General features: G+C 37.4%; 6 protein-coding genes across 10 annotated transcripts; 3 read left to right on the top strand and 3 right to left on the bottom strand.

The window, feature by feature from the left end:
- Positions 1-850: 850 nt before the first annotated feature.
- im:7136398 (schwannomin-interacting protein 1) lies at positions 851-7057 on the bottom strand. The gene is made up of 8 exons (XM_058790135.1): positions 6953-7057; positions 3374-3606; positions 3171-3301; positions 3006-3093; positions 2796-2909; positions 2567-2593; positions 1646-1763; positions 851-1468 (listed from the first exon to the last, which is right to left on the bottom strand). Exons 2-8 carry the CDS (start codon positions 3569-3571, stop codon positions 1368-1370), a joined length of 777 nt encoding a protein of 258 aa, XP_058646118.1. The 5' UTR covers positions 3572-3606; positions 6953-7057; the 3' UTR covers positions 851-1367.
- Positions 6379-14761, bottom strand: LOC131548643 (uncharacterized). Of its 2 annotated transcripts, XM_058790126.1 has the most exons (8): positions 14216-14758; positions 13777-14000; positions 13331-13469; positions 9777-9916; positions 9420-9472; positions 9160-9284; positions 7144-7461; positions 6379-7063 (listed from the first exon to the last, which is right to left on the bottom strand). In XM_058790126.1, the coding sequence occupies exons 2-8, from the start codon at positions 13989-13991 to the stop codon at positions 6731-6733; spliced, it is 1323 nt and encodes a 440-aa protein (XP_058646109.1). In that variant the 5' UTR covers positions 13992-14000; positions 14216-14758; the 3' UTR covers positions 6379-6730. The 2 variants fall into 2 exon arrangements, with proteins under 2 accessions (XP_058646109.1, XP_058646110.1); XM_058790127.1 differs by lacking the exon at positions 13777-14000 and having other exon boundaries at positions 14216-14761.
- On the top strand, positions 14151-49062 carry si:dkey-175g6.2 (golgin subfamily A member 6-like protein 2). Of its 2 annotated transcripts, none has more exons than XM_058790124.1 (2): positions 14151-14243; positions 45952-49062. In XM_058790124.1, exon 2 carries the CDS (start codon positions 45985-45987, stop codon positions 47752-47754), a length of 1770 nt encoding a protein of 589 aa, XP_058646107.1. In that variant the 5' UTR covers positions 14151-14243; positions 45952-45984; the 3' UTR covers positions 47755-49062. The 2 variants fall into 2 exon arrangements, with proteins under 2 accessions (XP_058646107.1, XP_058646108.1); XM_058790125.1 differs by lacking the exon at positions 14151-14243 and adding an exon at positions 44768-44942.
- Positions 49063-64255: 15193 nt separating this feature from the next.
- slc25a1a (solute carrier family 25 member 1a) lies at positions 64256-71009 on the top strand. The gene is made up of 9 exons (XM_058788764.1): positions 64256-66751; positions 67234-67341; positions 68279-68378; positions 68459-68597; positions 68816-68900; positions 69229-69333; positions 69437-69552; positions 69687-69760; positions 70140-71009. The coding sequence occupies exons 1-9, from the start codon at positions 66514-66516 to the stop codon at positions 70252-70254; spliced, it is 1080 nt and encodes a 359-aa protein (XP_058644747.1). The 5' UTR covers positions 64256-66513; the 3' UTR covers positions 70255-71009.
- A 162-nt stretch (positions 71010-71171) lies between these two features.
- nle1 (notchless homolog 1 (Drosophila)) lies at positions 71172-79153 on the bottom strand. 2 transcript variants are annotated; one of them, XM_058788763.1, is made up of 13 exons: positions 79021-79153; positions 78701-78841; positions 77456-77673; positions 77267-77346; positions 77104-77180; positions 76910-77007; positions 76219-76411; positions 75977-76112; positions 73637-73683; positions 73348-73550; positions 72793-72952; positions 71746-71816; positions 71172-71633 (listed from the first exon to the last, which is right to left on the bottom strand). In XM_058788763.1, exons 2-13 carry the CDS (start codon positions 78833-78835, stop codon positions 71621-71623), a joined length of 1431 nt encoding a protein of 476 aa, XP_058644746.1. In that variant the 5' UTR covers positions 78836-78841; positions 79021-79153; the 3' UTR covers positions 71172-71620. The 2 variants fall into 2 exon arrangements, with proteins under 2 accessions (XP_058644746.1, XP_058644745.1); XM_058788762.1 differs by having other exon boundaries at positions 78701-78875; positions 79021-79139.
- ltn1 (listerin E3 ubiquitin protein ligase 1) lies at positions 79069-109126 on the top strand. Of its 2 annotated transcripts, none has more exons than XM_058788760.1 (30): positions 79069-79204; positions 79626-79832; positions 87124-87222; positions 87582-87812; positions 87927-87979; positions 88152-88332; positions 90010-90183; positions 90651-90841; positions 91427-91574; positions 91648-92382; positions 93051-93092; positions 93209-93398; positions 94250-94489; positions 94633-94786; positions 94928-95075; positions 95675-95873; positions 96351-96510; positions 96645-96749; positions 97161-97303; positions 97411-97546; positions 98598-98742; positions 99028-99241; positions 100259-100496; positions 101963-102043; positions 104507-104693; positions 104954-105125; positions 105813-106033; positions 106128-106322; positions 107449-107616; positions 108123-109126. In XM_058788760.1, the coding sequence occupies exons 1-30, from the start codon at positions 79163-79165 to the stop codon at positions 108183-108185; spliced, it is 5262 nt and encodes a 1753-aa protein (XP_058644743.1). In that variant the 5' UTR covers positions 79069-79162; the 3' UTR covers positions 108186-109126. The 2 variants fall into 2 exon arrangements, with proteins under 2 accessions (XP_058644743.1, XP_058644744.1); XM_058788761.1 differs by lacking the exon at positions 79069-79204 and adding an exon at positions 79222-79359.
- Positions 109127-119039: the final 9913 nt, after the last annotated feature.

Below are 119039 nucleotides of genomic sequence, written 5' to 3'. Positions count from 1 at the left end.
CACTTCTGGATTATTGTGATGTTTTTATCAATTGTTTGATCTCTCATTCTGAAGGCACCCATTCACTGCAGAGGATCCATCGGTGAGCAAGTGATAAAGTTCATTATTAACATTTCGTGAAGTGTAACAAATCCATCATAAAGGAGATTTAACTTTAAACTCTCTCACATCTGACCAAAATACAAATCTATAATCCATAATAACACTTTTTCCAATGAAAAAGTTCACCATCCGTAGTCATTTCACATCAAAATGAATCAACATTTTAGACTGTTTTGGCTTGTAAACAGTGCTTGATCTGTGTATATTTCTCTCCTGATTCAGATGAGACAACTTTTTCATTGAAGAAATCAATATTATGGGTAGAGTAGAGGACTTGTATTTTAGCCGGAAATAACATTGTGGAGTTTGTGTAGATTATTGTGATGCTTTTATCATCTATTTGGACTCTCATTCTGACGGCACCCATTCACTGCAGAGGATCAATTGGTGAGCAAGTGATATAATGCTACATTTCTCCAAATCTGTTCAGATGAAGAAAAACCTATCTACATCTTAGATTGCCTGAGGGTGAGTACATTTTCATAAATTTTTCATTTTTCAACCTGTATTCATACAAATGTATAAATATGTGCATTATTTTATTTATTTATTTTTTTCATTAAAAATAAATTGAAAAAAATACAACATTAATTTTGACTTTAATCTATAACTCTTTTCTGGGATATTCGAGGCACCTTCAAGAGGGTGTTCCGAGAAACCACAAAAGGACCTTAAGTATCTTTTAATGCAGAGTATTTATGGCATAACTGCTTTTCCAGTTCCACAAAAAAAGGCTCATTAGACCGTGTATAAAATAAATGATTTATTAAATTATTGTGAATATTTAGCACTGAGATATACTTCATTCTTATGTATAAGTTTGATACACAGGAAAGTTGTAAGGCACATTCATATGACAGCAAAATGCACATTTACTGTATATTTTCATGACGATTACATATAATGTATTTCAATGGAATGCTTAAAGTAACTGATGATTGATACATCACAGTTATTGATCACATATGGCTTTGACAACAGCGTAATATATTCTCTATTTATGGAAGCAAAATTAAACCGTAAGTGACATATGAATCAGAGCCATTAGAGTTTGTTATAAGGCACTTTTTCCACAATAAAACTTGTGACTATAATAAATGTGACTCACATTTTAACAAAAGTTTCTGTGAGGGCTACATTTCTTCAAGAACAAACAGGATATTCTGGCCTTTGTTAGTCCACAGGATGAGTAACAGTAAATTACTGCTTTCAGAAAGTGCCAACGTTAAACTGCAGTTACGCAGTGTTCCAAACAAAAAGATCGTTCATAATGATGTCATATCCTGTACATCCAGGAGCAAAGCATCTTGCTTAGTCCGAAGGTGATCCCGTACTACGAGATGTTTCACCAGTTCTGAGCTCAAATCTAAAAGCACGAATCAAATTAGTGCATGAGGAAAAAAATCAATGCCATTTTAAAAGTGCAAAAAACATTTTGGAAAAAGAGTTTAAAGAAGCATGAAAACTGCATGCCATTTGTGAGTTGTATTATTGATTGAAAATGTTCAGTGACTGCAAATTGTATCACTGAGGAAAAAGATACCTTGAATGTCCTCATTCAGCGAGGCCCTGAGCGCATTCAGCTGCAGTAAAGAGCATGTCTGGAGATCACCAAGGCTAAGAATCTTTCTCCTTATGTTCATGCTACTGTGGGTGGCTTGCTGAAAATAAAACAAAAATATGCAAAAAATAAATATCAGTGAAATGACTCCCAAGACAGTCACACAAAAAACCACACTGGATTTCGTTACACTCCTTTGCCTTAAAGGCACAGAGTACAACAGTAACATTCCAGAAGTAAAATCCCCTTGATGCACACACGCACACACACACACACACACACACACACACACACACACACACAGTGTTTTTTAAATTAATGTTAATTTCAGTAAGAATGCATTCATTTGACATTTTCAGTGTTACAAAAGATTCTATATCAAATAAATGCTGTTCTGTTCAACTTTTTATTCATCAAAAAATGTATCACTACTTCCACAAAAATATTAAGCAGCACCGTTTTCAACACGATCTCTGAAGGATCATGTGACACTGAAGACTGTAGTAATGATGCTGATAATGTAGCTTTGTCATCATTATAAAACAATAAAATTGCATAAAATATATTAAAATGGGAACCAGCTTTTTGAAACTGTAATAATATTTCACATTACTGTTTTTACTGTAATTTTGATCAAATAAATACAGCCTTGATGTACATACTTTACAAGTACTTTAAAAGTACAAGATGTATTATTATTATTATTATTATTATTTTAAATATTACAGATATATAATTTTATGCTTCAGATGAAAGTTTGTAATGTTGTGAATCATCCCAGAGATGGCTGGTTTGGTTCATTACAGGAACTTTTTAATAGAAGAAATTTTTGAAATGCATGTGGAGGAAATGAAAGGGAAAAATACCGGAAACAAGTCTGCTTTTCTGCCATCATTTACTCACCTTTATGTGATCCTGTGTAACTTTATTCTGTGGAACACAAAAGTAGATATCTTGAATGACACTTTTATGTTGTTTTTGAATCCATTTTGAAACTTGAAAGCTTCAGTAGCTACGTTTTTGTTTTGTAATTGCATGCATAAACCACCCAACGCATTCTTCTTTTGTGTTTCACGGAAGAAAGACAGTCATGCAAGACTGTTGAGTGAACTATGTCTTTGAAACCTCTCACCTCTTTCTCCTTCTGTTCAGCCCATAGCTTGTCTCTGAGAGTCCTGAGTGCTGCTTTTACTTCCTGTTTTAGCCCCTGAGAGCAACTCCCACGTACCTCTGCCTCACATGAGCTCTGAGGATAACAAAAACCTAATGCTTTTCGCAACCTCATAAATCATGACCTGAGATACAACTCAGAGAAACTACTATCACGACTCTCTGCACCCACCTCTTTGCTAGATGCTCCTTCATCATCCTCCTCCTCACTCTCACTGTTGTTGATGAAACACAGCTGAAGGTTTTTAGGACTATTAAACCTGAAGGATGGAAACACACAGAACACATTAAACAGAACAAGGTAGCTAAAGATTATGAACATGCACATGTGAATTACCGTGATGTTATGACAGGGACACGGCAGGGACTGTAGTCGTTCTCATCCGCCCATGGCTCCCGATGGAGTGAATGGTGTTTTGATTCTGTCCAGCATCCAAGTATTCTGTCTCGCTCTGATAAACCTAGACTCTGAAGCATAATGAGGTCTTCAATAATATTTTGAGAAATATAAATATACATAAAATCCTGGTAAAATGTTACCTCTGCTTTCTTCCTTCTGTCCTCTTCCTGCCTTTCTAGCTCTGCAATTCGCAAACTTAAATCTTCCCATTGCATGATGGGTAGGTTGTGATCACCCAGGGGGGACTCCTCACTTTGCTCTTTGGTCCCCTGGCCCGAGGGTGAGGGGTCATCGGTGGTCCTCTCATAATGCCTGTCGCTGTCTGGATTCTCCTCCATCCGTTGGAGAGTGATGCTAGTCCTGCATAGACAGGCTAAAAGCACATGCAAAATTGTAAATATTTTGTAATATTTCAAAACCTTTACAAAAAAAATATTTTGAGGAGGGAAAAAAACATCCAGGGTGACTCAACAAAATGAATGTGTTTTCTAGTCTGAAAAGGTGATTTTAAAAGCACATTTTTAAAGATGTTCTTTAAGAAATGTTTTTAAGTGAAGTTTGTTGTGGCAATTCAAAATAAATTTTGAAAAGCTTGGGGTGGGAAATATATATATTTTTATGTTTTCTAAAGTGTCTTATGCTCACCGAGGTTACATATATTTGATACATTAAACAGTAATATTGTGAATTATTATTTCAATTTAAATCATTCTAATAGTAGTAGTAATAGTAAAAGTAGTAGTATATTTTTATTTAATGCCATATTTTAAAAATAGCATCTTAGGCAAAAACAATTTTCATGGCAAAAACAATTTAAAAAATACAAGTATAACAAATACAATAAAAACCAGAAAACAAACAAAAGTTATATTATACAAGATTTTTTTACATTAACATAAAAATGATAAAACTTTGTTCTGGCAAAATTATACTAAACTCTTTAAGTGAGTTCACTTCATAAAAAAGTTTTCTACATTGAAAGCTGGACAGTCCAATAAATATGTTTGACAGAAAGGGGAATCTTGCAAAACATGCATTGAGTAGAAATCATTCTAATATGCTGATTTGCTGTTCAAGAAACATTTCTTCTTATCATAAATGTTGAAAACAGTTTAGCTGCTTAATATCATGTGGGGGGAAAATAAAAAATTAATTCTTTGATGAATAGAAAGTTTCAAATAACAGCATTTATTTGAAATGAAAACATTTTGTAACGTTATAAATGTCTTATAGTCACTTTTGGTTAATACATTTTTGCTGAATAAAAGTATTAATTTCTTTAAATGACCCAATGGACCCCAAACTTTTGAACAGTAGTGTATGTTGGGATTTAGTTGCCTTGAAAAAGCAACAGGTGACAGTTTTATAGCAAATTTAGCAATCATAATGGGCATATTTCATAACATACTTCAGGAGAATTAGGAAACATGGCTGGGAACAGGCCAAAAGCCATTCTCATGGAAAGAAAAAAAAAACATCCACCACATTTTTTGTTTACATATAGGCTAAGAAATTGCCTGCAGAGAGAGTAAAAGTTGGTATCTGTTTTTCGCGGTTAATACCATTGTTTACATGTTCATGAGGGACAAAATGAAATTAAATGACCCTTAAAGTAAGACACTAGGACATTTAATTTCATTCCAGACATTAAAGAAAGCCATGCTACATTAAAATTCCTGTTTTCAGAGAAAACAAGCCCAGCACACTCAAGTCACATTAAAATGAAGTAGCGTTTCTGTTTGTTTCATGACGCATGACTAATACTTTAATCTTTAAAAAGAAACCACTCAAATCTTTTTTCTATTCATCATACATTTTATACTCAATTTTAGACGTGACAAAGTTGGACCGTATCTTGGCTGAGCCTCCGGTTCCTGTTTTCTTTTCTAGGAGTAACGTTACATGACATGAATTCACTCACCTTTTATCGTAAAACTGATGTCGACATCGCGACTCTCAGCTAAAATTCAATGTATTTCAACATTTCACGCCGTTTAATGAATTATTTCTCACTACTTCAATCCTTCCTCTGCTGGAGAGGAAACACCCCTCTGGCTTTCCCTTTCCTCCCGCCCTCCGTCCGTGTTTCTTCAAGTATGTTTTCTTCAAGTTTATGGCGACTTTTTTATCGATGTCGATCGTCTGAACTTGTGGAGTCAGTTGCTGCAGTTTAAGTCAGAATTGCGCGTTAATGTTTTGTATAGTGTTATAGTGACAGCTGGAAGTGCAGATAAGACTGTTTGGGAAGGGTTGAGAAAGTAGGTGTCCGATTTCACATGTTTGGGAGATGAAGACTGGGAGCAGATGGGAAAGTCTGCGGGACTGTGGCGTGTTGTTCACACTGCTGATGAAAGATGTGATGCAATGCTTCAATAACGTAGAAAATCACATCCCCTTAAACCCTAACATAAACTTCACATCGCATCTCTGTAAATATTTGAATATTTATGGAAGATCTCGAGGTTGCTGATGCAGTTTGAGTGGAGTATTGAACATATTTAGCAACAAACTAAAATGGAAAACGTTTAAAAAATGTGTTTATTATGCAGGATCATGTAGTAAAAATAAAATGATGGAATATTGAATGGAATGTTAAAAAAAAGAGAAATTAAACAATTTTTAAAAAACATTATTTTCTAAAGAAGTGTTATTACATGACAACAAAACTGTTTTAAGTGCATACAATTAAAAAAAAAAAAAAAAGATAATGCAAAAAAATATTTGAATATAAACATTTAAAAATATTGGAATGGTTTGCATTTTAATGAGAAAATAAGAAGTATTATGTCACTGACCCATCTATGTACATATATAGGCTATGTAGGCTGTATGGGTCAATGATGCAAAGCATTTTTTTTTTTTTTTGAAATGTAGTACTCCTGGAGCTCATATGTTGCTGTCAGTCAAGCAAAATAAGAACATAACTAATAGTAAGACATTATGACAATCATGTAAATGTTTAAATTAAAACATTTCAGTTATTATGTTTACATAAACTGAACTAATTTCTAATATTTTATTATTTGTTATGCTAATAAATGAAAAAATTAAAATTTCAAACCTTTACATATCTGCCTCCACTTGACACACACACACACACATATATATATATATATATATATATATATATATATGTGTGTGTGTGTGTGTGTGTGTGACCCTGGACCACAAAACCAGTCTTAAGTGTTAGTTTTTCGAATTGAGATTTATACATCATCTGAAAGCTGAATAAATATGCTTTCCATTGATGTATGGTTTGTTTGGATCGGACAATATTTAAATACAAATATGCCCCAGCGACTTAAGACTGGTTTTGTGGTCCAGGGTCACACATACATATATATACACATATACGCATATTATACACATACATATTTATATTAATTGTTAAGAGTTTTTATGTTCTTCCTTCACCATTTCTATAGAATTTCTTTTCCTATAAAAAGAAAGCAATACAGTGTAAATATAATTAATTTGTCCTCAGACTGTAGCTAAACTCAATCTGTATGTTCTGGTGGAGCTTCCAAAAGCTCCCACTGTGTGGCATCAATGAGACTATAGTTGATTTGTCTGTATTTCTGAGGGTCTTTCTGCCTCTGTCTGCGCACATCTTCATAGAGACTCTCAAACACTGGCTGAGGGGGTGTGAATCGGCCCACCCTGGCCAGATCCAGGTAATAATCCCACTGATACTTGTCCAAATTGAGAAGGTGCTTCACCTGTACACCTGTGTCTTGTTTTCGCTGCATCTCTCTCTGCACTTCCTTCTCCATCTCTTCCTGGGTGGGCAGCTTTACAGAGCCCTCCAGGACAGCAAGGGCAAACTTAACCTATGGATAAAACAAGAACATTAGAATGAGAATCAGTCCCATTCAGTATTCAAATCATATTGCGTTTCCTCTCTGCTCACCTGACAGTCAAAATGTATGAAAGGGCAAATAATTTTGCAAATGCCAATAAAAAAAATTGAAGGGAAGCCAGGGGGCAACAAGTACTTGTAGAGTGGAGTCACAAAAAGATCCTGTACGTTCAGTCCTAGGTCTGATGGACAAAGGAAAGGGAAGTTAAAGTTGTATCCTGTACAGAACAGAAGAATATCAGCCTGGGTCACTGATCCATCCTGGAACTGTAAAGATCCATTCTCTAAAACCCCAACAACAGCGCTAGACTGCCGGATACCCAGAGGCGGAGGTAAGGACATGGTTGGTGTGTTATGACTTAGAATCACCTAGAATGAGAAAAACATTTGCGGATAAGAAATTGAAAAACAGTCGCTCAATCGGTGAGGCCAAAAAAGGCCAAAATCAGTAAAGACCAATTCAAAGTGTTTAAGATTTTAAATGTTATCCAATGAGATGGATAAAATGAACAACACAAAAGGATACGGCAATCAAAAATAGCATTTCTGTTATTATTTATTCAAACTCAGTTTGTTCCAAACCCATATGACTTTTTGTGAAACTCGAAAGGAGAGTGTTTATACTGATCTTTTCAGAACAATAAAAATGCATGGGTGTGAAGGTTTAAAGTCACAATGAAAAGGAAGTAGCGAGTAGCGACAGATCTTTTCTTCCATATTGTGACGTTCATTCGAGTGTAACGCAATATTGAAAAAAAAAGTAGGGCGAAGACTTGGTTCTGTCTATCAGTTGATGATTGTTTTTAGAGATCTGTGTTGCACTCAAAAGTGGATGAACGTGAGCTTGCAGGCGTGGGATTTAAGCAGATTAAATTATTGGAGAAACCTAGTATATATCCAGTTATGAGACTTTTATTAAACAAACAAACAAAAAATTAAAGAAAGAAAAGAAAAAGGAAACATGCACATATAAATTGTTCACAATAAGATCTATAATATGCATTATAAAATAGATGCGAACTTTAAATATAGGTCTGTTATACTTCAAAATATTTTGTTATTATCATTAAAGTGCTATTATGGGTAATGAAAGGTTCATATTTTGGTTTTGGGAGTCCCCAACAACAGGTTGACATGCATGCAAGGTCAAAAAACACTTTCATTGTCTTATAATATGCATTTATTACCCTCCTTTGCGTGACGCTAATCTGCGGTGATTGGTCCGATTGGTCGATTTCATTTCCATTTCATCATGCCCGTAATGTCAGCAGCAAATCTAAAGGCCTTTTTCCCCAGTTCAGTGCGCACTACTGGAACAGACAGTAAGCAAAAGTTCTGGGACCGAAGACTATAACTACTTGCATGTTTTTTACAGATATAGGTCTGAAGATATGAAGGAAGCAGTCCCAAGATAGATTTATATATTAAAAATGCCAATGTTTTAGTCTACAAATGGACAAAGAAGACCATCCAACACGAGCATACAACACACAATGATGAGTAAAAGGTTTAAGATTTGTTATAAACCTAAGTGCACCATGATAAACAGTGTCCAAAGCATGTAAATTCTGAGAAGATGCATGCATATGACACCACCGTAGTCAAATATAGACATGAAAGTGGCAGCAACAAGCCTCTTTTTAGCCTCAAAAGAAAGGCAGGATTTAATTCTAAAATAAAAACCCAGTTTCACTTTCAATCTTTTCACCAATTGCTGGACACGAGGAACAAAGCGAAGAGAGTCATCAATTAAGAACTCAAGAAACCTATATTGCGAAACAAATTCAATCTCAGAACCTTTGAAAGTAGTGATTGAAAGAAGGTTATGAGGGATTTTGGTCATTTTTTGGAGTTTGTCAGCGTCTGTTAGGATTCCGAGCTGCATGAACTAACATCTTTTGTGTTTCACAGTGAAAAAGTCATTCGGCTCTGGAACAACATGAAGGGTGAGTAAATAATGATAGATTTTTGTTTTCAGGTGTCCAACCCTTTCATTTACAACCAAGCAAAGCTGTGGCACTTAAAATGGTATGTGACATTTTCAAAAAAGGAAGCTAAGCCACAAACCTGAGCATTAACTTGTGCTAACTCAATGGAAATATCCACACCAGATGCTCTGGCCCCCAAGACCACAACGGACTTGTTGGCAAAGGGCTCTGGATAGCGGTATGAGTGGCTGTGCAAGACTTTTCCTGCAAAACAGCAAAGATAAAGGCAAGAAGATGAGAGACAGACAGATAAAAGGGAAGATGCAGGGGTGTAATGAGACTAATGGTTAGGGCTTTCAGGGTTATGCATTTGTAGTGATCAGTGATCATTTGTTGTACCTTTAAAATGCTCTATTCCAGGAATGTAGGGCAGGTGGGGGTCGGAGTAATGCCTGCAGAAAGAGGAAGGAAATATGAGTCAGCGCTGAGATGCTAAAGGGCTCCTGTGGTCTTCTGAATTCCCTCACAGAAATGCCACATGAATGCATAACATAATACCCATTCACATCACCTCTGCGAGAATTCAGCCAGATAAAAGCCTCTGGGTATATTATGGGGTAAATGAACAAGCCACTATTTGAATAATGCTATGCATTTAGAACATCACTGCGAAGCTGCAATCGGAGATTAGATGCAGTTGTGTCCATTTGAGCATGTCTGGGAGATAAAAGGACTCTTTAAGATGGCATCCCTCACCCGTTGCAGATGAACACAGAGTCGAACGTCTGCGTGTTCTGGTCTCCACGTGTGCTGCGCGAAATTACCTCCCACGTCACAGCTCCCCCCGTCTCCGTCTCCATGGAGACGGGCTTCACCTTTTCCACCACGGTGTTGAACTGTGAGGGACAAAGCGGTCTGTCATAAGCAATTTTCTTGCTTCCGTTGGTAAGAAAAATACTTAGTAACACTGAGAACATTTCTAATGTGGTCTCGAAACACACTGGATGTGTCCTTCGATTTTGTGGTGACGCTGATGCCTTTGACAACCAGCTGTCAGTGACCCCTACATGTCTGATCTCAACTTTCTGGATACTACAATAGTACCCTAACAGCTCTTTTTACTCAACTAATACAGTTTATTTAGAGTCTTATGTAGTTGGACTAAGAGACGACTAAGAGAGTCATGCATTGTTTTCTCAGATTTAAAATAAATGGACACATGCCAAATAGCATTTGTCACATAATTATTGATCCATAATGTCAGTCACGTCAATATTAATTTTGTTTCTACCTCTCAATTTCCAATATCATCAGTTTCCCTCATTATTATGGATTTTTTTTGCTTCTTTCTCAGGTATGTAGAGACATTATGTTTAGGTTTTACAAAATATACAGTCACATGGATAGTGATGGACTGGTTTTTAACAATAGTTTACTCTGGATGGTTTATTTGTGTCCTGTTTTAGGGTGTATTAAACTTAGCCATAAAAACCTGCAATGCCAATCTACGTTTCTTTCACTAAAAGGCAAGGCGTGTTTTAATATAGCACATTTCATACACAATGGTAATTCAAAGTGCTTTACAGAAAAAAGGAAGTAAAATAGTCTTTAAAAAAATAATCACAACAATAAAACCAAGGAATTAAAAAACAAACATACTCAAGTTTTGTTCAAACTCTTCCGCACTAAGTGAAAAAACCTTCCAAAACACCTAACTATTCCACTACTTCACCCCCTACTTACTTTGACCATCATAAACCAAACAAATAGAACTCAGATACTGATTTAAAATGAATTTAAAACAGTTAAGAATAGAAAATGATTATACATAAAATACAGCGTAATCAGTTCAGATGTAGCACAGTGCTCATTCAACAAATGCACAGCTAAACAGATGAGTTTTGAGTCTGGATTTAAATGTGGCTAATGTTTTAGCACATCTGATCTCTTCTGGAAGCTGGTTCCAACAGCGGGCAGCATAATAGCTAAAAGCGGACTCCCCTTGTTTTGTGTGAACCCTTGGTATTTCTAACCGACTCGATCCTAATGATCTGAGTGGTCTGTTAGGTTTATATTCAGTGAGCATATCTGCAATGTATTTAGGTCCTAGGCCATTGAGTGATTTATAAATGAGTAAAAGAACTTTAAAATCAATCCTAATTGTAACTGGAAGCCAGTGTAAGGACCTGAGGACTGGTGTGATATGCTCAGATTTTCAGGTTCTAGTCAGAATCCTGGCAGCAGCGTTCTGGATATGCAGTTCTACAGCTGTCTAATGGTCTTCTTTGGAAGGCCGGTGAGGAGACCATTACAATAATCCACCCTGCTTGTGATAAAGACATGAACAAGTTTCTCCAAGTCTTGTTTGGAAAATGTTGTTTCATTAACAAAGTTCGGGAGGAGCACGTCAGATACTTAGCCTAATTAGACACAAGTGGTACGCAATCAAGCTAATCAATACACGGGTATAAATACAGCTGACATACCTCCATTCATTTGACGGTTAATCAGCATCCCTCCACCACCATTATCACTAAGTTCTCAACACACTAGGGAGGGGTACTCTGGGTTCGGGCAATTCCCGAGCTCGGAGCCCTTCCCCAGGACAGCACGCCAACAACGTATTACCATACTCGCCAAATACGCATTACGTTACTCGTGCTAAATATATGTAAGTGTGAACTCATGAACAAAACATCTAATTCTTGCAGTGTTTCTGAGATGATAGTATGCTGATTTAGTTACTGCTTTGACATGACTGCTAAAACTAAGGTCTGACTCCAGAATCACCCCAAGATTTTTGACTTGGTTTTTAGTTGATTGACCCCTAGAGTCAAGGTATGCATTCACCTTGAGAACTTCATCTTTGTTTCCAAATGCAATGACTTCAGTTTTCTCCTTGTTTAACTGAAGAAAGTTCTGGCACATCCAACAGTTTATTTCATCAATGCATTGGCAGAGGGAGTCAATGGGGCTGTAGTCATTTGGAGATAAGGCTAGGTAAATCTGGGTATCATCAGCATAGCTGTGATAGGCAATTTGGTTCTTTCTCATTATTTGACTTAGTGGGAGCATATACAGGCTAAACAAGAGCGGTGCAAGAATTGAGCCTTGTGGGACTCCGCATGTCATGGACGTCCACTTAGACTTATGCTCACATAATAACATCTCCCTTCTAAGTATGACCTGAACCATTTGAGTACCATCCCAGAAAGCCCGACCCAGTTTTCCAGTCTCTCTAGAAGTATGTTATGATTGACAGTGTCATACACAGCACTAAGATCTAGTAGTACCAGCACTGATATTTTGCCAAAATCTGAATTAAAGCAAATATAATTTATTATCTTAATGAGTGCTGTCTCTGTGCTGTGATGCGCTCGGAAACCAGACTGAAAATTGTCCAGGTATCCATTTGAGTTTAAGTAGTTGTTCAGCTCATTAAAAACTACCGTTTCAATAATCTTACCTATGAAAGGAAGATTTGATATTGGTCTATAGTTGCTCAATATGGTGTTATCAAGATTGTGCTTTTTCAGCACCATACATCGAGCAATTTACCAACTAGGGGATTGATTAAAGTAGTAGTTTAGCCAAAAATTAAAATTTGCTTTAAATGTACTCACCCTCAGGCCATCCAAAATTAGTTTGTTTCTTCATTGGAACAGATTTGTAAAAAAAAAATAGCATTATCACTTGCTCACAAATGGGTCCTCAGCAGTGAATGGGGTGCCATCAGAAAGAGTTCAAACAGCTGCTAAAAACATCACAATAATCCATATGCGATCCACATGACTCCAGCCCATCGATTAATGTCTTGTCAAACGTCAAAGCAAAAAAACTCAGTGTTTGTAAGAAACAAGGCGTTTTAACTTTAAAATGTTGCTTCTGGCCAAAATACATCCATATTCTATAATAACGCGTCCTCCAAAATTTAATTCGCTGCTGTCTTCTCACATCATAATGCAACATTTGTTTAGAACCGTTTTGGACTGTTTTTGCTTTAAACTGAGTAAACTTGATCTGTGCATATTTCTTTCCTGACTCAGACATCTAACTCAGAAGAAATGGTTTGAAGGTAAAAACTTCTTAATGATGGACTTCTTTATTACAAAAATGCACGTTTGCACTTCATAAAATATTAATTGATGGACAGGAGTCATGTGGATTGTTTTTATCAGCTGTTTGGACTCTCAATCTGATGGCACCCATTCACTGCGGAGGATCCATTGATGAAGTGAAGTGAAGTGATGCTTAATTTTCTATTCCTTTTCATTATAGACTCAGAATTTAGAATAAAGACAAACACATACCTTGATATGACGAGCAATATCATGTTTCTCAGAGTATTTTTCCAAATACTGCTGAACCGACGTATGGTGCAAAAAAGAAGGCAGGTGGTCATCAAAGGGAAAATCAGGGAACATCATAATCTCCTTAGGCAAATTGGTCCTTAAAACAGATATGAGATTTTATAGTACATAAAATGTACAAAAATGAAAATAAATAAATAAATTCCCTGCTCAGAATAATAATAATATGAAGAAGAAGAAAAACATCTTAAACCTAGACTTGTTTGCTGTTCTGTTCTCCTGACTTGGTCAAATCTGCTGGTTTTAATGGGGTTTGGGGTTACTTCTGCTTGTCAATTTGGGAGATCAGACCAAATAGACCAGTCTAAACCGAGTCACGAAACCATCTTAGGCAAGTTTAAGATGCTTTTATTCTCAGCAGGGATAGGAACAACATTGCTCTCTACCTGAGGTCCCTATACATACTGCTGTGAATGGGATACCCATTGTCATATGTGCCCACTCGTTCTTCATAGAACCACGTCCCACCCAAATGATCGGTCATTTCATACACCACGGGTGGCTCAAAGGCCTCGGGCCTAGACAGGATGTGTCGCGCAGCGCAAAGCCCCGCCGGCCCGCCTCCTATCACCGCAACACGAGCTCTACTCCTACGCTCCATTCTCCAGAGCTACAAGAAAAATGAACCCGACACAAAAATAACCATACAACAATAAATAAAGTTTCAGAGTGAAAAGGCAAAAGTATTTTCCATTCCGATATTATATAATTCCTCGTAATTTATGTAAATAAAGAATTATTTTACTTTTCTGACAAATGTGCGCATGCGCACTGTCGCTCTTTATCAGCATACCTGCAGGTCTCATATGAGTCAGAAGCAATTACCTGTTCTGGATCGGAAAACTCGCCGCCGGTAATCACTCACACACACTACACACAAAGCTGTTTACTGTGGAGATTTAGCGAGCATAATCTCCCATTTTGAAGGCCTTTCGAAAAGAAATGCTTGGTCACCACAACACTTGAATAATGTGTCACTAATGTGAACTTCGGTCATGTCTTCGAGTCAGCTGCCTCCAATCAATATGGATTTCTCCTCTGTTGTTTGCTGTGGGGCGGCTGCATTGGCTGAAAGGAAAGTCTCCCGGCAAGCTCACTTTATAACTGTCAGTTCTTATCAGCAACGAGACACACACTCTCACTGTATACGCCACAGCCAATTCTTTAAAAGTTTCACGATACCGTTCGCAACACATTTCCCTCGTTTCTTTTCCCAAGAAATGATCTGACTGGCTGTAAAGGGGGCGGATGATATAAAGCGCGTGCAATGAATTCAAAATAACTGCACACACCGTCTCTCAGTCAGACATTTTTAAAACTACTTCATGTAAAATCTCGATAAAACGGATGTTCTTACTTGAAGTATAGTTACAGTTATATGCACCCAGTTTAGTCTTTGCTTGTTTGACATCACATTTGTGCAATGAAACACTTTTTTGCCAATTTACCAGAGAAATGTTCACAGCAGTGCATCACTAGGCCGTATTTACTGGGCATCAGCCCTGGTAAAATATTACTAATAAATCCTTGTCTGACAATGGACAGAATACCATATATACTGACTTGAGAATCATTTTCCCTGATAGCCTAATATTTTGTGAATAAAACACTCTTTTGGTTTAAAAGCTGCTTTCCCTAAATGTAAAACTCATATTGCATCAGAAACTGTAAACGTTTTATAAATGTACTTAGCATTCATAATACAAATTTCTTTACTTTATATTAGAAGTTCCCATAGTTGTAGGCAACCATTATTATTGAATTGGATAATGTCAGACAAGCACTGAGTGGAGCAGAAATGCTCGAGGCTGAAGAATAAAGAATTGATGTTACATTACATAGCAAATCACCATAAAGATTATACTAAAGTTAATTATTTTTAATTAAGTTTAAATTGCATGATTATAATTATGCATAATTCACTACAAGCAGTTAGTCTCTTTTTTTTTTTGAGTATATTAAGCCTATGTTATACAAGCCCTTTATTAAAACGATTGTAGGAAACGTTGGAAAAAACCCATAAACGTATTTCTACATTTAATAATTGTTAATATTGAGATTAACTATCTGAAAATTTACTGGCTATAAATTATAGTAAGAAAGTTGAAGATACAACATCAGTCCCTAGTTTTGTACGTATATACTTTGTGGGTTATCTTTTCAATCGAGTAAAGAGTGCTTCTATTTTCTGTCTCTAAATACCATCCTGTTTTTTCCCCCTAAAGTTATGTCTTTGACTCGAGAGAACTTTGAGTTTACTGACATTTATCAGGCTCACTGATCCGATGGTGGCATTTTATCAGAGCTTCTCTGGTCTGAATGTCTACAGAGCAGGATGGACACAGATAAAGATGATGAGCTTCATTCTGCAGATCACGGATATGGTTATACTAGAGGACATTTACTAACTTAAAACGGTGTGCTTCACAATTATGGTGCATGAATGATTTATGTCAAATAGCTGGGTCAAAATACACCAGTCTACACTTATGCTGTAGAGCAGGGGTGTCAAACTCAATTCCTGGAGGGCTGCAGCCCTGCAGAGTTTAGTTCCAACCCTGCACCAACACAGATACATTGTAGTTTTCAAATAAGCCTAAATGACTTGATTAGTTGGATCAGGTGTGTTTAATTAGGGTTGAATCTAAACTGTGCAGGGCTGTGGCCCTTCAGGAACTGAGTTTGACACCCCTGCTGTAGAGGCTCCAAGGCCGTTCAGTTTTAGATATACCCTGTGTTCCATTCGGAAGGGCTCATCCCTATGCCCTAATCCCTTCAAAGGGTTTACCCTCCGGAGTGAGAGCTTCGAAGGGTTGAAGGGTGTAGGGGACCAAACAGCTGTTTCTTGAATTGCCCTTCTGCATCATCATCCCGTGCCCATACAGAAGCGCCGTCATCATGCAAAAAATCTGCGCAAAGGATCATGGGAGCCCGAAGTGTCCATCAGTCGTACCCTTCGAAATCCTTCATTCCGAAGGTTCCTTTGAAGTGGCTAGTTCTGAGCACTGTATCCCGTTTAGAATGCACCGATTACCTTTCAAAATTGTGTAGTGAAATGTTCAGTTACTGATACTATAGTCACTTTGCTTTTAGCACAGAAGACCTTTGAGTTGGCATGGAATAAACGCATGTTGTAGATCTTATGACTTCTCTCTGGTGATGTCCAATTAAAGTCTATTTTAGTCTACTATTTTCTTACAAACGACTGCAAGCTTGCATTCAGATCCGCCTCCATCCAATCAGCAATTTCGTTTGCAATAATCTTTTCTTTTAGATGTATGTCACTATATGAAAAGATCTGTTACTACTTCCATTTCATCACAACTTTAATACCATAGCCTCAGAGAGATAAATCATTGAATATCCGCTCATCTGATGCATATTGAACAAAAAGCTGGTTAGCACTTTTTTGGTCTGGCAAACTCTAATCAGTTTGGCTGATTTCATGCAACTTTCAAGAGTATTTATTTCTACAGGTGCATCTCAATAAATTAGAATGTCGTGGAAAACATTTATTTCAGTAATTCAACTCAAATTGTGAAACTCGTGTATTAAATAAATTTAATGCACACAGACTGAAGTAGTTTAAGTCTGTGGTTCTTTTAATTGTGATGATTTTGACTCGCATTTAACAAAAACCCACCAATTCACTATCTCAACAAATTAGAATATGGTGACTTGCCAATCAGCTAATCAACTCAAAACACCTGCAAAGGTTTCCTGAGCCTTCAAAATGGTCTCTCAGTTTGGTTCACTAGGCTACACAATCATGGGGAAGACTGCTGATCTGACAGTTGTCCAGAAGACAATCATTGACACCCTTCACAAGGAGGGTAAGCCACAAACATTCATTGCCAAAGAAGCTGACTGTTCACAGAGTGCTGTATCCAAGCATGTTAACAGAAAGTTGAGTGGAAGGAAAAAGTGTGGAAGGAAAAGATGCACAACCAACCGAGAGGACCGCAGCCTTATGAGGATTGTCAAGCAAAATCGATTCAAGAATTTGGGTGAACTTCACAAGGAATGGACTGAGGCTGGGGTCAAGGCATCAAGAGCCACCACACACAGACATGTCAAGGAATTTGGCTACAGTTGTCGTATTCCTCTTGTTAAGCCACTCCTGAACCACAGACAACCTCAGAGGCGTCTTACCTGGGCTAAGGAGAAGAAAAACTGGACTGTTGCCCAGTGGTCCAAAGTCCTCTTTTCAAATGAGAGTAAGTTTTTTGTATTTCATTTGGAAACCAAGGTCCTAGAGTCTGGAGGAAGGGTGGATAAGCTCATAGCCCAAGTTGCTTGAAGTCCAGAGTTAAGTTTCCACAGTCTGTGATGATTTGGGGTGCAATGTCATCTGCTGGTGTTGGTCCATTGTGTTTTTTGAAAACCAAAGTCACTGCACCTGTTTACCAAGAAATTTTGGAGCACTTCATGCTTCCTTCTGCTGACCAGCTTTTTAAAGATGCTGATTTCATTTTCCAGCAGCATTTGACACCTGCCCACACTGCCAAAAGCACCAAAAGTTGATTAAATGACCATGGTGTTGGTGTGCTTGAATGGCCAGCAAACTCACCAGACCTGAACCCCATAGAGAATTGAGTACATATACAGTAAATTAACATACTTTCCAGAAGGCCAACAATTCACTAAAAAAATTTTTTTATTGGTCTTATGAAGTATTCTAATTTGTTGAGATAGTGAATTGGTGGGTTTTTGTTAAATGTGAGCCAAAATCACCACAATTATAAGAACCAAAGACTTAAACTACTTCAGTCTGTGTGCATTGAATTTATTTAATACACAATTTTCACAATTTGAGTTGAATTACTGAAATAAATGAACTTTTCCACAACATTCTAATTTATTGAGATGCACCTGTACATGTTGAAATGTCCTGTTATCTGTACAGCCGTTTGTAGAGATTGAATGACACACTTAAATGACGTCGTTGTCTGTCACTTTACTTCACTTCCTACTGGAGGTGCGAATGGAAACCAGGAAAATGGCCCTAGTGGAAATTTAAGTTCTCAGAGGATTGACCTGGTGGCTAGTTTCTATAACAACCTGTGTGAAAGCTGCTTATTTGAGAGAAACTCGTCCTTTACCGTCACATAAATACAATTACATTTTGTTTGACCACTTTTGGCATCTCTTCCCATCTAATTGGGCATTTTTTTGTTGTCAAGAATACGTTTTTTTGTGGTCCTTAAACCATTTAGTCAAGGATCTTCTATGTGTGATTAGCATTGTATCACTATAACTTCTTAATATTGTGCAAGGGTTAATGATGAAGGCTTGTTGTCTCAAGTTCATGGTTCACTCCTACTGTACTACTGTACAGAATGATCATCCCACGCTTGTGTTAGCAGCCCACACCCTTAACCATTCAGCCACCATAATAACAAAACATAAAAAACCAAACCAGGTCATTCTTGAGTGAATGAGAGCAATGCATAACGAAAGACAGAGAGAGAAACATATGTAGTAGCATTACAGTACACACATTTATTTATAACATGTTTATTTTAGAAGACACTATGAAATTTGCATTCGCTTCAGAGCTTTTGTTCAAGGGGTTGTTGATCAGTCACATCCGATGGGGTATTAAAAACCCTCAGGAGGATGAGGAGCCCTGTCCCACAGGCACGTGGGCCGGGAACATAAAGTCAGTTTTAATCCTGATAACATATTCTTGTCACATCTCTGGTTTGCATTTTGTTTCTGAAGCATTAATCTTTCCACCTTTCAGATATGTATCAAGATAATGTCCTTAGATTAGGCAGGATTAGCGTCAAGCACACATGACAACATTGTACTTAACCTGATTAACCCCACCGGGAAAGATAAAGCTCCTGCGTCCACCTCCTCAGTCAATTATGTACTTGACATCCATAATCATTCATGTTATTTACAGACAGCCTAGCACACTGTTGGAAAGTGTTTACTTCAAACCCCCGAGGTTGTTGACAACTTGTTTTTATTTTACTCCTGAGAAAGCGAGCAACAATGCTTAGATGACTGAAACCGGTAAGTGCAGTCTTTATTGCTGTAAAAAAAAAAAAAAAACTTTTTATACACACTAAAGGTAATTTTGTGATGCATTGTATAAAAATTAGTTTTAGTATAACCATCTTATCTAAATGAACTAAGTGAATCAGATAATAGATTATAGTTTATGCAGATGCTGTTTGAATATATAGACTATTTTCTTGCACACAGAAAAGTAAATTAATAAATATAAAAATAAATGAATTTGTACAAAAGAATAAAAAATTAACATTTAATTACAACTATTTTAATAAGTTCCTTTTATTTTTTTGTTATTATTACGTTTATTTATTTTCAGTGTCTACAAGTTTGGGCCTGCTTACACTACAGGTTTGAATCCTTTGAATCCTTAAGAGCAACAGGTTGCAGTTTCCCCGAAGGCCACTTGATGGCAGCAGTAAGTCACCCTCTCTGGTTTACCGCCCTAAAGCATGATGACGGGCATTGTGTGCCGTGTTTGCAGCGGCAGGCTGTGGGTTGTCGGAGTGGGAGACGTCCAAAAAAACCAAATATGACGATTTCTTTCGCCCTCCGATACGTGCCAATCGGAGATAAGAGAAAAGATGCTAGTCTCTGAAGAACGCGAATAAACTCTTGCGGGGGTTCGAATGTCGTCCAGTGGGGGAGGAATGGAGAAAGACAGTGTTTGAGAGACAAGACAGCTGGTGGTTCTTTGTCTCTGACAGGCATGAGCATTCAGCCCACCACAGTACAGTGGCGTGGCCTTACCGCGGTATACATGGCGAGGGGGCGCGAGCGTGTGAGCGGCAATGAAAATTGATGTATGAGAGGACATGTAGGTGCTTTCATTATGTCACAGATAGTGTCCCGAATGGAGTAGGAGACATACTGCAAATCCTTAAAAAGCAGAGAAATGGATCTGTGCTAGTTCAAGAAAAACATAAAATTGAGAAGAAGGGCAAAAGCGACAAGAGAAGGGAGGGAGGGAGGGAGGGGGGCGAAATAGGAGAGGCAGAGAAATCGAAAGAATGGAGTGAATCAACCCTATTTTCCCTCAGTCTTTGTATTTTACATTCAGTGCAGGTCGCTTCCTGGCACTTCATGGTTTCGACCCAGCCGTATGACGCACCGCTGCCAGATGAAGGGGACCTGCTGCTGCTCAGGCTGATAATGATAATAGTTATGATGATAACAGTAATAACCAACTTCCCATGTCGCTCTCGTCCTGCCAGCTGCTTACGTGTTAGGATTATCAGCCGCTCTGACACACTGCAGTGGAGATGCTGCGGTACCCTGGGGCGCGAACGTGTGTGCGTTTCTGTGTGTATTTGTGCATATGTGCATGTGTGTGTTTATGTGGTGATGCCCTCAAATCTGTCCCTCTTGCCTGTATTTTCTGCCGATTACACTCTTGCCTGAGGTTGGTGGCCCATTCAGCTGTAAGTCCTGTTCTGATGGTGCTCAGGAGTGGGCAGTTACCCACTCGCCCTTTCCACCCCCCTCTACTGGACATGTGTATCTTAAGGACATATAGGACAGATGATACATAGTTTATTGTACTATATTGCTACACTGCATTTATGATACTGGCATAAATGCAAATGTTTTACCAAAGCAACATGTAAGAAGGTCTCTACTTGACCACCTTGCTAAGTAACTGAACATTCAGGATGCTTTTAAAAATAAAGGTTCCAAAATGGGTTTTTTGCAGCGGTGGTCCTTATTGGCAGTGTTGGTTCCATGAAGAACCTTCAACATTGCAATCTTGGAACATTGGAATCTTTCTGTTGCATGGTTCTTTACAGTGAAAAAAAAGGTTGCTTGGATTATTAAAAGGTTCTTCAACCTAAGAAAACATGGTTCTTTTAAGAACTGTACAATTTCACACCTGGTAGTTTTAGGAACTCAGTTCTAGGAACTAGCCAGCATGGTGGTTCCTAGGACCAATTTCTCCCTCTGGCCGTTTCTCGGTTGCATTATTCTTTTTTTGCGGCATTTACAAACGTCAACATCTGGAGAATGGAGGATGCTGAGATCAGAGCTGTATTTGTTGTGTGTCGTGGGTTTCGTGATAACGGAGATGGAATGTAAACACACAATTTACATGACTGAGAGCATGAAAATCTGACTAAATGGCAAACTGCAGTGTAAAAGAACACAACGCTGCAGACAGCAGGTAGCTAAATGCCATTATCGCTGTTTTCCATGTTTGTGGACATGTTTTGTTTAAATTTGGCCAATCAGCATACACTTACGTCACTGTTAGTTCCTATAGAACTGTTTTAGACCCTACTCTGAAGTAGGAGCTAATTTAGTTCCTCCAAACAGAGTTCCTAGAACCAAAACGGTAGTCCTGCAGTGCAAACACACCAAAAAGTGGCTACCCAACTTCCACTAATAGTTCTGAGAACTATGAAAAGGTTCCTACAGTGCGAAAGCCCCTAATAAGAGCTTGGTTATAGGAACTAGCCACCAGGGCATTCCCTAGAACCACATTTTCCCCCAGGGCCATGTTCCTGGTTGCATTAGCGCCACCATAGGAACTCTGAAACCAGCCGACAGTGACATTATTCAAGCGCGGCGGTCAGCAACTTCAAAAACTAGAGGTTGGAGGATGAAGAAGTCCCTGGAATTCGCCATTGATCCATATATCACTTTTTTCCATGTTCGTGGAGTAAGTTTATGTAAACTGTGTCTCTACGCAGCTTTTTAAAAATGGCAGGTGCTGGTGTTTTGTATGTGTTCCTGTTTTTTTGCCGTGTTTGCACTGCAGGAGTTTCTGATTTCTGATTTCCAGCACAATAGGAACTATACGTTGATTGGCCACATGCCATATAGTCTCGCTTAGACTGACAGCAGAAGGTCTGGGAACCTTGGGCGCGTCATGTTTAGGGACGTGAAAATGTCGCCACAATAACAGACCAGTGTGTAAAACCCTTGGATGTATTTTAAAGAGTCTGTGCCATGAACTTTACTGAAGGTTCTAACTTTTGAAAATCTAGCGTTTAGTTGATCCCAATAAGCGTGCATTGTCACAGATGTAAACACGACGGCTGTGTTCTTCATCTTTGTTTCCAGGTGAAACGTTAAAGAACACAACACACACACCTTCCAGGAAATTCTGTAGAATTCAACCAATCAGATGATGACTTCAAAACTCCTGAAGTGTTTCTAATTTGGTGTGCCATGTGCATCAGATGTTCAGCCAACGTTCCGTTGGCGTGACATCTGAGGCTGAGACTACATGCCATATGAAAGAGTAGCACATGCCATTTTTAAAAAGCTGTGTTCGAGCACTCACAGTTTACATACAATTACCCCACAAACTAATTCCACGAACATGGAAAATAGTGATAGATGGACCAATACTGAAAGTCCAGGTATTTCTATATCCTCCAGCTGCTGGTGTTGCTGAATGCCGTCACTGTCGGCTGGCTTACGTCACTCACGAATTCCTACTGGTGATGCAAATGCAACCAGGAAAATAAGGGGGCCTATAGGGCAAAATTTAGTTCTTGGGGGGGACCGTCCTGGTATCTAGTTCCTATTCCAAGTTCCTAGTGAACAGTTCTTAAAAGAACCATTTTTGTTCAAAGTGTGAAGAACATTAAAAAAAATCGGTCACACTTTATATTAGGTGGCCTTAACTACTATGTACTTACATCAGAAAATAAGTACAATGTACTTACTGTGTTCATATTGTATTGCAAAACACTTTTACTGCTATTAAGGTGGGATACAGGTAAGGTTAGGGACAGGTTTGGTGGTATGGGTAGGTTTTAAGGTGGGTTAAGCTTTAATGGATGGGTCAACAGTGTAATTATAAAATGTAATTACAGAAATTAATTACAGATGTAATTACATATAGGTATTTTTAAAAATGTAAGTACAATGTAAAAACATGTATGTACACAATAAGTGCATTGTACCAAATGATTAATTGAAATGTAAGTACATAGTAGTTAAGGCCACCTAATATAAAGTGGGACCGAAAAATCTAAGGAAGCTTTTTTCACTATAAAAGAACCTTTTGTGGAATGGAAATGTTCCATGGATATAAAAGGCTCCTCTTAGAACGATAGATGCAAATAAAGAACTATTTTAAAGAGTATACATCTTGGTAAAACAATTGCAGCTTTATCTTAAGCGTAATTTAATAATACAACACAAGTTGTTAAATAATTGTTGGTGTTGTAACGGCTGTATGCTTTATGTTTAGAGTCTGACTCATGGATACACTTTTGCCTCGCTACACATTTTCAGGTATTCCTGTCATGTCTCATATGCTGATGACTATGACGCTCTGACTCAGTAACTAAAAATGACATACTCGATTGGTACACGCACAAATGCACAGAAAGGACTTCTGGTCTGAGATCATACTAATTTTGAGGTACGAGGATAAGCAATTAAGTCAATTAGCTGGAAGTTAAGCTTCTATTGAATTCTAAGAATAGTGTCTAAAAATGCTGCCGGTGAAACGACATGCGGACGCACGTTGCTTGTTGGCATTTCGTGTTGACGATGGCTCTTGCTTTCGTAATTAGCTTTCTTTGAATATGTAAATAAGCAGATGTTACTTTTAGTTAGTAGATAGCTGCCAAGATTCCCAAACAGGTGTAATCCAGAAATCGGAGAGTTAATTTGATCTCAATCCAGCTTCATTATAACAGTCTCTGAGCATTTCGGCATTTAGGTTCACATAAAGTGTTTAGTTTTAAGGTTATTTGTTATTATTATGTGTTCATATAAAATATTAAAAACAATATGAAAGTTATTATTATATTATACTGTCATGTTATATCATATTGTGTACGTTATATATTATTTGATTAACAGAAGTGTAGAAACAATTTTCACTCAGAAGTTTCTAGTAAATTTCATAAAAGAAACAGCTTGTCAAACAAAATTAAAATGAGAAACGTCTTGGCAAAAAGTGTTTATTTTATCTTAGTTTATTTCAAGAAATGGAAATGTTTCTTTTATGATTTTTATTATATTATATTGGATGTAAAACTATGTCAAGAACAGTCTCAGAGATATTACAAAAAACGTGCACTATAGTAGACATTAAAATGAATAGCTGGGTCTCAAGAGGATAATTGTGTCATAAAAGCATTTAACCCCGGGTTCCTCCAGGGGGACTGCTGCCGCAACACTAAATCACTTCAAACAAAACCATCTACTCTATGACAAGTAATAATTCCCAAGGTTAATGTTAGAATATAAGACGTTTGTTTGCATTTTTCATTAAACATCTGGAATGCCTATTTAAAAATGTAACATGGAAAATCAACCTGAGTCCAGATAAAAGACGCAAGCATATTGCAAAATATTTGTGAATTTCTGAATCTGCCTCCACATCATCATGAATCGCTCAGGAAGCTGCAGTCCCAGGTGCTTGCTTTTTTCATACAGTAATTAAAAGCCACGTCATATGAGCACGACAGAATTAATTGTTAAAAATTGGGGCTCTTAGTGTGCAAATTTGCCTTGAAACAACAGAGACTTAATTACTGGTCATAAATGAAGGAAAAGACCCAGTGCCATTAGTTGTAGGACGGTGGGCACCGGGGCCATTAGTGATGGGCTAAATTGGGCTAATTTTCAGTAAGGGCTGTGTGTGATGGAGAGGGAAAAAGGAAGACGGAGAAAGGGGGAGTAGGAGAGATAGATGGGCTTTAGATGGGGGCGGGGGCTCCATCAGTTTGGAAATGGTGAGTAATGAATCCGCAGCCAAATTAAGTGTATGAGTCAAACATTTAGGAATTAGATGTTCTGTAAATTAAAGATGTTTATCATGACTGCTCTGCTTTCAGCTGCCTTTAAGCATCTTTTAAACATGTGCCAGTGTTTCATTACAGGCCTGTCTAATGATAAACATCTGCTCAGTGGGACAATTCTAATTTATGCACCTTTGTTCTTAAGGATTACTGTTTTCCTGTGCTATTTTTGAAAATGCTGGAGGATTATGTACACCCTGCTCCAACAGTAATAAAACCACAGACGATTTTACAGGAACATTACAGTAAAATTTGGTCGCAACAGACACTCAAAACCAAGTCATAGGGCTCATTTTTCAAATATTTTATGGCCATTTTTTAAATACCTCAAAATAATTATATTATATTACTTACAATACTTAATACTATGCTATATAATATATGTATATGCGTACAAATATAATAATGAATAAAAAACAATAATAAAATTAAGTGTAATTTACATTGTTTATTATTAATATTGTTTATTCATTAGTATTATTATTAACCAAGTTTCGAATTCTATTTCTAATTCTATTTCTGATATCATATAATAATACTTAAAATAAATGTAAAATAATAATTAAATAAAATAACAATAATAAGAGCCACAAGACAATTTTTATTGTATTCATTATATAATAATAATAATTATTATTATGATTATTATTATTAAGTGTTTATAATATATTAATACTCCAATTTTAAGTTTAAATTATACTCACATTTTTGTTAAAGAATGATAATAATAAAATATACTTTATATAAAAATATTACAAATAAGTCTCATGACCCCATTAAATAACTCTGCATAATTCTATGATATAATTACTATAATAATATTACTATATTATTTTTATTTTTATCATATTTATCCTTGAAAATAAAAACATAATAAAATGTGATTTTAAAAAAAACAAAACATTTTAAACATAATTTAAACAATACTCTCAATTAAAATTGAATAATCTAAATGAATAGAAAAGAAAACAAGCCTCATACTCAAATCCTAAACTTCACACATATGAACACACATGCTTCTTACATGGGCTTGTCACAGACGGGCACCTGAGCAGCCAAACACGCATGTGACAGCACTCGCTCGTCATCTCGGCTTCCCAGATAAAGACTGTGCGCGCTGTGATAACGGCCATCGTCTCGGCTCTAGCGCCCTTAGGGTTTTAGGGAGAATGGGAGAGGCTAATCTCAGACACAATAACCAGCAGAGATGACAGACCAGCACACTGCAGCTGTGTCACGCCACCATGCACACCACACATTAGCCATTCACCGAGGGGGAGAGGAGAGAATAAAACCTCTGTGAATACCAGGATTTGCCAAATGGCTGACTGCTTACGGGTGTACATCTTAGTTTATACTTTGATCTAAACTCTAATATAAATTTCTCTGTTATTTTTCCTGTTTTTTGTGTCCATTTACGTCATCTTTGGGCCCATGACGGTACAATTATTCCTTTATTGTGGTCTTTTCTGATAGATAATTATCTGCCATCATGCTCCTTTGACATCTGTCCCTTTTATATGCTCTGCCTGATAGGAGACCGTGTGTGTGAGTGTGTGTGTTTGTGTTATCCTCACAGAGGCCTGTGTGTGTGTGTGTGTGTGTGTTTGTGCTATAGTAATGGTTTTGTGTGCTTTAATCCTCTTTCTGATGCTATACCTCAAAGCTCAGGATGATAGACCAACTATATAAACTATTTATTTGTGTGTGTGTATATATATATATATATATATATATATATATGTATGTATATGTGTGTGTGGGGGGCGCTACGACGTTGCTCTTTTCATCTCTTTTCATTCTTTGAACCTGTTTAACCTCCACATTATTGATCAAAGAGGCTCAGATGAAAGAGAAAATGTCTGTCTATGTGTATATTTATTTATTAATATGTGTGTGTGTGTATACAAACTGTGTTTATGAACTCAGCAAGAAAGATTAATTCGTTAGATCTGTTAACCTCCACTTCAAAGTGTCTGAGTACTGTTGTACAACAACTAAAAGGATGACAATGAATGTTTGTCATCAAAAAACTAATTCCCACTTTGTTGCTTTTGACCGTTGTTTGATGGTGACTCACCTGCTTCATGCATATTTCTTTGTCTCTTTGTGTCCCCGTCTCTCTTTTTCTGTATCTGTTTTGTCTGTCTGTTTCTCTCTCGCTCTCTCTAAATGTAAAATGAGAGCCCGCCCCCGACAGGTCACTTTACTAATGTGAAAAGACACAAATTCACATGCGTGTTTAGCATCGGAATAACCCGCCATCCAATCACCGGACTATACACATCACCCCTCGCTCTGTCATCGTGATGTCACAGGGTGTGTAGAGCGTGTAAGTGTGTTGCGTAGCGAATGTGGGCTCGCGGCAGTGCTGAGCATCGGCTCAAATCTGAGATTTATTGTGAGTGTCGCCCAGTTCTCTTTCCCACTCCGCCCTTTTTTCCCCATTTAACGTCACATTGGCATCAATCATCACTTTCCTCTTGCCCCCCTCATCCATCTCTCTGTCTTCTCCATTGTGATTTCTTCTCGCCGTATCAGTCTGTTCATCCTCCATTTTCCATTTATCACGTCTACATGATTGTTATTGCTCATTTGCACTCTGACAGTATTAAAACACCTCAGGCTTACAACAGCTTGCTGTGCCATTTCGTTTCATGAAAACACTGGTGCCTGAAACAGTGTGGAAGTGGGAGTGCACAAAAACGAACACACATCATAAACGCCACGTGCTACACGGGAATTAAACTGTCAGACGAGTAAGGACCGTGTGCCAGAGCTGCTGCGACCGTGCGGGTCTGTAATCAGCTTCATTATACTTGTGTGCTACTCGTCCTTTCGGTGGTCTATCAAAAATTATTTTAAAAGGACAGAAAATGCCTTTATTTCACAGCCAGGGGTGATTGCTGAAGCGTTTCAAAGCCATTTGACTGAAAATGAGTGCAGCTCAAGCGTGGAAATGGCAAGCTGTTTATGATGTCACCTAAACCCTGACTCATTCTGTAGGTTCCTATTCTGTATTTTCTGAAATTGCATGTCGGCCCGCTAGCGCAGATCTCTTTTGAGATAGCGGCTTGTTTTCGCAATTAAAAAGTCGTTTTCTTGCTCTCCCCCCTCCCCCACAATTCATAGCGAAATCTGCCTGACATTTGTTCGCTATGTTTTGAGTGATGGGGCCAATGGCTTCGCACTTGGCTCACCCCGTTTCAGATTGAACAGTGACCGGAGTCTCGCTTTCTGAGGTCGCTCCATTGGGGTATTTATACTAAAGCACGACAATCCCTTCAATCCAATCAGCAGCTGCCATATTAGAGCAGAAATGAAATGGTGGTGTGTTATGTTTTGCTCTCGTGTTCTTTAAGAGCGCGCTGCCGCATTGGCCAATCATCGGCGCAGCGTGCAGTCTCTTCCGTCTTTGTGATTTCTTTGGAATGCTGTTGTTTGCTTAAATTGCTCTCTTCTTGCACAAGAAAGCCGGAACAGAGCGTGCGGCTCGAGAAAGGGCGGCTGATTGCCGCTATTGTCTAGCGAGTGTGGCTCATGGGCACTCACGGGGTAATTGCCGCTCAAGGAGGCTGAGGCGTGCTCCAAAGGGAGAGACCGTATGCGTGCGAGAGCCAGTGTGTTGTGTGTTTGCAAGGAGGATGAGGACGGAGCCGACGGAAGGTTTTCGATTTATAATTTATGTTAATTTTCCCAACGACGCTCTCTAGTTAGTAAACGCCCCCCCCAGAGGGACTCTCAAACTAAGCTGTACTAACACACTAAGACACAGGGTACTCTGTGAAGGGCAAGTGGAAAATGGGGAAAAACAATCATAATGGCTTTTATACCAGCCTATTGTCTGCCAAGACAACTCTGCAGCTTGTAACCTGAAGTCCCATCTTTCACAGTGATACGTGTCTTCGCCTAGCTTGAAGGCAATGTCAGCGAGACGGAAATGTTCGGAGAATAGTCTGCTCCCTCAGAGCCCCGGAGCCATCATGATTTTTAAAAGACGTTATCTGTTAATGCGATGGTGATGATCTTTTGAGGTTTCATTCCACTTGAAGTATGACTTTTGTCAGATGTTGTTTTGTACTATCTGCCAAGATACATTTGCCTTTAAAGCCAGAGCTGGGATGTGTTTGCCTAGTTTTTTCCCCCATTCATTTCGTTTAATTTATAGTGTGACACCTGGAATTGTGAAGGTTTACATCCTTGTAAAAGCTCTCTCTCTGCATCTGCATCACTTTTGACAAAATGCCAAGCTGCCGGAAATCTAAATTTGCATTGATGAGTGGTTTTGTGTGCACGTCGGTCTGAATGTAGATTCTGTGGCCTGAAATGCTGTCGTGTGCATAGATGTGGGGGTCTTTGAACGTTCATGTTATCATATGTTGGCATTATAGGGGGGACAGCGAGGGTAGAGAGAGAGTGCACGCGTGTGCGAGAGAGAATATGTGTGTGTACACTGTATATAAATTGGCAGGTTGTAATTAAATGTGCAGACCTCTCTACTATCTCCTCCTCCAGCCCTGCGCCAGTGACGCACAAACGGCTGCAGCAAAGTGAGTCATCCAGCCCTGAGGATCACCAGCCCTCCCTCTATCTCTATATCCCCCTCTTCCCCAGTCCCCCCTTGTACCTCTTTCTCTCTTACCCTCCTCCATTCAGTCCCTGCCACTCCATCCCTCGTCTCCTTTCCCCACTGTCCCCCTGATTTTTCTAGTCACATGTTGTTTTTCACTTATTGACCGAATCCCCCAGTACGAGTCTCTCTGCATTTGTCTTTTTGTCTCTCTCCCACAAAATTGTACTACTTTTTCTCATCTTCCGTCCTTTTCAGTCGCTTTATCATTCTCGCAGTCTCTATTATATTTTGCCATCTTTTTTCCATTTTTATCAGATCAATAAATATGGACGTTTTAGATGAAAAAGTCCAGATGGCAGTAAGAATGTAACATAAAAATGAAAAAGAGGAAGGAAGAAAAGAAAGAAAAGCAGTCAAAAGTGGATGTTCGTCTTTGTATGTTACACGTCAAAGATGCGTCACAACTAAAGACTATATACAGGTGTTTAAGTATGCTGGCAAGTTACCTTATTTGAAATGATTTATCAGTGTATATGTATGTAAGAGAGATTAACATGATTTACTATAAAAGCTACACAATTTCTGACTCAGTATCTGACTCATTTTTAATCACTACGTAGTCCAAAGTTGACAGTTGCAACCAAAACAAGCAAGGAGCAGTATAGGAAAGTGTACGAGTAATTGCAAATGCATAAACAGAAACTGTTCACATGGTGACTATAAATCGATCAGAAGTGTTGCTTAAATGCTTAAACGTCCATTTTAAACGCTGCTCAAATTACAGTATTGTGTGGATTTTGAGGTCATATGTTACTATTCTGTCCTTCACAAATTTTTGGAAGAAGTGGGAAGAAGGCCGATCACATCCGCGAGTCATGTAATTGTGAGCACTGCCCTGGTTGGCTTTGACTAAAAAAAAGAAGTTCATCGCCTGAAAAAAGCAATTTAGCACCTAACTTGCCGTGGTTATCCAATTAGCTTCATCTAAAACGCGGATATGCATGGGGAGCAACATACTGATGTCGCCATTTAAACCCTCTCAAAGATTTCTGCTGAAACACAATCAAATGGAATCTATTCTTTTATTCAAATGAAAGTGGCTGTAGAATAATGGCTGAGTGGGGAGCTGGCTACCCTTGTAAATGAAAAGAAACCGCAAATTTAACTTTTCGAATTCTAAGAATGGTTACAGCTCTGACTCATTCAGTTTGCTCAGCCATTGCAGCTGTGCCATGACTAGCTAAAGCAGTGGTCTCAAACTCCATTTCTGGAGGGCCACAGCTCCGCAGAGTTTCGCTTCAACAAGCTCCAACTTACACCTGCTTAGAGGTTTCTAGTGATCCTGAAGACCTTGATTAGCTGGATCAGGTGTGTTTGATTAGGGCTGGAGATAAACTGTGCAGAGCTGTGGCCCTCCAGGAATTGAGTTTGAGATCAGTGAGCTAAAGAGTCACAATAAAACTTTTGACTTCTCAAATTGTCTCTACTCTCAGTAATGCATATCAATTTGTTTCATACATGAGTTTGTGTACATTAACTCTATGTTGTTATATTGTGGTTACATTCGTACCATAGTAAAAAAAATATTCAGTATGTTTTGTTTTTGCTTTGAATGTTTTAAGTTGATTTTTAATTCAAAGTAAATTCCAAATGTTAATTGCAAGTAGTAAAACACCATAGCAACTTAAAGTTTTTAAGATGTTTTCCACTCCTTTTCTCCCTATGTGAATAAAAGAATAATAATAAATAAAAAGAATCATTTAAAACAATGTAAAAATAGTCCAAAATTAATTTGAAAAATTACTTAAACATTTTAATACTGTCACACAGAAACTTTTGTGAATGTTTGAGAGTTTCGATGCAAACTAATCATCGATTCAGTATTCTGAATCACTTCATTAATACAGTTTGAACCAATTCATGGAAGGGAATCAAAAGTTTAATTGACAGATGCTACTCAAAATCTCTTACTTGCAAGGAAGGATTGCAAAATTTGTCTAATCACGTTTTTAAGGAAATTGAATGGCCATCATGTGTTATATGTAGGGTACGAATTACTTGATATCACTTGGTATTTTTCTCACTCAGAGTATTTTTTTATGTTTTAAATAGGGCTGTCAAGTGATATTTTTAAAAAATGTAATTAATTAAATAATGTGCCAATTAATTAATTAAATTAGATTCATTAATTAACATGCACATCATGTGCCGATTAATTAAAGATAAAGTTATTATTAAAGATAGTTATATCATTGTGTTAATTTAGAAAAAACACTGAATAAACATTACAAAAAATTTGGTTTTAGAAACAAATATTTTAATTCAACATACAGAAATACAAATAAATAGTGAAATATGAAATTATATAAAAAAAGAAACAATACTCTAAATAAAAAACTAAAAGTGCCAGTAGGTGGTGGCAAATCCTTAATGAGCGAGTCATTCATCGATTCGTTCAAACGGCTGATTCATTCAGAAACGAAGCAAGTGACTTTGCAAGTGGAATTGCTGATGATGTTAGAGTTATTTTGGAAAAGAGTTTGCTCTGTAAATTCTGTTCAACAGCATTAAGTTGAAGAGGGTAGCCTAAACTTTCACTCGACTGAATACACATGTATTTTAGGTGTTCATGCTCCATACACGTCTTTGAATGAGCACTGTAGGGTATTCCTCAACGCTCAGGTATGTCAGTACGACCCTTTTCAGGGGCTGCCAAAATTACATTTTAAAACCAGTCAGGGCTCTAGAAATGCATCTTAATATTTACAAGTAAATCTCCAAATTATGCATAGGCTAGCCTACTTTATATCTGACCCCCCCCCCACATCTAGTTTTGACGTCCATCAGGGGGGATCAAACCTTCTTTAGGGTTTTCATAATACTCCTCTAGCAGTTTTATTGTTAAGTGAAGGTATATAAGTATACACTGTTTTAACTTTGTAAAGTTATTTGTATAAATTATTTAATTTGCACATGACTTATGTAACCTAGTTGGCAAGGTGTAGCCTAAAATCTGTTCATTTAAATATTGTGTGGTTTTGAAATCTGGTCTCCTTATCCTCAAGAGAGGTTCAGAATGGAGAGGCAGTGTGGGGGCGAGTTAGTGGAGGCGATGGTGGGATGTAGTGAAGCAGGTATGTCCTTATCAAAACATTATCTGGGACAACAAGGTCGTTGCTCGCCAGAGGACACCTTTCTGTACTTAGAAAATACTATTAAAACCACCCACCAAGATATAGCTTAAAGAAATAATCTGACAGCCTAGTTAATTCGGGCTGTAAGAGAACACAAATTAATTACATGTGTGTGTGTACATACAATACCGTTCAAACATATGAAAAAAGTTCACCGAGGCTGCATTAATATGATCAAAAATACAGTAAAAACTACTATTGCAATTTAAAACAACTGTTTTCTATTTGAATATATTTTAAAATGTAATTTATTCCTGCGATGGCAAAGCTGAATTGTTAGCAACCATTAGTTCAGTCTTCAGTGTCTAAAAACCTTTTGAATTGTTTGAAATAAAGCTTTGCTAATGGACCTTATTCATGGCAAATGCCATACAGTGCCCTCCAAAAGTATTGGAACAGTGAAGACAAAATTGCTCTGTTGGCTGTGGAGTCAAGCCATTTGTAAATATGATTAAAAGATGAATATGAGACAAAACTAGAGAATGTCACAATTTATTATTAGCCGTTTCAACACATGCATGTTTTACCAAATAAAAAGAACAGCACTTTTAGAGTTCATCCCACTCATTGATGTGAGCATAAGTATTGGGACAGCTGAACATAAGGCAGATATAAAAGATTAAAAGCTATTGTTTAGTTGCAGATCCCTTGCGCTCAATCACAGCAGAGAGTCTGTGACCCATAGACATCACCAGACTCTTGGTCTCATCCTTTGAAATGCTTTTCCCGGCCTTTAATGCAGCCAATTCCAATTTTTGCTTGTTTGGGGAGTTTCTGCCTTTACTCTCCTCTTCAGCTGGTGAAATTCATGTTCAATCGGATTTAAATCTGGAGACTGACTTGGGCAATCTAAGACTTTCCATTTCTTTGCCCTTATAAATTCCTTGACTGAACTGGCAGGGTGTTTTGGGTCATTGTCCTGATGCAATATGAAGCACTTCCCAATGAATCTGGTGGCATGTTCTTGAATATTGGTAGACAAGATGGTTTTGTACTCTTCCAAATTCATTCTGCTACTGTCATCATACATTAAGTCATCAGTAAAGTTGAGAGGGCCTGTTCCAGAGGCAGCCATGCATGCCCATGCCATGACACCACCTCCACCATGCTTTACAGATGAGGCTGTATGCTTGGGATCATTTGCAGTTCCCTTTTTTTCTCCACATTTTTTCTTTCCCATCACTTAGATAAAGGTTTTAAAGGTTTATAAAAAAAAATCTTTGTCTCATCTGTCCATAAACACAGTTTCAAAACTCTTCTGGCTCACCTTTGTGCTTTTTTGCAAACTCTAATCTTGACTTTCTATTTTTGGAGCTGGTCAGAGGTTTGCATCTTGCTGTGTAACATCTTTAATTCTGTGTCAAAGTCTCCTGAGGACAGTAGATTGTCAGAGCATCACCCCAGCTTTCTGGAAGTTGTTGGTGATTTTACAGACACATCTTTTAGGGTTCATTTTCACAGCTTTTATGATTTGTCTGTCATCAACTACTGTTGTTTTCTCAGCCAATCAGGTAGTTGTTGGTTGCTGGTGGTTTCCGAACTCTTGATTTCTCCATGCCCTTTGTTTCTCCTACAGCTCTAATTGACTTCCTCTTTTCTTTCAGCATCCAAATTGCTTGCTTTTCTCTCAAAGTCAGCTCCCTCATCTTCATCCTGGTTTGTGTGTGGCATCATCAAATGCAAGATTCAGAATGCAGAAGTAATGGATATAACTGATACGACACATTCCCTGCTTTTAATATCTGAAGAATTAATGCAGCAGGACACAGCTGATCACTTAGAAAGACCTGTGAGGCAACTGTTCCAATACTTATGCTCACATCAGATAGAGGGATGAAACTCTAAAAGTGCTGAACTTCTTAGCTGGTAAAACATCTGTGTTGAATCACCCATTAATAAAATGTGACATTCTGTAGTTTTGTCTCATATTCATCTTTTAATCATATTTGTAAATGTCTTGACTCCACAGCCAACAGAGCAATTTTGTCTTTACTGTTCCAATACTTTTGGAGGGCACTGTATATTATTTGCTGTGAATGAAAATGAGAGCCATAGATACAGTTTGCTATATAGTCCTAAATATAATTTTCACAACCCATGCTTTCAAAGTTTTTGACGAGAGTAATAGAAGTATTTTTGCTGGCTGAAAGATAAAAACCAAAATTAAGTCCAGCCCACTGAATTCTATCCCTCACAGCTTGCTTTGCGTCTGAGTCAAATATGACATCCATGATACGGTTCATTGATAAGCACCTGTTAAATCGATTATGTGAGCCTATAGCCACCGATATTCTGTCTGCTATTTCTTATTTGCTTACCTAAAAGTCCTACGTTCTATGACGACATTTGCATAAATAAATGAATCACATTCAGGGGAACCTGCAAGGAAAGTTAAGAAGTCAGTGATCTGCAGACTAACATCACTCGAGGAGAAGCAAGTGAGTGAAGCATAGAGGCATTACTCTGGACATATGTTTACAAATCCTAAGAGCGAATGCTCTCCTATTCACATAAAATAAAAGCGATTATAATACCTTTGGAGTATGGAGAAGAAAGCCATTATGAACTGAGAGGCGATATTGCTACAATGAATGCAGATGGAATATCGTGTTTTCTAATGCAGCTCTTGCACAGTGATGGGTGATATTCAGTCAACAGATGAGAGACAAAGGCGACAACAACTAAATTCTTTCATCCTCACAGACGGCTGGCCTCGGTCTGTTTCATCCAAATATCCTCAATGAATCTTCCGTCCTTGTGCCGAGGCTTATGCGCTAATCTCCAGTCATAATAGGCCTCATTATTAAACGTATTGCTGTAAACCAACACAGCCATCTGGCTCACTGAGTGTAGCACTGAATAGGACAAGAGCTACTGTTCCTTTCATGTCACCTAGTCACTGCGCACTGTAAAAACACAAGCTGGTATGACGGCTGGTTGGGGGTTGGGGGTGGTACGATTTGATTGACGAGGGCATGAATGACCTCATAATGGATGAATTTGTATGAGGCGATGCGGAGAGGGCTTTGATGGACTGAATCAGCCAGTGGTAATTAAACGATTAATAGTACTTAGCTCAACTCAGATCATCTCCTGCGCTGGCTCCCGTGGGGCCCGTCATCATGTTGAAATTACACAGATGTTATCGCTCTCTTTGCCTGTAGACAGACACGCAATCAGCGTTTGGTGCGGAGGCTCACTCACGTACGTTCGTACGTACGCCATACCAATGTCAAATGACACAAAAACAGATAATGGTGACGTAAATGCGGTGCTGTCCTCATTATCTGATCAAGTCATCTCAGTATGTGCTGTTTCACAAAGTCTAAAGGCAACAAACATTTTGCTCACAGTCTTCTCCACTGGGGCATAGTAACCATCATAACTGGGGGGCATTAGGAAATTGTATTGTTCACCCCACAAATCAGCGTCCATCCTTAAATGCATCTTCCTACTTTTCAAATCACTCATTTACAAATCAATATGGAAATATGAAATAATAATGGACTTTATTTAGGCTACACCACTTTTATCTGTTTGTCAATGATTAATATAATTAATATTCATTATTATTATTGAAAAAAGTAAAGAAATCAACTGGTCACTGGGGTTCCTCAGGGATCAGTTCTTGGACCCCTCCTCTTCTCCATATATGCAAAGTCACTGGGACCCATCATACAGGCACATGGTTTCTCCTACCATTGCTATGCTGATGACACACAGCTCTATCATTCATTTCAACCAGATCTTCCAGCTGACTTTCAAAGACCACATTGCAAAAATTTTGCAGGTTTGCATTGCACAACAACAGAAAGATATGGCCCTTCCTAACGTAGCATACTTTTTGTTCAGGCCCTTGTCATTTCTAGGCTGGACTTTTGCAATGCTCCTCTGGCTGGACTTCCATCATGCACAAAAGGGCACACGTCACACCTCTCTTTATCTCCCTGCACTAGGTACCGGTTTCGGCTCGCATCAAGTTCAAGACATTGATGCTTGCATTTAGAACAGCCACAGGCTCAGCACCTACCTACATCCACTCACTATTACAAATCTACATTCCCTCCAGACATCTGAGATCTTGTGAGTAACGCCTTGTGGTAACATCACAGAGAGGCACAAAATCACTTTCCAGAACATTTACGTTCACTGTTCCTGGCTGGTGGAATGATCTTCCCACCCCTATCCGGAATGCTGATTCCCTAACAATTTTCAAACAACAGCTGAAGACTCATCTCTTTCATCACAATCTGACTTCAGCCTAAAAAAACCCCCTTTGCTTCTCTTTACTTAATCCCCAGTCTAGCTTGTACTTATTTGTACTTGTTTGAACAATGCCTGGAACTTGGTATTATGAGCACTTCCTGTGTCTATTTGCCTCTTAAGATTAACTGCTTGATGTATTCCACAAATTGTTCAAAAGTCACTTTGGATAAAAGCATCTGCTAAATGAATAAATGTAAACTTAAATCCAAGATGTAGAGGTGTTTTGTTCTTCATTGGAACAGATTTGGAGCTGCTAAAAAAATAATCACAGTAATCCACATGATTCCAGTGCATCAATTAACATCTTGAGAAGAGCCGCATGTTTGTAAAAAATAAAAAATAAATAAATACAGTAATAACTTCAAACTGTTTCTTCCAGCTGAAATTTGGTGCTGTAGTCTATTATCCATAATATTCACTCTAAAAAAGCAGTAAAAATAGGGTACAATGTACTGTATTAATGAATTAATTTTCTGTATTGACTTTTTTTTTTTTACAGGCGTTTTATCTGTATTTTGAATTTTGCACTTCAAATGTCCTTAAAACTAATGGATAATGTCCTGCCTATATATATATATATATATATATATATATATATATATATATATATATATATATATATATATATATATATATATATATATATATATATATACACACACACACAACAGTTTTTGCTGGTCTTCGAATCTGATTGGCTGGAGGAGTGCGAACAACTGCTCTCTGATATCATTAATCTATTATTTGTTATTTGACAAATGCACTGAGCAGCGCTGTCATTGGAAATCACCCTTACCAGATGTCAATTTGAGATTTTAATCCGTGGCGGAAGGAAGTAGTTCTGCACAAAAGGTTTTTAAAGACACCCCGTTTGTTCTTTAAGTATTTACACACTTGTGCCATCAAACTGTTGTATTAACGCAATATCACACTCGTAGAAGTGCGATGTGGCTGTACATCAACACGCTGTGGTAACCCAAGGCACTTGGCCTGTGGCCTCGTGCCTACAGCCAAATCACAGCTGTGCTGTACAGTGTTACTTTCTCCAGTGAAAATGTAATCTCGTCTGAAACAGGACAGAAATATGCACAGATCAAGACTGTTTATAAGCGAAAACAGTTCTAAACAAACATTACAGTGGATCTGATGTGAGAGAACAATTGGGGATGGACTTATTCTCTAGAGCAAGAGTTAGAGTCCATAATCTAATCTACTTCTTATTTCACCAAGAAGAGGCTTTAATAATGGATTTGTTTCTTAAAAATGTGCAGTTTTTCATTAATCGATAAACTGGAGTCTTGTGGATTACTTGTGGATTATTTTAAAGTTTTTATCAGCTGTCTGAACTTATTCTGATGGCACCCATTCACTGCAGAGAATACATTCACTACACAGGAACATTTTTCCACTATTAAAATAAACTTGTAAGGAATCATGGAGACCAATAATAAATAAATAAATAAATATTTAGAGGGAGTGATTCATTATAAAGACTAACTTCTTGATCAATCAGATTGCTGTCTAAGTAGGCTACTGTATATAAATGTTTACACAAAATAAACGATTTAAACGAATCCTGCACTCTATATGCATGGATAGCATAATGGAGGGCACTTACACTTTTGGAGCTATTTTTTCATTTTTATTTGTCCTTTATTTAACCAGGTAAAACTTTCTGAGATTAAAAATCTGTTTTATAGAAGTGACCTGGCCAAGATGCAGTACTACATTTCATAAGAAGAACACAAAACAATGTGTTGACGACAATTAAAAACATTTACAAATCAATTCTTCCTTTAAGAGCTCATAATCAAGAATTTAAAAGTGTTCATTGACACTAAGGTCTGCAACTTCAAGTTGTGTTGTAAAAAGTTCCAATCATTGGGTGCTGCAAACTGAAAAGCTTGTCTTCCAAATGAAAATGGAACGAAAGAATGTACAAGTCCTGTGAGCGCAGAGAATAAGCTCCAGGAGCTTTAAGCTGGGTGAGGGAACAAAGATATGGAGGCAGTAAACCCAAGATGGATTTATAAATAAGCAGGTACCGGTGATTACGTCTGCACGTTGATAATGAAGTCCAACCAGCTCTATTATACAAATCACAATGATGGGTACTAACAAATTATTTAATATAAACCTGAGCACACCGTGATTGAGAGTGTCCAGAGAACCTAAAAGTTTGGTAGACGCCGATTTATACAGAATGTCTCCATAAATGTGGCAGAAACCAATCTTCTTGCCTCGAATGAAAAGCAGGGCTTATTTCTGTAATAGAATCCAAGCTTTACCTTTAGTTTTGTCCTTAGTTGATTAATATGGGATTTAAAAGATAGGAGTCATCAAGCATTTGATCAATAAGAACATATTCAGTGAAAAATTGTAAAATACAAAGTTCTGCATTACTAATTTTCATGGTTGACTGTAAGCAGCGAGATGTTTGACAGATGTTTCAGTGAAACCAGTGGTCATGTTCACATGTTCATGTTACAACAGGGTCTTCTGACATCTGGATTATCAGACATTCGGGGTGTTGAGGGTGTCAGAGTGACGCAAACTGAGGGGAAACGTCTGTCTAGAGCTCCTCTTTCCTCTCGGAATTTTAAGAAAACGTGACTCTACATTTCACGCAGTTATAAACATTTGTTTCTCTTTTTTGGCTTGGGGAATGTATTGCATACTGATGGTGTGCTTCCATTCATCTTTTTGCGTTTTCTGTCTGCCTCTCCCTCCCTGTCTTCCTCTCACACACACAAATTCGTTCCCCTCCCTCCCATTCGATTGATCAGAGGCTTGTGGGTGTCTTGGATGAGTCATATCAGCAATTTACCCAGTTTAAAGCATCTTTCAAATTACTTCCCTTCCAGTCGGGTACCGTGCTGATAACCGATAACAGTTTTCGTTCCTACAAGGAGATTTGGAGGACACTTGTGTGCTGGTGTTGTCGGGCGCGCGTGTTTATGGCGCGTAACTGTGTATGTGCATTGTGCTGAGGTGCGCATGCGCGTCGCGTGCTCCGTAACACCGAAAGTCATGGAACATGTGGATGAAAACAAGAATGATGAAGACGATACCCTGACCTGCAGGTTCATAAATGGATTGTTCCTCTTAGTTTGACACCGTCGATTCTATAATAATTGAAGGGGACGAAAAAAATATATATTATTTTGAATAATTTGTTTTTACTTTTTGAGGCTGTAACTCTTGAATGGCCACACTCTTTTTTTTCTCTTGTTTACGTTTTATTCTGCAGTTTATCTTTTGTTTCATCTTTATTTTTATGATACTTAATTCGTTCGTTTGTGCATTCCATCGACTTTAATCTTCAAAAGGTTTTTCAGAAGACGCATAGCCTACCATATCTCTTTAAAATCTCTGTCAATGATGAAAACAGTTTGATAGGCTGTTTTTCTCTCTCTCTCTCTCTCTCCTAATATTTGCCTTGATGCCAACTTTAAATGTGAAATGGGCAACATCACAGAGGAACCATAAGTCACAACGCTTGGAATCACGTAATGATAGCGCCCTCTCCTGGATTTATTTCCAGGAGATAGCCTATACACTCAGACAAAGCAGTTTACTATCCTCTTTACTATGCATTATTGACAATATACTGAAGTATGTAATATAGTAGCCTATTTAAAGCTACCCACATGAAAATATAGGTACAATTTTGAATTCTATCTGTATAGGCCTACTTGTGTAAATTTTCTTGTAACCTTTCATTAAAATATCAGCATTCCTTTGTCTTGAAAAAACAAAGAAAAGAAATAATGAATTTAGGTTGCAGACCCATGTATGACGAAACTACAAATATGTCTAAACACGTGTTTTACATTAAATATGGCAAAACACAAGATTTATATAGGCTAGTCACTATTGTCTTTCCGACTTCATATGATTGCTTCTCGGCCACTTATTTATAAATATGATTTATAAAAATATATTTTGAGATTTTAGCCAATGTATGTTTAGAAATGATTTCCCATTTTTTTCGCATTCATTTAAAAGTTGATCTTCATATACATTCCATATTATCCATCAGCCTGTATATTACGGGATTTGTTTACTGAATTAAAAATCATTGCGAAATATATTAAAACTTTACGTAGTCTATCATAATAATGTACATGATTTTTTCTGTCATTTCTTTTTCAATTCAAGTTTGCACTAATATTTACAACATAGCCTATTATTAATAGCCTAATAGCCTGACGACAGGTTAATAGATTTACAATGTTTTGTAAGGGGTGAATGCACAAAATACCTAAAATATTTTAAATGCGTTGTCTCGGCCTTTTTGTCTCTTAAAATGTCGAGACATCACTATTTTTATTTTTTTCAAAATCGTATTAACTGAACAAATATAAATGCGTGTTTTATTTGAACATCGCTTGCACCAAGTCCAAATGTTATGGGCGAGCTGATCCATCCTCTCTCCCCGTGAAAGAAAGAGAGATTGATGGCAGGGAACCGATGACTCTCGCTGATATCAATCGGCTCATTAACTCCAAATACGAAGCCAACCTCCGACGTAATATGTCACTGACCAAAGGGTTTCATCGCATAATTCGGCGAAAAGGCGCTTTGGTCTGTTCTCTAAACAAAAACGCATGAGATCCTGAACGCAAATATATTTGGAAACGAAATTTAGTTTACAATGATCATTATTGTCGTTTGAACAACTGCTAGCGGGCTTATTTATTATAGCGCAAAATGTCGTTTTCTGCGATAGAACACAAGGAACATGTTGGTGTTGTCATCTGTCCATTTTCCCATAAAATATTTTTGCTGACAAGGTCATCAATTAAAAACGCGACAATACAGGTAAACACTTTTGGTGAACGAGAAGCGCGCAGAACAGCTGTATGAATGACGACGCGCGAGGACGGACTACGCTTCATTCGCAGTGTAACGAACTGTTCAAACTGTAAATATTGAGATAGTCCGAGGTCAAACACTCCCCTGGGTCGACATTATTGAAATTGGGACACCGCACAGGATAAATAAAACAAACAAAATCACTGCTAGCTGCAAGTTAGTCCAGTGGCAACGGTCAAAGAGCGCATGCTGTCACACAATGAACCGTCTCTTGTCTGGTTCTTCTTTTGTCAATATTTACGTGGAAATTAGCTCACATAATTCGGTTTGAATCGTCAGCCTCAAGTGCCTAAATGTGTTACAGGGCTCATCCGGACGGAGGCACCTTTCAGTCAGACATTTTCGACAAATCGGAGCCTATCGCCTCAAGAGAGCAGTCGCTTACGAGAATTTGCCATCAAAACAGATGCGGTGCTCGTGTGTGGGCGCAAGGCTTGGGCTACACACCATTAAGCTCGAGCCGCAGCTGAGTAAAATGTGAAATGGGAGAATTAATCGATCCCAGGACGATGCTTTTTTTTTCAGTCTCGTGGGAGTATGAATTCTTTTATTCATGAGCGTGTTATGTCACTTCCATTAGGCGGTGGACATTTTTTGAGTGTATCTGAACATACATTTTCATAATTGCAGCCAATATGTCTGCAGAGCCCTCAAAAACTTGACGAATCTTTTCCTTGTGTAGGTGTGAACAATAACTCTCATCATCCCATATACCCAGGAAAAACTTCAAAAGCGCTTTTATCTGCTATTTTGCCCAGTTCTCTTTGTTTTGCCTCAGTTTTTTAACATATAATGTATTCATTCTCTTCTTGAGTGGGCATTTTGGGTCCTGCATGAAGTGCATGGGCAGTTAGGAGGAGGTGAGTCAGCGCGGGGGATGGAGAGCGCTGGTTAAGGGTCGCAACTGCGCTAATGCTGAGTGGCAGTCGATAATGCCAAGCCGTATCAAAATCTGACCCTTGGCCCTTGGAGCTCTTAAATTATTCGCCACCAAGGTAGAAAAGGACACGCATTCACACTCATAGCTATACGCGCTTTCCTGTGAACCCCTTTGTTGCATGCCGCATTTTTCCTTACAGAATAAAAGGTCATATTCCCCCGCCAACTTAAATAACAAGTTATTTCTTGGCACTGTATAGTTGTTGGAAAATATTGATACAATCAGACTTCGCACGCATACCTCTCTGGAGCGTAAAATTGAGCATTTTTAAGAGACAGCCTTAAAATGAATGGTTTGCAGTGAATCTTTTGCATCATTTTTAGTTTAAGCAAAGCTGGTTGTATATGGTTCTTAAACTGTTTATATGGTTCTTTTGAAAATTGTTTTTTATTTTTTAAATTTATTAATGAAATGTTTTACTTTTCTTTTTCAATGTTTCGTTATGGATTCTTTAGATCAGCGTATTGGTTTATAGGTTCTCCAAAGCACCATTACGTATGCGTGGTAGGCTATAAAGGTTCTTTAAAATGTTTTGCAGGGACAACAGGCTGCAAAACCCTTTATGCTCGAATTCGAACCCATTTTCATCATTCTGATTTAGGCTACCTGGAAATAACAATAACAATAAAAGACAAATAAAAAGCACACAGTAATAGGGTTAGGACGGATCTCAAAGTTTCAAGCCAATTCAAGAACACGAGTCTATTGGATGCAACCTTTGAAAATATTGAAATAAGGTTCCCACTCTATAATGAGACAGCTTTGATGCTGCCATTTCGAGTGTGGCTCGTGGGACTTCAATATCCGCACTGCAACTAATCCAATTACACGAATCATAAACTGTGATTGGCGGGATTGCTGTTGGCTCCAATGCCACGCGAGCGTTTTCCAATTAGGCCTATTTCTAAAACCTACAGTATTCATGTAAAGGTTCTAAACCACGTCAGACGGAATTCTTATCTCGAAAAGCATAATTGCGAGAGAGAGAACGCCAAAGTACGGTTGCACTCTCATGAAGCATTTTGACTATTTCTGGATTATTTGTAGGTCAATTGAGTCAACTGAAGCTACCTGTACATGCATATAATTAAACAAAAATACATGTTAATGTGAAAACATTACATGAGAATGACGTTAGAGACAGATGGATGAAAGTCAGGGGCGGCAGGAGACAAAGAGCGGAAAATTGAACGAGCTCGGGAAATTGAGCGGAAGTAGAGCAGTGAAGCTGAACCGCCTGCGTCACGGTGGGTGCAGCAGTTCGGTCTCTCTCCAGCTCTGATTAAGGCCACCTCGCAAACAATCAACAGGCCAAAAGGGTCTGCTAAGTAAGTGACAGTATCAAATTATGCCAGGCACATGGTATACCCTATTAATGCATCCTATGTATTGCGAATAAACGGATATTTAAACTTAAATGTATAATGTTCAAAACAGCAAATCACCAGTGTTCAATCAACTCAGCTACAATTAGATTTAGTTTCTATATGAGTTAATTTAGCAGTGGTGCTTTCACTGTGTACCAGTGCTCCGTTCTTAATGGAGAGACTGTTTCATTCATGCAATCTCTGTTCATTCATCAGAGCACCGTAGCGTACCCTCTGAGTTCAAACGAGACACGAAATTCTTATCAATGGAGAGTTCTGACGTCAACAGCGGCGCGATGACTCGTGGATCACGTGTCCAGACGCGTCTATACAAATGGGAGTTGCGCTGTCCGTGGTCCTGAAAAAAATCACGCTCCGCATTCATCTCTCAACAAGACAGATCGAAGAGTGCTTCAAATAATTCTTGTGGGAAGCAAACTTACTTTAACTCAAGTTTTAAATGAACTTAAGGATAGCGGTTGTTTCCAGACCTCATCCAAGAACCACAAGGTTTTGAGTTCCAGCTAATTTGTTCGGGAAATCAGGTAAGTGCACTGCCATTCTTACACGCACTCGATAAATAGTTTACAGTTCCCTATAAAAACAAAGAGAAGCTATGAAGGACTAGAGATAAGTTTTCTGCTGATACCTACCTTGAGATGATGTTGAATCTCAGTGCATGTCATTCAAGGAGATACAGGTCGATCGATCAACAAGCGTTTCATTCATAAATTTCTAAACGTCCCCCCTTTTTTGTAAGAGTGCACGATTCGCATCAGTATCTTTCCGACAAGGTAATCTTGATATGTGATATCTATGTTTTTTTCTTTGTGAAAGCGATCAATAATAATAATATTTTGGGATCGTGTGCGTAGGGATGAGGATTTTAAGTAAGTCTTAAGACTACTGAGCTGGGAGTTCATTCTTTGAAAATCGAAAGAAGGGAGAGAACGTACAAACTAATAAATAAATGAACGATCAAATTGCTTTTATATGAATGAATAGAAAGAAAAATATGTTGACTGACATAGTAGGGTTTTTCTCGCAGTTTGCATTTTAGGAGACAGTGAGAGAAAGCACATGTGAATTTTATAAGGTTTTATCCAGGCATGCTTTCGATTCCCTTGCAAGTCAAGAAATTCAATTTACACTGAGTGTAGTTTTAATATTGTCATTAACCATATGTCGCCCTGCTGTGGCGTTTCGCTCATCAGACTCGATAAATGATAGGTGAAGAGGCAACCAGGGAATTCGCTCGATATTGCCTTTATACGTAGTCTCCGTGTGGACTCACTTTAATTAAAGCAGCACAATTAATTGGATTTAAAAAGTGATAATGTTTTGTGTTGACGACGTACTGCTGTAAAACAAGCGCATGTTGTAATATTCTATCATACTAATTTACTTAAACAGATTTTAGCTCATGCACGTTATAATGCCGTAGAGACAAAATGTTAAAATTTTAGTGTCAATAAAATGGATTATCTTGTTAATGCTCAGAAAAAAAAAAACATACACAAATGAATCACCATTTTTTTCTTTTGTCTTTGTCAGGTGCTCCCCTCTCCCCCATCCTGTCCTCTCTGCATGGTCATGTTCTGCTGTTGCTACCCCTCCAGCACCTCAGCTCTCCTGTTAGTCCTCCTCAGCCTCACCCCCCTGCTGGCCTTGGCTGCCCCTGCACTTCAGCAGAGATCTTCAGTCAGCAGCAGCATCAATGAGGCTCTCAACTTGGCAAAAGAGGACCCGGGGGCAGCAGAAGGAGCTGCTCGGACACATAGGAAAGTGGACAGCCTGCTCCAGAAACCCTTGGGACAGGAACATGTCTCAGATATGGACTCTGCTAGTTCTCTAGCCTCGGTTCTGCTTGAGGCTCTTGACCACCCAGTTAGAGAGAAGATGATCCAGGGGGATTCTGAAGAAGGATTTGCGATAGAGGCAATGAGGAATCAGGGAGACTTTGAGCAGGGCACAGAGAAATTGGCAGAGGTAGTACAGCAAGGGGAGGAAAATTGGGGACAAGAAAAGCCAAAGGATGAAAGTGAGAATGTGATGGAGGACAAAGTGAACACGGCTGAAGGAACGGGCGGGCAGAGACAGTCTAACGTGGCCAACCCCCTCCAGCGCAAAACCAGGGGCTATTTCCAAAACATTGACCTCGGGCTGCAAGACAATGAGATCCTCCCGCCTCTAAAAGGCTATAAAGCCTATAACCAGCAACTGGCCCAGGCGACCAAGAAGCTTAAGTGGCAGGAGGAGCAAACGAAAAACCCATCCCAGCTTGACAGAAACTTCATGGATGATTTCGATTTTGTGGAAGAAGAGGAGGAGGAGATTCTGACCCGCAAAGAGGAGGAGGAGGCACGGGCACGGGCAGAGCAGGAGGAGGTGAGGCGGCAGGAGGCCGAGGCACAGGAGGCGCGTGAGGAGGAACAGAGATTGGCAGACATTGCCTCTGACATGCTTCTGGAGTACATGGGCAGGAAGCAGAAAGCATCATCCTACATGAGAGACATGAAGGCGGCGGCTCTTCTAAACAATGTGGCCGAGGACAAACGCTCAAACGAGGTGGAGGATAATGACGACGATGATGAGATGGATCCCCAGACCATCGACAAGTTGATAGAGATTTCCAGCAAGCTGCACTTGCCTGCTGACGATGTGGTCGAAATAATCAGCGACGTTCAGGAGAAGAAGAAAAAGAGGAAGGATTTACCCCCGAGCAACACCCCTCGTTTCCGCCCTCTAGTTCCTCTCAAAGCCAAGCCGAGGCCTCAGGCATATCAATATCCTAAGTCACCTAAGAAATCCTCTTATACAGTCGATCCATATAAGAAATGGTACAAGGAGAAAAACAAAGGCAAGCTCAGCAAACAGGACTACTGGTTTAAGCCGCAGAAGCAGTTTCTGGCCTATCCCTCGTTCCCCTATTATCAGAAGCCATATCGAGCCTATTACCCAGTCTTCTTCCCACCCCCCAAGCCGCGGTTCTATACAAATCCGGCTCTGTCGTTTGACTACAACTTTGGGGGCTCCATGGGGTACGGTCTGAAGCCTCCAAGCCGTAGGTACAGAGACAGGCCTAAGGCCAGGGACTGGAAATGGGCGCAACCCCCGCAACGCCCCCAGAGCCCCTACCCACAACCGGACACTGTCATATCTAATTACATTCTCCCCCATCCCCGAACTTACCAGGCTCTCCCTATGCCCAAACCACGTTCTCCTCAGAGCGGGAGAGCACCTTCTTACATCTACCCACCAGACTATGTGTACGATGAGCCGGAGTCTCCACAGGAGAGCGATGAAGAACTGGAGAACTTCATTGAGAAGATTTATTACAACCGTAGGTTATTTTAGTCAGCTGGGAGTTCAGGATATTCTAAAGCGATGAAACAAGCGATGAAAGAGTGAGGAGAAAAAGCTGACAGGGAGTTTGAACGACAGGGCTGTGAAAAGACAGTTAGGTGTTTCTTCTCCACTCTTGTGTTTTGATACATTCCAAATCAGGAACGGAAGAGATGGTGCTGCTTTATCAGAACCTCTCTGCGTGCACTCTTTTGGTTTCTCTCGCAGTTTACATTTTAATTTGGTGAGAGAATACACAGGTGAATTTGTAAGGTTTCATTCAGGTATGTTTTTGATTCTCTTGCATGTGGAAAAAAAGAAGAAAAAATACAAAGGATAAAACAAAAAGAAACCAAAAACAAGCAGACAAAATGGTCAAAGAAAACATTTTGGTGCCAATTGCAAGAGACCCATGTTTATACAAAGATTTATTTTCTTTAGGAAACACTTGATTCATTGAAAAGCAAAGCTTGGGGTTCGAATTCTTGATACTGCAGGGCACAGTAATAATTGCTATGGCACTGGTTACATAAACAAGTAACTGTCAAATTATTACAGGCTTTTCCTGAGGGTCTGTTTGATTGTTTTGATCAATGTTCCTATTGCCTTAATACTGATCACTGTTTTAGCTCATCCATGTGCATGCAGGTCTTGCACCACTAAAAAAAAAAATTCTGTCACGCACGCTGTAAACAATGCTTGAAACTAAATCTTCCATTTTATTCACAGAAATGCAAAATGATGAATATCTTTGCTAGGTCGCTGCCCTGTCAATCTACTTGGTGGAATACCTGTACACATGTGATTTACTGTAAACTTAACATCTTGCCAAAATTTTGAACAAATTTTAAAAATGCCCCTGTTGCTATGGGTTACCTCCAATGCTCAACCACTGAGTACAGGATCTTTGTCTTGAGAGCCAACAGAACGCTGTATAGTAATGTTTGTTCCTAAAAAGTTTTAAAATGTCTGAAGTTTGTGAGGAATACTCTAAGGGTGAACAGTTTGCACGTCTATCTGTATTTGCATCTTTAAAAAACAAAAAAACAAAAAAACAAAACAAACAAAAAAAGACAAATTTGGGGAAAATTTCCTTGATCAAACTGTGATTATTTTAAAAATTAATAAAAAGAGAAAAAAAAAACAAAGAAAGACAACTCTAATTACTATAGCAAGTGTTTTCATCAGTGAACTGTCTTGTGAAAGGAATTTGTTGTTGTCAACTTCCCGATTGTAAGTTGTACAGTGTCAAATAAACAAGTGTGTGTGCAATGTGTAAATAACAGCATGTTGATTACTAGTTTTGCTATATGACGAAAATAAAAGCAATTATTTTATTAAAGTCAGTTTTTTTTAACAAATGTCTTATTGGAACGTCTTTGATCAGATCCTGAGCAGAAATTAATTAATTTCTGTACCACAGAGGGTTCTTGCCAGGACGATATATGCTGTTTCTTATCTCACCTGTAGCAGAAATTACATTTGACGTCACAGAGAGTTTGAACCAGCATGCCCTGTTCATCTTTGAATTTTATCTCTATTTTCCACAAGCTTTTTCTCATGCTGTATTACAGCAGAACACTGAAAACACAAACTGACTGACTACAGAGACAATTTATTCTCCAGCTACTCACGTACCTACAAAGATCTCGAATGAAACTGATAGATATGCAGCTCTCTGATTCTTAAAAAACCTTTACGAGTCACGACCGCGTTACTCACGGCATCCTGTTCCGCAACAAACATTCATCGGAACATGTTGTGTGATTATTAAGATTGAACGTGTTTACCAAACATCAGAGCAAAACACGTAGAGAATTACGTGAAAGAAGATGTAAGTGCATCTGAATGCAAGCATCTTTAACTAGCAAAAAGCCGAATCCATGTTTTCAACCTTCTGAGAATGATGCTGTTCAATAAGACGCCACTAGATGAAAGTCATTCGCTAATAAAAAGAACTTAGAATAATAAAAGGCGAGTAATGTGAAGGGAATAGACATGGAGACACACTGAGACCAAATGAAAGAGAGGGGTGGGGAGAGAGAAAGCTGCAGTGATTAATGAGTCACATGATTGACGGGTGAGTCATCTACTGCCATGCACCACTGCAGAACCTCAAGCACTTATACCCTCTCCCTCTCTCTCCCTCTCTCTCACACACACAGAGGCACAAACACCAGCCCACTCCCCCACACCCTGACTTTGGACACAATGCAGAACTCAATTATGCTCAAAAACACCTGCATTAGGCAAGACGCAATCACACCTATTGCCAGAAGGCCTTGGCGTCTAATTCAGACTACGCTGCGTTTGGTTAAAACACCAGCAAGACCTCACGGCGACCGATAATAGTGGGGTTTAACCCCAAACAGACATTCATTATCGTGCTGAAGCACTCTAAACGTCCACGGCTTCCCATCCAATCGCCCTTAGTGGTGGATCCCGCTGCAAATTAACCATTGCGGCGACAGACTACCGCTTGAAAATTTTCCATTAGTGACCAGAGTGCAGCAGCTACGGAGGACAGTTGTTTATGAGCCTCTGATGTGTTTCTCTCATTCCTTTTCTTTCAGCTTTTGTGTCGAAAACGCAGAGGGCCGTGAATGAGCATAAGTGCGGTGAAGTCTCACGGCGCTGCTGTCGGAGGCTGGTGAGTCATGGCCACTTACATTCTGCCTCAACCTCCATTCTCAAACAGTTTCATTGAAATATGCAAAGAGTCTGTTAACTTACGGCGGTAATTACTGTAAATGGATGCCTGACTCTTCAAAACCTTCACACACGAAATGTTCCGAGTCATTAATGTACGCCGCGACTCCATCTGTTGCTCAGGCACGTGATCGCACGTATGCGCGCGTGCACATGCAAAAATCAGGCATAAACACAGCCTGATGACAGTGGTGCCAGTACTTCAGAGGTAAAAAGTGGCTGATAATGACTGTGACTCAGACAGCAGCTCTAATGATGCATTCTGCCGAGCCGACCGACCAACACAGCACGGGAAAAAACACTCTTGGATGAAACTTTCTCTAAGGTGCTTCAAAGTGCCTTGAAGCTCTCTGCTGCCTTTGTAGATAGACAGCCCCCATTTATGCCCTTCCTGGATTTCAGTGATTAGCCATAATTGAACAGAATCATTTAAATCTCGGAGAGGTTGTTAAAAAAAATGATAAAATGAAAAATTCCTCTTCCCCCCGATCCTTTTCTGTATGCCAAACCTTTATGCATGATGATAATTACCATGTAATTACCATTCAATTATACCCTCTGCTCTCGCCGTAAGAGCTGTCAGTGTGTCCGTTAAGAGCTGATTGCCAGAGTCTGCCGTTGTGTCTCACAGGATGTGCGTTTACGCCAGATTTTGGCGTCCTTCGATTTCAAATGTACCTGCACTGTCATGTTGTAATGTATGGCGGCGGATACGGCTTTAATATGTCACGTTCTAGAGGTTTCATTTTAAAGACTGTGTGAAATGATTTTCTTTCGGAATCAATTCAAAATGTTCCATTTCACCCGCCGGGGGGAGAATGATCTTTGACAGCACTGGCAGGGGAGGCAGGCGTCAGGCTCTCGGCTCCCAGCATGCACCAGCAGTCATGTTTCCATTAAAGAGCTTTGTGTGCTCTGACAGTAAAACAAAGAGGAACGCCATCTATCACGTTATAACGTCTGATTAATGTGGCTTGCTATCTTTATTGAAGTGTATTGATGTAAATGGAAGTATGGAAACGGTGTGTTATGACACGCAAGCTAAAAAGTGTTGATCACGATCAGCACTGCAGAAACACCTGCAGAAGGTTAACAGCGAGTGGAAAAACAACATCAACATTTCATTCATCTGCCAGTTGGGTCGGTGCCGCATTTAAAAAAGAAAAGGAGGAGGTGAAGAGGGTTGAGGAGCTGATAGAGTCAGAGAGAATGGAGGGAGCGAGTGAGACCGAGAGAATAAAGGTGAAGGTCTGAGTGACTCACACTCTATAAGTACTTATCCAGCAGCTCTGTAAAGTGGCCGACCACCTTCAGAGTAACAAGCTCATTGCCTGGCTTCTATAGCACTGAACACTCGTGTTTTATTTATATATATATATATATATATATATATATATATAGGTGTTTCTGCAACTGTGGGCACTTTTGTTCTAGGGGTTGGTTTTTTTATTAAAGGTTATAGATTTTAAATAGACTTCAATGCTTTTTTTTTTTTTTTTTTTTGCCATGCCTTCAGCATATATTTGGTCCATTTATATTTATAATTTATATTAATATTTATATATATATATACACATACACACACATGTGGTCAGAATTGTTGGTACCCTTGGTAAATATGATCAAAGAAGGCTTTGAAAATGAATCTGCATTGTTAATCCTTTTGATCTTTTATTTTTCAAAAATCACAAAAATCTAAGCTTTCATTGGAGAATAAGAATTTAAAATGGGGGGAAATATAATTATGAAATAAATGTTTTTTTCTCAAATACATGTTGGACACAATTACTGGTACCCCTAGAAATTCTTATGAGTAAAATATATCTGAAATATATTCCCATTCATATTCACAATTTTGAGCACACCAGCGTGATTATGAACATGGAATTATCCAGCCATGGCTATCTGTTTCACAGAAATATAAATAGTAGGGAAAACAAAGCCCAAATTCCAAATTAATCACCCATCACAATGAGAAAAGCCAAAGAATATATTTCTGATGTACAGCAAAAGATAATTGAGCTTCACGAATTAGAAAGTGGCTTTAAGAAAAGAGCTAGAGCAGTGAAAATTCCCATTTCCACCATCAGGGCAATAATTAAGAATTTCCAATCTACATAAAATGTTATGAATCTGCCTGGAAGAGGACGTGTGTCTATATCGTCCTAATGCACGGTGAGAAGGAGAGTTTGAGTGGCTAAAGACTCTCCATGGACCACAGCTGGAGAATTGCAGAAAAAGGTTGAGTTTCGGAGTCAGAAAACCTTAAAAAAATTGTCAAACAGCCCCTACATCACCACATGTTGTTTGGGAGCGTTTCAAGAAAAATTCTCCTAGCTCATCCAAAAACAAACTCCAGCATATTCAGTTATCAGACACGACTGGAACTTCAAATGGGACTGGCTTCTATGGTCAGATGCAGTGGTGGAAAGAGTACTGAAAATTTGTACTTAATTACAAGTACTGTTACATTGCTGAAATAATACACAATTACAAGTAAACGTACTGGTGTCAAAACAGTACTTAAGTAAAAGTACAAAATACTCTTCTCAAAAACTACTCAGAGTACTACTTTTTAGCCAGCTATATTTAATGAATTACCAAAAAATATTAATTCATATCAAACATCTATGTGGATAATAGCTACTTTGAACAAAACCTACTTATATCTTATTGACAATGTATGTGAATTAGTGGTCATGATGATACAGGAATTTCTAACTTCAGTACCTTGAAAAATATCAATATTAAAGTACCCGTTATCCAGAAGTTGCAACTGATGTCAGTGTTGTGATGTATTTTCAAGTGAAACAGAATATTGAATAAAGGGCGGGGTTTTATTGTGGTGCACCTCCTCTCCACCTCTTGTTCAGAGCAGATTCACGGTTGGATAGGAGTGGTTAAGAATATCTGCTTGTTACGTCTGGCATCACGCTTCACTGCTTCTGGGTCCTAACGCTCTGCCAGACGCCCCAAGAAAACACCAAACTGTGCTAATATACACCCACGATGTCATATAATACTGAAAAATTATAACCCTAATCTCCATACTGAAACCCCAGATGGCCAGACAGTGATTCAGCTAAAATATTAGTGTCTGAGACACTGTGAGGACGGAGACTGTAGTGTGCACAGTAATATTTTAAATGCTTGGCTTAAATGTGTAATATTAATTAAATAGTGCTCATAAATGGCTGTTGAGATCCAGAAACAGCAGTCCTCACGTCACACTTAACAAGAGGATTCTCCCCAAGCCGTCAAACTGACGTCATCAGAGTGAAAACGCCATTCCGGAGCGGGAACAAATTTTCAGTTTTTGATTAAAGATTACGACGGCAGACTTTTTTTCTTTTTTTTCTTGGGGTATTGACTTGCACGATTTAATTGTTCACCACAAGACTAGTAATGTGCACTAAAAATGTAAGTAGGGTAATTTTTGATTTCATGACGACTAATCATTTTCAATACATTTGGCAAAACTACCACATACTGTATACCGCCATATAGATATTTTAATATCTCAATTTTTTTTGATGATTTTTCAATCATTATTTCAAGCTTTGAGTGGTTTAATCCAAGTCTTCTAAAAAGACACGTTTGTTTTATGTGATGAACAGATTTTAATAGGCTTTTATTTACATACATATAAACATTGATCAGTTACAAAAATCTCAATCTTAAACATTTGCTCATTCTGTGTATTTGTGTCTTTAAAATAGAGTAACTTTGTTGCAAAAGCTTACAGCAAAGAAGCTTGATTTAAAATTTGATTTCAAACTGAACTGAATTTACAAAAAAAAAGACAAGTACACAGTCAGTAATAAAATTATAAACCAAATTACCTCAATTCAGTTGAGGTATTCAAAATATGACAACACTGAATTTTTTATAAGCAGTGATTTAAGTGCCATATATGTTATTTATTTAGATAAATGGAACATCAGATGACCTGTAATGTCTGTACAATGTATTGATACAGTTAGACAGACTAGGATATTTATATGTACAAATCATACAGATATCCCATTCCGAAACATTTATAGCATAACCTTACATTGTAAAGAAATTAAAGTTCCATCTTTGATTGTTGAACGACTTTCTGGTGCATTTCACTTACAGCCAATGCAATTTCCAGCATTTTCATCGGTCAGGCGTGGATCTATTCTGAATGGTTGATAACTTTTTAATTTAAAGTTTAATCCAGGAGCAAAGATAAATAATTTTTACTTTAAAAGCACGGAGAGATTGCGATCGCACACAGTCTGCGCGCAAGCAATATCGGAGAGAGGACAGGCAGTTCATTTGTATAAATTAGGCTTATTTGAGAGCTCGCATCCAGTTTTCTGCAGTTACATGACTGTGTTCTCATGTTACAATAAAGCGCTCGCCACATTTGTGCAGGAATGATTAAAATTATGCGGAATACCTTCAATCCCGCGCGGACATTGAGACTCTGTAACTGACAGGAGACGGTTGCGTGTCAAACTCGCTGTCGGAGAGGAGAGAGACGCAGCGTGTATCGGTGTATATACGGTAGATACTGCAGAAAATAAGTAATGGAACCGTGTCAGGTATTTCAGTATCGGTATCAAAATATAGATATTTATGATAACACTACCATGTTTGTTTCTCCAAACTTTGACTCCATAGTTACGCTGAGCTCCCTCACTGTCCGATCAGCTCTTCAACACTGCTGCTGCAGCGGGCGGCGGATTTTCCCGCGGTTCAGATATCAGGGCTTTTATTGGTCCGTTTACGATCGGATACCTTTATTGGCTGCTGAAGTGCCGTCAAAGGTTTGAATGTCAATTCAAATTGTGGGCGTACTCAGTTATGAACTATGATTTAAAAGTAACGAAGTAGATTATTTTGTTTAATTTGTAGCCTACTTAAGTACAAGTAAAAGTACAGCTTTAAAAATATACTCAAAAAAGTACAAGTACCCCCAAAAACTACTTAATTACAGTAACGTGAGTAGTTGTAATTCGTTACCGCCACCAGATGTAAGTAAAAAATGAGCTTTTTAGCAGCAAACACTCCAGATGGATTTGGTGAAAACGGGGATAAAAAGTACCCCATGTGTACAATGAAATATACTGCTGTATTTTTGATGTTGTGGGCCTATATTTCTGCTGGAGGTCCTGGACATCTTGTTTAGACACATGGCATCATGGATTCTATCAAATACCAACAGATAAAAAATCAATAAGTGACTGACTCTGTTAGAAATCTTATAATGGGATCTTCCAACCGGACGTGTTTGGATCTTCCAACCGGACAATAATCCAAACACAAACCTGAAAAACAATACATAATAGGTCACTGAGCACAAAACCAAGCTTCTGCTGGCCATTCCAGTCCTCTGACCTGAACCCTGCAGAAAATGAGTGGGTGAACTGAAGAGAAGAAGCACCAACATGGAGCTGGGAATCTAAAGGGTCTGGAGTGATTCTGGATGAAGGAATGGTCTCTGACCTCTTGTCAGGTGTTCTCTAACCTCATCAAGCGTTATAGGAGAAAACTCCTATACTATTTTGGCAAATTGAGGTTTAATTGTTAATTGTGTCCAATGTGTATTAGAGAAAAACATTTATTTCATAATGATATTTCCCCCATTTTAAATTCTTATTCTCCAATGGAAGGTTACATTTTTGTGATTTTTTTTTGTTAAGGATTAACAATGCAGATTTATTTCCACAGCCTTCTTTGATCATATTTACCAAGGGTACCAAAAATTCTGACCGTGTATATATATATATATATGTATGAAGAGTTCAGATGCAAAAGCCTCTAAGTGCCGTCTGAAATTTTCATCTAAAATGAGCCTTTTTCTCATGCTTCTATGTTTAGGTTCAGTAATTTCACTTTAATGGCAATGAGTAGGTCCTTCTCTATGCAATTAAAGTGAAATAACTGAACATAAATATAGGAGCCTGATAAAAATGCTAATTTTAGAAGATTTCATACAGCACTTAGAGGCTTTTGCATCTGAACTCTTCATATATACATACAGTGCCGTGGAAAGGTTTTTGTCCTGTTTTTTTAACAATTAAAAGATTCAGATCATCAAACAACTTTTAATATTACACAAAGATAACCCGAGTAAATACAAAATGCAGTTTTGAAATATTGATTTAATTTATTAAGGGAAAAAAGCTGTCCAAACCTGCCTGGCCCTACGTGAAAAAGTAATTGCCCCTAAATCTAATAACTGGTTGTGCCACACATTGCAGCAACAACTGCAATCAAGCGTTTGCGATATCTGGTAATGACTTTTCACATCACTGTGGAGGAATTTTGGTCCACTTTTCTTTGCATAATTGTTTTAATTCTGCCACATTGGAGGGTTTTCGAGCATGAATGGACCGTTTACTTTAAGGTCATGCCACAGCATCTCAGGTCGGATTTAAGTCCAGACTTTGATTTGGCCACTCCAAAACCTTAATTTTGTTTTTCTTGAGCCATTCAGAGGTGGACTTGCTGGTGTGTTTGGAATCATTGTCCTGCTGCATAACCCAAGTGCGCTTGAGCTTGAGGTCACAAACTGATGGCCGGACATTCTCCTTCAGGATTTTCTGATAGAGTGCAGAATTCATGGTTCCATCAATTATAGCAAGTCGTCCAGGTCCTGAAACTGCAAAGCAGCCTCAGACCATCACACTACCACCACCCTGTTTGACTGTTGGTATGATGTTCTTTTTATGAAATGCTGTGTTGGTTTTACGCCAGATTTAACAGGACACACACCTTCCAAAAAGTTCAGCTTTTGTCTCATCAGTCCACAGAATTTTTGCCCAAAATCTTGGGATAATCAAGATATTTTTTGCCAAATGTAAGACGAGCCTTTGTGTTCTTTTTGGTCAGCAGTGGCTTTTGCCTTGGAACTCTCCCATGGATGCTGTTTTTGCCCAGTCTCTTTCTTATTGTTGAATCATGAACACTGACCTTAATTGAGGCAAGTGAGGCCTGCAGTTCTTTAGATGTTGTTCTGGGTTCTTTTATGACCTCCTGGATGAGTCGTTGTTGCACTCTTGGAGTAATTTTGATAGGCCAGCCAGTCCTTGGAAGGTTCACCACTGTTTTCTTGGTGTTTGTGAAGAAGTTTTCTTCATTTGTGGATAATGGAAAATACATTTTTCACGTAGGGCCAGGTAGGTTTGGACAGGATTTTTCCCCTTAATAAATGAAATCATCATTTAAAAACAGCATGTTGTTTTTACTTGCATTATCTTTGTGTAATATTAAAATTAGTTTGATGATCTGAATCTTTTACGTTATAGACAAATATGCAAAAAATGTAAAAAACAGGAAGGGGGCAAAAACCTTTTCACAGGAATGTGACCCTGGGACCACAAAACCAGTCATAAGTCGCTGGGGTATATTTGTAGCAATAGCCAAAAATACATTGTATGGGTCAACATAATGACTGGTTTCGTGGTCCAGGATCACATATATATGTATATATACAGTATATACTCACACACATACGTAATTTATCATAAATTGTACTGTTTTACATTTTCAAAGAGTAACAGATATAACCTTTTAGTATAATTTTTTTTTTTTTTTATTGATGAGTGAAGAAAAATGGAGCTCAATGTTTTTGGTTAAGCTGTTTTGTTTAAGCAATTTTAATAAATCATGTGAGGATATATTACATTTTAGTTATTAATTAAACATTTAAAATGTAATTTCCATCACACAATGTTAATAAAATTCTGTGGTGGAAACAAGATTTTAAATACGTTTTAAATGTGTTTAGAGGCTACACTTTATTTTAGGGTGTACATTGTAATTATATATTTAAGTTCTGAATAATATAAATTAACAATGTTTACTTACTATAGGGTTAGGGTTAGTTGCATATGATGTAGTTTTGCAAAATGTACTGTTATTAGTAAGTGCATGTACAAGGACACTGTTTATTAAATATTTTTTATTAAAATATGTTTAAACATGTAAGATGTGATGAAAATGACATTGCAGACAAAAAAGATATTTGATTAAGTGCGTATATACTGTTGGAAATTGTCAACAGACAAATTACATGAGAGTGTTATAAGTGTGTTTTAAGAGAGTCTATTTTCTAAAAGCCCACAGGGACAACACTTGAACACACACTCATAGATATTGCTCCACATGCACTCACACTCACTCTTTGGTACTATATTAGGTTCCACACTGTGTGTGCAAACAGCCCTCTTGTCTCAAGGGCGTAATCCATTTGATGTTTACATCAAGTGCTATTGTGGCAGATGGGGTAAAATGTCCCTCAGGGGTGTTTATCCTCAGCTGGGAGTCCAGACTGCTGACTGACTGAGGCAGACGAGGCCTGACACCTGAGCTCCACTGCTGTCACTCTTTACAGCAAATCTGCTTGTGAGCCATTGAGATTCATCAAATATTGAATGGCCACAGTTTCCGTGCCGTGAGAAGAAGGGGTTAGGGAGAGAGAACGAGAGAGCAGATAAACAAAAGAGGTTGCTCCCACGGAAACGGGAGGTCAGTGAGATGGCGGGGACGGTTAACGACGGCCAAGCGGTCCAAGTGGGGTAAGTGAGCTCTCCACGAGTACAACACTTAACTGCTGATGTTTTTGCTAGCGTTAGGGTGAGTTAAAAGGTCTCGGCTGGGGAAACTCAAGCCTACGAGTGTAACTCGTAGGCGGATGGATTAATTGATAACCTCCCGTTGAGGGGTAAACAGCAGTAATTGAGACTGACTGTTAAGGCACTGTCTAAGGAAAAGCCCAGCCATGTGTTAGGGATTTTATTCAAATGTAAAAACAAATAAACAAAAACAATATAAACATGTATTTTTACTCTTCACTCACTCTTTCTTTTAAAACTACAGAATGAGTACGACTGACCAAAGCAACAAAGAAGAAAACTCTCCACTGGACCAACAGGAACAGGTCAGAGGTGTTCTTTATTTTCAATGGACCAATCAGTACACAAATTAATAATTAGCTATATGTCACTAAGCGATTTTTTTTGTAGCACAGTTCTCTATATTATATTACTGCTGTCATCCAGTGTTGATGTTTGGCGTGTTTCAATGATTGTCATTCTACGGTTTGAGTTAACCGTGCCTATATAGAGATTTGACATTAGACAGAGCTCTAGAATACTTGATTCTTATTGGTCAGAAGGAACAGATCACACAGAACACGTTTTTGCATTAAAAAACGTGAAACACAGTGAAATTAAATGGAGCAGAACGCAATGTCTCCAGTCTCACTTTAAAAGTTGTACTTTTACTTATCTATTTATTCATTCTTTCTACCGCACATTAAAACACAAAACGTGATAAAAAGTAGTGCAAACAGGACACACAACATAATAAAATGAAAGCAACGCAATGTTTCTGCGTTTTAAAAGATGAATGTAGGTATTCATTTATTTTAATTTTAACTTTGCTTATTGAATGTCTGAAATAGAAGCAAGACACAGCATGTATGTTTGCATTATAAAAATAGAGCAAAACGTGAAACGCAGCACAGAAAAAAGTGTAAACATTGCAGGTTCTTAAGGCATGTTTTAAAAGTTTTACTTTATTTATTTAAACTTTCTGTAATTAAAAACGTCAGAAAAACCAACGAGACGCAGCTCTCATGTTTACATATAAAAACGCTTAAAAAGCAGTGCAAGTGAGCGCAAAAATGTGCTCTGTCTGAACTGTACCCAAACCCTGTTACTCACTCTCTTCTATTTCATTATGGGCTGCTTAACAGGCCGTTTCATGCGAGGAAGGGAGTTGTTGTGTTACACAGGAGAAATCTGAATCCGACCAGACCCCAAACATTGCTCAGGCCTTGGCAGCGACTCCAGTACACACAGAGAGTACGTCTAAACCTGTCACTGTAAGCCAGCTGATAAATGCTTACACTGATAATATGGATAAGGTACTTTAAAAATGCTGAACAGTTTGTCCTTGTGCAAATGTTCAGCACTGAAATGCTAATGCTGTTTACTCAGGTGGATGATGGGAAACAATGGCCAGCACACAGGCCTAAATTTACTCTTGGCTATTCTGAGCTGTTTGTTCTGTGGTAAAAAAAATAACACATTGTAGAAATAACATGAATGTAGGCTATAGCGTGAAATACGTCTGATAGTGCTCACAAATCTGGTTGGCATAGGTGGAGTAGGCTATGTGAAGTAATTAATTTATAATGAGTGTGTGCTTCAATAGCTATAGGAGTCGCCCTTGAACTCTGTTGGTACTGCTTGAAGTCTCTTCCGATCGATGACCAAAACATACCTCAGGTACAGTGAGAAACTCATGTTTGTCCTTAATTTGCTACTACATCAAATATAGGTCATGCTGTAATAGATTAATGATCTGGTTTGTCTGCCTTTTTAGCACTAGATAGACTCTGGGGTTGGATTTCATTGATCTGGCATGCATTCAGTATCTTGTTGCAACCATTTCAGCTGGTTGTAAATTATGTAGCTGAGTTAGCTTAGCAAAATATAACGTGTCATTACCGTATGTGTGCACTAGATGGAGGAGTTCAGTAAATGTTTTGTTTCAGTTGCAGGCGGACAGTGAGGATCTAACACTGCCCCCTAGTGGTGAGCGTTTGCACTACCAGCGAGACCCCAGGCCTCATTTTGGAGTAGCCCACTCCTCTCGTTCTGTGTCTTTCCCCCTGTGGGACAGTGATAGGCCGAGGGAGATGAAGAGGGGAGAGGAGGAGGGAGAGGAGGATGAGACCATGGAATCTGTCAGCTGTTGTCCTCACTGCCACATTGGGCTGCCACGTGATACGCTACGCTGGCATGAGGTAAGTAGACACGCCACAAAAGTTACGTTCAGAATGCAATAGTAGTATATTACATTATAAAGTTATTTATATTTTGCTGCTCACCGAATACTATACGTTATAAATTGTATACTGTTTATATATTTATATTATGCACAAACACACACACACACACACACACATTGTATATTGCCCCCCCCCAGTTAATGAATATTTAATATAATAATTAATCTTTAATTATATAAATGCAATAATTAATTTTTCATGTATTGTAAAAGAAAATCATAACGCAATCATAATCATAAATGTATAGGCTTATAATAGCATACAAATATTGTAACAAAATAAATAAATGTTTAGTTTATTGTATTGTTATAATAATATAAGAAATTAAAAAAAATAAAACAATTTGTGTGACCGGAAATGGACAATGAAATTAATTTTCTACCTATTAGATTGTGTATTATTAAAGTCTACACCTACCCCTTACAATAATGAAAAAAATAGTAATTATTATTGTACAGTGTGAGAAAAATTACGCTGTATTGATGTGCGCATGCCCAGTAGCGCCATACGTATATCCGGGCAGCTCTTAAAGTGACAGCAGTCTAATATTCCTGTTGTCTGTCATTCATGTTAATCAAACAACAAAAGAAAGAAAATCTATCACTGCTGTTGACTAAATCACTTTTGTAACTTTAATAAGAAGAAATATATATTTCATTTACAGTGAAAACTATGCAGTATTTTTATACGTTTGATTACTTGGTACAATGTAGCATTTCTAATTTATGATATATATCGTTACTGTGAAATAAAATTACTCATATTGTGATGTAAGATTTTAGTCATATTGCCGACCCAGTTGTTTATTAGAGACAACATAAAAATAGCATGACGTGTAAAATAAATTGATTTCCTTAAGAATGGTACATTTTTCTGAATTTGCTTTCACTGTTGTTTGATTTCTTTTTTTGTGCAGGCAAAGTGTCTGTTGTTTGATGGACAGAGAAACAGTTCGTCTTAATAAAACTGAGCAACTGTCGCTCCGTCTATTGATGGCTACCTAAAATAAGCTATGAAATTGTTGATATTTTTGTGAAATCTTATTTTACCTGTTTAAGTTTTAATATATTTGTTCAGTAATATATTGTAAACAATTTAAGGACTGGACAGTGTGAAATAATAGAATTGCCTTTCAATAATACAGTATTACTGTTCTTTGAGGTCAAGAACAGCATTCAACTGCTTCACTGTTTCCAAGCGAAATCCAATTATTTATTGCAACATTACATTATATGCTTTTTCATTTGTCAACAGTGAGGAAATTGAACCTTTCAAGAATCATGGATTTCTTGTCTTTACTATTCACTGCGGTGCTTATTTTATTCATACTATTATATGCTTGAAATGATGCTAATGCATTATGTGCAATGTTGTCAAATAGCATTTACTAAGGATGAATCAGGAATGTCAAAAATGTATTAAATTGCCCAAAGTTTGCTAGCAATATGACAAACATCATTGTTAAAACTGTGTACACGTGTACATTAAAATTGTTTCAAATAAAAATGTATACCACCTGGTGTTTAGCTATAATGATGTGCTATAGACACATTTTTAAACCTTTGTGTTTGATTACAGGGAAGCATGGAGGAATGAGCAGAGGCTGAGAGGTTCATTTCTCAAGCACAAACATCACGTTTCAGGTGTTATCTGAGGCAGCCAAAACCTGGGTGACTCAAAGTTGCCTCAAGCTGAGAGTTCACACATGGAGTGAATTGTCAACAAGGTTGAGTCTAGCAAACATCCTAAAGCCAGAAGTGTCCATACACCATTGGCTTATGAGGCAAGACAGGATGCCAAAATGATTTTCACTGGTTTTCTAATTCAGAACAGGACACACCTCCATTTACCATAAAAACAGACCTGCAGTGTATTGTTATTAAAATGAGCATTTTGATTGGCCATATGTACATTTATGTATATATACACTACTGTGCAAAAGTCCTTTGTATTATTAAGTCTTTAGCCATTTGTATTTTCACCAAAAAAAAGGTTTTAAGTTAGTTAACTCTTATCTCTTGCTGCAGTGTGTCAGTAGGAAATATCAGTTCAAATTTTCAAACATCAATTTTGCCATTAATTGTAATAATTCAGTGAGAATTTTGTTTGCACAAGGAGTCTGACAACAGCCAGTGCTCCACACAGAGATCTGATCTCATCATCATCCAGTCTGTCTGGAATGACATGAAGAAACAGAACAAACTGAGACCGTGTAATGGTCTGTGTCAAAGAACACGCGCGCACACACACGAAGAAGAAGGCTGACAGTCTTTAATAAATCCACATAGGTATATCCAGAAAGGGAAGGCTGGTGACACATACACAAAGTTAACTCAAGACCCGACAAACTCAAACTGCACAGACACCAATTTAAATAGACTGACCAAACAAGGATAATTAACAAGACACAGCTGAACATTGACAAAATCAAATCAGTAACCATGACAACGGTAAAAGCAAGCAAACAGAAAGTCCAAACTAACCAAACTGTAACAGACAGACTAAATCCAGAAGAACTGTGGCAATGTCTCCAAGATGCTTCAAGAAACCTACCTGCAAAGCTATCTGAAAAACTATGTGCAAGTGTAAATAGCGAAAGTTGTTTTATACGCCAAGGATGGTCACACCAAATGTTGATTTGATTCCCTAAATATATTTAGGACATTATTTTTGACAGCATCCTCACTTTACAGCATTTTTACACAAGTGCCTAAAACTTTTCACAGTACAGTAGCTTTGCAGGTAGGTTTCTTGAAGCATCTTGGAGATGTTGCCACAGTTCTTCTGGATTCAGTCTGTCTCAGTTTCTCCATGAAATCCCAGATGGATTCGATAGTGGGGGAGATCAGATCTCTGTGTTGAGCACTGGCTGTTGTCAGACTCCTTGTGCATACAAAAAGGCTTAGTGGATGATTACAATTAATGGCAAAAGGAATGTTTAGAAATAACGATAATTGGCTTAAAACCATTTTTTTGTTGTTGTTGGTGAAAGTACTAAAGGCCTAAGACCTTTGCACAGTAAATCTATACAGACATGTCTTTGCCTGGTATCAGCAATAAGTTCATGTCTACTGTCTACTGAACGTAAACAACACTGATTATGTTGATTACTTTATGGGGTACTCTCCAAAATGGTGGAAGACGGTAACTCGGGCAGAAGAATTGAAAAAGCTTTAAAAGCTTAGCTTCGTAAAATTACGGTTGAACCCCTGATGTCACATGGACTATACCGATGTCCTTGCTGCGTTTCCAGACCTGGGAACATTGCAGTTGCATTGCTGTCTACGGCGGGCCAGAGAGCTCTCAGATTTTATCCAAAAAAATCTTAATTTGTGTTGAACAAAGGTTTTACAGGTTTGGAACGACATGAGGGTGAGTAATTAATGACAGAATTTTCATTTTTGGGTGAACTATCCCTTTAAATTGATGCAAAATTGATATTGGGATGTGCAAGATAGATGACCAGGAAAAGGCCAAACAGCTAGAAGTTCTCAGCAAGTATGATTAAATGACTAATACTGAGCTCAAATTATCCAGTACTACAGCAAGTGTGCAACAGTAAAGTCTTACTCAAATGTGCATTATGGGGAAATATGTTAAATTATCCATTCGGAGGACACCACTGTCTAAATAGGTAAGGTTATCACTTGGAGTAGGATGAAAAGGATTTCAAAATCCAGGACAATGCATGGAATTATGGATGAAACCTTTGAAGATAACTGAAATTGTTCAGTGGGTTTGTGTACATGTGCTTTTTACAACAGGGCTTTCATTAATTATTCTCATGCAAACACTTTGAAGAAAGTCACCTTTAAAATAGGAACTTTAAATTGCTTGCCTGGACAAATACAATTCAAGCCACCGATTCAGTTCCCCTTTCCTTCTTCCTGGTGATTTAAGGTTATTTTCAGTTGCTAAAATATACTAGTGGAAAAATGTCCTTTCACTTAGAGTGTGGTGCAATCATTGTCATGCTGGCGCTCTTATCTCCAGCCCTGGATCAGCTCTCAATAGGAATGTGCGGCCAAGAGGTGGGGTGCGAAATTGGGAAACTGTTGGCAGCATTTGAGGGACACATCTGTGCTTCATCACTGGAGCCATATTCAGATTGCCCAGTCTTTACAAACTCCAAAGTATTCTTGGACTCCTGCATGGAGCAGCACAGATAACTTAGTAGGCTACCTTTTAAAAACAGTGTCTACATTTGAATACTAAACTGTCTGTGAGTTAGTTTTGCATGTGTGTGTAATTCACAGTCATTGTGCAGTTCACACAGTTACACCCAGCTGTTACCCAACAAACACCTGCATTCACACAAAAGATCACACTTGTCATGTAAACCAAGAACCACAAATATATACATATATAAGAGGGTATAAACAGGATCTGAAACAGTTACAAATGTATTTCATGTATTTAACAAATGGTCGGTATAAAGAGAGGTTCTCTAATTTTCAGAAAATGTTGATATTCAAACTTTCAATTCAATCTTCCTTTCATGTACAATTTTCTAGCTAGCTAGCTAAATAAACATGTTAACTACCAGCATTAAGAAAACAAATACAAATGACAAATTCAAAAAACATCTTATTTATTTATATTTTTTTAATCACAAGGTTGCAATTTTAACTTAAGGTAGGGACTAGCTTTTGAAATTAACAAACAAATTTTTTTTAAATTTATTTTAAAATAATAATGATTTGGATAACAGGTTGAATGGCCAAGCTTGACGACAATTTTAGCAATTAAAATTTGTAACGCTTTTAAAGTATACAATGAATACATATGAAACATATTACGCAATTGTACGGTTTTATTTAGAATTTAGAAAATCAAGAACCTTAGACAAGAGTTTATCAAACATATCTACAATGGATGTCTTTGATACATTAAACTCAAACCTTCTCTGATCAAACATTTATTACTATGTTTTTAACAAACCCGGTAGCGTGTGGTTGTGGTAATACAATTGGACCAATTGAATCGGCGAATGTACCTTATTAATATTACACAAGATGAGTAACGCAATAAATTAATCAAATGTTTAAAACAGACCAATGACTGAGCTCGCTGCGTGACCTCTATATTAATATTCATGAGCTCCTTGCTGCCACGCCTCCGCAGTGGTCTTCCTGTGATTGTGTTGTCTGCGTCCTATTGGGCGGACGCATCTTTCGCGTCGTCACGCATAACAAATTTCCACTTTACGCGTAAAATATTATTAAAACATGTCGTCTTTGTATAAACCATTTTCTGTTTCGGACGGGCCGTGCAAAGATGCGATACTGAGACGAGGATGCACGCCGCTACAGCATCCTGCGGCGCTGACCCGGATTCCCTCCGCTGGCGGGGGCTCGACGCGCACTTTTACCCCAATTCCTAACATTTATCCAGGCCAGAGGAATCTAGCGGCCGCGGCAATCGGAGGGAGAAAAATCACCCATCCGTGGAAGGCTATTCTTGCAGGTAAGTGCGTATTGTGTCTGTGTTAGAAGCACACAAGCGCCAATGTTTTGGTGGATCACGCTATACCCTATTATGCGCGAGACCACAACAACAGTCATGCGTGATTGTGGATCAAATGTCTCCCATTTATAACCTCTCCAGTCTGCCATAACTGTGAAACTCACTGTCAGTCCATGACTTGCTTGTCTTTGCTTGGTCAACCGAATAGTAGCTTCCAGAAATCTCATGTATTGACTCAGCTGATATCAGTTTATACAGGGTTGGAGACTTAAAACAGTGTTCTAACACTAACATAAACTAATATAAATGTCAATTCAACTACTTAGTCATATTCCAGCATTGTTACTTTTAACAACAAACGCTTCTTTGTTTGCATTGTTTAAAAAACCAAGCAGAACAAAAACAAAATGACCTTGTATGAAACTTGTCTGTGAATGTAACTTAGACACACTTTATTTACTGATGATATTATTTTTACCCAGGTGGCATTGCAGGAGGCATTGAGATTTGCATCACATTTCCAACGGAGTATGTGAAGACCCAGCTACAATTAGATGAACGAGCAAATCCTCCACGGTACCGAGGCATAGGTGAGGACGACGACTGTTATTAAACGAATAGCTCACCCCAAAATTACAATTTTCTGAAAATGTACTCACCTTCAGGCTGTCCAGGATGTAGATGGGATGACTTCTTTGTCGGAACAGAATTGTAAAAAATAAATCAATCACTAGAAGTTTTAAAATTAAAACTCTTTACCAAACACCAATGAATTGTACATACACTATATGGACAAACGTATTGTCCATATAGTGTACCCATATGTACAAGTCATTGGTGTTTGGTAAAGAGTTTTAATTTTAAAACTTCTAGTGATTGATTTATTTTTTACAATTCCGGGTCTGGGTTCAGCTTGCATTAGGACTTGGCTTTCTGCAGACCAATCAAGTTCTTCCACACTGACTCAATCAATCATTTCTTTTTGAACCTTGCCTTATTCACAGAGGCATTGTCATGTTAGAATAGAAAAGGGTCCTGTCCAAACTGTTGCTTTAAAATTAGAAGCACACAATTCCCTAGAATATCATTATATGCTTAAACATTAAGATTTGTACTCATGGAAATGACTAAAGTAGTCAAACCTGTTCATTAGAAGGGGGTGACCCAATACTTTTGGCAATATAGTGTATATTATTGCTTTCTCCAGTGAAAAGTTCGTCTTGTCTGAATCAGGAGAGAAATATGCACAGATCAAGCACTGTTTACAAGTGAAAGCAATTTTAAACAAATGCATTAGTGGATTCAGATGCAAGAAAACAACAATGAATGAACAATTTAATTGGAGGAAGTGTTATTATGGATTATGGACTGATATTTTGGCCAGAAGCATGGATTTGTTCCTTACAAACAACACATTTTCTGTCATTTTTTATTTTTGGGTGAACTATTTCTTTAACTAAATGAATGAACAAAGTGTGAATGTGTAAGAAAAAAAAAAAATGCATAACTTGGATTTTTTGTGTGCAGGCGACTGTGTTAAGCTGACGGTGCAGGATCATGGGTTGAGAGGTCTATACAGAGGACTTAGTTCACTGCTTTATGGATCCATCCCGAAATCTGCAGTACGGTAAGAAACTTTGGTCTTTAAGTGTTTAAGCTTAAATAGTGTCTTTATTGCTGACACACATCATTTTGACATTATTGCAGGTTTGGGACATTTGAGGTTCTTAGTAACCCGATGAGGGACGCCACGGGTCGGCTTGACAATAAAGGAAGTTTGCTGTGTGGGCTTGGAGCGGGAATTGCAGAGGCGGTGTTGGTGGTCTGTCCAATGGAGACAGTCAAGGTAGGACTGTTACTGGTTGTTTTAGCTGTACATCAAGATAATACATCACCTTAAAGGGAAAGTTCACCACCAGTTGGTCCCCACTGACTTGCATAGTGTTTTATTTTTCCATACTATGGAAGTCATTGGGGACCAGCAACTGAAGGTGAATTATCCCTAACTAGGTCTCTGTAATGTACATTCTCACTCAAAATATGTCTTGTTTGTATTATTTTAAGGTGAAGTTCATTCATGACCAGTGCTCTCTGAGACCACGCTATCGAGGGTTCTTCCATGGTGTGCGGGAAATAATTAGAGATCAAGGTACTAAAAAGAAATCACTACAACTTACTTATTCATAGAAACAGTAGGAGATGGACCACTCATTGAAAATTTGAATGGAAGTAATAGCATCGATCAACATGTGGGCCACAAAATGAAGGAAGAAAAAAAACAAACAATAAAAAAAAAATTTTTTTTGTGAATAATAAAATTATAAAATTAATAATAAAATATAAGATAAAAAAATAAGAAATAATTGTTTTTGAAAAATAAAAAATAAAATAAAATTTCAAAAATAAAATTAAAAATAGCTAAAATATAAAAAAAAACAATAATCGTGCCTAATAATATATTTATTCTGTGTTTATAGGTGTCCGAGGGACGTATCAAGGACTGACTGCTACACTTTTGAAGCAGGGTAGCAACCAGGCTATACGCTTTTATGTTATGAACTTGTTGCGCAACTGGTACAAAGGTAAGGATGAGATAGCTGTCCTTCATTTAACAGTAATACTTTGAAATTAATTGATTTCAATATTGCTGTTCAGACAAAATGATCATCTTGACTTTTTCTTCAGGCGATGACCCCAGACGTGACATGCATCCTCTAGTTACAGCATTGTTTGGAGCAACAGCCGGGGCGGCGAGTGTTTTTGGGAACACACCACTTGATGTGGTGAAGACTCGAATGCAGGTCAACAGAGACTGATGCTTATTATTTATTAAATAATTAATTAAGATGAATATATTTATTCATTTTTAAAGAAAATGTCATTAAATACCACTTGTAGATATATTTTATAATTATTATTATTATTTTTTTTTTAGGGTTTGGAGGCTCACCGCTACAAGAGCACGTTAGATTGTGCATTCCAGATTCTGAAGAATGAAGGCCCTCAAGCGTATGTTTTTTCTTCATAATCATTATTTCCTTTTGGACATCCTGTTGTTTTCTTATGCCTTAAAGGGATAGTTCATCCAAAAATGAAAATTCTGTCATTTACTAAATCCTGAGCTGTTCCAAATCTGTATGAATTTTTAACCAAAGAGTTTCTGGTCTTCATTGACTTGCATATTAGTTGAAAAAAATAAAAATAAATACTGCGCAAATCAGTGGAAACCAGACTGTCTGGTTGCCCACATTCTTCAAAATAATTTTTCAACTTGAGAGTGAGTAAATGATGACAGTATTTTCTTGATCACATGAATTCCTATTGAAATGACTGAAATTAGCTGAACAATGGTAAACATGACTTCTCCTTTTTTCACTTTGCATCACAGGTTTTACAAAGGCACGGTCCCCCGACTGGGCAGAGTGTGTCTAGACGTGGCCATTGTCTTTGTTCTCTACGAGGAGGTTGTTAAACTACTGAACAACGTCTGGAGAACAGACTGAAGATGGACCAGGGTGCAGAACTGATCGAGACCGACTGAACTATTCAAACACAGTTGGCCACGTCAGTCAAGTCTAAAGATCCAGAATTGAACCGTGACCTCTGGCCTAGAGGATTTAAACCATCCATCTGTGTCTGTATAGTTGAAGCCAGGAGCTTGAGCCTCGAGAAGGAACATGTAGCTTACGGTGTATTTGACACACAAAAATATTGAAACATGAGCAAGCGTTTCATCAGTTTGCACTTTGGTAAAATCATGCAAGTGTCTTCTCATCACCATGCTTTTATAGAGGTTGTCATGAGACAGTCTACTTCTGTGGCATGAAATGTAATAGCACAACCAAGTACGCAGAAATATCAATGTAATGCACATGTTCTTTTGTCCTAGTTTACATGTGCAGCTCTGAAAATGTGCTTTTCTAAGAAGTCAAATGTAGCGTGATGTTGTCGTAAGTCTCAAAACTGGTAGAGGCTCAGACATTCGTGATACTCGATATAAAACTCGCATGTTGAGCGCAATCATGAAGACCAGGCCATTCAAGCTTGATGTTTTATGTTTTTTATACAATGTAAAAGGCAGCTTTTTTTTAGTTGCACAATTTGTTAATAAGCTTCTTTGTTGTTAACACAAGCATCTCCCACAAAGGTTGCTTATTCTGTACTAGCTACGCTACTTTTGTGTTCGTGTCTGCTATGCACTGCTTCTTCACAACCAATTCAACACAGATTCAATAAACCAAATAGGTTGTTTCCCGTCCCTGTGACCTTGTTGAGTAGCCAATATTGATCAATCGATCTGAACTCTTTGAATTCCATCTTAAGGCTCTTCACGTCATATATGTGCTGTGCGATAACAACAAACTGCTTTTGATGCTCTACAGTTGTTCATTCAAGATAAGAAAGCCACACAACACGGGTCCCATAAAAATCCTTTTACTGCTTGTTAAATGAGAAAACGTCTCTGCTGACGTAGTGCGGTCCACTGTGACAACGCTGGTTATCTCTCGGCGCTGGAACAGACCCAGTTAATGCCGCCTGTATCGCAGCATTAGGGATTAAGTTAATTACAAAGAATGTGTGCAAGGAAGATTACACAGATTAGACTGGGTTAGTTCGCCTGCACTTCCACAGGGCAATTACTCATTTGAGTGGGGCAAAAAAGGCAGCGTTTTATCTTGCCGCTATCTGGCCCAACAACATCAGAGAGCATTATATATCAGCTATTGTGATGCTGTCGAAGCGGTTTCATTGGACAAATAGGCTAAGGCTTAATGCTCCAACACTGCTGTCCACCATGCTGTGGGGTGGTGCTTCGAGACGCCTGATTGGCTGTTGTATGTAGAGTCAGGGGCCGCTGGTTTCTCCGGGTTACTTCCTCCATCTAAAGGGGAACAGAAGATAAGACATGCCAGGTGTTCCTAGCAGGTGGCGTGGCACACCGCATTGTGCATGTGTTGAAATAAATAATCTGAACAGGATGTAGGGTCACTTACATTCTTAAACACTTGTCTTTTCCACCGCTGGCCACTCTCTGTCCGTCGGGACTCCAGTCAACTGCAAAAACCTGAGCAATGAAAGAAAACTAGATTATTGGTGTTTGTCCAGGCAAAAACCACTGCTGTGCTGTTGCTAATATATTTGGAATGTTTTTTTAATATTTTGTTGCAAGGCGGTTGCTTAGTGGCCCGTCAAAAAACATCTGTAAATGTGGCAAGTTACTGGTTAACTATTTTATAAAGATATGGTTATCAAATATATATACACACACACACACACACACACACACACACACATATATGTAAAATTCCCTTGTATGTTGAGGTTTTAAATATCCATGATAATCCTAATATTTAATTAAAAAAAAAATCATTTTAAAATGTATGTAGGTCAGTGTTGTTATTGTTCACTAAAACGACTATAAATGGTTCAAAAAAACATATAAAAATAAAAAAACTGAAATTTTAGAATAATTTTAGAAGCGTTACCACGGCAACTAACCAAAATAGAAAAATATAATATTTTATTATTCATTTATTTAGATAAAATAGAAATAAATAAAAGCTATACAGAAACAAAACAATAAAAACTATAAAATGTCAAAAACCCATAACAAAAACATTTAAACTTAAAAAAACTGAAATCCAAATTAAAGCCAATATAAAAGTATTCATTTTAAATGGAACAATTACATAAAAAATAAAAATAGAAATGTTGCCTAGGCAACTAAATTAAATATAAAGTTGAAGTACTAAAATTCCTAAAACAAACAAATAAATTAAAGCTATACAAAAATATAAAAATTAAATTTAAATGAAGCTGTTATGAAATAAAATCTTAATTTTAGATGAAAGTTTTTTTTTTTTTTTTAAAGTAGAAATGTGACATATGACAAAAGCACATAAAATTACTACATCTTAAAAAATGTAAAATATTATAATAATAATATAAAAATACTACTAAAATAACTGATGTAGTCATTCTAAAGCTCTAGCACTCGTGTACGACTCCAACCTCTGAACTAAATCCATTCAGTGTCTCACCTCATCAGCGTGGCCAGGCAGATCTGCGTTCAGTTTGCCCTTCTTGATGTCCCACACCTTCAGAGTGCTGTCACTACTGCCACTAACCAACAGACGGCTGTCTGCCGACCACGCCACCTGGTACACTGGCCCCACATGACCACGAAGTGAGGTCAGGTACCTGGAAAAACAACAACAAAAAAACACTTTCACAAACTCAGAGAAAACATATTGATGTGTTTGAAGTTATATTTCAAGAAACTCTGGGTTGTTGCCATGCGCAGACAAGCTAAACATTCCAGCGCTGGTGTGATTTGAGTGCCCTCTAGTGTACCTTGCTGGAAGTACACTATGGGTCTATGTCACTATGAATCCATTTAATACTAATAATAAATACTAATGTAGAATCTGGGTATTCATTGCATATAGAATATTTGCATACTATGCACACACTTTACATACTATATGCTAATATTAATACAGAAATATAGTACCGCACATATATTATAGAAATATGGTAGTATGCTATTCTGAACATAACCAAATCAGTCAAGGATCCGTGACCATCCTGCTTACTTTCCAGTCTTTCCATCCCAGATCTTTATAGACTTATCAAAGGAAGCGCTGGCGATCAGCCGTGTGTCCGGCGAGAACAGCACCTCATTGACCAGCGCTTGGTGACCTGTCAAACGGGCCACTGGCTTCTTCTCCTCTGCTGGGTTCCATAAGAACATTGTGAAATCATCTGATCCTGACACCAGCCTCTCATGACCTTCACCCTTAAGAAGACCAAATGTTCAGGTTTATACATGAATTCGTTCTCTTACAGCTCAATACTGTATGTATATAGACTGGTCTCACTCACTCTGATACTGTTGTAGCGCTTCAAAGCCTTTTCTTTGATTTCTTCCACTGTGGAAAGCAGAAATGTTTATATTTATAAAATGATCCATATTACATCTACTGTAGTTCCCAAGTTTGGGGTCAGTAAGGTATATGTATATATATGTATGTGACACTGGACCACAAAACCAGCCATAAGGGTCAATTTTTCGAAATAAATAATAAATAAATAAGCTTTGCATTGATATATGGTTTGCTAGGATTGGACAATATTTACAACTATTTAAAAATCTGGAATTTGAGGGTGCAAAAAAAAATCAAAATACTGAGAAAAATCGCCTTTAAAGATGTCCAAATGAAGTTCTTAGCAATGCATATTACTAATCGAAAGTTACGTTTTTATATATTTACAGTAGGAAATTTACAAAATATCTTCATGGAACATGATCTTTACTTAATGTCCTAATGATTTTTGGCATAAAAGAAAAATGTATAATTTTGACCCATACCATGTATTTTTGGCTATTGCTACAAATATACCCCAGCGACTTAAGACTGGTTTTGTGGTCCTGGGTCACATATATATATATATATTAGTGGTGGGCCGTTATCGGCGTTAACGTGCTGCGTTAACGTGAGACTCTTATCGGGCGATAAAAAAAATATCGTCGTTAATCTATTCTCAAAGTTGGGTTGGGAGCTGGGTCTATACTACGCAAGCTATGATGACTTTCATCTTGATATTTTAGCGCGGATGTATACCTAGCCGAATTGCACTGTAGGGGGCGAGAACGAGTCTTCGACCCTGTGTGTATGCGTGCTAACATGGATGCAGCTATGAAGCCGCCGGGTTTGCTTCAGGGAAAGTTTATTTTTAAGAAGCTTCCCAATGGAAATCGGCAAGTCATTTCTGTCTCTACGTTGGTCGCTATCTCTGTATCGCGCGCACAGAGTTCCGCCCCGGTTCGCACACACACACACACACACACACACAAACGTAAGCGCACACATGAGTGAGCACACTACCACTCCTATTTGTAAATATTAAGCCGCAAAACGTCTATTTAAATATGACTTGTGTTAATGTATGGCGCAGACGCGCGGGTTTGTTCACTACTCATACAGAAGCCCGCGTGACGCTTGCGGCGATATTAACGTCTGTCGTCTCACTAAATGAGGACATAAATACACGAACAACATCTCCAGAACTGCTCTGAGAGTCACTTCATGAGCATTCGAGCGTTTCATTTGAGAAAAACTATCCTCATATCATATACAGAAATGTAAAGGTATTCACGGCAACCCGTCAAAATAAAAGTTCGGTTTCACTTGAAGACATTGGGCAGAACGTAATAGGCTACTACTACTAAAACTATTAAAACCTTATCTTTAAGGAATAATCATACAATGTCTTCAATGTTATTATCAATATTAAATTATTGATGACTGCTAGTTGTTTACTACTAGTTCTTATTCTGATCTACTTGGCAGAATTCAAATGAGCCATTTTAATCTAGATTAATTCCAAGATTACAGTGAGATTAATCTAGATTAAAAAAAATTAATCTATGCCCACCACTAATATATATATATATATATATATATATATATATATATATTTTTTTTTTTAAAGAAATTAATATTTATTCAGCAAGGATGATTAAAAGAGAGAGTAAATACAATTATAATGTTACAAAAGATTTCTATTTCAAATAAATGCTGTTCTTTTGAGCTTTCTATTAATCAAAGAATCCTGAAAAAAATATTTCGGTTTTCTACAAAACTATTTAGCAGAACAAATAATTGTGAATTTTTGAACATTTTGTTCACAATTTTTAGTTCACATCTTACAATTCTTACTTTTTTTGCTTCCTGAAATTTCATTTACGTTTTTTTAGCTTTTTGTCCAGTGGCGGAAACAAGCTTCCATAGTTTTCAACATTAATAATAATACGAAAAGTTTCTTGACAAATCAGCATATTAGAATGATTTCTGAAGGATTATTCTTGTAAGATATAAACTCAAAATTGCATAAAAGACAGAAGTGTGAGGTAAAAAGTCATAATTATTTTTTTATTCTGTGGTGGAAACAAAGAAGAGAAAATTTTGAAGACAAGAAGACCATTCTGACTTGATATCTCACAAATCTGACACTGAAGACTGGAGTAATGATGCTGAAAATTCAGTTTTGCATCACAGGAATAAGTTACATTATAAAATATATTGAAATAAAAAAAGTCATTCAATATTGTAATTATATTTCACAATATTACTGTTTTTACGGTATTTTTGGTCAAATAAATGCAGCCTTGGCAACCCCAAACCTTTGAACAGTAGTGTAGTGTATAATAATGAAACATACATGATCCAGTGAGATCCTGAGGGTTTATGGTTGCAGTAGCAGGCTCAAACGCTCCTGTCCGCAGAACGTAGTCGGTGCTGAGGGCCAGCGTGTTGACCCAGTGAGCGTGACCTTGCAGTGTACGACACTGAACCCCCTACAGCACAGACCACAACAGATATTCACAACATTATTCAGTCAAACACCCTAGTAAAAGATAGTTTGAATTTATATTTAATCCATCAATAGTGGACACATCTTACGTCTTTGGCTCTCCAGACTTTAATGGTTCTGTCCTGAGATGAGGTGTACAGGAGACCATCACCTCCCCATTTTACACACGTCACAGACTGTGTGTGTCCGGTCAGGATCTTATCACAGCGGCCCAAAACCGTATCCCAGATCCGAATCGAACAGTCTTTACTGGTGCTAGCCAAATATCGACACTCTGGGTTCCTGTGATGGAGTGAAAGTTGCTGATTAATTGTCATGTTCTTTTATTATGCTCAGAGTTATAATTGAATTAAATGTAACACTTTTTAACAAGGTTCCATTAGTTAACAAACTAACAATGAAAAATCATTCTAAAAGCATTTATTAATCAGTTGACATTATTTAACAGACCTGAGCTAATATGAATGAACAATTAACTGTTTATTAACTAACATTACAAAAGATTAATAAATACTGTTATAAATGAATTCGTTAACGCATTAACTAACAATAACTAAATGGACATTGTTGACTTTGTGTTACCTAACTGAACAATTATTGAATTATAAACATTATAATATGATTAATTATTATAAAATGATAATAAAACTAAATACAAAAACAAAAGAATAAGCTATCAAAATATTTTTTGATCATGAATTCATTGTAGAGCTAAAATGAACACATGCAAATTAACAGATATAAAAAATAATTTGATTACAATTGTTTTTTAAAACTCACAGGTGAAGAGGTTCCCAGCACAGCCAGGTGATCCACTTCGTATGTCCTGTCAAGGGCTTTCCAATCTGACTTCCTGTGATCGGATCCCACAAAAAGATCTGCAAAGATCACAGGAGATATAAAACAATATGTTACACCAAAAGAACGTCTTGTACACTGGAATATCAGTGACTTAATAAACGTGATATGCTCACCTGACTGTTTTTGCACCCTGATGCTAGTTTCTTGCCATCTGGAGACCAAGCAATGGACAAAACCCAATGTGTGTGTCCTTATAAAACATGATGGACAAAATGTCAAATGCATGGTTTAACTTACAGATGCCCTGTATTTTATATCATTGAGCAAAAAACTGACCCCTAGCAGTGTGGTGTGGCGTTTCTGTGCTCAGATCCCAAAACCTCACTGTCGTGTCCCCAGATCCACTGGCAAGATATCTGAGTAACATCCCCAAAAGCTTTATTTGAATGCATGCAGCCTGATTTGTGATATATTTATCTGTGTTCGTATAAATTAACATGTAATGTCACTGTTTAATCCACTTACTTTCCTGTAGGGCTAAAAGCCACAGAGATGACGGCCTCTGTGTGGCCCTCCAAAGAGCTGGTGCACCGAGCCACGGCCCGCACACGAAACACGGCCTGCGGCTGGTACACAACCGGCAGCACCTGCTCAGTCTCCAGGCCCAACGTCTGCACACAGGAGCCCAGGGACGACACCACCTCTGCATCCTTCACGAAGAACAGGAACGGCACAGGCTCCTCCTGCAAACAGACAAAAAGATCATGGTTATGAAACAATACAATCTGCAGTAAATCATAACCTGCATCATTCATAACCAGCCTCTAGTCATTCAAAGTAATGTAATTCATTTTTTTTAGACTATAGGTTGAAATGTGGTAGATGTGGAAATGGGAAATTTTATATTTTATGTGCTTGTCATCATTTCTTTTGTGCTTTTCACCGTTTTAAACATTTTTAAGAAACTATATTTCAAGTAACCAATATATTATGTAATAAAATAATATATTCTGTAATAAAACCTAATTAAAAGTACATTATTACATGATTATTATTATTTATTTTTACAAAGTATTATATTAACTACACAAAATTAGGAAAAAGTAAGTTTTTAGATACACACTGCTGTCACATCATGTCAACTACCCAAATATATATATATATATATATATATATATATATATATATATATATATATATATATATATATATATATATATATATGCGTGTGTGGTGTGTGAACAACACATGAGGATAAAGTGATTTTGTACTTTACAGATTGCAATAAACTAAGTATACATTACCATTTGCGGTCAGTGAGATGTTTTGAGAATGTATTACTTTTATTTAGAACAGGTGCATTATGTACATCAAAATTGACAGTAAAGACATTTACAATGTTGCCAAAGATTTCGATTTCAGATAAATGCAATCTGAAAGTCCTGAAAAAATGTATCACAACTGTTTCCATCATTGATAATAACATCCGTTTTTCCATCAAGAATTATATTGAAATAGAAAACAGTCATTTTAAATTGTAATATTATTTCACAATGTTGCTGTTTTACTGTATTCATGATCAAATAAATACAGCCTTGGTGAGCAAAACAATACAAAATCTTACCCACTCCAAACTTTTGAACGGTAGATATATACATTACGTATCTCCAATACAGTGTTTCAGATCTACCATAAAAGTATTGTTCTAAAAGAATAGATCATGGGCTCTAACAGCTGGATGAAGTACATACTCCAGTCCATCAATCCTACCTTCTGTAAGAGTGCGTTACAGACCAGCTGCAGTTTATCCGGACTGATGTCCAGCGGCACATCGAAGGGGGATCCCAGCACCTCACCGCTCTCATCCTGGAGCTGGATCAACACACGCTCCTCGTCCACGCTCATCTTTCTCTTCAAACGACAACCACATTGAAGTATACACACACTACCAGCACGTGAGCCACGAGAGCGCAGAACAAGCTATTTTTAATCAAATTTCTGTCAGTAAGATATTATAAATTAAACAAACAAACAAGAATTCCATATCTATACAGAATACGAGAATGTCCACAAAGTAAAAACAGAAATACCTGTCGTTATTGATCACAGCACACTCCACGCGAGCAACGTGATGTATTTTGGACGCACGCAAACTGCGTGTGCGTGACATCATAACCGCGCGCCTAGTGTGACTCAAGTCGGAAAAGAAGCAGAAGCTCAGCCGACACAAGAATGGGTGGCAAAAATAAACAGAGAACGAAAGGAAATGTTCGCGTAAGACAAATAAGAGTTATTCGATTATTAACGTTTTCTATCTACAAGCCAAAACGGTAAAATATTAGCAAAAGTCAGTGTAGCTGACTCTACAGCTGGTCAGTGTAGGTAAACTATGACAGCTCACATGGATCGCTCACTACAACAAATTGGTGGTATTATGTACTTACTGTCACTTACTGTATAAAAGTAAAGTGTTTATGAAACATTTGATATGACAAGCATTTTTTTTTATTGTGTCTGTTATGTAAACCTGTGTTCTTGACGTCACGTGTTTGTAGTGTAATCAGACAGAAAGTGTATTAGTTGAGCAACCTTATATGATAGTGGTGTAACCTAACTATATCATAGGAATATAATCATCTAGATATGAAATGGTGATGAATGTGTAATGAGATCCTTGTGTTTTTTTGTCTTTCAGCCATCCAGCAGTGGCAGAGCTGCTGATCTGTTGGCCAGGGAAAGTGGTGTTGTACCGGGGTTTGTGGGATTCGGTGTTTCCACCTCCAGTGATCCAGGATATGTACCTGCAGTACAGGGGGCAGAGGAGATAGACAATCTAGTGGATGCAGACTTCCGCATGGTTCTACGGAAGCTGTCCAAGAGAGATGCAGTCACAAAATTGAAGGTATAATTTGTTGTGATTTGATTGGAGTTCAGTGTTGCCTAGTGGGAAAATGTTTGAAAAGGGATGAGTAAAATTTTTAACAAGTGGCTCACTAAGAATTATCACAGTCATTCTTCATCTCCACACTTATTTTCTTAAGGTTTGTAACAGTTGCAGAGGTATATGGTGTTCCTGGATGCTTGTCTTTTCTGCTTGCTTTTGTCTAAAAAAAGTTTAAGTAAAAAATAAATGAATAAATGAAACAAATAAATACACACACACATATATATATATATATATATATATATATATATATATATATATATATATATATATATATATATATATATATATATATATATAGTGCCCTCCAAAAGTATTGGAACAGTGAGGCGAATTCCTTTATTTTTGCTGTAGACTGAAAACATTTGGGTTTGACATCAAAATATTAATATGAGACGAGAGATAAGAATTTCAGCTTTTATTTACAGGTATTCATATCTGGATCTGAAACACAACTTGGAAGATATCACCTTTTGTTTAAACCCACCCATTTTTCATGTGAGCAAACGTATCGGAACAGATTGACTTAAACTAGATTAAAGTGAATAAGACTTAATATTTAGTTGCAAATCCTTTGCTTTCAATAATTGCATCAAGTCTGTGACCCATTGACATCACCAAACTTTTGCATTCTTCTTTTGTGATGCTTTTCCAGGCTTTCACTGCAGCCTCTTTCAGTTTTGGGGGGTTTACTCCCTTCAGTCTCTTCTTTAGCAGGTAAAATGCATACTCTACAGGGTTTAAGTGTGGAGATTGACTTGGCCAGTCTAAAACCTTCCACTTCTTGCCCTGATGAACTCCTTTGTTGTTTTGGCGCTATGTTTTGGGTCATGATCTTGCTGCATGATGAAGGATCTCCCAATCAGTTTAGTTGCATCTTTCTGTAAACTGTCAGACAAAATATTTCTGAAGACATAAAATTAACTTCTGAAGAGTTAATTTTGCTGCTGCTGTCATGTGTTACATCATTAATGAAGATTATTGAGCCTGTCCCAGAAGAAGCGATGAAAGCCCAAGCCATTACATTACCTGTGTAATGTGTACTATAATGTACACCTGTGTACACTGTGTTTCAGATGAGCTTTTATGTTTGGGATCATGAGCAGATACTTTCTTTCTCCAAACTTGAGCCTTTCCATCACTTTAGTCCATAAAATCAGTCCATAAAACCTTGTCCCAGAATTTTTGAGGCTCGTCTCCTATTCTTCTCGCTAATGAGTGGTTTGCATCTTCTGGTGTAGCCTCTGTACTTTTGTTCATGAAGTCTTCTGCAAACAAGTAGATTGTGATACTTTCACTCCTGCCCACTGGAGGTTGTTGCTGATGTCACTAACAGTTGTTTTAGGGTCTTTCTTTACAGCTGTCACAATGTTTCTGTCGTCAACTGCTGATGTTTTCCTTGATCTACCCGTTTGAGGTGTGTTACTTAGTACACCAGTGGTTTCTTTCTACCTCAGGAGATTCCAAATGGTTGTACTTGCTATTACCAGTGTGCAATGGTTTGATTGATTTTTCATCTTCTCTCAGCTTCACAATTGCTCGTTTTTCACCCATAAACACCTCTCTGGTTTTCATGTTGGTTACACGTCTAACTAACTATAAATGCAGTCTGCATGGATCTGAAACTGAGCGCAGACATTCAGTGCTATTTATTGTTTGAATAATCAATTAATAGGACACACCAGGGCAACAAAACACACCTGTCAGTCACATGTTCCAATACTTTTGGTAACATGAAAAATGGGTGGGTTCAAACAAAAGGTGATATCTTGTAAGTTGTGTATCAGATCCAGATGAAAATACCTGTAAATAAAAGCTGAAATGTTAATCTCTCATCTCATATTCATATTTTGATGTCAAACCCAAATGTTTTCAGTCTACAGCAAAAATAAAGGAATTGGCCTCACTGTTCCAATACTTTTGGAGGGCACTGTATATATATATACAGTACAGTGGTGTGAAAAAGTGTTTGCCCCTTCCTGATTTTTTTTATTTTTTGCATATTTGTCACACTTAAAAGATTCAGATCATCAAACAAATTTTAATATTACACAAAGATAATGCAAGTAAATACAAAATGCAGGTTTTAAATGATGATTTAATTTATTAAGGGAAAAAAGCTGTCTTAACCTACCTGGCCCTACGTGAAAAATTAATTGCCCCCTCCTATTAAATCATGAAAGAACTGTGATTAACCACATTATTTTACAAAGCTGAGTTAAATTTCACTAGCCAAACCCAGGCCTGATTACTGCGAGACCTGTTGAATCAAGAAATCACTTAAATAGAACCTGTCTGACAAAGTGAAGCATGTTTAAAGAGCAACACATCATTCCGCGATCTTAAGAAATTCATAAACAGATGAGAAACAAAATAGTTTACATGTATCAGTCTGGAAAGGGTTATAAAGCCATTTCTAAGGCTTTGGGACTCCAGCAAACAATGGTCAGAGCCATTATCCACAAATGGAGAAAACTTGGAACAGTGGTGAACCTTCCCAGGAGTGGCCGGCCTACCAAAATTACTCAAAGAGCACAAAGACGACTCATCCAGGAGGTAATAAAAGAACACCCTGGACCACAAAACCAGTCTTAAGTGTCAATTTTCTGAAATTGTGATTTATACATCATATGAAAGATGCATAAATAAGCTTTCCATTGATGTATGGTTTGTTAGGATTGGACAATATTTGGCCGAGAAACAACTATTTGAAAATCTGGAATTTGAGGGTGCAAAAAAATCAAAATATTGAGAAAATCGCCTTTAAAGTTGTCCAAATTAACTTATTAGCAATGCATATTACTAATCAAAAATGAAGTTTTTATACATTTACGGTAAGAAATTTGCAAAATATCTTCATGGAACATGATCTTTGCTTAATATCCTAATGATTTTTGGCATAAAAGAAAAATTGATCATTTTGACCCATACAATGTATTTTTGGCTATTGCTACAAATATACCTCAGTAACGTAAGACTGGTTTTGTGGTCCAGGGTCACATATATTAGATATAGATATAGATGTATACATGTGTATATATACAGTAATGGCCAAAAATATCGGCACCCTTGGTAAATATGATTAAAGAAGGCTGTGAAAATCAGTCTGCATTGTTAATACTTTTGATCTTTTATTAAAAAAAATTCACAAAAATCTAACCTTTCATTGGATAATAAGAATTTAAAATGGGGGGAAATATCATTATGAAATAAATGTTTTTCTCAAATACATGTTGGACACAATTATTGGCACCCCTTAGAAATTCTTAGTCTCAGGGTCAGAAAACCTTAAAAAAATTGTCAAACAGCACCTACATCACCACATGTTGTTTGGGAGGGTTTCAAGAAAAATTCTCCTAGCTCATCCAAAAACAAACTCCAGCATATTCAGTTATCAGACACGACTGGAACTTCAAATGGGACTGGCTTCTATGGTCAGATGAAACTAAAAAATGAGCTTTTTAGCAGCAAACACTCAAGATGAGTTTGGTGAACACAGGGATAAAAAGTACCCCATGTGTACAATGAAATATACTGCTGTATTTTTGATGTTGTGGGCCTATATTTCTGCTGGAGGTCCTGGACATCTTGTTTAGACACATGGCATCATGGATTTTATCAAATACCAACAGATAAAAAATCAATAAGTGACTGACTCTGTTAGAAATCTTATAATGGGCCATGTTTGGATCTTCCAACCGTACAATAATCCAAACACAAACCTCAAAAACAACACAAAAATGGGCCACTGAGCACAAAACCAAGCTTCTGCTATGGCCATTCCAGTCCTCTGACCTGAACCCTGTAGAAAATGATTGGGGTGAACTGAAGAGGAGAAGCACCGTCATGGAGCTGGGAATCTAAAGGGTCTGAAGTTACCAAAAAGGCGATTAAAGCTGCCATAAAACTGTGCATGCATGTGATATGTTATATATGAGTTACATTAAGAACATGTCTCTGAAATTATTTTCAAAACTGTCCTGGAGCATCCTAGCACTGTCTCCCTCATCTAACACACTCGATTCAACTTGTCAGCTCATTAGTAGAGACTGAAACGGGTCAGAAAAGGTAGAGTTGAGAGAAAACATGATGCGTGTCAGATCGGCGTCATGTTCGGTAGCGGCAGCTCTTAAAGAAATATCAGCCAAAAACAACCTAATAACCAGCTGCTGTGATGTCTGTTCATCAAGAACAAAATAAAAAAGAGGAAATCAATAACTTTTATAGTTTTAAGGATTCATCGGCATTTAGTTTAGAGTTTAGTGTTTGATAACTTTATTCAATTTCTGTATATTTTCTGGCACAGGTAGATAAACATGACATTTATTATAATGGGTTTGTGTGAAGATTGTTTTAAGTTCACTTGAATTAGATGTTATTTTTTAAGTCTAATAAATGTTAAAATCGATATCTCTTAATTATAATGTAAAGTTGAATCAGTGGCTATAGTCAATGGTTAAATATTAGGGGGGAAACATTTTTATAAGGAAATCAGTATTAATTGGTACCAGTGATACTGGCCTTCAGTCGTAAAAATAAAGATGCCATTAAACAAATATTGAAAATACACTGTCTTTATGTTGTTTGTACATTAATTTGAAGATTGAATGTGAAATTATTGCAATATAAAAGTAGATTTAAAAACTTTAATGTTAGGTGGGATTAATCGCGATTAATTTCAGAAAAATGTGCGATTTAATTAGTTAATTTTTTTAATCGATTGACAGCACTAATATATGCAGGTGCATCTCAATAAATTAGAATGTCGTGGAAAAGTTCATTTATTTCAGTAATTTATGGTATGGTGGTATGGAAGCCCAGGTTTCTTTGACCGTGGCCTTCAGCTCATCTGCATTGTTGGGTCTGGTGTCTCTCATCTTCCTCTTGACAATACCCCATAGATTCTCTATGGGGTTCAGGTCTGGTGAGTTTGCTGGCCAGTCAAGCACACCAACACCATGGTCATTGAACCAGCTTTTGGTACATTTGGCAGTGTGGGCAGGTGCCAAGTCCTGCTGGAAAATGAAATCAGCATCTCCATAAAGCTTGTCAGCAGAAGGAAGCATGAAGTGCTCTAAAATTTCCTGGTAGATGGCTGCATTGACTGTGGACTTCAGAAAACACAGTGGACCAACACCAGCAGATGACATGGCAGCCCAAATCATCACTGACTGTGGAAACGTCACATTGGACTTCAAGCAACATGGATTCTGTGCCTCTCCACTCTTCCTCCAGACTCTGGGACCTTGAATTCCAAATGAAATGCAAAATTTACTTTCATCTGAAAAGAGGACTTTGGACCACTGAGCAACAGTCCAGTTCTTTTTCTCCACAGCCCAGGTAAGATGCTTTTGACGTTGTCTCTGCTTCAGAAGTGGCTTGGTAGCCCTTTTCCTGAAGACGTCTGAGCGTGGTGACTCTTGATGCACTGACTCCAGCTTCAGTTCACTCCTTGTGAAGCTCTCACAAGTGTTTGAATCAGCTTTGCTTGACAGTATTCTCAAGCTTGCAGTCATCCCTGTTGCTTGTGCACCTTTTCCTACCCAAATTCTTCCTTTCAGTCAACTTTGCATTTAATATGCTTTGATACAGCACTCTGTAAACAACCACACCTTTCAGTAATGACCCTCTGCGACTTACCCTCTTTGTGGAGGGCGTCAATGTTCGTCTTCTGGATCATTGCCAAGTCAGCAGTCTTCTCCATTATTGTGGTTTCAAAGAACAAGAGATACCCGGAATTTATACTAGTGATGCACGATCATGATTTTTCATGGCCGATTCCGATACCGATTTTTTACAAGCAAACCGCCCGATTCCGATACCGATTTCCGATTTTTTTTAATCAAAGCAACAAACAAGATAGAATGAAAGTATACATAAACAAGATGTTTATTTGGTAGGCTATTTAACAGGCCAAACTGGGTTTTGGCTATTGAAAATAACTGTAACCATCTGAAATTAACAGCAGTAACTGCACAGTAAGTAGGTTACATTCAATACAAACACAGGTACTGACAAAAGCATTTAGCTTTTGTTTTTAAATTGGGTTGAATCTATAAACTGGCCTTAAATGAATACATTAACTGTAACCATGTAATTTTAAAAGGTAACAACTGCATAGTTCCACAATCCAAACGGCACAATCAAAACACATTCAACACTTCAAACAAAGATGTTACTTAATCAGCATTCAGCATTTGTTTTCATTTTTTAAATTTGGTATAAAGAAAAAAAGGTATTTACCAGTGAAACTAAATAAAAACAAAGTTGGCTATATGAATATATTATTCCAAAATGTTAAATCAGTAATGTTTAGTGCAATGAGTAAAACAAAGATGCTACAGCAGGTGCTTTTTAAATCAAATTAAGTCAATGTAATTTTAAGGTAAAATAAAAAATAGGCCTAATCATCCTATATCTTACAGAACCGATGTTTACTTCTGGCTTTTCAAAAGTGTATAAGAGTTCTTCTTTACAAAAACAAGCATTTCAGCTTTGTCACAAGTTAGTCTGTTTCGTTTCTCATCCAACACGTGAGAAGCTGAGCTGAACAAATGTTCACTGTCTATGCTTGTGCAGGGCGCGGACAGGTACGCTCGCGCAACTTCAGCCAGCGCAGGAAAGCGGCTCTTATTTATCCGCGATTAACTTGTCCTTTGCAGACATTGCAGATTGCAATCATCACGTCCTGCGCACAGATTTCGAAATACTTCCACACAAATTACATGTTCGCGAATGATTAGGCCTACAAATGTAGTCTGTGCACGCGGGCACACTTCCGGAAAAATCAACCGGAAAAAAGACAAAAAACCGGCCGGTTGCCGATCGCACATTATAAGCAAAAACCGGCCGGTTCCGATTTATGGCCGGTCAACCGGTGCATCCCTAATTTATACTGTAGGGATGGTCATTTATTGAAACTCAAATGTAAATATTCTAATATTTTGAGATACTGATTTTTGACTTTCATGAGCTGTAAGCTCTAATCATCAAAATTAAAACAAAATAAACTTTTGAAATGTTTTACTTTACATGCAATGAATCTAAAATATATGAAAGTTTCACTTTTTGAAATAACTTAGAAGAAAAAATGAACTTTTTCACGACATTCTAATTTATTGAGATGCACCTGTGTGTGTATGTGTGTGTATATAATATAAATATATATATATATATAATTACAAAACATAAATTTATATAAAACATTTCATTTAACTGACTCATAAATGCTAGTTAATGTGTATTTCAGGCAGTACAAGAATTTGGAGCAATGTGTCAAGAGCGACAGCCTGATGTTGTAAAAGGTGTCCTCCCATACTGGCCTCGGATATACTGCCGAATATCAATGGTAAGGGAAGAATGACAACCCTATCATTATTTGTATATTATTTATTGATATATTTCTAATTTTATCTTGTATATAATTTACATTTTTGTGTTTGTGTAAATGTACATTTTTCAGTTTAACATTTTATTCAAATTGTAATATTGATTATATAATTTTTAATGAAAGGTTTTGTGTTAAATAAAAAACAATTTTAAATAAGTTTGCTCTAGTGGTCTAGTGGATACAGTATGTGGACCTAAATTTATATAGAGGCAGCAAAAAAATTTACATTTTTAATTTAGTGGAATTTGAATGTTTAATTTAGTTGTGTATTAGTGTAAATAAAAGGTTGGTTTAATATATAATATTTTTTTCATCAGGACCACGATCGCCGTGTGCGAGAGGCCACACAGCAGGCCTTTGAGCAGCTGGTTTTAAAAGTGAAGAGGAATCTGGCGCCCTACCTGAAGAGCATCATGGGTCACTGGCTCATCTCTCAGTGTGACACATACTCTCCTGCTGCCTCGGCTGCCAGCGCTGCTTTCCAGGCTGCATTTCCCCTGAATAAACAACCAGAAGCCATCAGCTTCTGTAAAGATGAAGTCCTGAATGTAAGAAAAAGATTATCTTAAGCTCATAGTGAGAAAAAAATGACATACTGCAGCATGTTTGATGCAGCTTCACGTTGCTCAGCTAAAGTAAAAAAAAAATTATTTGATTCTCAGGTTCTCCAAGACAATTTGCTGAAAGAAACAGCTGACACTCTCAGTGACCCTCAGTAAGTGTATGATATGCACAAAAATAACCTAATGGTGACATTGGTTTTGCTTTATTTGGTCATATTGTTATATTTTATGATATATGCAGTATGTGCCTGATTATTAATAATATTAGTAGTTTATGTGTAGAATATATTTTTAATTAATTTATTTTGTTTTATTTTTGTTCAGGAGTGTGCCAGAGGAGGAACGAGAGGCTAAGTACATCCGTCTGTTGACCAGCACTTTGCTGGCTCTGAAGCGACTGCTGAGCATTTTACCCGAGCAGGACAGAGAGCTGCTAAAAGAGCGACTGACCCAACTCATCACACAGGGAAAATTCTGGAAGTACAGCAAACACAAGACCCCACAGGTGAGCCTAACCAGTATCCTAATAAGATTTGACCATGACAAGCAACTTTTCTAGTTTGAATTTAAGGGTGTATTCAGAAGTCTGCTAGTTCACTTGCTTTGGTCCATACCAAATACGATGTTGATTTTTTTTGTTTGGTGCGGTTCGCTTTCACACTGCCCTTTTTGCAAGTGAACCAGAAATTGTAAACAAAACCACACGTGTGCCAAGATCATCTATTCACTGGACAGAAATTCTCAAGCAGGGAAAAACAGGAAGCGCAAAAACAGGCTAATCATGGAGATCTTTCGTAGTGCAGTTTTTATTATTTTACTGATTTGGTGTTATCAGATACTAACGCAATATGAAGAAACTTATGAGCATCATATGAGACAATGTCATTTAACCTAGATAAATGTGCGTTGTTAGGCGCATATCCAATTGTTTGTGCAGAGAGTGGAAGCTGAAGCGCACTTCAGGACATCAGTGGAAACAAATTAAATACAACGTCATTTTTGCTCATAAAGGAAAGAATAATACAGTGTTCGGAACTGTAAAGGGTCTATTTTTATTTGTGTGCACTCACAATATCGACAAAACGTAGTACTTTTGTAAAATAAAGAAAACAAATAGGATGCGAGTTCTCCCGTCTCGGTCTTGAAGGAGCACTTCACAAAAATGCAACGAAACTTAGCAAATATTTTCCTTACAGACATGATGAATATGTCTATAGAAAGCATTAAATGACTACAAAATGAAATAATTCAAATCCAATATAAAAACTCTTTCATTATGTAATCCGTAAAAATGCATTTCTTTCTAAAGGCGCGTCTAATGATGAGATGGTGAGTCAGGATCACCAATTTCATCTTTGCGACAGTGAGTCAGAAAACACTAGTTTATTAATAAATAATTCAAATATCTCCTTACCATTTTCCCTCAACATATACATGGTAACATTTGTGGCAAGCTTTAACCTATTTAGTGCGGTCAGGTCACGTTGCTGTGCGCCATGGTCACGAAAACTCATCATTTGTATGCATTTTTAAGCATTGTGGTTTAAAAACAAGTGATTGAAACGCAAAAAACAGCACTACATGTTCAAGCTGTCTGTTTCTGAGCGTGATTTCTGCAATTGTGTCGGATGGAGGGTGGGTCATATTCTCACTTTAAACGAAACCGTGCCAGAGTTCGTTTGGAAGCGGAACGAGACCACCTCTTCAGCTGGGTTTCGGTACGGTTGTTTGGTCCGCACCAGAGTGCAATTGCTGTATTCACACCTGCCCAAAAGATCTGCACCAAGAGGGGAAACGAACTTGAGTTCGATTCAGTCGAACCAAACAAGACAGGTGTGAATACACCCTAAGATACTTTACACCCACATTAAAATCTCATAAGCTCAAAATCCTCTTCAAACTAGCTGTACTGTATATTAAACATTAAATGTGCTCTGAATTGTTATTAAAATGGAAATATTAAAATGGAGATGTTAGTCTATTTTGCTTTTATTGAGAACAGAAAGATGACTAGGGTTTGGTGTAAGATGTCACTGTAATCTGCAGTGTTATTAAAAATTGGTAGATGTAAAGATTTCAGTGAATTATTCACAGTGTGTTTCGTACTGTTTGTTAGCTGTTTTCTTGATGATTCACATCAGGTGTTTTAATATTGTTCAAAGTTGTCTGTTTTATTTTCTAGATTCGAGGAGCGTTCTTTGAGCTGATTACTGCCATGTGTGCGCACACCCCCCAGCTGATCCAGGCAGAAGCGGCCCGAGCATGTTCTGCTGTGCTGCTGTCAATCGACGACACAGACCCGGTGGTGCTGCCCCCTCTGTGGGAGGCAGTCCTCCATATTCTATCCTCTGTTGACGTGAGACTGATTATTTTTTTTACACAGGTGTAATAAAAAAAACATTACCGTTTAAAAGTTTGGGGTCAGTAACTTTTTTTAAATTTATTTTTATTTTTTTGAGCAGCAAATCAGCATATGTTAGTAATGATGCTGAAAATTCAGCTTTATCGTCACAAAAATAAATGACATTTTAAGACATTATTACAATTAAAAATAATAATTTTACATTTTAATATTTCAAAATTAAGAGAATTTAAGAAAAATCTTACTAACCTCAAACTTTTAAATAGTGTAAATTAATATTTTTTATAAATATTTATTTTAAATAATAAACAATAAAGATCTCACATTTTCCAGCTCTGCCATAACCCGTATTCATTCTAAAATTAAAGTGTTAATCGTATGCAGTCTAATAGAAATGTTATTGCACCTTGTAGCTGTCTTTTGTCAGTGGTGATTCAGAATGTCATGTGAACTCTGTACAGAACTGCTGGACGCATGTCAGTGCCAGGAAAGGTATGATGCCGAAGCTCTGGGTGCTTCTTAAAGAAGGAGGTCGAGGTCTTGCAACATCTCTGCATCCAAACCTGCTCCCATTTATAAGCAAACTGCCAGCAGAGGTCACACAGCCCAACCTGGAGTTCTCTAGGACATTCCTCACATCTGTCATACAGGGGTAAATGATGTCATATCATTATTCATATAGTCATTCATCCTATAGTCACGTACCTGCAGCAGAATCGCCTTTTTAAATTTGCTATATTGCTTCTACTATATACTTCTACTAATTTCATATATGTTTTTTCCCCTCAAAAATGGTAATTATATATGAGGGAAAAAATGTAAATGTGTGTGCGTGTTTGTTTGTGTGTATGTGTATATCCCAAATGTAATAATTTAGTTTAACACAACCATTTTACATACAGTACTTCCATGACCATTTCAAAGTCTTGATACTGCATGATAATTTAGAATACATGTGTTTGACTACATGCTCACCAAGGCTGCATGTATTTGATCAAAAAGACAGTAAAACTGTAATATTGTGAAATGTATTACTACATTTCAAAATTTATCAAAATAGAAAATTGTTATTGTATATTGTAATAATACTCTATTTTTTGATTAAATGCATGTAGCCTTGGTGAGCATAAGAGACAACTTCTTTTTAAAAATCATAATTATTCCAGACTTTTTACTGGTAGTGTATATTTGCACTTTTTAATTGATGTTTTCCTTTATTCTGGTCTGTTTGGTCCAGGTTGTCGAGTGATCGTGCCACATCCAGTCCCTCAGAGAGTGCAGCCATTATTTTTGCCACAATGGAGTGCCTTCGGTTTATCATCCTACAGAATGCTGGAGATGAGCAGGAGCAGAGAAACATCCAGAACATGCTGATCTCAGAGCAGGTCTGTGGATCACAATGAAAAGGTCTCCCTCTAAATCCGCTGATATATCATGCATTGAACTCTCTCTTTACAGCTCCTGCCGTTGGTTGACAAAGCTCTGGGAAATCCATCGCTGCAGACAGGTCCTCTGTTCCCTCAGGTCTCAAATATGCTGCTGTCCTGGGAAAAGCGGGCGGCTGGGAAAGAGGCTCCCACCTTTCAAAGACTGCTGTCAGACTTCTGGGTGGGTCTGGGTCGCCTGTGCACAACTTACGTAGACTGTGAAGAAGCCAAACAAACCACCCTGGAGGGCATTGCATCACTCCTGCAGATTATGCATAACCCGAACAGTGCCAGTAAACAGACCAAGAAGAAGAAAACTGTGAAAATTTGCTTCACGGACAAGGAAGAAAGAGGCCAAGGAGAGGAACCTCCCAGGGAAACTCCAGCGGTCGAGGAGCAGCATTGTCCCTTGAGAAATGGACACCTGCTGGATTTGGTGTGCCAGCTGGTGAAGCTCAACATGGTGTACGTGAGCGAATGTGAGTCGGAAAGGCACCTGCGCTTTTTGTCTCAGCTGCTCGGGGCGTTCCCAAGTCCTCAGGTGTTCCAGGTGCTGCTGAGGCCGGAGGAAACGAAGCCTGAAATGGGGCCGGAGCTCAGGCCACTCGCTGAGAACGCAGCTGTCCACTTTCTCCTACAAAGAGTCACTGTATGGTTAAAACAAGAAGACAGGAATAACACTGACTTCCTGGTGGACATGGTTTTTAGTTCCCTGAAGTGCTGCAGCTCCAGTGATGACAAGACACTGATCCTCAACCACATCAGTGTAAGTGACCCACATGGTTCGGGGGATTGGGATGCTACAGGGATATATTAAAGCAATAGCCCACAAGATGCTGTATTTCAGTGTATTTACCATGTTTAAAGGGTATCATTAGGCATGACCCAAAGTGACAACATCAGCATAATAACAGACACCGGTCTTCACGAAAGAATTATATTTATTACAAAAAATAATGTGATATTTTATTTCAATATTTTATTTTTTATTTCGACATGTTCACAAAAGCCTTGATAAAATAATATAAATATATATATATATATATTTTCAGCATTGATGATAAATGTTTCTTGAGCAACAAATCAGCATAGTGGGATGTGATGTTGAAGACTGGGAATTCAGCTTTGTAGTCACATAAATAAATTACATTTGAAAATATATTCAGACAGAAAAGTTATTTTAAATTCTAATAATATTTCACAACATTACTGTTTTTACTGTATTTTTGATCAAATAAATGCGGTCTTGTTGAGCATGAAATATTTCTTTCAAAAACAAGAAAAAAATCTTACCAACCCCAAACCTTTTGTATGTTTTTAATGAAATGTTACATTTTCCAACTGTTTGTACTTCACATCTGTGTATCAAAAGACATTTTCTCTGATTTACAAACATGTAATATCAATAATCAGTTATTCGTCTCTTTAAAACAGAGGGATTTGAATTGGAGTGTGACTCTTCAGCTTATTGAAAAGGTACCTGTTTTTATTAAGCGATCTTTTCAATTAGGTTAAATTTGGCTTTTTACAATGTTTTGTATTGAAGAAATATGAGTTAACAAAATTTTCTCTTATCGCTTTCATGACTCCAGGCCTGTGCAGATCCCGTCTGTTTGGAGGTGTGTATTGGCTGGCTGAGGGGTCCAGTGTTAGGGGAGAGGTTGGTGGGTCTGGCTGGAGAGCTGTGTGTGATGGGTCTGCGTGGATCCCTTTCTTCATCATCCTATTATGCATACGGCTGGCCTCTCACCAGCCTCGCTCTGTCACAGCAGCACAATAATGGCAAGTCTGTATATCATACTCAAAAACTACCACCTGATTTCTCGCATATTGCAGTTAAAGACAAAACTGACCCATTTACTTTGATAAAACAAGCTCCTGGATCACAAATTTGAAGGAATAAAATACCAAAATTCCTCAACAGGAAGTCCTCTTGAGAAAAACTGTGACAGCAATACTGGCTTAGCAAAAAAAATATCACAGTGAAGCATGTTTTGGTCCTGTGGAATCCTTGATTTCTTCCAAAAAAGTTTTACCAAGGCTGCATTTATTTGATCAAAAAAAAGAAAAGCACTAATATTGTGAAATGTTATTGCAATTTAAAATAACTGTTTTCTATTATAATATATTTAAAATGTAACTTATTCCTGTGATCATAAAGCTGAATTTTCAACAGCCATTACTCCAGTCTTCAGTGTCACATGATCCTTCAGAAATCATTTTAATTAGCTGTTTTGACACTCGATTAAACATTTCCTGTTATTATCAATGTTGAAATCAGTTGTGCTGCTTAATATTTTTTTTTTTGAAACTGTGATACATTTTTTTTTTTCCAGGGTGAAAATAAAGTGCAAAAGAACAGCATTTATTTGAAATATAAATCTTATATAGATCTAAAATATAAAACATTATAAATGGCTTTGCTGTCACTTTTGATAAATTTAATGCGTTTTTGCTGAAAAATTCCTCCAACAAAACAAACAAAAAAAATCTTACTGACCCCATACTTTTGAATGATACTGAATGTCTCAATATAGGAGTTATTATGGGAGTATTATTATGTGTTGCAAATGACTTAATGAGTGGTTGGCTTAAAGGAAATAATGCTGTTTCACCCTTTCTTCTCTCTGCAGAGCCTCTCATCGGCAAGGCCTATGTCAAGCAGATCATTGACAAGCTTCACGCCACCCTGTCAGAAGCAAAGGGCATGTCAGACGCTGGGAACATGGAGCCGCTGGTCACTTTTATCTCTGATGTGGCTGCCACCTTCTTTTCTTCAGTTAAGGGCTGCCTGCTGCTGGCGTCTGCCGAGGAGCTGTTTATGACTGTTTTCCAGCTTTGTGCACAGGACCAAATCTCCACTCACCTCTCAGGTACAGACTCCAAGCCATCAAGAAGTTCAAATATTTGTCTATGTACAATGTGATTTCTCAATTTCTTTCAATATTACACCACAAATAATGTCTCCTCAATTGTGTGTATTGCTTTTAAATGCATGTCTGGTTTTTCCCGGCAGATGCTCTTCTCCTGAAGCTGCAGCACGCCTACACTGCTGGCATTCAATCACTGATCACTCACCTGGGTGCAGGGGTCACAAAGGGCACCCTCCTCCACAACATTGCACTCTGGGTTAAAAGTCAGCTGCTCACCATGCAACTGACAGTCAAAAGGTCTCAAAAGGGCTCATCTAATGGCCTTTAGTTAAATGTGCTTTCTCCGAATACTGTTACTTTTTTTTTTTTTTAAAGTTTGGATAGCTGAAAGAAAGTTGTTTGGGAACTTATCTCAATCTCCTCTGTTATTAATGTCAGTCTCAAGGTTCTGGTGCAGGCTGTGGAAAGTCTGGCTCAGACCATCGCCTCAGCCCAGAAGACCAGCTGTCTCCTGTCTCAGTTTATCTGCTGTCTTACTCCTACTGAAGAGGAATGGAGTTGCATTAGACGGGCCCTGCCGCCTCAGGTACTCAGCCAGTCACAAATGACATTCACACAGGCCAAACAAGCCGGCAAAAGATTTTGGGAGGAACCATTGGTTTAATATTTTGTTAAAATGGTATAAAGAAGGTACATCCTTAAAGGGATAGTTCACCCAAAAATGAAAATTCTGTCATTAATTACTCATCCTCTTGTTGTTCCAAACCCATAGTACCTCATAGTAATTCAACAATTTGTTCTCTTCCCTGTCAGTCTTTGACGTACGTTCACGACAGTACCACGCAAGCACAAGAAATTGTTGAATAAAGTCATAATTTTTGTTTTCTTTGCACACAAAAAGTATTCTCGTAGCTTCATAAAATTATGGTTGAACCACATGGACTATTTTAACGATTCTGGGCCTTGAACGTGGTTGTTCCATTACTGTCTATGGAGGGTCAGAAAACTCTCGGATTTCATCAAAAATATCTTAATTTGTGTTCTAAAGATGTATGAAGGTCTTATGGGTTTGGAACGACATGAGTGTGAGTAATAAATGACCAAATTTTCATTTTTGGGTGAACTATCCCTTTAAAATGGCAAAAATATGTCATTTTAATTAATTATCTTTGTGCATCTCTGCAGTGGGTGAAACACCCTCTATTGTGTGGTCATCTCAGAGTCACTGGTGAATACCCCTGCAAGGACTTTTTTTCGACTAACAGGCTGCCTGCACACCTGTGTGTAAGTGCATTACTGGGCAGAGTCATCTTCACTGCAGCTTCACCTGATGACCAGCAGGTGGAGGCAGACTTCTCTGAAATTCCTGATTTCAAACACATAGGTGAGACTCATTCATTCATCTAGCTTTTGGTAGCAGTGATCTTGTAAAATAATATCATTTTTGTTCATGCATTACACATTCTGAAAGGATAATTTAGAGATTTTTTTAGAGGAGGATAATTCTGATAGTGTGTAATGTGAATCAATCTTTATAGCAGTGTACTATTTTCATGACATGCATACAAATATAATTTGCCACTTTATATCTCCCAATATGTCTTATTAAGATTTAAATGCTAGTTTTATGATCAAAGCTCTGTAGTTTTTATTGTGGGGACAAACATATAATGCAATGAATATCACATATCAAGACCTGAAGATGGACATTTTTAGAATTATAATGAAATGCCTTTTATTTACTAAAAAGTAATTTTTTTTATCGTGTTGATTTAGGGGCCTTATCAAATGTGTATCAAATATGATAAAGTAGGCTTTATAGAATTAAAATAAAGTGTCACCAATACTTGTTTTAATGTAGTTTCAGAGATTTTCTATGGACTTCAGTGGTGTGAAGAAATGGAGCTTTCACCACCCATGGTGTCTGAATATCACAAACTATTGCAGACCTGGAGTTTAGAACAGATAATCCACAACAACAGCCTGATCCAAACTACTCTGTTAGACACACTTTTCACAAGGTCATTTATTTCTTTAGTTATTTATTTCCAAAATGTGCATTTTCAATAGTAATGGTCTAGCCTATATATACATGTCTTTTTGTTTTGTTTTAATGAGCATAATTCATAGACCGTTTTATCATTTTTAATCACAGGTCACAAGAAGAGGGCTCCCTCTGGTCACTAGCTCTGGCAAAATACATGCAGAACAGTAAAATGGAACCAAGCCACATTAAGGCCTTATACGGCAATGTAGAAAGGTAAGACATTTATCAAAGCACACACACAACAAATGCTAACATACACCACCATTCGGGGTCAGTAAGATTTTTTTTTATTGTTTTTGAAAGAACTCTTATGCTCACCAAGGCTGCATGTATTTGATTGCAAATACAGTAAAAACCATAATATTGTGATATAATAATTAAAATAGCTTGTTTTCTGTTTAAATATATTTTAGAATTTTCAGTAGTCATTGACATAGTCTTTAGTGTCACATGATCCTTCATATTTCTAAAAAGCTGATTAATGTAGATTAATATTTTTGTACATTTAGTAATTTTTTTTTCATGTTTCTTTTATTTAGTTGAAATAGGAATCTTAAGTAGAAGTGTCAGCCTAGGTGGTTGTGACGTTCCTGCTAATTCTGTTGCTTTTTTTGTGTGTGTCAGTTTCTATCCCCTTTCAGAACACAGTGTAAGCACAGTGCAGGTGCTGTGTCCATTTCTAGCCAGTGAAGAGAGAGAATCCCTCATCGCCTTGTGTGTCGCAGAGCTCCTTAACTGGCAGGACAGAGAGCAGGACTGCATCGATAGTGAGATTCAAATCATATACACACACCACACATGATAAGTCATATAGGCTGAGCAGCACCAATCTCACTCACTTAAGTGATGTGAAAGAATAATGTTGTATGTGTAGGTGTGCGGGGCTGTCTGGCCGTGCTGCTCTGCTGTCTTCAGGCCGACACGGCTGTGGAGGATGAGATCTTGTTGGCTGTCATAGCCACGATTGCCGAATGGAGGAACAGTAGGGAGGAGTGGTTCCTCTTCAACAGGTGAGACTGTGTCTCAGCTATGTGTATCTCTGTAATGAGGAAGATGGCAGTGGCAGTCATGTTTATGCCAGAGCTGTGGCCATGATGCTCAAGTGGGTGATGCAGGTTTTTTATTTGCCCTCTTTATTGTAGCTTTCCAATAGTAAACTAAAAATGTTTAAAAAAAATGTAAATATTTAGAATATCTCAAGATATATATAATGTGTATGTATATGTATGTATGTTTACACACACACACACACACACACACACACACACACACACACACACATACATATACAAATAATAGCTATCATAACAATGCTAAATGCATCAAGAATGTGATGCAACTTGAAATAATACGTAACAGTATATAAACATTTAGCCCAAAATGCATTCATAACAAAAACATTAATGCAGAAAATATTTTTCCTATCCCATCTTTACAATTTTTTTTGGAATAAAACATTTAAAATATAAAATCAGTAAGTAATACAAAATAATTATAGCTAGCATAACAATGTTAAATGTATCAAGAATGTCAATGTAAAAAAAAACAATATACTAACATACTAAACTAACAATATACAAACATATTAATGCAGAAAAAGAGGAAAATCACCAAAAACTGTTTTCATTTTCCTCTTTGCTATACCATACAAATAAAAATACAAAAAATAAATGAATAATAAAAATAATACCTATCATAACACAATTTTAAATGGATCAAGAATGTGAAGCATCTTAAAATGATGCCTAACAATATATAAACATTTTCTTAAAATTTCAAAATGTTTTATTGCTGAAAAAAGAAAAATAAACAAAAGTTTTTTAAAATTCTCTCTTTACTGTATCTTTTAAATAATTTTTAAAAATAAGTTAAATTAAATGAAAAATAAATAAAATTGTTTAATTAAATAATTATATTTATAATTAATTATAATTATTTAATTAAATACAGTTTAACTAAATAAATTAAATGTATATTTTAATATTCATTCAGGTAACACAGGCTTTAAAATCTATCTTTTTTTTTTTAATAACTTTTTTTTATAACTGTGTCCATTTGCAGTGACCTTGGAAAAGTCTCTACCGCAGGGCTCTTATTGGCAGTAGAAATGATGCGTTTCCTGTGCTGGATGGTGGATCATTCTCCTACAGTCTTGGGAAACACTCATTGGGATCTCCTGCTCTGCTCAATGCTGGCATGGCTTGAGGTGAGATTTCTCTCTCCATCTTCATTAACACTGTTTGTATGCAGTAGACAGGCTCACAGCGACGCTTTCCCTGTCCTTTCCAGAAATTTCCACCCCAGTGCACAATCAAATCGGCATTTTGAATAGATCTTATTTTAACACCAGGTGTAAATGAGATCTGAGGTGCTTTACACACATGGCTCATCTTATAAATAATCACACCTACTCTGAGAACTGCATACAGACGATGATCTAAGCAAATGTCATTTTTAATCAGTGCAACATGTAATTGTGTGTTTTTCACAGACCGCCAGTGAGAACAGCAGCATGTTCTGGAATCCTTGGGTGCAGCTGTTTGTGTGTACAAACTGTGAGCTTATTGTAAGGCTGAGTGAGTTTTTCACATTGCCTCCTGCTGGTGTGGAGGAACAGCTTCCTCCAGAGCTAAACTCGGAGTGGAAGGAGTTCTTTTTGGAGGGAATTCACAACCTTCTACTCACACTGCTTGTTAAGATCCCTGGTGAGTTGCCTTAACAAGAACCTTTAAGTTTAGTTTGTGGTTTAATTATTTTTTTTTTAACACACACACACACACACACACACACATGTTCGTTTTTGTGAAAAGTGGGGACATTCCATAGGCGCAATGGTTTTTATAGTGTACTTACTGTATGTGCTATTGACCTACACCTAAACCTACCCCTTACAGGAGACTGTGCATTTCAACTTTTTTGAAAAAAACTTAATTCTGAGTGATTTATAAGCGTTTTGAAAAGTGGGGACATGGGTCAATGTCCTGAGATGTCACCTTCACCTTGTAATACCTATGTCATACCTTTGTTATTATACAAATCTATGTCCTGACTTTTCACAAAAACGCGCACACACACACACACACACACACACACACACACACACACATATATATATATATATATATATATATATACACACTACTGTTCGAGGGTTTGTGGCCAGTTAATGGTTTTGAAAATTGTGAAATATTACAATTTAAGATGACTGTTTTCTATCTTAATATATTTTAAAATGTAATTTATTAATGTGGTAGTAAAGCTGAATTTCCAGTCTTCGGTTACACATAATCCTTCAGAAATCATTCTAATATACTGATTTGATGCTAAAGAAATTCACTCACAAAATCGCCAGAAATTCACATGAAAAAATATGGTTACTGTGTTTCAGGTATTACAGGATAGCATATTGGTACCTATATATTTTTATAACTTTTAACAGTATATTACACAGTAAAATTGCATATAACGTGATTAAACAATTTTTTTTTTTACAGTAGTATTTTACATTAGTGTAATTTAAAGCTCCATCACTAAACAAAACAACCAAAAAAGCTATATCTACACACCATTCAAACTTAGTCATCATATGTTTGCCTAATAGGCATTGTGACTCACCCTTAATATTAACCTAGAAATCATTTTTATACTATATTTCTGATGTTTAATGGAAACATGATGTCTGGTGGTTAACAGACTACTGAAATGCCAAACTTTTGTCTCAGTGGAATTTACAGAGCCGGATGACCCTTTGTTCCCCCTGCCGGCATTGAGGGCAGTGGGGGAGGCTCTTACTTACATCCCTGTGGAGCTGCTCACACAGAATAAACTCCCTCCTCGGTTTGTAGCTGACCAGAGGAGCAGTCTGCCAGAGCCCCTCCAGACCCTGCTGAATACCCTCTCACCCCTGCTGCTCTTCAAAGCCCGGCCGTTACAGCTCGCAGTCTACCACATCCTACACAAGTACAGACTCTCTTGCTTCCCTTAACTCTTACTTCACTCTAACTCCACACAGTAGACATTTAAATGGGTCATATAATGGAAAACTTTTGAAGCAATAGTTACCTAAAAATGAAAATTTGTTTAAATTTTAGCATAACATCACTTGCGTCAGGCTGAGAGTCCAAACATCTGATAAAAACATCACAATAATCCACACAACTCCAGTCCATCAATTAAGGTGTTAAGAAGTGAAAAGCTGCATGTTTGTAATAAAGCCATCATTAAGGTATAGCATTCCATAATCCATAATGACACTTCCTCCAGTGAAAAAAATATGTCCCTTGTTGTCATCTCACATCAAAATCCACTGAGAGTTTAGAACTGTTTTGGACTGTTTTTGCATGTAAATAGTGCTTGATCTGAGTATATTTCTCTCCTGATTCAGACAAGATGACTTTTTCACTGGAAAAAGCAATATTATGTACTGTATAGAGGACTTGTATTTTAGCCAGAAGCAAGGGTTCAAAGATAACAATTACTTACAAACATGCAGCTTTTCACTTCACAAGATGTTAATTGATGGACTGGAGACACGTAGATTAGTTATGGATAATTGTTATGCTTTTATCAGCTGTTTGCACTTTCTTTCTGACGGCACCCATTCAGTCTAGACTCTAGAGAATCCAGTGGTGAGCAAGCGATGTGATTGTAAAATTTCTCCAAATCTGTTGAAATTTCTCCAAATCTCAAAATGTGGAACTCTCCAAATTTTCAGCAAATTTTATTTTATGCGAGAACTTTTCCCAAAGTTTAGCATAATGTAGATATACTCTAGATGCCCTTTCACATGATCAGCAACCATAAGCCAATTAACATATGAACAAAGTTTTAAAGGTACAGTAGCAAAAACAACATTTTTAATACTAAAGAGTCAGTGAAAGGGCAGAAAACTGTCATACTAAACTAAATTACAACTATTTGTGGTGCAGGAAAACTTGTTTAACATTATAATTGGACTTGTGGGTAAAAATAAAATGCAAAATGTAGAATACCGCATTAAGAAGTCAGCATGTGTCTTACCACCTAGACATTATCTTTGTTTTCTACCTGTTCTGCAGCGTCTGCAGAAACGCTGTAATGGACTTTCCTGTAAGTTGCTTTGGTAGGAAAGTATCTGTCTAGAACATAATTGTAAATGTAATTGAAATGAATACTCCAAGGGACGGCCGGTTTTTGCATAGCCTTAAGGTCATATTGTACGGAAGAAGTTTAATCCACAATGCGTTCCGCTTTGGGTTTAATTAAATATGCTTCATTGAGAGCACAAGCCTCTGGGAGTGAAACAGTTTTATATTCCACGGGGTTAGCTGAGATGTCCTCTGTGCTGTTGCTGTAGTGCGATGTCCATTACAAGCCTTTGAATGAGCTTCAGTACTGACGTGGAATCGTCTCAGGAGAAATGCGAGTGATGTGTTCGTGTCTTACAGGGTGATGCCTTTGTTGCCAGAGAGTGACAGTGAGAGTGCCAGCGCTAAATCTGATGCTGAAGATGGAGAAGAACCATGCTTGTAAGACACACAAAGACACTCCTTTACACACACTGGCACTTAAAAGTCTTTGGACTTTAATGCTAAAAAGATTCCATTTGGTTAGATTTTTTGACATCCATCCATCTTTGTTTGTGTTTGTATTTTTCTATATTTGTTTATTTAATTAACTATTGTATTATCTAAAATGTAAAATAACTAAAGTAATGCAATAAACATTATCTAAATAACACAAAACACCCTGATATACATTGATGATAGCATAAATAGGGGAAAAAATTCACTAACGGTAACTTCTGGGAATGTCCTTTTACTGGTTTCATTAAGTTATTCATATTTCCTTCATTTACTATTTAACTTTTTTTTTCATTATTTAATTATTGTATTTGCTCTTATTTAACGTTTTTTGTTATTTAAAATATCAATTTGAAATGTGATTATTTCAAATATCTTTTTAATGTTTAATATTTAATATTTGTTTTTGTTTTTTTATTATTTATTAAAATAATGTCACTTCACAAGACGTTAATGGACTGGCGTCATGTGGATTACTTTTTGATTATTGTTATGCTTTTATTACTTTGTTGTATGCTGTCTTATGCTTTTATCAGCTGTTTCTGATGGCACCCATTAAGTCTAGAGCAGGTGTTGGCAACCTTTACGCATTGACGTGCCATTTTTAATTTTTCTGGTTAACCACTGTGCCAATACTACCCTTCACCCCCCATCTTTTTTTAATGCATTCTGTATTTACAGTACATAAACATTTTTAAATGATACGATAAAAAACAATATTTGAGTTTCATGCAAATAGTTTCTAAAGATTTTTTCATAAATAGTTTTTTTAACTTTTCAAAATTTCTTGAATAACAGATATAGAATATGACCGTACTGAACACCACTGTATGTGTGTGTGTGTGATAAGGCCAATGCATTAAAAACCATTGTTTAATCGCCGTTCTATATTAATGCACTGCTTTAATTGATACACACACACACACAAACACACACACACCACTCGCACACAGAGATCACGCTGTGCAAAAAGTAACATTCAGAAGCTTATAAACGTGATGTCAGTGCTGCCACACAACTTTTATTAATTGATATTGAATCGCTATATTATATTTCTCAGCAACAAGGGGGTAAAATTGCTGTTTTTTTAAGTAAAAAAAAGAGAAAAAAAAGTTGGTAACGCTTTATTTTAAGGTGTCATAATACAGAGTAATTACCTAATTAAGTACTTAGTAGTAGCCATTGTGCTTACATGAAACAAAAGGTACTTACCATGTAACTAAGTTATGGAACAGCCTGTAATTACAGTTTGTAATTATGTAGATGCAATAGGCAGCTACTGTTACACACATAACAGGCCGAGTCTGTTACACAGCTACTAGTACACTTAAGTACAATCTTGATGCAATTTATTTTAAGTAGCTTATGCCTGTGTGATATTCTGTAATTTTAATGTAATTAGAAAGGTATTACATGTATTTAAGCCGTGTACTGGTGGGTTAAATCAAACTAAGGTGCTGCTGGATAAGGTGTACAGTACAGATACACATGAAGTACACTTAAGTACAATCTTGATGCACTTTATTTTAAGTAGCTTATGTCTGTGTACTTACATTTATAATTACGTTGCATGAAGTCTGCAACACATATGTAACAATCTTTTGGTTACATAAGTAGCTGTGTAACAGACTCGACCTGTTACATATGTGTAACAGTAGCTGCCTATTACATCTACATAATTACAAACTGTAAGTACAGGCTGTTCCATGACATAGTTACATGAAACAAAATGTACTTACCATGTAAGTACAACAGCTACTACGAAGTACTTAACTAGGTAACTACTCTGTATTATGGACACCTTAAAATAAAGTGTTACCAAAAAGTCAAGTAGTTTGCATCACTGGATATACCTGTCGGTCATTTAACATTTCCATCGTAAAACATTTGACTATTATTAAATGATTTACAGCTTAATCTTGCCTTGCTCTCTTTCAGTGTTAAACTGACGCTTCACACTCTGCTTCTGTTAACAGTAAACCCTGCCTGCTTTGATTTGATTGACCATCTCAGTCATTTTGACGTTGACGAGCACTGTTAGACCATTGAGGGTTTGATCTGAAGCTCCTAGCGCATCCGTAGACTAACTAATATGAGAAGTTCTTACCTCAAAATGTATATGCAGTTTTCCCTATTGCTTGTGTGCCAGCGATTATCCCTCTGTGTGCCACTGTTGACACGTAGGTTGCCGACCCCTGGTCTAGAGGATCCAGTATTTAATTATTGTATTATTTACACTTAATTAACTGTTTTTGTTATTTAAAATAGCAATTTAAAATGTTATTATTTAAAATATCAGTTTTATGTTATGTAATGTTGTTTTTTTTTTAAATGTATTATTATTTTTTTATTTCTGGGGCCACCAGATTTTATGGTATCTAGATGACTTACTGTGTGCACTTCCTTTAGGTCTCCTCCAGCAGCATTGATGAGCATCCTTTCTGCCACAGAAGAGCTCTTGGAGAATATTCTAGGTGGTGTGCAAGTGGGTGAGTTTGCAGTGGTGCAACCCCTCAGTATGGAGCACTGCTTCATTCTGGGATATCTTCTGGCCTGGAAACTCCTCTTCACCTTCTTCAAGGCTTCTTCATCTCATGTAAGTAAAAAAAAAAAGTCATAATGCTCTGGAAAACTGTCATCCTTTTTGATGGACTTTTAACAGAGACATTCTAGAGGTTAAATGATCTGTCAGATGTGTCCGTCTCATTGTGACAGAAATATTGAGTGATAATGTCACAGCTTTCATCTCCACAGCTCTTTATGATTTTGAGTGAAAGCAAAAAAGAAGTACTTTTTGTAATGCAAGCAACATGACATGTCTTTTACGTTGTGAGAACTTCTGTTTTTGTTTTTCAGCTGCGAGCTCAGTACTCTCTGCATTTGAAAAAGACTCATTCTCTTCATAAACTCCTGCTCCACCTGTTCCGCCTGATGCCAGAGAACCCATCAGTGCCTGGACAGCCAGCAGAACCCTCAAACAAAGAACCCAAAACCTTCTTCACTGAGAGCTTGTCTCTCTCCCCACGGAGTATGTTGCAGATTATTTATAAATGTGATTCTCAACTGGTTTTACCATAGGAATCAACACTACCAAAATTATTTATTGTAAAAAAAATAAATAAAAAAAAATCAGTAAAACCAAGTGTTACAATTTAATAAACATATCACTGAATGTTTATACGCTATCACAAACTACATCTACCCAAAAATATGCAATATTATTAGTCATTTTTACTAAAAAATAATTATTTATTTAGTGTCAAACTAAGCACAATTATGTTTTTGGATGTTTTATTCTTTGCATTTAGCATTTTTATTTTATTTTTTTTCCCTTGCCAGTTTTCTTTTTTCTTTTAAAGTTTTAGCAATTTTATGTGTTTGTTGTAATTGTTTTTTATTAGTTTTTGAAATAATTATATTATTTAGTGCTTTAATTAAACTTGTTTCAGTTAGTAGACAAGGCAACATTTCTAATTGTTTTTCCATCTAATATTTACCTTTTATTAAAGCTTCATTTTAGTTTTTAAAACTTTATGGAAATTACAGAGTTTGAATAGTTCGTTTTATTCATCAATACCAACACAACCTGTGTGAACTGATCAAAACAGATCTGCGGCTCCTCAGTTGACAACCAATGATTTGTAACATTTATGTATTACTCTCTTATCTGAGATCAACTGTGTAAGTAAGTGTGTGTGTGTGTGTGTTTTTCTAGAAACTGAAGGTCTGCAGTTTGAGGTTCCCCATCTAGCCTGCTCTGTGTACTATGGTGCGTTGAAGGACTTGCCTGCAATGGTGCGTCTGTGGTGGAACAGCCAAGAGAAACGTGTCTTCAGCACTGTGGATAAATTCACCAGCAAGTACGTCAGCAGCGTTTTGTCTGCGCAGGAGATCGCCTCTGTACAGTCCAGCACCCAGACTTTTGAGAACATGATGGTGAGCTGTGGTGGAAGGTTTAAGTGAAATAATGTGCTCTGTGTTTAAGTGGTTTATTACATTGTAATGGGATGTTTTGTGTTTTTTTCCCCAGGTGAAAGCACGGTCTGCCACGCGGGAGGTGATCGCGACTTACTCTGTCGATGACATCTTCATAGAGCTGGTGATTCAGCTGCCTCAGAATTATCCGCTCGGATCTATTTCAGTGGAGAGTGGGCGGAGAGTGGGCGTGGCTGTTCAGCAGTGGCGCAATTGGATGCTTCAGCTCAGCACGTACCTTACACACCAGGTACAGGAAGTAGAAATGTTCTCAGTCTAAACCTTTTAAGATAAATGCACAGTTATTAACATTTAGTTAAAACTATACACTACTGTTCAAAGGTTTGTGGTCGGCTAGCTTGAACGTCTCAAATTAAAAATAACCCTTCTCTATTTCAGTATATTTTAAAATGTATTCCTGTGGTGTTAAAACTGAATTTTCAGCATCATTACTCCAGTCTTCAGTGTCACATGATCCTTCAGTATGCATTCTAATATGCTGATTTGCTGGTTGAGAAACATTTCTTATTATCAGTGTTGAAAACATTCGTTATACTGTATATATATTTTTAGGATTCTTTGATGCATAAAAACTTTAAAAGAACAGCATTTATTTGAAATAAAATTAATGTAATGTAATGTAATTTTAGTTTTCATCCTTGCTGAAAAAAAGTTTTGCATTCTTTGAAAAAATCTTACTGAACATTTAAGCAGTTGAAATATCATTAATATTGTTTTTGGGTTTTTTTCTAAATATTTTTGCTTCATGTCAAATTATATTTTCAGTTTCCTGATTTTAAAACTTGTTTTCGGGAATTTTTAACCTGGCTCTAAAACATGTAATACAAGGCATAATACAAGGTAGTGTTGTTATAGAGAAACTAAATATAAAGTATTTGGACATTTAAGCCACATATAAAAATGCATTTTATTGTATTAGATGAAAAAAGAAAATTAAAAAAAAAAAATCAAACCAAGTGGCATCTGGAAACAAATGATGCAAGAGCTTTTGTCAGAACTAACTTCATTTTTGGGCCACTGTTGCTTTAACCAAAGTCCCAAAGTCATTTTTAGTGGATTTTGAATAATAATAGTGTAATTAGAGTAATTTGAGAGATGAAATGTGATCTCTGCTGTTAAAAAGTGCTACTGGGTTTCTGGGTTTGATTTTCTTTTTTTTAATATAATGCACTGGTAGTCATACTTTTTAGATTTGAAAACTTTTTTGGACTGATGTTAATGTTTCTGGTCTGTTTATGTTGGAGTTGCCTAGTGACCAGCTGGACTGGTTTATTAAAGTAACGGTTAAATGCCCTGAGTGAATTTTTAAAAATAATATGAATAACTGAAAATGGCCATGTTTTCGTGTTTGGTAGAATGGTAGTATTCTGGAAGGTCTGTCTCTGTGGAAGAACAATGTTGACAAGCGTTTTGAGGGGGTGGAGGACTGTATGATCTGCTTCTCTGTCATTCACGGATCCAATTACTCGCTGCCAAAGAAAGCCTGCCGTACCTGCAAAAAGAAGTTCCACTCTGCCTGTCTGGTGAGTGCCACATGCACAATCTTTTGCTCTTCCATCATAGTTATTTTTAGGTGAAGGTTTTTTGAGAGTAGAAAGTATACTTTTGAGCTTTTATGTTATTTTACAAATTTACATCACTATCTATAATATCTGCAGTTTAAAGTTAACATGTCACTCATTTTACTTCTGTTATCTGAAGTATTTGTGTGAAACAGGATATTCAATAGTATTCAGAAATTGAATAAACATGATTTCATGTTGAGTTTTAATGTTTTTAATTGGTAGTACGATTGCATCCCTTTGAAATCATAGGTTTAAAATCCTATAGAAGGTCACCAGTGCACTTTTGAAAAATGAAATTGAAAATTGTATCATTTCCCATCCGCAGTGAAGTTCTCAATCTGTCACCATTTATTACTCCCAATTTTGCAGATATTTCAGAATCCGCAAAATGTGCAACCTTGAATGATCTCGAACGCTTCTCGTTCCTCACTGACCGCATGTTTCCATTTCTTTTCATTTCACAGTATAAATGGTTCACATCTAGCAACAAATCCACATGTCCTCTGTGCCGAGAGACATTCTTCTAAGCTCTGTCTCCATGGACACAAATAATAGGTGAATGACGTCCTCGGCAAACAGCTGACTCGGAAAGAAGTGTTCTGTTCGTTTGTTTGTTCATAAGGTTTTTCCAGTGCTGCAATTTACAGTGGCCTTTTAGTTTCTGAATCTGAAGTGCACCCAACAACACCTGTCACAAACAACAAAATGAACAATCAGCTGGAATTCCAGAAAACAAAGTACCCAGACTGGATTAAAGACAGCTTGACAGGACAATAAAAGCTGAACAAGTGTGCGCATTCATGGCCTTGAAGGAATAGTTCACCAAAAATCAACATTTTGTCATTATTTGCACATACTCATGTCATTCCAAACCTGATTCATGTTATTATTAGTTTTTGGGGGAACCCCCCCCCCCCCAAAAAAAGAAACTGCCACCCAAAAGAAACCGCCAGTATGAATAAAAAGTAAGTATAGTACAAGATGCTATAAATGGAAGTCATATGGTAGCTTAGTGAAAGGAATGGCACACAACTTAGGTTGTTGTTCTCTTTTTGTTTTAAATAAAAATGTAGCTGCATACAGGTTTGGGATGACATGGATAAATAATCACAAAATGTGAATTTTTTGTTTGTGTATACTATTTCTTTAAATTCCATTTTAATGTGGCAAGATGGTTCATCACACATCAGGTTACATACATTTCCCATTCACAAATAAATCGAACTGTTCATAGTTTCTGCTGATGTGGAAAATAATGTGTTTTTCTCTGATAAATGTGGGACCACATGGATGACCTGTATAGAAATAATGGACCGAGTTTTGACTTTTAATCTCAGCTTGATGATATTTTGTATAATGACACATAATGCTGTATGCATCAGAAATATCTGTTTGCTTTGAGCTTTAGTTGTCATGGATTGTGTAACATGACACAATCTGTGGTCCTGAAATACAGACGTTTATCATACTTTCTGCCTCACTGTTTATCATATGTCATTTTACGTTATCTGCGTCTGTCAATCAGATTGACAGTGTATCACACTATCTGTGCGTTTGTGTCTGTTCCTCAGATTCACGGCAGCTTATCTATTGAAGCTGCAAGGTAAGCTGCAGTTTGCATTTACACAGGGAAGACATGCATTGTAGAATAATTTCAGTGGCAAAAAAAGGTTGGTGATCGAAGCACATCTAAATCCATCTGTTGCTCAGCTATTAATATTTAATAAATGTTCCCATTGAAGAGCCACATGTATTGCATGATGCAGAACACTACCTGAAACAAATATGAACAAAACCATGCGTCTCCTCCAGCCATGTTTACATTTTAAACTTGTTCATGTTATTGAAGCTTATGCAAGTAGTGAGACAGGAAAAGCCTTTTATCTTCAATCCCATATGGCTGTGGGTTTCCCCTACACAACCAGTGTGACCAAGTGGTTTACACATTATGTTGTCAAACATGACTACGGAGATGGGTTTATTAGCAGGAACATGCTTAATACACATGTATTACAATGTAATTACTTGGTTATTACATTGTAATAACAGTATAATGAAAAATATTTAGAAAAATACTAGCACATCATGTATATGTGTGTGCATATCATTATATCCATGTGCATAATAATGACACAAGTATTCGCATGTATTTCTCAAATGCAAAGCCTGCATTCACTCCTATCAGTCATCCTCGTTCTGTATTGTTGTCTGTATCTGTTGCCGTATACGGCGTGACTGAGGCTTATCTCCTGAGAGAGGATGGAGCAGAGGTCCCCCAAAACCAGAAAGAAAAGATCATTTTCTGTTGCATGCAGAGCAAGCTAATGCTTCTGGGTGAAGAGAGGAAGGATTTAGAGCTCTCGGGGAGATTTAGCTGCCTTATCTATGATAATAATCAATAGCTGTAAAGACTACAATGAGCACCGGGGAGACGGGATTGTCGGAAGGCTCAGGATATATTACGCCAGGAAGCGCATATGTTTTCGTCACTTTCCCGTGCTAATAGGATTGCCTTAATAGTTAACGATGTGTCAGAGAGAATCGGCAGGAAAAAGGAGGGAATGAGATGAAGAAGAGAAAAGGTCAACATTTTATATTTCGCAGGGAAAGTTTTGCAGAGTTCACACATAATGAGTACAACAACAATGAGTCACAACAAACCTCCCTTGATTTCCTCTCTCAAAAGCCTTTTATCGGATTTATTATGCCCAGGATGCCAATAGCAATTTCAGTATTACTGTAAAATGCTAACCCCGTAACTGCTAGTTCTTGGAAGTAGGACCAGTCAGACGGCTGTTGCTGGCGCCAAAATGGCAGTGGTTCTCAGGTCTCAGGTCTGTCTCGCTGGCGTTTGAGTCATTTATTGTTGTAATGGAGGCTTTGTTTTCATTACACGCTTGTTTGGAAGTCATTAGGTAATTAAACATGACACATGTATTCACTGGAGTGCTCTGAGCCGATGCAGTGTTTTAAAACCTTGATGCCTTAAAAACTGACCCATCATTGTTCATAAGCTTCAAGTGCTGAACTCACGGTTGATATTTCCTCAAGGCAGCTACAGATTTATGTGAACCACTAGGTGGCAGCATTGGATGGTGTCGGTGCATGCTTGACATGGGATTTGATGCTTTTTAAAATCCATCTTCAGAGATGTTTTATACAGTTCGCTCAGTGTCAAGAGAGGGTTATTGCTCTTAAAAAGTATCAAACCAAAGCCATCAGAAAAAAATTACTGTTCTGTATTCTCGGTGCAAAATGATGACAGACAGACAGACAGACAGACAGACAGACAGATAGATAGATAGATAGATAGATAGATAGATAGATAGATAGATAGATAGATAGATAGAATGACAGAACAACAATAGAAGGATGGATTGGGATAGATGGATAGACGGATGGATGGATGATAGGAAGAAAATACAACAGAACAATAGAATGATAGAACAATGGAACGATAGAACATCATATGGACAGATAGAATTACAGAACAATAGAAGAATGGATGGATGAATGGATGATAGAAAGAAAATATGATAGATAGATAGATAGATAGATAGATAGGATGGATATAGGTTGGTAGACATTGTGATAGATGGATAGACGGACAGACGGATGGATGGATGATAGAAAGAAAATAGAACGATGGAACAATAGAACAATACATAAATAGATAGATATATTAGCTGAACTTCCAGGAATAAAATAAAACGTAACATACTCTGGTTCTTGTATATTGTATTTAATGCTTTATAATGTTCTTTAGTGCATCAACAAACTCACTTTGTTAAATCTGCAAGCTCTCTGTCTTACAGCAAACTCTTATAATCTTAATGCAATCAGTGTTCTTCCTGCCATTTCAGAATGTGTGTGTGTTACAGAAAGCTTAGGCTGGGCCAGAGCTGCATGTTCAATTTTCAGCATAATGCTGCTGCGAGAACTAGTGTGCGGGGCCTAGTTAATATTCAGTCCATCCTGACCCATTTGAGGACTGCTGGTACTTCCAGAGTTGTCATGCCTCAGTTCAGTGCTGTAGGCTTCTTTTCAGCTCTCTAAATAGCAGCATGTCACTGCTGCTCTGCCAGCACAATGAAACCAGGCCAGCTCTCCTCCGCCTTCTTTCCACTTTCATTATTACCATTAAAGTAGCCAATTTGCATGGCCAGTGGTTTGGCTGACCCCTAGTGGAGACTGGCTCTGCTGTTCTGGCTTTAATTTTTTTTTTTGTGTGCGTGTCTAGTTCTACACTCGGCTATATTAGGAAATGCCCTTGTTTGACGAGGAGGTCACTTCTCTACTCTCACATTTTTTCTTTCTACCCACTGGCAGAAGAAAAATGAGGATTTATCCAATCTCATCTAGGAGTTTGGCTATTGAATGGACAGGAATTAGCCAGTTGGAAAACAGTCACTTTGCCCTGAATTCACTTTTCATTTCAGATCAGTGTGTTGTGTGTGTGTGTGTGTGTGTGTGTGTATGTGTGTGTATATGTATATGTGTGTATATATATATACATACATACATACATACATATTAGTGCTGTCAAATGATTAATCGCGATTAATTGCATCCAAAATTAAAGTTTTTGGTTGCATAATATATGTGTTCTGTGCACATTTATTATGTATATATAAATACACAAACAGTATATATGTTGAAAATATTTACATGTATATACATTTATATTATATATAAATATTTAATATAGAAACTTAACGTTTTTCTTAAATATATACATGCATGTGTTTGTATTTATATTTACATAATAAATATACACAGTATACACAAACATACAGTATTATGTAAACAAAAACCTTTATTTTGGATGCGATTAATCTCGATTAATAATTTGACAGCAGCACTTATATACACATATACACATATATATATATACACACAGTGGAGGGGGATTATTTGATCCCCTGCTGATTTTGTACGTTTGCCCACTGACAAAGAAATGATCAGTCTATAATTTTAATGGTAGGTTTATTTGAACAGTGAGAGACAGAATAACAAAAAATCCAGAAAAACGCATTTCAAAAAAGTTATAAATTGATTTGCATTTTATTGAGTGAAATAAGTATTTGACTTCTTCGCAAAACACAACATAGTACTTGTTGGCAAAACCCTTGTTGGCAATCACAGAGGTCAGATGTTTCTTGTAGTTGGCCACCAGGTTTGCACACATCTCAGGAGGGATTATGCCCCACAGATCCTCTCCAAGTCATTAAGGTTTATTCCAAGTGTTGGGGTTGTAATGTGACACACAGCAGCCACAACAGCACTTATGTTTTATTTTTATTTTTTCCTTTATATTCAAAACATTCCCAAACGAATTAACTATATCATGAAATATCTTGATTCTCACCTTTATAGATCATGTTAGTTGATCTAGTGGGCGATGGTCAAAGTAACCTAATAATGTAATATATTAACTAGGCTATGCATAAAAACCTGTCTGTTTACTTAATTAACAGATATGGGTGTCATGCCATAACACACTTTAAAACGACTGACTTCATATTTAATGTGAATTTAACTTTGAATGTAAATGTGAATAAAAACATTGTAAGTTAGGCTACTAATCATAACACTTTCATTGTACAGAAAGAGAGCAAAGAACATTTACATTATCAAAGAACATTTTTACTGACAGTCTAGAGTTCAAGCACTCTCAAAAAACTCCAATTAAAATCACTGAAGCTGTTTACACAATGAAATGAATATCTTACTTACTTACATATTGGCACACACATTTGCATTTTGTTGTTTCTGACGAGAGAATTCGCCAGAGAGAAGTATTCAGTCAGTGAGAAGTGAAGAAAACACCGGCATTTTAGCGATGACTCATCTGAACGCCTCTGATTGGTTATTGCATTCATAAGCTCAACAGAATCGTGTGTGATTGTTTATAATGTGCAGTGCTGTAAAAATGCATCTGTATCTGGCTCAGCGCCAGCCAGTAAATGCAGATTTGAATTTAGCAGCTGATGATATGACGCACTGAACATTCTGCCAGTGTGATTGTATTATATATAGAAAATATTAATCGGCTATTTTTTGTCTTTTGGAAGCTGCATTCAAAATCCGCTTGGCTCAAAAATCTGAGGGGGCACGTGCCCCCTCACTGTGAATGGGCACGACACCTCTGCCTGGGAGCCAGAAATCATGCTGATTGTTAGGGGATCAAATACTTATTTCACTCAGATGCAAATCAATTTATAACTTTTTTTAAAATGCATTTTTCTGGATTTTTTGTTGTTATTCTGTCTCTCACTGTTCAAATAAACCTACCATTAAAATTATAGACTGATCATTTCTTTGTCAGTGGGCAAACGTAAAAAAAATCAGTAGGAGATCAAATAATTATTTTCCTCACCGTATATATATGTGACCCTGGATCACAAAACCAGTCTTAAGTCGCTGGGGTATATTTGTAGCAACAGCCAAAAATACATTGTATGGGTCAAAATTATCAATTTTTCTTTTTTGCCAAAAATCATTAGGATATTAAGTAAAGATCATGTTCCATGAAGATATTTTGTAAATTTCTTACCGTAAATATATCAAAATGTTATTTCTGATTAGTAATATGCATTGCTAAGAACTTCATTTGGACAACTTTAAAGGCGATTTTCTCAGTATTTAGATTTTTTTTGAGTGTGTCGGCATGATGTGGTCGGGGTCGGGTATAAGCTAAGTTTACAATGTGTAATTACGAGTTCTACAAAGACCTGAATGCTTTTTACAAGTCAGAGTCTCATAATTGCAGTAGATCCGGCATGTCATTAAGTCACTTTTTATTCAAAATATACATTTTAAGCCTCACCATGTGACTCATCCTACCTCATATCTTCTGACTTGTTGAGGTGTGCTGCATGTTTAAATGATCAGAAGATCAATTTTGCCTGCCGGATAATAAAAATGTGTAAAAAAAAAAAAAAAAAATCCCATAGACTTAAATTGAAAAAGGCACTAATGCCTTCTCTATCAAATAAAGTTGGGCTTTTTTGAGTAAACATCCATCTTGAAACCAACCAGAACACTCCAACAAGTGCATAACATGGTATGGGGTCTGAATAATACTCTGGCATTGTGTGACACTTTCTTTCACCCAGAAAATATAAACAAAAAAAGTTCAAATGTATTTTATAGCCTACTATTGTTTTTGCATCCCAAGCACATTGAAAAGGTCACACTTTATTTTAATTTTAATTATCGCTATTAACAAACCATTAACTACAACTTTTCCTCAGGAAACTCCTAATTTTCCACTTATTAATAGTTAGTAAGGTATTTGTTAAGTTCAGGTATTAGGGATCTAGAATATGGTCATGCACAATATTTGCTCGGAAAAATGTGCCTGTGGTGATATTACATTGCTTCAGGTATATTTGTAATGTCCTGTAAGTGGCTTATAAAAGTGCATTCAGTTTTATCTCAAAATATCCGAAATAATGAACTTGGCAACATTTTATTGTGTTGGTTGTTGTACGTATTGCAGGAGTGCCATGAGTGCTGTTAAAGGTTAATGCTCAATTGCATTTGAAAATATCGTACCATCTACAGTAAACCCTACCCTAAACCTACCTGATAGTGGTATAAAAAGCTATTTGCTGAAGCAACCATGCCGTTTTAGTTTCCATGTACAAGTCTTTGAGCTCTTTTAGGGCTTTGCATCGCAAGTGCAGGGCTGTACTGGGTGAACTACCGAGCATGTTTACTACATCGGAAAAGTAATTTAAATGGAGCTGGTTATGTGATTCAAACTTCACAAAACGTGCTGCAGTAAAAATGTTTTAAGGTCATAACATAGGATTGTTTAAGGCACTGTGTGAATATAATTCTTTATTAATCAACAATCTGCCCCTTTAATCATGATTTGTGTGAAAAGGAATAAAAGTTGTTGGTTTTTAACAGCGACCTAGTGCTCATTTGAGCTGAAGACTGCAGTGAATTGTATGTGTATAGGTATGTTTTTGGAGTTTTGCCAAAATGTAGGCAAAGCACATTTTCCCAGAGAGCCTAGGTTGAGTTTTATGTCGAGCTCAATTGTGTCTTCCAAACCCCCTTAGCTGTGATAATGCACTCCGTGTCTTATTGCTTTATTAGAGTTGTCTTTAAATTCTGCATGCATTCTGCCAAACTCACCCCTCATCGCAGACGTCTTTGTCAGCACATGCAGCTTGTCTCCTTTCTTCTGATTGGAGGGCAGGAGGAAGCGGGGTGGAGAGGCTGTGATATGTACCCAGATGGCTTCTCGCTGTGGCTGTAGGCCGACTCCCATGCGCCACACTTTTTAATCTCCCTCAGCTGTGAAGCCGGGATATCTAAATTAGAGAGGAGAGGAGAGCGGAGCTGCCATTCTCCATGCTTCAGGTTGTTTATTTGCTGTGACTGGGTTGCAGAGGTAGAACAAATGGAGAGCCCAGGGAGAGGCTTAGGACTGCGACTCAGCTAAGAGCCTTTTAAGAGAGGGGCCATTAATGCCAGTCCTCCGCTACACGGCCCGCCACGTGAAGGAACAGCCAACGGGCGGGAGAGGATAGGCTGTAACAATGCATCCGAGGCAAATGTGCTGCTACTTACCCTAGCGGATTTGTAAACAGAGAACCAACTCCAGACCGTCCGCAGCCCCTAAATCGAAACTCTATTCATTACGAGCGAAACCTCTTGCAGCTCGCCGTTCAGCGGGTGAGGACGACCTTTGCCCACATCATTCGTTGTTCGCGCAGAGCGAGGCTGATGTTTACGGAAAGTGTAGTCTGTTTACGGGAGTATGCTAATGAGGTCATAGCCTCTAGGTCTTGAGATCAGAGAGGCTCAGCGTGGAGCAGAAGCCCGAGGCGGCCGCCTCACGGGGAGCTGAAGGGAGAGAGTGTCTTACATGACAGTAATGCTGAAAACAATTTTTATAAGGCCCTGTTTATGGCATGCTCGGTGGCAGAAAGGCTGTTTGCTGTCAAGACGGCTGAAATACTTATGAGATGCTACAATCAAAGTCAGCGAGACTGCTGGGGTGAAGGGATGCTTTATTCTGAAATGCGAATTATTAGGGTAATCGTAATCGAAGTAACTTTGTTTTTGTTCTATACCATTAAGCAAATCCTAATTGCCAATTACCTTGATTTATAATCTAAAATGCTCCTCAAGAGTTCATTTAATGGTGCATTGGTAATTGAAGATGGTAATTGCTTTCTTAAAAAAAGAATGAGGTGTCGTTTTGGTTTGGTACGTTTTTGTTGGTGTTAAGCACCCATAAATAGGATATAATAGTAGATGTTGTGTTTTGGATGAATTTAGTCGAGAAGATCCTACTATACACTCAAAAAAATAAAGGTTCCTTATTGGCATTTTTTGGTTCTATTAACAACCTTTAACATCCATGGAACCTTTCCATTGCACAAAAAAAAAAAAAAAAAAGTTATTTTAAGAACTGTTCACTGACTGCAAGAAAACAAGGAACCTTTATTTTCAAGAGTCTAATGTCAAGGCTCTGGGGTGGCAGATGCAACTTCCTATTAGTATCAAATATTCTGCTGATTACATTCACACAGAATAATTATGCCTAAACTCTTATTGGAGCAAACTGAATTTCCAGACTCAACCGTGAACTTGTCAGGAAGCTCTTTGAACTTCAGGTGAATCCTTTATAATTCTATTGCCACCATTAAATGAGGGAAGAAAAAGACAACAACAGAAAAGTCGTCTACTACTATGGTTTGAGTTTGGTTTCATTTTTCTGTATATATATATGTCTGTCTTCAAGGGTAGAACTAGTAGGGAAAAAATGTAATAAGGCTTTGCAGTTTTTACGACTTGAAAGTGGATGTCTCACTTATAGATTCTAACAAGGTCACAGTTGTCAACAAGTGGCAAGGCCGTAGAGTGATATACTGTGTCCTGAAGCAAACAGCATTTCTCATCCTATTGGAATGCTTAGTGTACGAGCAGCCCAGGAAATCTGGATGCCCATCGCTGGGTCGAGATCCAAGGTGCTCCGAGCTCTGTCACAGGCCAACTCATTCTGCTGATATATGACTGGCTGAAAAACAACCTTCAAGCTGTAAGATATCCAACAATTTCTCTCACTTTTAAAGTCTCTATGCCTCTTTTCATCACTTAAAAATAGAAAAAAAAGAATAAAAGAGAACTTTTTTCTGGTTGTGGATTCGGAATCTGGGCAGATACACTAAAGCAGGGGTCTCCAACCTTATTTCATTTGGGAGCTACTTTTTAAAAATGAAAGCGGCTGAGAGCTACCAATGTTGTACAGTACTAAATCTAACCAAAGTTATACACGGCGTTGTTAAAATGTGCTGGAAATATTAAAAAAGTACTGATATCTGAATCCACAGTTTGACAGAGCAGAGGGCGCTCTGCAGAACAGAGCTGTTTCCACGGTAACCTCTGTAAACAAAGCTGCACTACGCTTCCAATGCTGCCTTCACGTGCTATCGGAATTAATCGGAAATTGGACGTGAACGGCCTCTCAAATCGTATTTACTACTGGGAAATACCAGCGTTTCCAAGTTGGGCGGGTCATAAACTTTAAACATGGTGGAGGTAACAACCATTGTTGCTGTCAATGCTGTTCTCACAACAACTATCCCTTTGTCTTGTCGCTAAAGTATTGTATAGGCTAGATATGAACGATCATTCGAAGCATATTGTATGTTTTATAAGCAGTGAAATAAGCATGTATTTGACCGGAATTCTCAGCAAACTGCATGTATAGCGCGTTGAAAAGTGGATGGTTGATATGGTTGATATGGTTGTCAACCAATGGGATGCTACATTTTATTCTTTCCTACATTAAAGCACTTGAATACGACAAGCTCGTAATCACGACTTCATAAGTGGGGAAATAGGAAAATTCCGGTAGCACGTGAAGGCAGCAGAAACACTTTTCTGAAGACAGTCGGTTTCCTATTATGTATTAACACAAATAATGAAATCATATATTCTTTCATATAATTTCCCTCAGCAGTCTGCCTTCAGTCATTTTTTCACACAAAATGAAACTACTCTACGTGTTGCGCCTGCTTAAGACTCTTAATAACTTTGATTAAAGCTGAACTGTATTTACTGTGAGTTTTTCAAATCGCGAAAATCAAATACGGGTTTAATGATAATTAAAATGCATAACGGGATCATTAAAATAACCTTACGGCTGATATGTCAATTATGTCTTGGAGCGACGTGTTGGAGACCCCTGCACTAAAGTGTTATAAGCGGCATGATGTGTACATATAAGTTGTTGGACATAAATTAATTGTATAATACGTTTATAATAAATAAATGTATATTATAATAATGTTATAATAAATAGTATAATATTATATAATATTATAATATAACGGCTCTGTGGAGAACTCGAT

Source organism: Onychostoma macrolepis, chromosome 10 (assembly GCF_012432095.1).
Source record: "Onychostoma macrolepis isolate SWU-2019 chromosome 10, ASM1243209v1, whole genome shotgun sequence".
NCBI lineage: Eukaryota > Metazoa > Chordata > Actinopteri > Cypriniformes > Cyprinidae > Onychostoma > Onychostoma macrolepis.
This window is presented reverse-complemented; position numbering and strand designations above follow the sequence as displayed.

Bases quoted from the DNA above. Each gene is read 5' to 3' on its own strand.
- im:7136398 (XM_058790135.1), bottom strand. From the start codon at position 3,571: ATGGAGGAGAATCCAGACAGCGACAGGCATTATGAGAGGACCACCGAT. The intron at 2,910-3,005 runs GTGGGTGCAGAG...TGTTATCCTCAG, and splicing joins AAGGAGCATCTAGCAAAGAG to AGCTCATGTGAGGCAGAGGT. The intron at 1,469-1,645 runs GTATCTTTTTCC...TCGTGCTTTTAG, and splicing joins GCTGAATGAGGACATTCAAG to ATTTGAGCTCAGAACTGGTG.
- LOC131548643 (XM_058790126.1), bottom strand. From the start codon at position 13,991: ATGGAGCGTAGGAGTAGAGCTCGTGTTGCGGTGATAGGAGGCGGGCCG. The intron at 9,917-13,330 runs GTATGTGTTTGT...TGTCCCTCACAG, and splicing joins ATATTGCTCGTCATATCAAG to TTCAACACCGTGGTGGAAAA. The intron at 7,462-9,159 runs GTTTGTGGCTTA...TTCTCATTCTAG, and splicing joins TAGCACAAGTTAATGCTCAG to GTGATTCTAAGTCATAACAC.
- si:dkey-175g6.2 (XM_058790124.1), top strand. From the start codon at position 45,985: ATGGTCATGTTCTGCTGTTGCTACCCCTCCAGCACCTCAGCTCTCCTG.
- slc25a1a (XM_058788764.1), top strand. From the start codon at position 66,514: ATGTCGTCTTTGTATAAACCATTTTCTGTTTCGGACGGGCCGTGCAAA. The intron at 67,342-68,278 runs GTGAGGACGACG...TTTTGTGTGCAG, and splicing joins TCCACGGTACCGAGGCATAG to GCGACTGTGTTAAGCTGACG. The intron at 68,901-69,228 runs GTACTAAAAAGA...CTGTGTTTATAG, and splicing joins GGAAATAATTAGAGATCAAG to GTGTCCGAGGGACGTATCAA.
- nle1 (XM_058788762.1), bottom strand. From the start codon at position 79,103: ATGATGTCACGCACACGCAGTTTGCGTGCGTCCAAAATACATCACGTT. The intron at 77,008-77,103 runs GTGAGCATATCA...TGATCTTTGCAG, and splicing joins CAGGGTGCAAAAACAGTCAG to ATCTTTTTGTGGGATCCGAT. The intron at 72,953-73,347 runs GTAAGCAGGATG...TTGTTTTTCCAG, and splicing joins TGGGATGGAAAGACTGGAAA to GTACCTGACCTCACTTCGTG.
- ltn1 (XM_058788760.1), top strand. From the start codon at position 79,163: ATGGGTGGCAAAAATAAACAGAGAACGAAAGGAAATGTTCGC. The intron at 95,874-96,350 runs GTGAGACTCATT...GTTTTAATGTAG, and splicing joins TCCTGATTTCAAACACATAG to TTTCAGAGATTTTCTATGGA. The intron at 105,126-105,812 runs GTATGTTGCAGA...GTGTTTTTCTAG, and splicing joins CTTGTCTCTCTCCCCACGGA to AAACTGAAGGTCTGCAGTTT.